Source organism: Oncorhynchus clarkii, chromosome 22 (assembly GCF_045791955.1).
Source record: "Oncorhynchus clarkii lewisi isolate Uvic-CL-2024 chromosome 22, UVic_Ocla_1.0, whole genome shotgun sequence".
Lineage (NCBI taxonomy): Eukaryota > Metazoa > Chordata > Actinopteri > Salmoniformes > Salmonidae > Oncorhynchus > Oncorhynchus clarkii.
The window spans coordinates 21,220,916-21,363,519 of record NC_092168.1 but is presented as its reverse complement, the minus strand read 5'-3'; the positions used below and the strand labels follow the sequence as shown (position 1 = coordinate 21,363,519).

Below are 142,604 nucleotides of genomic sequence, written 5' to 3'. Positions count from 1 at the left end.
ACTCTCATTAATATAAAAATCTCATTTGCAATAGTCTTATTGAAATAAAATCTCTTACAATACTGTGATGTGAGTCACTGAGGCAGGTTCAGGGGTTTAGAATAACAGTGTGACGTTGTGAATGGCGCTCTCTGGGTTTCCCTCCGTAACCCACTCCTCACTCCTAAAGTCTGTGACAGATACTGGAGGGCTGAGAGAGAATAACTGTTTTCCAGACTACCCCTGGGGTCAACCAATTTGGGGGGCTTCCCTCAGCTCGTCCTGCCTCACGTCAACTCAACACTCCTGCTATCTCTTTCTCTGTCTGTCTCTATCTTCCTCTCCTCCTCTCTCCCTTTGTATTTCTTCCCTTCTCTCTTTAGTACTCTCCCCCTATATTTGTGTCTGTCTTCTTCTTCTTTCTCTCCATCTCTGTCTCTCTTCCTCTGTTCTGTACCATATGTGTTTATGATGTCGGATGTTCTCTGCTAGAATATATTACAAGGGAGCTACTTGTTCAGGACTCATATTTTCCTTAATATTCCACAGCTCTGTCCTCTCTGTAGGAACACAGCTCTGTCCTCTCTGTAGGAACACAACTCTGTCCTCTCTGTAGGACCACAGCTCTGTCCTCTCTGTAGGACCACAGCTCTGTCCTCTCTGTAGGAACACAGCTCTGTCCTCTCTGTAGGACCACAGCTCTGTCCTCTCTGTAGGACCACAGCTCTGTCCTCTCTGTAGGACCACAGCTCTGTCCTCTCTGTAGGAACACAGTTCTGACCTCTATGTACGAACACAGCTCTGTCCTCTCTGTACAAACACAGCTCTGTCCTCTCTGTAGGACCATAGCTCTGTCCTCTCTGTAGGAACACAGCTCTGACCTCTCTGTAGGAACACAGCTCTGTCCTATCTGTAGGAACCCAGCTCTGTCCTCTCTGTAGGACCACAGCTCTGTCCTCTCTGTATGAACACAGCTCTGTCCTCTCTGTAGGACCACAGCTCTGTCCTCTCTGTAGGACCACAGCTCTGTCCTCTCTATAGGACCACAGCTCTGTCCTCTCTGTAGGAACACAGCTCTGTCCTCTCTGTAGTCCTTATTATGCACTCCTACATCAGAGAGAGGAAGTATGTTTTTCATATCCCCAGATTTGAAACTTCCGGTTAGGGACAGAATAGTCAGCTAAATGTTTCCATGTCCCACTAGTTGGGGGAAAAACTGCTGTGTCTTGTTAGATTACATTAAAGTGAGATCAAGAGAGAGCAAGAGAGAGAGCGTGCGTGTCATCTCTGCCAATCAAAAAAACAGCCAATCTTCCCCTCAGCTGTTTGAGGTATCTGCAGAGGCATTTCCTATGTGACTTCCTGTCCGTCTGGACCAATGAGACAGGTGATAAATCTCCACAAGGGAAGAAATGTGTGTTGAGGGGGGAGCAGGAGGAAGGGAGGTTAAGACAGAAGGGCAGAGAGAGGGAGGAGTAGAAATAGGAGAAGAAATGTATGTTGAGGGGGGCGCAGGAGGAAGGGAGGTTAAGACAGAAGGGCAGAGAGAGGGAGGAGTAGAAATAGGAGAAGAAATGTGTCAGAAAGAGGGGAAGAGCATGACAAGTGGTGGGGGATCAGTCAGGGTTAGGGATATGGTGGGGGGTTGAGGTCTTCAGAGGGGTGAAAGGGGTGGAGCAGAGGGGTCATTAGACAGCTTCATCCTGTGATAAATCAGAGAGCACTCTGCCTGCTTTTTTTACATCTGAATACAGACGTGACAGGAGGGCAAGAGGACACCGTTCTCAGAGTTACTACATCACACAGACTCTCCATGCATGGGAATAACAGAGCGAGAGAGGGAGAGGACAGGAAGAAAAAGAGAAAGGAGACCCTTTTCACAAAGAAAGGTAGACACACAGACACAGGGATTGAGAGAGGGACAGACAGGCAGTGACAGTAATTGAGGGATGACGGCGGATGAATATGATGGATAGAAAGGAGAGAAAGACGGATGATATCTGTCCATCCCCAATGAAAGCAATATATCCACTGCTAGGGGAATTATTAATGACTTCCATTGATTTACGGTGTGAGACAGATACCCAGCAAACAACACATTTATCACCTGTCTCATTGGTCCAGATGGACAGGAAGTCACACAGGAAATGCCTCTGCAGAGAACCTTCAGTTAAGAGTCTCATTAGGTCATTACCTATGTTTTCATAGGAATGTTCCCGTGATGTGCAAGGAATATTTCCAAAATACCATTCCTTTAATGTCAAAGGGGCCTATTCCGACTTCACACCTGTCCAACTCACTTGTCAGTATTTGGTATTCAGACTTAACTTATTCAGTCGTGTAATGCGCTCTGCAGGTGTGGCTACCTTGCGCTCTCTGAATTTAATTAAATCGCTGAAAACCCATCCACTTGCTGGCCAACAGATTTTCTCATGGAGTTTTCATTCAATAGGCTTTTCAGTACATGTATCATAAACCATCCCTTTAAATACAGTGTACATTTAATTAGAATTGTGTGAACAGACTCAATAACATACAAAGAGAGAAAGGGTTCAGGATATATGGGTCCATGGAAAGAATGCCATCTATATATCTTAGTCTCCGTTTCAGCACCAACTGGTAGATTTAAAAATACTCTGATCTTGTAGATTGTTTAGGCACATTTTAGGGCTAGGGAAGTATGTACGAATCAATAAAAATGAGAGTTTTTAAGGAAAAAATATAATGGTGAATAAAAAATACAGTGGTTTGATTCATCCTGAAAGTTGTCAATTACATGTTCAATCCATGAAATATTGGAAGGTGGAGAAAAGTGTACAATAGGGGTTGAACAATAGTCCTATAAATCTACTCTAAACCTCACTAATCATGTAAATGAATGGCAACGGTCCAGTCATCGTGAACCAGGCTCCAGGTTTAACCTGTGTTGTGCCAGGCTCCAGGTTTAACCTGTGTTGTGCCAGGCTCCAGGTTTAACCTGTGTTGTGCCAGGCTCCAGGTTTAACCCGTGTTGTGCCAGGCTCCAGGTTTAACCCGTGTTGTGCCAGGCTCCAGGTTTAACCCGTGTTGTGCCAGGCTCCAGGTTTAACCCGTGTTGTGCCAGGCTCCAGGTTTAACCCGTGTTGTGCCAGGCTCCAGGTTTAACCCGCGTTGTGCCAGGCTCCAGGTTTAACCCGTGTTGTGCCAGGCTCCAGGTTTAACCCGTGTTGTGCCAGGCTCCAGGTTTAACCCGTGTTGTGCCAGGCTCCAGGTTTAACCTGTGTTGTGCCAGGCTCCAGGTTTAACCTGTGTTGTGCCAGGCTCCAGGTTTAACCTGTGTTGTGCCAGGCTCCAGGTTTAACCTGTGTTGTGCCAGGCTCCAGGTTTAACCTGCTATGTGTGGTCTGAGTTCCATAATCATTCAAATAGGCTACATGTCCCAAATTATTGCACAACATTAGCCTAATATGATCCACTAATGCTTGAGACCTTCAGGAACACCTAAACAGACGTGACAGAGGACAGAAAGGTAAATGGAATGGAATGATGCAAAATGTAAGTTACACATTGAAGAGAACTAACACTAAAGTGACCGTTATAAATGTATGTGGGTGTTATTGATGGTGGCTCCCAATATTTAACTAATTGTAAAATAAATCAGAGAAAAGCCTGGGCATAGGCCAATTAAACAGCCTGATCTCATAGACTAGACGTAACATAGTACATGTAAATAGTTAGAGTGTTGGGCCAGTAACCAAAAGGTTGCTAGATCAAATCCCTGAGCTGACAAGGTAAAAATCTGTCATTCTGCTCCTGAGCAAGGCAGGTGTGAAGTCGGCAAGGCACTGTTCCCCGGGCACCGAAGAGGGGGGGTGCTTGGGCCAGTTGCTGCGGGGGGTGCAGAGCTGTTGGCTGGGGTTGTGGTAGCCAGGTGGAATGCATGGCCAGCCGTAGAGAAATGCTTCTTGAAATTCTCAATTATCGTTGATTTATCAGTGGTGACAGTGATTCCTAGTCTCAGTGCAGTGGGCAGATGGGAGGAGGTGCTTTTATTCTCCATGGACTTTACAGTGTCCCAAAACTTTTTGGAATTAGTGCTGCAGGATGCAAATGTCTGTTTGAAAAAGCTAGCCTTAGCTTTCCTAACTGACTGTGTGTATTGGTTCCTGACTTCCCTGAAAAGTTGCATATCGCGGGGACTATTTGAAGCTTGTGCAGTACGCCACAGAGTCTTTTTGTGCTGGTCAAGGGCAGTCAAATCTGGAGTGAACCAAGGGCTATATCTGTTCTTAGTTCTTCATTTTTTGAAAGGTGCATGCTTATTTAAGATGGTGAGGAAAGCACTTTTTAAAGAACAACCAGGCATCCTGTACTGATGGGACCCGGGCCAGGTCGATTAGAAAGGCCTGCTCGCTGAAGTGTTTTAGGGAGAGTTTGACAGTGATGAGGGGTGGTCGTTTGACCGCGGACCCATAACGGACGCAGACAACGAGGCAGTGATCGCTGCGATCCTGGTTGAAAACAGCAGAGATGTATTTAGAGGGTAAGTTGGTCAGGATGATATCTATCACGGTTCCCATGTTTACGAATTTGGGGTTGTACCTGGCGGGTTCCTTGATAATTTGTGTGAGATTGAGGGCATCTAGCTTAGATTGTAGGACGGCCGGGGTGTTAAGCATATCTCAGTTTAGGTCACTAGCAGTACGAACTCTGACGATAGATGGGGGGCAATCAATTCACATATGGTGTCCAGGGCACAGCTGGGAGCTGAGGGGGGTCAATAACAAGTGGCAACAGTGATGGACTTATTTCTGGAGAGAGGGAGCTTTAAAAGTATAAGCTCGAACTGTTTGGGCATAGACCTGGATAGTATGACAGAACTCTGCAGGCTATCTCTACAGTAGATTGCAATGTTATGTTTAAGGTCAGAACATGCATAGAGAAGAAAGTGCATAAAAAGGTCATTAAGTTCCATTTAAGCACGCTTGAATCGGGTCAGAATCGTGGCCAGAACGTGGTTAACATGGTCTCGGATCTTAAGATATTCATGTTCTAGACAGGTTTCATGGGATCGTTGCAAGGACATTCATGTGTCCAGTTTTAAATTGGTTGGGAGAATAATCCATCAACGTCCCACCAAACATACACAGAACATGAGAGTAAGGTGACTCCCCTAGCAGGTGTCGAACACAAGCCACCAGCACCAACGATGAACACCCTAACCTTTGTCACAATAAGGGATAGCTTGCAGCATTTCCCCAAACTCGGTCTTCGGGACCCCAAGGGGTGCATGTTTAGGTTTTTGCCCTAACACTTCACAGCTGAATCAAATTTTCAAAGCTTGATGATTAGTTGATTATTGGAATCAGCTGTGTAGTGTTAGGGCAAAAAACAAAACCTGTACCCCTTGGGGTCCAAAGGACCAAGTTTGGGAAATGCTGTTCGAGGATATGTGCTTAATCAAATCAAATCAAATTGTATTTGTCACATACACATGGTTAGCAGATGTTAATGCGAGTGTAGCGAAATGCTTGTGCTTCTAGTTCCGACAATGCAGTAATAACCAACCATCTAACCTAACAATTTCAACAAAATACTGCATAGTTTCCTGGAAAGGGCCAGTAGTTAGGCCCTTTCCAGAAGAAACCCTAACCCCACCTCCCTAGGCACAAATCTGAAATAACTTGATAGATGTAAGCAATAGGGTGAATGCACTTTGAAGTAAATCCACAGATGATCTATTATATTGACCAGATACTCTAGTGGCCGCTTTAACCATGAAAAGTAAAGTATTCAAAATTGGAAGGCAGTCTGGAGGAGGCAAGATCAGATGGGTCCATTCTAGCCAATAAGAGAGCAGATACGAGTGTGAACAACAGGCACAACGATTTCCACTAGTTCCACAGCCACAAAGTCAAAATTGGCTATATCATAAAAAATGTATGAAGACATTTTTAAATGTTTTATTTTAATTTAAGGTTAGGGTTACGCATTAGGGTAGTAGTGTGGCTAAGGTTAGGATTATGTTCTATGGGTTATAGTAAGTAGTAAGGCCAAAAATATCACAAATAAATACTTACATTCAAAATCAAATAGCTAAATAATCAATCTTAAACAATTCCATATGCAAGCACCTTTCCCTCCTCTATTCAATACTGGCCATGTAATTCTGATAAAGTAAATAAACATTCTTAGAAAAGCCTAATTGACTCCTATGCAGTCAAGATCTCCCCGGAACACTGAATATTTCAACCTTACAAACATTTTAGTTATCTACCTCGCCCACCTTAGCCCAGTTGATCCCTGGTTCATTGAACTAGGGAATTCTTTTATAAAGATATTTGGTTGTAATTGTAATGTTGCAGAGTGGCCAACCTCCTCCTGGAGAGTCCAGGAGAGCTACTGAGGGTACAGGCTTTTGCTCCAGCCCTGCTCTAACACACCACATTGTAAGAAAAAATCAGCTGCTCAACAGGACCTTGATAAGCTGTCTGGTGTGTTTGAGCAGGGTGGGATCAAAAGCCTGCACACCCAGTAGCTCTCCAAATGAAGGATTGATGGACCACATGTGTTTTATACAGTAGCCCATCAGTGCAGTATTTTACTTTGGGGGGGCATTGCTCAAGGCCACAATGGCAGGAGACATAATTCATGGGATCAGAGACCAGCAGCCTTCCATTTTGAAGTGGTTCCTTGTATCATACAATACAATTTCCAGTCACCTTTTTGGCTCATGATGTTACAAACCTTTTTTGGGGGAGGGGCAGCTACTCTTCCAAGGGGCCTGCAAAATTAAGGCAGTTATCCAATTTTTAAAACATTACAATACATTTCAAAACAGATTTCACAACACATTTAGTGTGTGCCCTCGGTCCACTATTGTACTACTACATATCTACAACACAAAATCCATGTGTACATGTGTGTTTGTCTCTTCACTTTAAATCTGATTCTACTGCTTGCATCAGTTACCTGATGTGGAATAGATTTCCATGTGGTCACGGCTCTATGTAGTACTATGCACCTCCCATAATTTGTTCTGGACTTGGGGACTGTGAAGAGACCTCTGGGTGGCATCAAATCAAATCACATTTTATTAGTCACATGTGCAGAATACAACAGTGAAATGCTTACTTACGAGCCCCTAACCGACAGTGCAGTTTCAAAAAATATGGATAAGAATAAGAGATAAAAGTGACAAGTAATTAAAGAGCAGCAGTAAAAAAATAAGAATATATACAAGGTGGTGCCGGTACAGAGTCAATGTGCAGGGGCACCGGTTAATTGAGGTTGTATGTACATGTAGGTAGAGTTAATTAAAGTGACTATGCATAAATCTTTTCAGTCTCCTGAGGGGGAATAGGTTTTGTTGTGGCCGCTTCACGACTGTCATGGTGTCCTTGGACCATGTCAGCTTGTTGGTGATGTGGACACCAAGGAACTTCAAGCTCTCAACCTGCTCCACTGCAGCCCTGTCGATGAGAATGGGGGAGCGCTCGGTCCTCTTTTTCCTGTAGTCCACAATCATCTCCTTTGTCTTGATCACGTTGAGGGAGAGGCTGTTGTCCTGGCACCACACGGCCAGGTTTCTGACCTCCCTATAGGCAGTTTCCTTGTTGTCAGTGATTAGGCCTACCACTGTTGTGTCATTGGAAAATTGACTGATGGTGTTGGAGTTGAGTGAACAGGGAGTACAGGAAGGGGCTGAGCAACCACCCCTGAGGGTCCCCTCTGTTGAGGAGAAGTGTGGCGGATGTGTTGTTACCTACCCTTACCACCTGGGGGCGGCCCGTCAGGAAGTCCAGGATCCAGTTGCAGAGGGGGGTGTTTAGTCCCAGGGTTCTTAGCTTAGTGATGAGCTTGGAGGGCACTATGGGGTTGAACGCTAAGCTGTAGTCAATGAAAAGCATTTTCACATAGGTGTTCATCTTGTCCAGGTGGGAAAGGGCAGTGTGAAGTGCAATAGAGATTGCATCATCTGTGGATCTGTTGGGGCAGTAGGCAAATTGGAGTGGGTCTAGGGTTTCAGGGATGATGGTGTGGATGTGAGCCATGACCAGCCTTTCAAAGCACTTCATGGCTACAGACGTGAGTCCTACGGTAGTCATTTAGGCAGGTTACCTTAGTGTTCTTGGGCATAGGCACTATCATTGTTTGCTTAAAACATGTTGGTATTACAGACTCGGACAGGGAGAGGTTGAAAATGTCAGTGAAGACACTTGCTAGTTGGTCAGCGCATGCTCGCAGTACACGTCCTGGTAATCCGTCTGGCCCTGCGGCCTTGTGAGTGTTGACCTGTCTAAAGATTTGACTAACATCGCCTGCGGAGAGCGTGATCACACAGTCGTCCTGTATGTCTTGCGGGGTATGCATGGGTGTCCAAGCTGTGTGCTAGTAGTTTAAACAGACAGCTCGGTGCATTCAACATGTCAATACCTCTCACAAATACAAGTAGTAATGAAGTTAATAACGCCTCTACTTTGAGTCAGGAGAGATTGACATGGATATTATTAATGTTAGCTCTCTGTGTACATTTAAGGGCCAGCCGTGCTGCCTTGTTCTTGGGCCAATTGTAATTTTCTAGTCACTCTTTGTGGCACCGGACCAGTCATGGGCTTGTAGGACCTGCCTTGTTAGTAGTGTTAAAAATGCAGAACAGCGCTTTATTATGGACAGACCTCTCCCCATCTTAGCTATTGTTGCTTCAATATGCTTTGACCATGACAGTTTACAATCCAGGGTTACTCCAAGCAGTTCAGTCTCCTCAACTTGCTCAATTTCCACATGATTCATTCCAATATTTCATTGAGGTTTAGCGTTTAGTGAATGAGTTGTCCCAAATACAATGCTTTTAGTTTTTGAAATATTTAGGACAAATGTTTCCCTTTCTGAAACTGACTGCAGCTATATATGTTAAGTGTTACAGTGATTTCACTTGCTGTGGTAGCTGATGTGTATAGTGTGATAGAGTCATCACACAGGCTTTACTCAGAGCCAATGGCAGGTCATTAGTAAAGATTGAAGAAAGTAAGGGGCCTATATAGCAAGGGATGTAAATCTATAACACATATTTTTCCAGCAGCAGATTATGATCGATAATGTCAAAAGCTGCACTGAAGTCTAACAAAACAGCTCCCACAATCATTTATTATCAATTTCTCTCAGCCAATCATCACTAATTTGTGTAAGGGCTGCATATGTTGAATGCCCTTTCCTAGAAGAGTGCTGAAAATCTGTTGTTAATTTGTTTACTGTGAAATAGAAATGTATCTGGTCAAACACCATTTCTTCCCACAAGTTTACTAAGGGTTGGTAACCGGCTGATTGGTCGTCTGTTTGAGCCAGTAATGGGTGCTTTGCTATTCTTGGGTAGTGGAATTACTTTAGCCTCCCTCCAGGCCTGAGGGCACACATTTTCCTGTAGACATAGAAGAGATGACAAATAGGAGTGGCAATATCGTCCGCTATCAACCTCAGTCATTTTCCATTCAAGTTGTCAGACCCAGGTGGTTTGTCATTGTTGATAGTCAACAATATTTTTTTCACAGTTTGCCTTTTTGCCCAAAATGTCATTTAAGGTGGTCCAAAGCTTTTCTCCATCATTCTTTATATAATTTATATTTGGATCATAGTACAGTTTCTTCTGCTTTTTGTTCGTTTGAGTCAGACTTATCTGCCATTCCTTTTGCATCATCCCTCTCAACCAAACACTTTTTCAATTCCTCATCAATCCACATCTATTTAACAGTTTTTACAGTCATTTTCTTAATGGGTGCATGATTATAAGTAACTGGAATGAGCAATTTCATAAATGTGTCAGCGTCGGGATGATCCTAATTACACACCACAGACCAGCAAATATTCTTTACATCTTCAACATAGCAATCACTACAAAACTAATTGTATGACATCTTATACACTATATTAGGCTCCGCCTTTGGAACTCTGGTATTCATATATTTATTTTATTGTATTTTTTTATGTAACCTTTATTTAACTAGGCAAATTCTTATTTACAATGACGGCCTAGGAACTGTCACAACTTCCGCCGAATTTGTTCCCTCTCCTTGTTCGGTCAGCATTTGGCGGCCGACATCGCCGACCTTCTAGCCATCGCCGATCCACTTTTCATTTCCCATTGGTTTTGTCTTGTCTTCCATCACACCTGGTTCCAATTCCATCAATTACATGTTGTGTATTTAACCCTCTGTTCCCCCCCATGTCCTTTTCCGTAATTGTTTCTTGTAGTGCGTATGCTGGTATTTTCCGGGTTTTGTTTGACCCATTTATTGTATTGTTCTGTTGACGGTGGTTTATGTTTGTTAAACGACACCGTTGTAAATCAGTTTCCGCTCTCCTGCGCCTGACTTCTCTGCTGCCAGTACGCACCTCATTACAGGAACAGTGGGTTGAACTGCCTTGTTCAGGGGCAGAACGACACATTTTTACCTTGTCAGCTCAGGAATTTGATCTAGCAACCTTTCGGTTACTAGCCCAACGCTCTAACCACTAGGCTACCTGCCGCCCCAAAGTATATATGGTTACTACATTATGATCACTACATCCAATGGATTTGGATAATGCTTTATAGCAGATTTCTGCAGCATTACTAAAGATGTGATCAATACATGTGGATGAGTTCATTCCTGTGCTGATTGTAAATACCCTGGTAGGTTGACTGGTAACCTGAACCAGGTTGCAGGCACTGGTTAGTTTGAAGCTTTTTCTTGAGTGGGCAGCTTGATTTAAGCCAGTAAGTATTTAGGTCACCAAGAAAATATACCTCTCTGTTGATATCACATACACATATCATCCAGATACTGATTGTGTGATCCTGTTTGTGTGAGTATCCCTAACCTTGCCAACAGACAAAAGGAACTGTGATTGGATCAGTGGTTCACCAATCAGGGCCTCCATGGGCTTAGCAACAGTAACAAGACGTGATGTGTAATTCAACTTTTTGAGGGGATAATGTTTTTTTGAGACCATCAGGCGACGTCCTGACAAATGATACACAGAAATGTTCTTGCAGCATTCTTATGAAACGTGTCTAGAACATTAATATGTTATACTCTGAGAACATGGCAGCCATGTTCTATGTATGTTTGGTGGGACGTTGATGAAATATTCTCCTAACCCTCAGACAACTGGGCACATTAATGTTCTTGCAACGTCTCTGAAAACACGTCTGGAACATTAATGTTGTATATTCTGAGAACACTGTAACCACGTTCTAGATAAGTTTTGTTTGACATTTAAAGGAACGTTCTCCTAACTTTAATACCGAAAAAGGTTTGCAGAAGGTTTTTGCTAACATAGATCGAATGTTCCCCTAACTAACGGAAAACTGGCCACTCAAACATTATGGGTAACATTACAAAAAACATTCTCTCTCCCCAGAATTGTTAGCTGAGTATATTCCAGTGGTCACTCACTCACTCACTCACTCACTCATTCTGTCTTCTGTTAATCGGAATGTCTATCATCTCCCGCTCTAACAATTCTCCAGAATTACATTTAAATATGCTTTATTTGAAGGTATCTCTACATATTGACAAAGAGAAGACCGAAATCACCTCACTCCCCAACCCTCTGTGTCTCTCTCATTTAAGTGAATTGCTTACAGTTTCTCAATCGCATACAAGCAATTTTGCAATCTGTGTTGAAACGTATCTATAGCAGAACAGCAATCATCAAATGCTCAAATACATTTATAGAACTTCTGATCATTTTCTTGCCTTTGTACCTGACTTGCATATCTTAGACCACCTTTTTGCAAAATGTTCAATGCATATGTCATCAGTGAAAACAAAGTATTTTGTTCACAGAATATTAAAGAGATTCTCCGGTAATTTTGTAATACTTTTTAGGCAGTAGTTCTGAAATTATTCCCAAAAATTGTCGCTTTCAAACTAGGAATTTCGTGGCCAATTGAAGTAAGACAGTAATTTTGCTCGTAGGTAATGCATGTATTTTTTAATGTTTGAACTAACACGTCCAGCCCAAAGCGGAAGGTTTAAAAAATACTTAGTAGTCGCATGAGTTCTAGAGCATATCTTTAACCATTTATTAACATATTGTTTTCATCAGAAGAGAAATGTGTGCAATTGTTTTCACTGTTTCCAGCAATCACTGAATACTAAATACTAGTGCTCAAAAGTCTAAATCACCACATCAGTGTCATACCATGTACAATATAGCCAAAGATCTACCCACTGGGCACACAATGGTTGAATCAACATTTTTCCACATCATTTCAATTAAATTACATTGAACCAACGTGGAATAGACGTCTATGCCCAGTGGGTAGGCAGTGGGGATTATCTCATTTATATGATTTAAAAAATATTGTGGATTTGCAGAGAATGAAGTTGGGTTACTTCTAAGTAAGTTTCTGGGTTACTCCTAAGTCATCAACTCCAACATTGTGACCTTACATTATAGAGCTTTGCTTTGATGTGGATTGAGGCCTATACATTCATATCAGTTTCCTTCTTTCAATTGTGGATTTTGTTTCTGTGTGGCTATAGAACATCTACAAAACAATGAGCAAACCTGCAAATGTATTGAATACATGAAACAGGATTCTGATGATATGAATCCTGTGCACAACGTGCTTTTTTAAAATTGTATTTTTTACAGTATCTTAATTGCGTACAAGCATTTTTTTGGAACAATGTTGTTGATTTTCTAAGCAAGACACATAAAACTGGCATTTTGAAAAACTGAATGCCTTCTCAAAACATAAATGCATTCATCAGAACTATATTATACACATGCAAACAAAAATGAGTCATTCTGATACACACATAGTGCTTTCAATTTACCTATTTGACAGACATGACTACAGTGTGTATGTTTAATTACACAGTAATTATTATTCTACATGTTCTAGCCTGGGGTTTGAACTCATAACCTCTTAGTTCACGACATTCCGATCTTTCTGCTACACCACCATGTCGGTGTCAGAAACTGATTTCACCTGTATTCCTACACTTTGGACTTCAAAGTAAATCTCAGCTTTGATAAAAATACATTCAAGAAAAACGATTATTTAAAAAATTATAGATATTCAGGAGTATCATTTAAAAAAGAATAATATGCACCACCAACATTAGACAACTATACAGAAAAAACTGAAATTGCTTAAATAATTAATAATTTAATAATTAAATCAATGATGAGAGAATAATCAGAATAACTGATAACTACTGATAGCAGTGCAGATGGCACTCTTTTTGTGCAGAGATGTATTATGGGTAATTCACGTGTAGGGAAACGCTACCGACCCTCTGGCATGCAGAAAGATTAGCTTACCCCATATCCAAATGTTGTCATAATTTAGCTATACAGATACATTTTAAAACATGTGATCATATGTGAAGTGTTTAAAAAAAAAAGATTTTCACATGTGAAATGTGAAGTGTTCCAAAAAAATGCTTTCACATGTGAAATGTCACGTGAAGTGTTCCAAAAACACGTTTTCACATGCGCACTGTGCCCAGCCTTCGCACGCTAACCAACCCGAAGTAGGCTGCCTGTTCCCATCTTGAACATCTGCGCGGCACCTTCAGCATTCAATTGCTAAAATGACTTGCACGATTTTAGGCTTTATTAGTTGAGTGACAACCTATGTAATTTACTAGGTTATTGTTATCTATGCACTGTTGAAAATAGTGTTTTACTGGAATAAAAGTAAGCTACCAGAGACACAACTCTCATCTGGCTACACCTGCTGAACCAGGTTTACGTTGGATTTTATTTCGATTGTTCAGGTTCACCATCAGACGTAGATTTGCTTCAAACAATCAGGGTGTATGGGCATTTTTAGATATACAGGGTAAATTTGATAATTTCATAACAAGGACAGCAATCATATTGCATGGCGCACTGCATGGCCAAAGCTGTAGGAGAAAAGTTCCCTCGAAACTTCCAAACGCTCAAAAAACATTTGATTTTGAGATGGGTGTGAAATCTGAATTTGTGCTCCATATTCATTGGCTATGTCAAAGCTAAGTTGTAAACGATACATATTGATACAGTGCAGCTTTAGGTGTTTGAGCTAGTAATATGTCACTTTTTGGGCGACCTAACCAGTGGTGGAAGAGGTACAAAATGTTCATACTCGAGTAAAACTTAAGATACCTTTATAGAAAATAACTCAAGTAAAAGTCACCCAGTAAAATATTACTTGAGTAAAAGTCAAAAAGTATTTGGTTTTAAAAATCCTTAAGTATCAAAAGTAAATGTAATTGCTAAAATATACTTAAGTATCAAATTCCTTATATTAGCCAAACCAGACGCCACGGTTTTCGTTATTTTATTTTATTCACGGATAGCCAGGGGCACACTACAACACTCAGACATAATTTACAAACGCTGCGTTCGTGTTTAGTGAGTCAGCCAGAGCATATGCAGCAGGGACGACCAGGGATATTTTCTTGATAATTGTGTGAATTGGACAAGTTTCCTGACCTGCGTCAAAATGTAACAAGTACTTTTGGATGTCAGAGAATGTAATTTATAGATTTGTCAATCTCATTGAAAGCAAGTCTAAGAAGTGGTAGATCTGTTCTACAGTATGTGTTCTATGCTTCTGGTTCTTAAGTTTTTGCATCTTTTACTTTTGGTTTTGTACACCAGCTTCAAACAGCTGAAAATACCGTATTGTGGTTTAGATGGTACAATGATTCCAGTGGAGGCTGCTCATAATAATGATTGGAACGGATCAAAGGGAATGGCATTAAACATATGGGAATCATGTGTTTTTGATGTATTTTCTACCATTTATACCTGCCCATCATCCCCAATTAAGGTGGCACCAACCTCCTGTGAATGATTCTCTACACCCTTCAAACTCAACTCTGGACCTCGAAGCCAGTTTCAATGCGTTTTTTCATTGTTCCCCTCTAACAGGGAATGATTTAGACCTGGGACACCAGGTGGGTGCAATTAATTATCATGTAGAACAGAAAGCCAGCAGGCCTCATGGGGTAAGAGTTGAATACCCCTGCTATACACTATACTTGCTTGTTCAAATCAAATTGTATTGGTCACATACACGGTGTAGCAAAATTCTTGTGTTCCTAGCTCCAACAGTACAGTAATATCTAACAATTCACAACAATACACACAAATCTAAAAGTAAAAGAATGGAATTAAGAAAAATATAAATATTAGGAATGGCTTTGACTACAGTAGAATAGTATACAGTATATATAGTACATATGAAATGAGTAAAGCAGTATGTAAACATTATTAAAGTAACTAGTGTTTTCAACCCAATGTCACACTCTCTTTCTCTCCCACTGGGCTTGAGACACAGTGGGATGTAGTGGAGGGGTTAGAGTGCCAGTGAATCATCCTCCCCCTTTCCCTCATCCATCCCCCCTCTTATCCACCCCCACCCCTCTCCTCACCCTCCTCCCTACACAAAGGCTGGTGGTGCAGTTCTGATCCAATCTGACCAGACAACTCTGGGGACAGAGGACACACAGCCAGGACTATCTCAACACTCAGGGCACACACACACACGTACACACGCATGCAAAGGTCACAGTGTGACTGACTGTGTAGCTGAATGAGTGACTGATAGAGAGAGAGTGCCATGGAGACAACACTTTTCACAGACACAGAGGTCACACTCAGAGTGATGGAGGGAAGAGAGGTTGGAGAGAGGGTGAGAGAGAGAGAGAGAGATGAAAAAGCAAAAAGAGAAGTTTAGAGTCGAGTTGTGAATTTCTTTACTTCCTGTAATCAGGGAAAGCGCTCTCTCTCATCAGATGCCCTGAGGTAGATCCACCCTCTCCTTTAATCACAGAGTAAGACAGAGAGAGGGAGGAGAGCGAGAAAGAGAGGGAGGGGGGCAGTTAGCCATCAAGGTTAGACAGAACTTCTCTCTCTTCTCCACTACTCTCCACTTCTCCTTGTGTTTCCTCTACTGTCTTTGAATGGGGCACATGGCCGTGAACTAGTGACACGTTTTAATGCCAGGTGTAGCTACGACTTGCCCAGATATGATTGTAATCTGTAGTCTTATCTGTTCATCGCAGTCAGGTATAAGCAGGATATGTTCTGACATCCTCACAGCTCTCTACGTCGCCAAACTCCCAACCATTTGTTACCTAAAAATCAATTTCTCCCAACCGAGCATTTGGAAGGATTAGGAGGGCCATCTCCAATAATGCACCAGAATTGTGTAATCTGCCGAACACACCAAAACTTCCCTGTTTGATGTCATGGCTCTTTTAATTTCCTAAAACGGCAGATCTGTTGCTACCTCGTGATCCTTGTGCATTACATAATTGAGGTAGAACTGCTGTAGAAACTGGATATGTTAAGCAATAAATTGTGTTTATCTTACTATGATATCCCTGACAGTTTTATGGATTCATCATTGTTTGGTTAAAGTACCATTATGTGGCTGGCTGAGTGTAAGCCTCTCTGTCTGTTTGTCTGTGAGACTGGCCTGTTTATTCACTTGATGAATATTCATCTGGTTTGTTGTGGAAAATTTGATCCAAAGATTAAGGCGGAGACTATTTAATTATATAATAGAAAAACATGTAATGCAAGCAGCTGCAGGGGAGATCTACCTCTCAAGTCTACAGTTAGCAGCACATGTCATAAACCCAATTCCTCAAATAGAAATACAAGTGAATGGCATGAGGCACGGACACACTGGTAGCGTTTGCCGGCCGAGAGTACTTAGCCCCTCTGAATACAGTGCCGGACGTAATTTCAGAACAGAGTGCAAACTGATTCAACATGTAGAAACAATCTAGAACATCATCAGTAAGACGCCTACCAGCGGACAGTCCCTAAAACAAACTGCGCTGAACGAACGGCAGACCCTCATTCGGTGAGATGTGTTTTCTCCTTAATGAAAGATTTGTAACCACAACTAAATGGCTGGCTTACACATCTTACAACCTATACACATCTCACAACCTATACACATCTTTTGTGTCTTTAGATATGTTTGTCAGATGTTACTATGGAATACTGAAGTATAATCACAAGCATTTCATAAGTGCCAAAGGCTTCTATTGACAATTACATGAAGTTGATGCAAAGAGTCAATATTTGCAGTGTTGACCCTTCTTTTTCAAGACCTCTGCAATCCGCCCTGGCATTCTGTCAATTAACTTCTGGGCCACATCCTGACTGATGGCAGCCCATTCTTGCAAAATCAATGCTTGGAGTTTGTCAGAATTTGTGGGTTTTTGTTTGTCCACCCGCCTTGAGGATTGACCACAAGTTCTCAATGGGATTAAGGCCTGGGGAATTTCCTGGCCATGGACCCAAAATATCGATGTTATGTTCCCTGAGCCACTTAGCCACTTTTGCCTTATGGCAAGGTGCTCCGTCATGCTGGAAAAGGTATTGTTCGTCACCAAACTGTTCCTGGATGGTTGGGAGAAGTTGCTCTCGGAGGATGTGTTTTGAACGTTGTTTTCCACTCGTCCCCCTCTCTGATGCGGACCAGATGGTAGGAAGGTCGAGTTTGGTGAACACCGTGGCACCAAAAGCAGAACTGATGAGTGGCAAGGGGTACTTGTTCTTCACAGTGATGTTATTCAGCCCACGGAAGTCTATGCACAACCTGAGAAGTGGAGGGGAGCGTGGCAGGAGCAGATGTAACAGCGACTTTGGGATGCTGGTCTTCTAGGCAGAGTTCCTCTATCCAGTGTCTGTGTTATTTTGCCCATCTTAATCTTTTCTTTTTATTGAGATATGGCTTTTTCTTTGCAACTCTACCTAGAAGGCCAGCATTCCAGAGTTGCCTCTTCACTGTTGACATTGAGCCTGGTGTTTTGTGAGTACTACTTAATGAAGCTGCCAGTTGAGGACTTGTGAGGCATCTGCTTCTCAAACTAGACACTGTAATGTACTTGTTCTCTTGCTCAGTTGTGCACCGAGGCCTCCCACTTTTTCTATTCTGGTTATGCGCTGTTCTGTGAAGGGAGTAGTACACGGCGTTGTAATAGATCTTCAGTTTCTTGGCAATTTCTCGCATGGAATAGCCTTCATTTCTCAGAACAAGAATAGACTGCAGAGTTTCAGTAGAAAGTTCTTTGTTTCTGGCCATTTTGAGCCTGTAATCGAACCCACAAATGCTGATGCTCCAGATACTCAACTAGTCTGAAGAAGGCCAGTTTTATTGCTTCTTTAATCAGAATAACTTTTCAGCTGTGCTAACATAATTGCAAAAGGGTTTTCTAATGATCAATTAGCCTTTTAAAATGATAAACTTGGATTAGCTAACACAATGTGCCATTGGAACACAAAAGTGATGGTTGCTGATAATGGGCCTCTATACTCCTATGTAGAAATTCCATTAAAAATCAGCCGTTTCTAGCTACAATAGTCATTTACAACATTAACAATGTCTACACTGTATTTCTGATCAATTTGATGTTATTGTAATTGTCAGGTTCTGACCTTAGTTATTTTATTATGTCTTTGTTTTAGTATGGTCAGGGCGTGAGTTGGGTGGGTTGTCTATGTTCCTTTTTCTATGTTTTGGGATTTCTGTGTTTGGCCTGGTATGGTTCTTAATCAGAGGCAGCTGTTTATCGTTGTACCTGATTGAGAACCATATTTAGGTAGCCTGGTTATACTTTTGAGTTGTGGGTGATTCTTTTCCGTGTTAGTGTTTGTTACCACACGGGACCGTTTTGTTTGTTTCACTTTGTTATTTTGTATTTTTGTAGTGTTCAGTTTGTCTTATTAAAATGGACACTTACCACGCTGCGTATTGGTCCGACCTCTCTTACTCCTCATCAGAGGAAGACGACAAACGTTACAGAATCACCCACCACCAAAGGACCAAGCAGCGTGTTGAAGGGCAGCAGCAGCGATCTCAGGACTCCTAGACATGGGAGGAGATTCTGGACGGAAAGGGACCCTGGGCACAGGCTGGAGAATATCGCCGCCCCAAGGCTGAGCTGGAGGCAGCGAAAGCCGAGAGGCGGTGGTATGAGGAGGCAGCGCGGCTGGAAACCCGAGAGGCAGCCCCAAAAATGTATTCAGGGGGGGCACACGGGGAGTGTGGCGAAGTCAGGTAGGAGAACTGCGCCAACTCCCCGTGCTTACCGTGGAGAGAGAGGGACCGGGCAGGTACCGTGTTATGCCGTGAGGCGCACGTTGTCCCTGGTGCGCAGGCATATCCCGGTGCGATACATAGCAGCGCCTCATATCGGCCGAGCTAGAGTGGGCATCGAGCCAGGTGCCATGAAGCCGGCTCAGTGCATCTGGTCTCCAGTGTGTCTCCCCGGGCCGGGGTACATGGCACCAGCCTTACGCATGGTGTCCCCGGTTCGCCAGCACAGCCCAGTGAGGGCTATTCCACCTCGCCACACTGGCCTGGCTAACGGGGAGCATTCAACCAGGTAAGGTTGGGCAGGCTCGGTGCTCGAGTGCTCCAGTGCACCTTCACGGTCCGGTCTATCCGGTGCCACCTCCACACACCAGCCCTCCGGTGGTAGCCCCCCGCACCAGGCTGTCTCTCCATCTCCTTCCTACAGGTGCTCCCGTCTCCTTCTTACAGGTGCTCCCGCCTGCTCAGCACTGTCAGAGTCTTCATCCTTCCAAGCGCTGCCGGAGTCTCCCGTCTGTCCTGAGCTGCCGGAGTCTCCCGTCTGTCCTGAGCTGCCGGAGTCTCCCGTCTGTCCTGAGCTGCCGGAGTCTCCCGTCTGTCCTGAGCTGCCGGAGTCTCCCGTCTGTCCTGAGCTGCCGGAGTCTCCCGTCTGTCCTGGGCTGCCGGAGTCTCCCGTCTGTCCTGGGCTGCCGGAGTCTCCCGTCTGTCCTGAGCTGCCGGAGTCTCCCGTCTGTCCGGAGCTGCCGGAGTCTCCCGTCTGTCCGGAGCTGCCGGAGTCTCCCGTCTGTCCGGAGCTGCCGGAGTCTCCCGTCTGTCCGGAGCTGCCGGAGTCTCCCGTCTGTCCGGAGCTGCCGGAGTCTCCCGTCTGTCCGGAGCTGCCGGAGTCTCCCGTCTGTCCTGAGCTGCCGGAGTCTCCCGTCTGTCCTGAGCTGCCGGAGTCTCCCGTCTGTCCGGAGCTGCCGGAGTCTCCCGTCTGTCCGGAGCTGCCGGAGTCTCCCGTCTGTCCGGAGCTGCCGGAGTCTCCCGTCTGTCCGGAGCTGCCGGAGTCTCCCGTCTGTCCGGAGCTGCCGGAGTCTCCCGTCTGTCCGGAGCTGCCGGAGTCTCCCGTCTGTCCGGAGCTGCCGGAGTCTCCCGTCTGTCCGGAGCTGCCGGAGTCTCCCGTCTGTCCGGAGCTGCCGGAGTCTCCCATCCGTCCGGAGCTGCCGGAGTCTCCCGTCCGTCCGGTGCTGCCGGAGTCTCCCGTCCGTCCGGTGCTGCCGGAATCTCCCGTCCGTCCGGTGCTGCCGGAATCTCCCGTGGCTTGTGTCCCCAGTCCGAGGTCGCGGCGAGGATCGGCGTGTTAAAGAGGCCACGGAGGCGGGTAAAGAGGCGGAGAAGGACTATGGTGGAGTGGGCTCCACGTCCCGTGCCAGAGCCACCACCGCGGACAGACACCCACCCAGACCCTCCCCTATAGGTTTAGGTTTTGCGGCCGCACTTTTGGGGGTGGGGGTACTGTCACATTCTGACCTTAGTTCTTTTATTATGTTTTTGTTTTAGTTTTTTTTAGAGCATGAGTTGGGTGGGTTGTCTATGTTCCTTTTTCTATGTTTTGGGATTTCTGTGTTTGGCCTGGTATGGTTCTCAGAGGCAGCTGTTTATCGTTGTTCGTGATTGAGAACCATATTTAGGTAGCCTGGTTTCACTTTTGAGTTGTGGGTGATTATTTTCAGTGTTAGTGTTTGTTACCACACGGGACCGTTTCGTTTGTTTCACTTTGTTATTTTGTATTTTTGTAGTGTTCAGTTTGTCTTATTAAAATGGACACTTACCACGCTGCAAATTGGTCTGACCTCTCTTACTCCTCATCAGAGGAAGACGACGAACGTTACAGTAATGGACAAAAAAATTGATTTTCTTTCAAAAACAAGAATTTCTAAGTGTCCCCAAACTTTTGAACGGTAGTGTATATGTATATTTTTTCATCCCCTTTATTGGATCAAGACCCCACACTACAGTACATCACCATTCAGCCCTCATTTGTCATGCTCAAATATGAGAACACATGGTAAAGAGGATTTTAAAACCTCCAGAGCTCACTCATCGACAGAGCACAATGCCCCCTGAAGGCCCCTTGTACCAATGACGGTTCCCCACCAGCCTCTAATAGGCATACTTAACCCTCAGCCTTGATACCAGCAACCCCTTGGGCATGCCCACCACATCCACAGACCCCTGTCCCTGTATGCAATTTTACTTGGTCTTCCAGATAGCTAGCTTGGCTGCACCTGATATGAAGTTGAATAGGACTACCACTCCCCTGAGCCTAAAACTATACTTCGGTCTAAAAGAGAACAGCCTGGAAGAGAAGACCTATTCCAAGGCAGAAAACCAGCTGGTTAATGGTGTAAATAGCCCCTCCACTCTGGGACATTGTACAAAAAGATGCGCTGACTTGGGACAGAATGGACAACCCTCCCCAACGCTAGGATCTAGGTGCACCAGATGTCAGTTGGTGGCTATCACCCCATGTATTATCCTCCATTGGAGGTCAGCTGTCGGTTTATCAATTGGCAGCTTATATAGAGACCGCCAGCAGCCTTTCGGGGAAGCACCTTTCCTCCCATTGCCATGAACTCCCCCAGTTCTGGGGTCTTGAATGGCAGCAGCAGCCCCTCACCCTCCTGCACCGCCCCCGCAGCAGGGTGACGTCATTCAGAGTAGGGACAACGTAAGCTTGGCTCTTCTTCTATTGGTCAGCGTGTGTGTTATTGGACACTTATGCCTGATAAGTTGCTGGCAATAATTCAGAGACCTCTGTTACCAACTGCTTCAGCAGGCTAAATCTTCCACTTCTGAAGACTTGACAAGATTGGGTTTAAGCAATATGGTAATTGCTACACATTGCCTTCTGATTAGCTGGGTGGAATCTTCTCCATATTGTTTACACCTTGACACTCACAAGGTTTCATGGTTCCTTGAGGTTTCATGAGATGTTGTGGAAATTAATATTTGTGTCATTCTCAACTTTTGGCCACGACTGTATAATATTTCCCTATCCTGGCTCTCTCTCTTTCCTATCACTTTCTTGCTCAGTCTCTTCTCTCTCTCGGGAGGATAAGTTAAAAGCACATTACTGGGGCTACCTGAGAACTGAGGATTCTTGCGGAATGTTAAACAGTCTTATCAAATGGCACTCCGCATAACATCTCAGGGCCCTAGACACTGCTGGTCAGAGGTTGGCATAGGCATTTCTGTCATCTGTTCAACTTTTATTTTCAAGATTAGCTTTTAAAATATTATTCCAAATGAAGGGGAATTCATTTTTAACACGTTACAACACACGTGCACACACACCGTCTCACCACATGTTTTTTCATCTCAAATCCGACTGTGTCGTAAGTCTTCATATACAGGTCCAGCCGTAGGTGAAGCTTGTAATGATTTGTTTGGGACGCCTGGATCAATATGTTAGCTGAGCTCCATATCGGCAGCTGGGGAGATGGTTTGTGTGTGTTTTCTGATCAGGCGCAACGGAGCAGGAGTTATGACTCAGAGGCACTGCAGCATTAAATACCCTGTACACACACACACACACACACACACTCCACTCCCCTGAACTGAACTCAAACATGGTCCACAGTGCTCAGTCAGAGGCCAGAATAACATTGTTCTCTTTTGAACAACAAAATATAGTTTTTCCTGGTCTTTATTCCGCCTGGTCCTATTGATAAGGTTTCAGAAAAAGGCCCCTCTCAGAAGATTCTATTACAGTCATTAGAAGTAACAGACGAACTCTCTGTTCCCATTGTAACTAGCTAGCATGTATTTGTCCTTTAAAGAGCTACTGCCTTTAAAAAGCAACAAAGCAACCAATCCCTTTGAAAATAGCCTATGTTGCATCGATATGAGTCAGAAACAGTTATTCTAGTGTCAAAATTGACTACAAAGTGTAAATAGTATCATTTTGGTCATAAAGTCAGTCTCGTATAAAATGGAGTTTGGATCATCCATGCGTCACACTGGGTAAATGTGGAGGTTGGGTTTTGATTTGACAATGTTTTGCCCACTAACATGGGGTGAACAGCTGCAGTGATTGCTCTCTATTCCAGCAGCTCTGACTGTTCACATAAGACAAAGCGGTGCAACTTCTTTTACACCTTAGTTAGATGTATAATTGTGCAACTAAAACATCCTCGGCCAAAACGTCAAAATGTATTACAGATTTGTTGAGTTTTCTTAGATTCATTCTGGGGATTTTGAGGAACTGAAATAGGCTTCTCGTGGGAAGAACAACATGAACCAAATAACCAAATGCGAAATCAGTCAGGAAACAGACCTCTAAGACTGAAATCTAAATTCTCGAATGAACAATAGAAAAACACGTGCCAATCAGTGTGTTCAGTGGCTCTTTCAGACTGACACTGTACAGTGGTAGCTCGGCTGGTAGAGCATGAAGCTTGCAATGCCAGGATAGTGGGTTCGATTACCCACATGTGCAAAATGTTGTTTTGGATAGAAAGCGTCTGCTTTCTAAATGGTAATCGAAACCAAAGCTGAGAACAGATACTGAGAAAACATGGCCTAACAGGTTAGTGAAACGGTCAAATTGTCACGACTTCCGCCGAAGTCGGCTCCTCTCCTTGTTCGGGCGGCTCCTCTCCTTGTTCGGGCGTCTCCTCTCCTTGTTCGGGCGTCTCCTCTCCTTGTTCAGGCAGCGTTCGACGTCACCGGCTTTCTAGCCATCGCCGCTCCATTTTTCAGATCTCCATTTGTCTTCTTTTCATACACACCTGGTTTTCATTTCCCCAATCAATCTACTTGTATTTAACCCTCTGTTTCCCATCGTGTTTTGTGTGTAAATGTTATTGTGGTGTCTTATTACGCGCTTTACTTTTGTTATGTTCCGTGTTTTGAGCGCGTTTGATTTATGTAGTGCTCTCGTTTTGGAACTAAAATAAAAGTGTGCCTGTTTACATCACGCTACTCTCCTGCACCTGACTTCACCTCTTATACACCCGCTGACACAAATGGAATCAGAAATTCTCATCAATGGCTGACTACCTAACAACCACAGACTATCTGCACTGACTCTATGCACACTCATAAACTCTGTCCAAACACCCAGACACTGTCGCACCCACACACACTGGCATACTCACATACTGACGCTCACACGCTATCACCATGTACGTTGCTGCTACTATTTATTATATTTATTTAACCCTTATTTTACCAGGCAAGTTGACTGAGAACATGTTCTCATTTACAGCAACAAACTGGGGAATAGTTACATGGGAGAGGAGAGGGGACGAATGAGCCAATTGGAAGCTGCGGAGTCACTTTAAACCCTGATTACACGCACATACAGTGCCTTCGGAAAGTATTCAGACCCCTTAACTTTTTACACATTTTGTTACGTTACAGCCTTATTCTAAAATGGATTAAATACAAAACAAACTCCGCAATCTACAAACAATACCCTATAATCACAAAGTCAAAACATTTCTGCAGCATTGAAGGTCCCCAAGAACACAGTGGCCTCCATCATTCTTAAATGGAAGATGTTTGGAACCACCAAGACTCTTCCTAGAGCTGGCCACCCTGCCAAACTGAGCAATCGGAGGAGAAGGGCCTTGGTCAGGGAGGTGGCCAAGAACCTGATGGTCACTGACAGAGCTCCAGAGTTCTTTTGTGGAGATGGAAGAAACTTCCAGAAGGACAACCATCTCTGCAGCACTCCACCAATCAGGCCTTTATGGTATAGTGTCCTGACGGAAGCCACTCCTCGCTAAAAGGCACATGACAGCACGCTTGGAGTTTGCCAAAAGGCACCTTAAGACTCTCAGACCATGAGAAACAAGATTCTCTGGTCTGATGAAACCAAGATTGAACTCTTTGGCCTGAATGCTAAGCGTCACGTCTGGAGGAAACCTGGCATCATCCCTACGGTGAAGCATGGTGGTTGCAGCATAATACTGTGGGGGTGTTTTTCAGCGGCAGGGACTGGGAGACTAGTCAGGATCGAGGGGAAAATGAACAGAGCAAAGCACAGAGATCCTTGATGAAAACCTGCTCCAGAGCGCTCAGGACCTCAGACTGGGGCAAAGGTTCACCTTCCAACAGGACAACGACCCTAAGCACATAGCCAAGAGCATGCAAGAGTGGCTTCGGGACAAGTCTCTGAATGTCCTTGAGTGGCCCAGCCAGAGTCCTTACTTGAACCCGATCAAACTTCTCTGGAGAGACCTGAAAATAGCTGTGCAGCAACGCTCTCCATCCGAACTGACAGAGCTTGAGAGGATCTGCAAAGAAGAATAGGAGAAACTCCCCAAATACCCAAGAAGTAAATGTGATATTTTTATTTTATAAATTAGCAAAACATCTAAAACCCTGTTTTTGCTTTGTAATTATGAGGTATTGATGATGGGAAAAAACTATTTTAATCCATTTTAGTATAAGGCTGTAATGTAACAATATTTGGAAAAAGTCAAGGGGTCTGAATACTTTCTAAAGGCACTGCAGCTACCTCAACTTTCACCAATATCCTTGCCATTGATTTTGGGACTGATATTGACCCTGTATATAGTGTATATATTCATGTATGTATTAATCTATTGTCATGTGTGTTTTATCATCTGACCTAGCATTGTGTGAAAAAGCATTTCACTGTACTGTTTACACCGGCTGGCTGTATCCTGTTCACGTGAGAAAAAAACCTGTAGATTTGATTTGACACACACAAACACACAAACGCACGCGCACACACACACCCACAGTGTAGTAGTAGGACCTCTCCTGGCAGTATGAGAGGTCCTGTTAATGCAGTTTTAATGGGGCTCTGATGGCCTGTCGTCTAGCAGGGTTTAAATGTTTTAATGTTGCTATTTCTCACTCCACTACTTTCAGCCTAGGAGGAGTGGGACCAGGGAACAGCCTTGGGGTTAAAGAGCTCTAACTGGAACTATGAGCTATTATAGCTATCCATTCCTTTCCAAAATGCTTAGAAGTGGCTTAAATGGATACTATGGGATTTTGGCAATGAGGGCCTTTACCTACAGTATTTCCCCAGAGGCAGATTAACTTGTGGATACCATTTTTATGTCTCTGTGTGCAGTTTGAAGGAAGTTGCAATGACTGGAAGTCGATGGGTATAGCATGCTAGCAGATACCCATAGACTTCCAGGCATTGCGCTAACACTAGTTTGTGAAACTACCTCTCTCTAACTTCCTTCATACTGGACACAGAGACATAAAAATGTTATCCACGAGTTCATCTGTCTCTGGGGAAGTAGATAAAGGATTGACAAAATCCCTAAGAATCACTTTAAGGCACGAGAAAGTAAAGCCGAGAGTATGGGGTAATCAAGAGATTTTACCTTTATTTAACTAGGCAAGTAAGTTAAGAACAAACTCTTATTTTCAATGACGGCCTAGGAACGATGGGTTAACTGCCTTGTTCTGGGGCAGAATGACAGATTTTTACCTTGTCAGCTTGGGGATTTAAACTTGCAACCTTTCGGTTATTAGTCCAATGCTCTAACCACTAGGCTACCCTGCCGCCCCAGATGACGACGATGAGGAGGTGAGGGTACGGGGTTGAGAAAGAGGTGAATGATGGGGGGGGGGGGCAGTCATGTTTCTGAGAGGAACACAGAGGGTCTTTCATTGTACCCTCACACACAGGGGAACATTCCCATAGCTACCCCTGAGAGAGGGAGAGTGGGGGTGAGAGAGGAGAGGGGGTTACGAGTTGAGAAACCCAAGAACACACTCAGCACTGAAGGACCACAGCTCTAATGAAGAGTACAGGAATTATGAGTGTATTTATAAGTACGACCAAGAGTGCCTGTGTACATGTGCGTGTTTGCGCATGTGTGTGTGTGTGTGTGTGTGAATGCACCTACATGTTAAATGAGTGGTGTGTGTGTGAGTGAGTGTGTGGTGAGACACATAATATGTGTGTGTGTGTGAGGAGAATGACTGTGAGGTCAGGTCTGGTGACTATTTAAAAAGACATTCTACTCCAAAATGAGTGAAAATAAAATTATGCTGACATCTAGAACATCATTCCCCTGCAGAAATGAGCCCAATAACATATTGGTCCATATTATCAGGCAACTGTGCTATTTAGCAATGAGCATTATCACCTGTAGTTAGTTCCAGGTAGAATCCTTTTGGACGTTCTCCCTGGAACCAAAAGGGGTTCTCCTATGGGGACAGCCGAATAACCCTTTTGGAACCCTTTTTTCTGAGAGTGTAGGTGCCTGGTTTTGGAACTGCCGGAACACAGCCTGATTGAACCCCTGCATGCATTCGTATGGACACACATGCACGTGTTTGAGGACAACCTGTGATCCCCTGCCAGTACAAACACACCTCCATTCCATCACTTCGTCTATGCCAAACTCCAGCTGCCTAGAGACTCTAGTGTGCTCTGTGGAAACATATCATGCAATACTGTAAGTGGAGAAAACTCATATTGGAAACAATTCATTGCATTGCATATGGTCATAAACCGTGTGTGTGTGTGTGTGTGTGTGTGTGCGTGCGTGCGTGCGTGCGCGTGTGTGTGTTAGGCATGAAAATGAAAGGAGGAACTGTGATATTTCCCCAGAGGGGTGTGTCAGAAGTTGTGTCTTATGCCACCTGCCTGTTCAGAAGGGAGCAACGTTTTGTAGAGCAGGGCCCAGATTCACAAAACCTTCTTAAGAAGAAATGTAATCTAAACTGCCATTTTTTCCTTAACTATAGACAAGTAGAAACTTATGCAAAGTGTCTATTCCTCAAAAAAGGTTTCTCCTTAAGCAAAAAGTTGAGAAGAAATTAGATCCTTGAAAATAAAGTTATTGGAACTGTTGTTAATTCCAAGACAGCTAAACCCTTGTCTTAAACTGAGGGCAGTGAGAGATAAAGCTCATGAAAGCGATTGTTTAATTCACTCCCAAACTTCATCTGAAAGTTTCAGTATTGATGATTTTGAACCCAAGAACATGTTTTAGAACAACAATCTCAAGAAATATGCTAACGTGATTGCCATTGCTAGCTAGATAAAACGATTGCCTAGCAACAAACCTCTTAAGAAGATTTGTAAGAAGATATTTGAGAAGTTCGTAAGAAAATCATTAAATATTAAGATATTGTTGAGGAATTGCACTTACAAACTATCTTATGAACTTATTTTTTCTTATTAAGAAGCTCCTTACATTTTTGCTTAAAAAGTGTTTTGTGAATCTGGGCCCTGATATGATATTATGTCATGCAGAATTAAACTGGGCATCATGTCAGCACTATTCATTACATTTCTAGATGCAATGCTTCACCTTGCTGAATACATTCCAGATGTGATGTCCCAGGAGCCTGGGCCCCACTCTATTGTGATGCTTCCTGGTTTTTTTCCTCAGTTAAAGTCTGTTTTCTCCGTGTGATGTGATGCATGGCTAAAGGCTAGGTGACAGAGGCAAGCACAGAGAGACAGGGCAAGGGCACATCTTTAAGGAGACTTTGTTTCAGGCTTCTGGCTGTCAGCCATCATCTTCCACACACAGTAGCAAGACCACATTCACACATTCGGTGGCAAGACCAGGCTCACACACACTGTGGCAAGACCACATTCACACACAAGTGCATGTGCACCCACAAGATTACGGCAGCGGAGACACACACAAACTATTCCAAATATTAGAATTAATGCTCAGAAAAACAGTTCAAGACCCCCACATGTAGAGGCAGCAGAACAACAATAAATTAACAAAATGAACAATAGTGCCGTAGTTTGTAGATCACTAATAGATACTGTTATACTGTATACAAGTTGACAATCTTTGCTAAGGTCTTTGTGCAGTCTGTCCCAGATAAATATCCTACACTGTACCGCCACCTGGTGGTTCAATCATGTAAAAAACAACTGGAGGAAAATCTGTGCCTGATAACAGCTTGAACATTCAAACAAATGTTAATTTTTTCAGCCGACTACTTAGCACCTACCTACCTCTTTGTTCCTTGTAAATTAAAACGGAATAGAATCTGTATGAGGTTCGTGGCCAAACGTATCATTTTGTCAAATAGAAGGCATCATGTGGTAAAATAACTTTAATTAAAAACTAGCTATCTAAAAATGGTCAGTGCATACAGACACCTGTTCAAACATCACATATCCTTCATCACACAAAGACCTTGTAGGCTACATCCAAAGCCGCAAACAAATACTTTAAAAACATAATTATAAAAGCATCTCTGTAAAACAACAATAATAATACACATCGTTGCTTATTAATGCAGCCATAAACAGCAGAATGTTCTATAAAGCACAAAAAGAGAAGAGTGCATACAGCAAGTGACAGTTTTTGTGTGACAAATATATCATTGTGCATCATCCTTTGGCCACTAGGCGGTGTAAACAAGCTAAAATATGTATGTTGAACAATCTCATCCATCCACTGTGTGTGTGTGTGTGTGTGTGTGTGTGTGTGTTGGAGGGGGACTTTGTGTGATTTGAGTTTCACAAAGGAAACCCTCAAATCATGAAGGACTGGGTGTGCTTGTAGTTCTTGGGCTGCAGAAAGGGAAAGAGTATCCATCAGTTCACTAGACAGACCTGTTGGTATTATCAACAACTCAGTCTGATCAATACGGTGGTGTGGTCAACAACTGCTCAAAGACCAGTCCAATGTAAAACATGACAACTTCTCTACCAAGCCTATACTGATAGTAGAAGAACTAGGGTTGGGAACACACTCACGTTTCTGGTGGGAGGAGGAGGTGTATTGTAGGAGTTGGTGCTAAAAGAAAAAATACAATTAATTATTTGTCTTTTTTTTTCTGTAAAGAGCTAATGAAATGAACTAATGAAAAACACAATGATAAGTTGCCAGAATGGTTGTCTGAAACACAAACCTTCTTCCTTTCTGCTCCTCTGTTGGCAAACATGAAGAACAGGACAGTTAGAACATATTGTTAATGTTATCAGTCAGTCACAAGCTCAGTCAGTAGTGGTAAGTGCTCACGCTTTTTGCAGCAGCCCCGTCGATGACAGAGGCACACACCCAGGCAGCACATGACAACGAGCAGGAAGAGACCTACAGCTCCGGCTATCAGTGTCGTCATACTCAACTGATCTGAAAGAGGGGGCACAGAGGCGAAGACGAAGAGATGGGATAGGGGCCGAGAGTGAACAGAAAAATGCAAGAAAGATAAGCATGATTGATGATTGGAAAAAAGAGAGAGGGTGAAAAAAAGGAAGAAAAAAAGACAGAAAGGGTTCAAATTTCCACAAACATTCTAACACACACACACACACACACACACACACACACACACACACACACACACACACACACTGGATTGTACATACATTCTATGACCTTCATGTGATGGGCCACACAGCTCTTTGGCGCCCCCACACTGTTGGATGCCTCGCAACGATACTGGCCTGAGTCAGCCTTGGACACACTCTTGAACTTCTGCTCCGGAGACACACAGAGAGAGTAGAGAATCGGTGAGGACAGAAAGAGAGTATGCAGTGTGAGAACGTCATTAACGTGCCTTTTATCAGGCACGTGAACCACCTCCATTACATGTTACTCACCAGTGTTCCCTTGTCAGTGTCCATGCTAAAGGAGGTGTCAGTTGTGCGTGTGGTGCTCAGCGCCTTGTTGTCTTTGTACCAGATATAGGTAGGAGGGGGTACACTGAGTTTATCCTTACAGTGGAGCTCTACCCCTGCCCCAGACAAAACTGAGCTGGGCACCTCACAGGACGGGGTGTGGGGGGGCACTGGGGGAGGAGGATAGGATTACTAACGACAGCACAAAGGCCCCTCAGCACAAATACACAGACACCCTCAATCTCTCTCTCACACACACATCCACACGCACACTCTCACCCAGTACGTTGAGGGTGACGTTAATCTCTCCCAGGTTGGTGTGGTCTGCTGGAGCACTGACCTCACAGCGGTACAGCCCAGAGTCCTTCTGGGTAACGGTGTGCAGCGTCACTGTCGCACCCTCGATGTTGGCCCGACCAGCAAAGGATCCTGGGATACCACAGGTGTCAAGGGTTACAAAGATGAGAGAAAAAGTGTAGAGAGAGGAAAGAAGAAAAAACAACAAGAGGGGGAGGAATGTAGTAAGAGATGGTGTTAGAGGGGAAGAGATAAGAGACGGAGGAGAGGTGGAGCGGTGCAGTAGAGTAGAATCAGGAAAAGGTTGAAGAAAGAGAGGCGAGGAGGAAGAGAGAGAGGGAGGTCTTGTGGTCACCGCTGAATTTGCCATCGAAATAAACAAAGGTGATGTCCTTCCCTTTCTTCTTCCACTCGATACGAGGGTTAGTCTCCTTCTCTGTCTTGAACTGACAGGACAGCACAGCGTCTGACAGAGACCGAGAAATTCAGAGAGAGAGACAAAAACAGTGAACAAACAGTTCATGAACTCTCACAATTCATCCCCTCCCCTTCTCTTCGTCATCTAACTCCTCCTCTCATACCTGTGTTCTCATGGACCACCACTTTGGCCTTACTGGTGCTCACTGTCAGAGAGAGGGAGGCAGGACCTGAGACAGTGAGACAGAGAGAGAGAGAGAGAGAGAGAGAGAGAGAGAGGTGATTCAAGAGTAAATAATACACACAGCAGCATTCAACATTAACTATTTGTAGCAATGTTTCTAACTTTCTTTCTTAAATTAAAAAAACTTTATGTAAACATGAACTGAACTGAGATTTTGTCCAGATTGGGCTGAGGGGGGTATTTCAGAAGGTATTTGTTTGAGAAAGAGCAGACACAAATCCAGACACAGACAGACAAAGAGACACGCACACACACACAATGAAAACACTCATTCACTTACTATACACACTCACTAACACATGTACACACACACAGAGCGAGGCGGTATAAACCCACAGAATAGATATGCCCTGGTGCCTGGTGTTACCAGCAGGAATGTCGTGTGTAGGAGGAATGGAGGTGATGGATGGCAGACCACTGATCTCTACATGACCTGATTAACCTGCACACACACTTAAACTAACATAGGAACACACACATACTGAAACAACACGCAAATATCAACACAGGAAAACATTATCTGGGAGATGATTTGTTTACTCTCTCTCTTTCAGACACACACATTTTACATTTGAGTAATTCAGCAGATGCTCTCATCCAGAGTGACTTACAGTAGTGAGTGCATACACACGCAGACAGTAGATGGAGACGGCTGCTGGTCATCCACTATCACTTCAAGGTCCCTGTCCTTAATATTTTTGACTCTGTGTTTGTGTGCGGGGGGGGGGGGGGGGGGGGGTCCCCTCTATACAAAGCCCCTCTGTATCACAGTAACTCTACACCAACATAGGGTTTTTGACTCTCTCTCTCTACCTCACACACACACACATCAGTCATCTAACCTAACTGTAATTGCTGATATTACATCAGATTTCTTTGGACCAGTGAACAGTGATAACGATTCCCATGGCTGTTTGGAAGAACAACCTCAAACACTACAGACAGTCTGTAACCCTTCCAGATAGCAACTGATTGCATCTCTGGCCAATTAGCAGCTGGGTCATGGAGGGGCTATCGACAACATTAAACAGGACCATTGCCTGCCTACACCAGGCATCAGAGAGGTTGGCTCTCCAGAACCCTGGAGCCCCTCAGAGATCTGGCCTTTCATCAGTCTCTGGGTCTCTGGGCTTGGACAGCATCAGAGGGTCTAATGTAAATAGAAGATCTGTATGATTCCTGTCCCACTCTTCCCAACCCCAACCCACTCCCAGCCCAATCAAATCAAATCAAATGTATGTATAAAGCCATTCTTACATCAGCTGATATCTCAAAGTGCTGTACAGAAACCCAGCCTAAAACGCCAAACATGCAGGTGCAATCCCGACACATACACAAGAACATACAATGCACGCAATGCATATATATATAGCTTACACAAACACATACAGCGTGAGAGGAAAAGCTATGGTAAACACTATGATGGAAAACAAAGTGGGAGGCTGTCAATGTTTTGACCCACATTTGCACCCCAGTTCCCCCAAACCCTCTTGCTGCTTACTGTGTAAACGTATGTGTTTAAACTGTAGTGCTCTGTGTTGTAAATGTGTCTGAAACTTTGTGTGTTCCTATTTTGACCAGGTCTCTCTTGTAAAAGAGACTGTTCATCTCAATGAGACTAACCTGTTCAAATAAAGGTCAAATAGATTGAAAATCATCAAACATCAATACCATATAGCCTGTATGGTATTGAATACAACTATCCTGTATTAGTCATATGTATGAAGGTTGCAGTGTGCATGACAGCTCATTGACTCCCCTTCAAATCATATTTCACAGTGGTATAAAGTACTTAAGAAAAAATATTTAAGTAGTTTTGGGGGGTCTCTGTACTTTACTTTACAACTTTTATTTTTACTTCACTACATTCCTAAAGAAAATAATGTACTTTTTACTTGTAACATTTTCCCTGACACCCAAAACTACTTGTTACATTTTCCCTGACACCCAAAACAACTTGTTACATTTTGAATGCATAGTGGGACAGGAAAATGGTCCATTCACACACTTATCAAGAGAACATCTCGGTCATTCCTACTGCCTCTGATCTGGTGGACTCAACACACGTGCTTCGTTTGTAAATTGTGTAAAATGTATTGTGCGGTCTGGTTTGCTTTATATAATGATTTATACTTTTACTTTTGATACTTAAGAATATTTTAGCAATTACATTTACTTTAGAGACTTAAGTATATTTAAAAACAAATACTTGTAGATTTTTACTCAATTAGTATTTTACTGGATGACTTACACTTTTACTTGAATGAATTTATATTAAGCTATCTTGACTTTTACTCAAATATGAGAATTGGGTACTTTTTCCACCACTGTATTTTCAGACAAAATATCCATTGGGCCAAGATAAAACAAATAAAAGTCTGCATCTCCATCTACTCACTCTGCAACAAGACGAGGAAGATAAGCGACAAAATCCCCATGCTGTCCATAGTTCTTCCAAACGAGTAAACAGTGTCCAGTGAATTTAAATAACCTAGAAAGATATTTGAGTGTCTGAGAACGTTCGCTCCAGACAAGACTGAAACATTTCTAGACGTTCAGAAGTTCTTGAAGTTTTCTATGTGCGCGCTCCCGATGGAGACCATTTCATCGAGCGGAGATACTCAGGCGCGCGCTCACCACGACACACGCGTCTGTGATTTTGGCTATAGTAGACAAACGTTTTTTCCTCGAAGAGGATTTTACCTCTTCAGTGTGTGTAGGCAGTAAACGGTTATGTACAACGTTATTAACGAATAATGTGCCAATGTATATACCGTCAAAATACACCACTCAGCAAACACACAACGTTCTCTAAAAGTTGTGGGACTTAAAGATGCACTATGCATAAATCCACCATTTCCTGGTTGCAAAAATTCTAATAGTTAGCCTAATTTCAGTTTATGTGACAAAACAAGCAAGCATAGTGTAGAGAATCACTGTACGATCTACTAAACTGCTGTGAAATATATTTTCCATAACCAAAAATATAGTATTTTCAGCTGTTTGAAGCTGGTGTACAAAACCGAAATTAAAAGATGCAAAACAAAACGTAAGAATGGAAGGTATAGAAATAGCACACAGTACAGAACTACTGCTTCTTAGACTTTCTTTCAATATGAATGCCAGAACTATAACACACATTTCTATGTGAATTTGGTTGGGTCGCCCAAAAAGTGACATATTGCAGCTTTAATGTGTCATTGCTACTATCATGTATGTTAGATATAGCCTACAGTAGCCAAAATAGTGATGATCAATTTGTAATTTTCTACCAATTTGTAGCAAACATCTTTTCTCTATAAATTTGTGACAAAGGTGTACTTTGTTGTTTGTTGAAGTAACAAGTTCTAAGTTGTGATAACATTCATATTTCTGTTTATGCTCATCGTACAATCTAGGCTACAGCACTGTTTTTGCAAATGTAGATATTTTTATGTTATTTAAAAATGTGTGGTTGTTATAAGTAGGGCCATGCTTTTTAGGTACTTTTTGAGCCACTTTTCTTTTACCGGTAGTTCCAGCATTATCCACTAGTGTTGCTGCAGGTAGAACATCCTAGGAAATGTTATTTAATTGAGACAAGCTGACTCCAATCAACCAATCAATGTCTGGTTGTGCATGTGTTTGGCGGGGGAGGCCTGACCCAGGGTAGACTCCCAGGGTAGCTCTGAGAATGTTCTTCGCACAAAAACTATTATTTGGCAGGGAATGCTATTTGTAGATCAGTAATTCTACTACACCTCACTTTACTCAAGCTGATGCTCTCCAACGGACTCGGAAGTTGTAGCTAGAAATGTGTCCATTAGGGGCAGTTAAAGGAGTCAATGAAAAAAAGAGTCAATGAAATCAATCAAGTATATTGTAGCGAATTCAGGTGTAGCCCCGACCGGGACTTGAACCAAGGTCTAGGTGGGGGGTTTGGACCTCTTGGCGTAACAGTTAAGGTGTTGGTTTGACAGTCGCTGTAATGCGATGCTACTGGCGGCAGAGAAGTCAGGCACAGCAGAGCAGAAACTGATTTACACCAGTTGTGTTTAATAACCAGAAACCACCATCAACAGAACAATAAAATAAATGGCTCAAACAAAACGCGGTACATACCAGCATACCGCGCATAACCACTACAACAAACAATTACGGACAAGGACATGGGGGGGAACAGAGGGTTAAATACACAACATGTTATTGATGGAATTGGAACCAGGTGTGATGGAAGACAAGACAAAACCAATGGAAAATTAAAAGTGGATCTGCGATGGCTAGAAGGTCGGTGACGTCAATCGCCGAATGCCGCCCGAACAAGGAGAGGGACCAACTTCGGCGGAAGTCGTGACAGTCACTGGACATTACAGGAGGCTGCCGAGTTGCAGATGGTTCTTAATAATGGCCGGAACGGCGCAAATGGAATGACATCAACCACACGGAAAACATGTGTTTGATACCATTCCACAAATTCTTCTACTGCCAATACCACAAGCCCGTCCTCCCAAATGAACATGCCACCAACCTCCTCTGCTGGCGCATTCACACACACAGATGGAGTCAAGAAAACACACTGCCATTGTTCTGTCCTATAGACAGAGGTGGCTTTGGGGAGGTCAATAGGCTCCACACACACATACACGCACACGCACACGCACACACACACACACACACACACACACACACACACACACACACACACACACACACACACACACACACACACACAGGGGATCAGAGAGGGACAGCTGGATGGGCTACTGTGTCTCTGCTCCCCTAGATCATGGGTATTATGTGTCTCACCACTCACATTCGCACAGACAAGTACATACAGTTAGTTATACATTTAACATGTAGGTGCATTCACACACACACACTGCTGTGGCACCTGTTTCCAAGCCACTGTCTGTGCAGCTGCTGTGTTGAGAGAGGACCCTGCTGCTGTTAGCTCAACACACACACACACATGATGGAGGGGTTGACAGGAAACCCCATCGCCATTACCCACAACCATTCCCTCTGACCAGAGGGAAACATTAATCAACAGCTATACCAGTATTTTTACCATATTTACTACCTTTTCTTGTAAGGCCACTAAAATGGATAAGAGACTGATTACAAAATGTAAAGCTGCAATAAATAAAGTAGCAGATCAAAGCTCACGAAACAAAACGTGATAGATAGATTAATGACAGGCTGATTTATAAAGATATACATGCAGCATAATTCCTTGTTTTTGCTAGCAATTTCTTTAGGAGCTAAATGATCTGTAAACTAAACTAATAAACACTGAAGGGGAGGGACTACTGGGTTGTTTTAAGACTGGACCTCAGTCTCTTGTCCAGTGTCCTATCAGACACTGGACAAGTGTCCGGCTGTTGTGTAGTGACCTGAATCAGGAGGTTGATCCCTAGTGGGATTGGATCATACTAACCAATACTGTACTTCTGTCTGACATATATTTCCATTTCAGAAAACAGGTTTGGCTAAGTCCATTGTCATTAAATCTTTAATCACATTCAAAATACCAAAAGGAAATTGACAATTGCAGGATTACAAAACAATGACCACTTTACAGTTAAATTGCCATTCTGTAGCCTGGTGTTATACATCTGCCTCTGTGACAAGCAGGATCTGCATTTACTATTTCATTTTAGGTACATTTTATAGACTCATTCTGCAAGGCCCCACACACGTGACCAAAATGCGCTGTTACAAAGAGTCTGCCAGCGACTGTTGTTGATGTATAACATGATAATTATTACATATTGAGATAGGGATACTGTTTTTTTACTGTACAGTCTGGGAAACCAGGAAGCAGAGGGAGAAAAATAGAGGGCTGCTGAAGAGATACTGAGATAGAGGACAAATGTGTTTAGGAATTTACCTGCACATGATAGGAGTGGAGGGGGGATTTAGGGGAGGGTGGTAATAAAGGACCAGCTCTTTATAGGGCCAGGAGAGCTCAAAACAAGATCATACAGAGACACACATCACAAAGCAGACAATTGGAGCCGTTACCTTGACTACATTCACAGGTAAGGCAATAACAACAAAGCATGAAATTATACTTTTTTTCTTCACAAAGAGCAAGGTTGTTGATTTGTTCAGTTCAGGCTGAGTGATATGAGGGATGTTATACGTATATTTACGCACCTCCAAGACATATGATATACACTAATGGTCTTGTTACTTTAGACATAAACGAATGTAGGGAGGTCGGTCGCCTAGCAATCCAAGGGTTGCATGTTTGAATCTCTTCAGGGACAACTGTAGCAGTTGAGCTAATCCTTCTTCTAACATTTTATGTAAATTCTCCTAAACTTTGTCATTACAATGAAAAAAGCAGCCTGGCCTCAGAGAAAGACGTATAATACTATACCTCCTGCAAAATGTATGATAATGTCATGTTCTGACCTTAGTTCTTTTGTTATGTCTTTGTTTTAGTATGGTCAGGGCGTGAGTTGGGTGGGTTGTCTATGTTAGTTTTTCTATGATTTGCTATTTCTATGTTTGGCCTGGTATGGTTCTCAATCAGAGGCAGCTGTCTATCGTTGTCCCTGATTGAGAACCATATTTAGGTAGCCGGTTTTCTATTGTGTTTTGTGGGTGATTGTTTTCTGTTGTGTGTCTGCACCAGCCAGAACTGTTTTTGGTTGTTTCTCTTTGCTATTTTTGTTATTTTCCGTGTTTGTTACCACACGGGGACCGTTTCGTTTGTTTCACTTTGTTATTTTGTATTTTTGTAGTGTTCATTTTGTCTTATTAAAATGGACACTTACCACACTGTGTATTGGTCCGACCTCTCTTACTCCTCATCAGAGGAAGACGACGAACGGTACAGAAACACCCACCACCAACGGACCAAGCAGCGTCGTAACGGGCAGCAGCAGCAGCAGCAGTGATCTCAGGACTCCTGGACATGGGAGGAGATTCTGGACGGAAAGGGACCCTGGGTACAGCCGGGAGAATATCACCTCCCCAAGGCAGAGCTGGAGGCAGCGAAAGCCGAGAGGTGGCGTTATGAGGAGGCGCGGGGGCACACGGGGAGTGTGGCGAAGTCAGGTAGGAGACCTGCGCTAACTCCCCGTGCTTACCGTGGAGAGAGGGGGACCGGGCAGGCACCGTGTTATGCCGTCACTTTGTTATTTTGTATTTTTGTAGTGTTCAGTTTATCTTATTAAAATGGACACTTACCACGCTGCGTATTGGTCTGATCTCTCTTACTCCTCATCAGAGGAAGACGACGAACGTTACAGAAGCTACATTTATACAATTAGTATGATATTGTACAACCAGGTAAGGCGTATGATACTATAGATCCTCTAATTTATATGATCTTGTACGACTGTTATTCCATTCATAAAGTAACGTAATATATCCTACTAAACTAATGGAGGGAAACAAATTTGCATACCAAATCCTTCAAATTGCTTACTCTGTGTTTCTAAGTGTTATTTGTCCCCTGTCTAGATGGATATGAAGACTCTGGTCTTGCTATTGTTAAGCCTGCAAAGCAGTTCGACACACAACGACACAGTTACACATGGAGTAAAACAAACATACAGTCAATAATACAGTAGAAACAAGTCTATATACGATGTGAGCAAATGAGGTGAGATAAGGGAGGTAAAGGCAAAAAAAAGGCCATGGTGGCAAAGTAAATACAATATAGCAAGTAAAACACTGGAATGGTGGATTTGCAGTGGAAGAATGTGCAAAGTAGAAATAAAAATAATGGGGTGCAAAGGAGCAAAATAAATAAATAAAATAAATACAGTAGGGAAAGAGGTAGTTGTTTGGGCTAAATTATAGGTGGGCTATGTACAGGTGCAGTAATCTGTGAGCTGCTCTGACAGCTGGTGCTTAAAGCTAGTGAGGGAGATAAGTGTTTCCAGTTTCAGAGATTGTTGTAGTTCGTTCCAGTCATTTGCAGCAGAGAACTAGAAGGAGACGCAGCCAAAGAAATAATTGGTTTTGGGGGTGACCAGAGAGAGATACCTGCTGGAGTGCGTGCTACAGGTGGGTGATGCTATGGTGACCAGTGAGCTGAGATAAGGGGGACTTTACCTAGCAGGGTCTTGTAGATGACATGGAGCCAGTCGGTTTGGCGACGAGTATGAAGCGAGGGCCAGCCAACAAGAGCGTACAGGTCGCAATGGTGGGTAGTATATGGGGCTTTGGTGACAAAACGGATTGCACTGTTATAGACTGCATCCAATTTGTTGAGTAGGGTATTGGAGGCTATTTTGTAAATGACATCGCCGAAGTCGAGGATTGGTAGGATGGTCAGTTTTACAAGGGTATGTTTGGCAGCATGAGTGAAGGATGCTGTGTTGGGAAATAGGAAGCCAATTCTAGATTTAACTTTGGATTGGAGATGTTTGATGTGGGTCTGGAAGGAGAGTTTACAGTCTAACCAGACACCACGTCCACGTATTCTAAGTCAGAGTTGTCCAGAGTAGTGATGTTGGACAGGCGGGCAGGTGCAGGCAGCGATCGATCGGTTGAAGAGCATGCATTTAGTTTTAATTGTATTTAAGAGCAATTGGAGGCCACCGAAGGAGAGTTGTATGGCATTGAAGCTTGCCTGGAGGGCAATTGTCCCAGCTTTGTCCGGGTTAGTGGGCAGTGTAAACTGTCATTGTAAATAAGAATTTGTTCTTAACTGACTTTCCTTGTTAAATAAAATAAAACATGTACTCTGTTCCATCTGACTGCGCAATCCACTGTCTCATCAGCCCAGTCAGGCAAATTATAAACTTGATCTCCACTATAAAAAGCATCGATACATTATCTCATATTTATTTTAGACTAACATTTAGTTTTCAAAAGAGGAGATTTGTATAAACCTTGCTGTCTGTCTCTCCGACATTTGCAACATTGTTTCAATATTCAAATTCAATCTCCAGCTGTCTCGTAGTAATGAACGTGTAGGGGTCGTGAGTCAGGATGAGACAGACAGCGTTTCTCAGCCAGTCGAAATCATGAATCAGCTGGCATAATTTTTTTATGGATATATACAAAGAAAAAAGGTGAAACGAAGTGCAGCTAGTTTGCAGTCTTCACAGCTTCAGTGTTTGAAGTTATTGTGTTAGCTGTGTTGTTAGCTAGCTCCTCTGAACAACAGTGTCCTGACGAGAGAGCACATTTTCTATGCCAGGCGAAATCACGCCTCATTAGCTCCTTGTTATGGATGTGTACAAATAAATGTCACGAGAAAACAGCTTAAACAAATGCAAATGCGGCCACTGTTATTATTTTTGACGTTGACATGACTTTAAATTAGCCGTAGTTGGCTAGCTAGCAAGTATGGCAATGGAACATTTAGAACGAACGTCTGTAGATACAGAACATAAAGACTGAAGGACTGGGTCGCGTGTCTGGCAACCGAACCAATAGAACGAACGAACGACCAGCCTGTTGGGGTAGCAACCCCTGCCAATATATCCTCCAAACACCAGTTAATCGGACATTATCACTTAAATACAGTGCCTTGCGAAAGTATTCGGCCCCCTTGAACTTTGCGACCTTTCGCCACATTTCAGGCTTCAAACATAAAGATATAAAACTGTATTTTTTTGTGAAGAATCAACAACAAGTGGGACACAATCATGTAGTGGAACAACATTTATTGGATATTTCAAACTTTTTTAACAAATCAAAAACTGAAAAATAGGGCGTGCAAAATTATTCAGCCCCCTTAAGTTAATACTTTGTAGCGCCACCTTTTGCTGCGATTACAGCTGTAAGTCGCTTGGGGTATGTCTCTATCAGTTTTGCACATCGAGAGACTGACATTTTTTCCCATTCCTCCTTGCAAAACAGCTCGAGCTCAGTGAGGTTGGATGGAGAGCATTTGTGAACAGCAGTTTTCAGTTCTTTCCACAGATTCTCGATTGGATTCAGGTCTGGACTTTGACTTGGCCATTCTAACACCTATGTTTATTTTTGAACCATTCCATTGTAGATTTTGCTTTATGTTTTGGATCATTGTCTTGTTGGAAGACAAATCTCCGTCCCAGTCTCAGGTCTTTTGCAGACTCCATCAGGTTTTCTTCCAGAATGGTCCTGTATTTGGCTCCATCCATCTTCCCATCAATTTGAACCATCTTCCCTGTCCCTGCTGAAGAAAAGCAGGCCCAAACCATGATGCTGCCACCACCATGTTTGACAGTGGGGATGGTGTGTTCAGGGTGATGAGCTGTGTTGCTTTTACGCCAAACATAACGTTTTGCATTGTTGCCAAAAAGTTCAATTTTGGTTTCATCTGACCAGAGCACCTTCTTCCACATGTTTGGTGTGTCTCCCAGGTGGCTTGTGGCAAACTTTAAACAACACTTTTTATGGATATCTTTAAGAAATGGCTTTCTTCTTGCCACTCTTCCATAAAGGCCAGATTTGTGCAATATACGACTGATTGTTGTCCTATGGACAGAGTCTCCCACCTCAGCTGTAGATCTCTGCAGTTCATCCAGAGTGATCATGGGCCTCTTGGCTGCATCTCTGATCAGTCTTCTCCTTGTATGAGCTGAAAGTTTAGAGGGACGGCCAGGTCTTGGTAGATTTGCAGTGGTCTGATACTCCTTCCATTTCAATATTATCGCTTGCACAGTGCTCCTTGGGATGTTTAAAGCTTGGGAAATCTTTTTGTATCCAAATCCGGCTTTAAACTTCTTCACAACAGTATCTCGGACCTGCCTGGTGTGTTCCTTGTTCTTCATGATGCTCTCTGCGCTTTTAACGGACCTCTGAGACTATCACAGTGCAGGTGCATTTATACGGAGACTTGATTACACACAGGTGGATTGTATTTATCATCATTAGTCATTTAGGTCAACATTGGATCATTCAGAGATCCTCAATTAACTTCTGGAGAGAGTTTGCTGCACTGAAAGTAAAGGGGCTGAATAATTTTGCACGCACAATTTTTCAGTTTTTGATTTGTTAAAAAAGTTTGAAATATCCAATAAATGTCGTTCCACTTCATGATTGTTTCCCACTTGTTGTTGATTCTTCACAAAAAAAATTGTTTTATATATTTATGTTTGAAGCCTGAAATGTGGCAAAAGGTCGCAAAGTTCAAGGGGGCCGAATACTTTCGCAAGGCACTGTAGTAGTACGCCAGTGCTACATTTGTAGCTGAATTTCCACGAATAGAGAATTCAGAATGAAAATATTAATTTCACCCATTCTTTACATTCTGGCAATAAAGAGCATATGTTTAACATAATAAAAACAAGTTTTCTCGTCTTAAGGGGTAAAACCCCCAAAAAGTCTATAGTAAGTGCCAATAAAATGCCATTGAAGGAACAGGGTTGTGGTTTTTATCTTAAATCAGCCATAAATCCACTTGTGACAGGGGGGATGCAAGCTTGTGTGCAACAGGGAGGGGCAGTTGAATATATTGTTAAAACATTTGTTAAAGAATTTCTAGCCTATAAGGGTTGTTTTGCTCTACATGATCAGTTTTCCACCATGAAACAAATCTCCAAAAAGAGTATAACCAGCCCACCTGCTTTTACTCTATGATTATTATGTTCAATGTTTCTTTTGAAAAAATTATTTAAAAAGTTAGAGTTTCACCATATTTAAACAAGAGTTCAGTTCACATAACTGGGTTGAAGTCAGAAAAACATGAGTTTTTTTTCTTTTCTCAATCTGATTTATAGAGTTTTCCATGTGGTCTATATTAAAGGGCACTTCCTTTAATATAACGGCTTCTTTATTTTATTTATCCATTATTTTACCAGGTAAAGTGACTGAGAACACGTTCTGATTAGCAGCAATGACCCGGGGAATAGTTACAGGGAAAGGAGGGGGATTAATGAGCCAATTGTAAACTGGGGATTATTAGGTGGCCATGATGGTTTGAGGGCCAAATTGGGAGTTTAGCCAGGACACCAGGGTTAACACCCCTACTCTTATGATAAGTGCCATGGGCTCTTTAATGACCTCAGAGAGTCAGGACACCCATTTAACGTCACAGCCGAAAGACTGCACCCTACACAGGGCAGTGTCCCCAATCACTGCCCTGGGGCATTGGGATATTTTTTTAGACCAGAGGAAAGAGTGCCTCCTACTGGCCCTCCAACACCACTTCCAGCAGCATCTGGTCTCCCAGCCAGGAACTGACCAGGACCAACCCTGCTTAGCTTCAGAAGCAAGCCACCAGTGGTATGCAGAGTTGTATGCTGCTGGCAAATACTGGTGCACAATATCGACTTAAACCATCAAAGGGACACAAAATGTTACTGATGTATTTTAGGGGCTTGACTGTGATCCCAGTGCAGGGACACGTGGTGGAGGCTGACCATTTTCCCCTAGCCAGACAAGGCCCCACTGCAGAGCAAAAACCGGCTGGCTGGAACCCTGAGGCAATTGTGAGAAGAATCCAGCTGAAACCTGCTGAACTGAACCATCCAGTGCAGGAGAAACCAGAAGAACTGAGCCTTCCAGTGCAGGAGAATCTAGGGGATCCCAGCCTGGATGTGCAGGTGATTCCAGTAAGTCATGAAAAGCCAACTGAATGGATGCCAGTGGTACAGGAGAAACCAGAGACAGAAGACACTGTGGGGCTGGAGACCCAGGAGGATCTAGTGGAACTGAGCCCTGTTGAGCAGGAGAAACTAGAAGAACTGAGCCTTGTGAAACCTGATGGGCAAGGGAAACCAGAAGAACTGAGCCCTGTGAGCCTTGTCAAGCAGGAGAAACCAGAATAACGTATCCCTGTGAGCCCTGTCAGCAGAGGAGGCTCAGCCTGAGCAGGAGATGGAGGCTGAGATGGAGGGGGACCTACTGAGGATGGAGATGGAAGATCCAGAGATGGGGGAACTAGAGATGGAAGAAGTAGAGACGAAGAAGATACAAGATCCAGAGCAGGGGTTAGATATGAAAAACCAGAGATGGAGATGGGAAAACTAGAGATGGAAGAACCAAAGATGGCAATGGAGGAGCCAGAGATGGAGAAACCAGAAGTACAGATGGATATAAGGGTATAAATGGCAGCTGAATTAGAAATGGAGCCAGAGGTGGAGATGGCACTTGCAATGGACAAGGGGCTAACACAACAAGAGAAGGGCCCTCTTATGAAGGGTGAATATGTGATGGCTGAAGAGCCAATCATGGAGTTGGAACCATTTGGGGCGGCAGGGTAGCCTAGTGGATAGAGCTGACAAGGTACAAATCTGTCGTTCTGCCCCTGAACAGGCAGTTAACCCACTGTTCCTAGACCGTCATTGAAAATAAGAATTTGTCCTTAACTGACTTGCCTAGTTAAATAAAGGTAAAAAAAGATATTTAAAAAACACTACCAGAGGACGGTCTGATTTAAGAGTATGGGAGAAGAGGCAGGCCTATGGATGACAACAAGATGGCTCCAGAGATTATGTATCAGTTTGATCTGGAAGATGAGCCAATGTCAGAACTGGAGCCATTGCTAGGGGAGGGGCCTGGTTTGGAGGAAGACGATGAGTATTTAATGGCGGAACAACCAAATCATGGAGCTGGAGCCTGGGATTAGGGAGATAGCCTTTGGAGAGGATGTGATGGAACTGATGCAAGACATGGGGCTTAAGATAGAGGGGGAGTACTTGCTGACTGAGAAACCCATCATGGAGCTGGAACCTGGAATGAGGGAGGTGCCTTTCACTCAGCATTATCAAGGGACAGACTAAGGCTGTGACGGTAGAATAACCAATGATGGAGATGGATCCACTAGAACAAGGGTTCTCAAACTTTTTCACCCGGGTCCCCCTTTCCAGCATTGGGGAACATCCCCCCCTTGCGCGTGCGCCCACGTGCCATGTCTATTTCTATAGGCAAAAGCACTGTTCATGGCACAAACTGTTCACACCTCTCTTTTTGATGGAGAGAATTTTGCATGTTTATAGCAAATTTTCTTGCAATTCTATATAATTTTGTCATGTCTAATATGTATTCATGTGATATTCAAGTGACTAAAAAATGACAATATTTATTGGCTAAAAAAACAAAATAGAAATAGCCCTCTAAGGTATGTGATGACTAACGTGGCAAGAGGAACTGATGATGCACTGCCCAATTTCGAAATTGCATCTTGTGCATTCTACTATTACAACTTTCAAGAGTAAGATTGAGTTCCTTTAAAAAATAATTAACAAAAACACTTTTTGGGGTGGGGGTGGACCCTCGCCCTACAGTTTGGGAACAACTGCTTTAGAAGGGGAGACGCCTCTTTGGGAAGAGAGTTTGCTATTGGTGGAGGGCTTTCGAGTAAGAGAGAGGCCTCTCATGGATCAGCCAAGCATGGCGAGGGCCCCATGATGGACGGAGCAGGGTATATAGTGGTGGAGCCAGAGCCCTCAGAGGCGGTCTTTAAATAGGGAAGGGGGGGGGGGGGGGGCTAATGAAGAACATGGCCCGAATTGAACCCACAGGTTAGAGGGGTGGGAGGGGGGGAGGTCCACACACTACATGTAAAATCATGTTGCAATTCTGCTTTCTACCATAGGGAGGAGCTCCTGCAGTAATGTGGTCCTAGAGGGTAAATGCTACTAATTCTTTAGAGGCACAAAAAATGCTGCTAGTGCAGAGGTGAGTGGAAACTCATTCCTCCTGTTTCATGTTGTATTTAGTTTTCTCAATCTCTCCAGCTTGTCTCTTTTTGAATCATTCACCATCTCTAATTCAACAAACATGTAAACATTTAATCAGTGTTTTCTCTGCTCCTCTGCAGTTCTACTGCCAGGCTAACTTCCCTCGTGGCCACCTGGCATCTATCACCAGTCAGACCATCCACAGACAGGTCATGGACCTAATGCTTCAGCAGAATTGGGAATACACACACTCCTGGGTGTGAGGGCTACACTACCTGGACGTGAGTGTTTGTGCGCATCCTGTTTTTTTTTCTTCATATTTGTGTAGACACTATTTTCTATTCTTTGCTCTGTCAGACTGGTGCCCACTGCCCTGAGGATTGGCTGCCTGAAGAGTCAGTGGAGGACTGTCTGGAGCTTTTGGTAGTTGGTACGTATGACTGAAAGCCAACTAATCATGCAGTGTTTTCTTGAAAATATATTATTGCGTATGGGGAATGGAAGGATAGCTATGGACAGTATAATGACGTATACAATTAAATAATACTTTGTTCTTCTGCTATTATTCATTTGTTTGTTTGCTGTTCAGGAAAAGGGAAGTTCAATACTGTGATCTACAAGTGTTCATCTCCACTTACCCTGTCTAGAAACGGAGTAGGACAAAGTTGCCCCTAGTAGACACTTGCACTTTGAACCTGTGGCCCCTCTTGAACCTATGGCCTCTCAACTGTCAGTTCCACTCTGAATCTCAGGAAATTTCTAGTTTGAGCAACTTGGGATTCAGTTCCCTGACTTGGTGAAAGCCATTCTTAAACATGTCACTGCATTCACACTGTAAGATGTTATTTCAAAAATATTATTTATTTGTTTTACTTAGGGCTACAGGAAGGCACTTGTTAGATTTTGAAGACAGGAGAACTATGTTCATATGTTAGTGTAAAGGTTATATAAGTGACTAATTAATTATGTAAATAGTACGACTAACTTCTCTAGTATGGGTTTTGCTCATTGGTCTCCTTTTTGATATGACTCCATTATAGCTGAGCTTTAGGGTCATAGCAAAGGGCAGTCTGGGGGAGCTTTGGCTGAGCACTGTTTACTGACAACATACAACCCATACACTACACAGCACATACACTGAGTGTACAAAACATTGCTCTTTCCATGACATAGACTGACCAGGTGAAAGCTATGAACCCCTATTGATGTCACCTGTTAAGTCCACTTCAATCAGTGTAGATGAAAGGGAGGGGACAGGTTAAAGAAGGAATTTGAAGCCTTGAGACATGAATTGTGTATGTGTGCCATTCAGAGGGTGAAGGGATGGGCAAGACAAAATATGTAAGTGCCTTTGAACGGGGTATGATAGTAGGTACCAGGCGCACCAGTTTGAGTGTGTCAAGAACTGCAATGCTTCTGGGTTTTTCACACTAACAGTTTCCCATGTGTATCAAGAATGGTCCACCACCCAAAGGATGGCCAGCCAACCTGACAGAACTGTGGGAAGCATTGGAGTCAACATAAGCCAGCAACCCTGTGGAACACTTTCGACACCTTTTAGAGTCCATGCCCCAATGAATTGAAACTGTTCTAAGAGGAAAAGGTGGTACAACTCAATATTAGGGAGCTTTTCCTAATGTTTTGTACCCTCAGTGTATACAACCCATATTAGACCCATATATGACTCACATTCAGCCCATATTAGACCCATACACTACACGGCCCATATACAGCTTTCTCTTCATCAGACTCACAATTCCAAACATTCCAGTGTTTCCTGCATGTCGTCTGTTGGATCAGGGAAGAGCCACTCTGTCCAAGCGAGTGTTAGTTCCCGGGCCAACAGTCTCCCATGGTGACGAAGGCTGCACACATCCAGCTCTAGTATTTTAACTCTGTCTCATTGTCCACTGGGATGGCAAATAGTGTATCTGTGTGTGAATATGTACCAGTGTTTTTGAGAAGTTGAGAGAATAGACTGAACTACTGTACGCCCATCCACAGATATCCATCAGAATTAGAGGAGCTTAGCACCCTTTCAATCACACACACACACACACACACAAAATAAAGCCTGCTGGGACTCCTACATAGTTGTGTATGAGTGTGACTAATTTTCCATTGGACTACAGAGGCTGTTAATGAGCTTCTGAGAAAGAGGCAGCATTAGCAGCTCTCAGGTGACAATCAACCCTGTTTAATCATTTGATTCACTAATTACCACGCACACAGAGATATCACATGCAAACTCATAATACAAATTCTCTCACGTACAAACACAAACTGAAATGGGCACCCATGCTCTCTTTCCCCCTCCATCCCTCTTTCTCTCTCTGTCTAATTCCAGCCAGTGGTTGAGAAAGGCAACCTTTCACTGTGAGACAATTGAGGCCTGTTTGGGTGATGATCAGAAACAAGGTCATTGTTCATGTACCGGGAACCGGGCCTTTGGTAGGGTTTAGGAGATCAGCCCTCACAATACAACTCCAATCTATTACTGGCGTTGAAATCTAGACCAGCTTTGCATCACATTACATGAAAATGGCAACCTTATTCAATCATATCTGGAGATTAAACACATTCAGGACAGGTTAGTCACAGTCACTCAACAGTGTTCCTCTGAAGAATGTTATACTGTTGAACCCTTTCTCCACTTGATGACTGTAATGCTGTATTTTGCAGACATAAAAACATTTACAATCAATAGCCATTTTGACCCACAGACGTTTGATAAAAACACGAAGCCGTACTGTAGTGTGTGCATTCCATCAAAGAGAGGGTTCCTCTTGATACATTTTCTAGGATGCATGTGAAATATTTAAAATTGTCCAAATAATGCATTTCAAAAATATATATTTAATACATGTTTAATACATTCAAACATATTACAGAATGTATTTAAAATGTATACCAAACAAAAATATAAACACGACATGCAACAAGTTCAACATTTTACAGAGTTACAGTTCACATAAGGAAATCAATCAGTCAATTTAAATAAATTCATTACATTCTAATATATGGATTTTACATGACTGGGCAGGGGCGCAGCCATGGGTGGGCCTGGGAAGGCATAGGCTCGCCCACTGGGGAGCCAGGCCCAGCGAATCAGAATACGTTTTTCCCCACAAAAGGGCTTTACTAGAGAGAGAAAGACTTCTCAGTTTCATCAGTTGTCCGGGTGGCTGGTCTCAGACGATCTAGCAAGTGAAGATGCCGGATGTGGAGGTCCTGGTCTGGCGTGGTTACACGTGGTCTGAGGTTATGAGGCCAGTTGGATGTACTGCCAAATTCTCTAAAACAACATTGGAGGCAGCTTATGGAAGTGAAATTATCATTAAATTATCTGGAAACAGCCCTGGTGGGCATTCCTGCAGTCAGCATGCAAATTGCACGATCCCACAAAACTTGAGACATCTGTGGCAATGAATTATCTTTGCAAAGGAGAAATGCTCACTAATAGGGATGTAAACAAATGTGTGCACAAAATTTAAGAGAAGGAAGCTTTTTGTATGGAACATTTCTGGGATTTTTTATTTCAGCTCATGAAACATGTGACCAACACTTTACTTTATGTTGCATTTATATTTTTGTTCAGTGTATAAAGTACCAGTCAAATGTTTGGACACACCTACTCATTACAGGGTTTTCCTTTATTTTTTTACTATTTTCTACCTTGTAGAATAATAGTGAAGACTTAAAAACTATGAAATAACACATATGGAATCATGTAGTAACCAAAAAAGTGTTAAACAAATCAAAGTATATTTTATATTTGAGATTCTACAAGTAGCCACCTTTTGCCTTGATAACAGTTTTACACACTGTTGGCATTCTCTCAGCCAGCTTCATGAGGTAGTCACCTGGAATACATTTCAATTAACAGGTGTGTCTTGTTAAAAGTTAAATAGCAAGATTTCTTTCCTTCTTAATGCGTAGTGATGGTATACAGAAGATAGCCCTATTTGGTAAAAGACCAAGTCCTTATTATGGCAAAAACAGTCCATCATTACTTTAAGACATGAAGGTCAGTCAAACAATAGTACAAACAATAGTACGCAAGGATAAACACCATGGGGACCACGCAGCCGTCATACCGCTCAGGAGGGAGACGCGTTCTGTCTCCTAGAGATGAAAGTACTTTGGTGCGAAAAGTGCAAATAAATTCCAGAACAACAGCAAAGGATCTTGTGAAGATGCTGGAGGAAAGAGGTACAAAAGTATTTATATCCACAGTAGAACGAGTCCTATATCGACATAACCTGAAAGGCCGCTCAGCAAGGAAGAAGCCACTGCTCCAAAACCGCCATTAAAAAGACAGACTACGGTTTGCAACTGCACATGGGGACAAAGATCGTACTTTTTTGAGAAATGTCCTCTGGTCTGATGAAACAAAAATAGAACTGTTTGGCCATAATGACCATCGTTATGTTTGGAGGAGAAAGGGGGATGCTTGCAAGCCGAAGAACACCCTCCCAACTGTGAAGCACGGGGGTGGCAGCATCATGTTGTGGGGGTGCTTTGCTAAGGGAGGGACTGGTGCACTACACAAAATAGATGGCGTCATGAGGAGGGGAAATTATGTGGATATATTGAGGCAACATCTCAAGACATCAAGAAGGGAGTTAAAGCTTGGTCGTAAATGGGTCTTCCAAATGGACAATGACCCCAAGCATACTTCCAAAGTTGTGGCAAAATGGCTTAAGGACAACAAAGTCAATGTATTGGAGTGGCCATCACAAAGCCCTGACCTCATCCTATAGAGAATTTGTGGGCAGAACTGAAAAAGCGAGTGTAAACAAGGAGGCCTACAAACCTGACTCAGTTACACCAGCTCTGTCAGGAGGAATAGGACAAAATTCACCCAAATTATTGTGGGAAGCTTGATGAAGGCTATCTGAAACATTTGACCCAAGTTAAACAATTTAAAGGCAATGCTACCAAATACTAATTGAGTGTATGTTAACTTCTGACCCACTGGGAATGTGATGAAAGAAAGAAAAGCTTAAATAAATCACTCTCTCTACTATTATTCTGACATTTCACCATCTTCAAATAAAGTGGTGATTCTAACTGACCTAAGACAGGGGATTTTTACTCGGATTAAATGTCAGGAATTGTGGAAAACGGAGTTTAAATTTATTTGGCTAAGTTGTATGTAAACTTCCGACTTCAACTGTATGTAAGAGTGATTTTTCATTTTTTTATATATACACATTTCCAAAAAATTAGAATAGCTTGTTATTGCTTTGTCATTATGGGGTATTGTGTTTAGATTGATAAGGCGGGGAAATGAAATACATTTTATGTGACGTTAAATATATTTAAATGTATTTATTTTTTCTCCTATGTCTGGGAAACAGTCCCTCTGTATTAAACCAGTATTTTTGTATTCCATTAAGATGAAACTTCTTCTGCAGCTGTTGCTACTGTGGACGTGTGTGCACTCTTTAAGCCCAGACACACCTGTTTCTCCAGAGGCTATGAGAATGAATAAGCATGCAGCCTGCCTGACTAACACACACACAGGCTGGATTAGACTCCACTCCATCAACGCTCAATCATAAACTACATGAGCTATAGGCCCATCCATATTTGGCATACTCTAGCCTCTCAACTGTTCACCAGACATCCATTGCCATAGTCTCACTGACCTCAAACCAACTGTTTACTGTAAGTCAAACAAGCCTGATCATAAAAATTACAACTACATCTCCCACATAGTACAGTCCCATGATCTATTCTACTCACCTGTCTCTCTTGGATACAACTGGGAATGGTATTAACTCACATGGTTTTCCAAGCCTCTCCAGATCAGCTATTATCCAGCGGAGTGACAGGAAATCAGAATCCTCTGATCCATTTTTGGAGGAATCTGCTCATAAAAGAGGGAAGCCATTGAAACAGGCTGTTCTGTTCTCCTGTACATAATCACCAAACAAACAACCCTCTTATTGTCTAACATAAATCAAACTATTTGACTGATCCTGTGCTTAGACTGGTATGAGTGTTTTGATATTGAGCAATATCATTTACATGACAACGAGCCTGGCTTATAGATTTACACACTCAGAAATCCTCTCATCTGTTAGTGTCAGCTGGCTCTAGTCTGTGTGCCGTTATCCGTGCAGGTGAGAGAGAGGGATGGTGGAAGAGAGAGAATACAGGCTGGGGAGATGAATGACAGAGACAGAGAGAGAGAGAGAGTGAGTCAATTGTGGTGAGAGAAACAGGAGAGGAGAGCCAACTCATTCCCTGGTCAGTGCTGACAGGGAGCAGAGGGGGTCAAGTCCGGGTCAGTGATACTTGACCCCACAAACTAATGTCACAGTACACTAACTTCATAAGACTTCCACAAAGTGTATAGTGTAATCTGAGCCATAGGCAGTAACCACGACAGGCATGCCTTAAGTGTGCCCTTGCTCCATATCTCATATTATTGTCATACTCTCATAAGTCTGGTTTCAACGGGCTGCAGATGGTCGATATGGGATCAAACCATGCTTTCCAAACTCAGTGGAGGAGGGTATTGCAATGCAGAGGCTCTAAAACATTCAGAACGGGGGTTGCAAGATACTGCTGGATTTCATTTCATTACAGCTAACCACACGCACACGCAAGCACACACACGCACACAGGTGAGAACAACGAAGTCTCAACATATACATGAAGAGTGACCCTCTGATATCGGACACCAGTTCCCGCTGTGCCCTCCGAACCAGAGTGCCCTGGCCATTCCCTGGTATGGGCACTGTGTTGCCAAGTCCGCTGTTTCATTTAGACTAGCAGAAAGTTATCCTCCGCTTAGGTTCTACACTAACATGGACACACACACACCAGTGGAGGCTGCTGAGGGAAGGACGGCTCATAATAATGGCTGGAACGGTACAAATAGAATGGCATCAAACACCTGGAAACCATGTATTTGATACCATTCCACTGATTCTGCTCCGGCCAATACCGTGATCACGTCCTCCCCAATTAAGGTGCCATCAACCTCCTGTGGAACACACACATGAACATCTCTGAAAAGGGTGACTTCACTTGGCTCCATGTCAGTGGGATCAGTGAACAGTGGAGAGGGCTTTAGTCAAAGTGGGGGTCTGGCTTTAGGCAGCATATCTGTCTCCCGTTCTCTCTGACTGTCACTCTATCATACTAGCTTAGTCTGACGTTCCCTCCCTTCCGTAATTATAGCTCAGTGTTTTGGGGACATATTTAAAGGGATGCTGGCCAGCTATAAACACAGGATGCAGAAGGTCAGTCACAAAGACAGAGAAAGAGACCACCACCTCACACAGGTCTGTATTACATATCATACATCATCCCATCTTATCTCACGCATTCTGTTCAATTTCATTCAGCTTTATTAATTTCTCTGGAGCATGAGTCTACGAATCTGCAAGCCTCCTGGACATTAGTATGTGGAGATTAACGTGTCTGTAAAAGCCTTGTTACATTATAACTTACTTGTATTAATGATGCTCCATTCTGATACTTACAAACACCGTCTTAGCGAACAATATTTTGATGTGAAGTCTGGTGATTGTATGTGTGGAGAAGATAAACTGTAAGAGCGTGGAGCTGAGGGAGGTCGGTGATGTATTCCCTTTCAGAGCGTGAGTGGCATGCTGCTGACGGTTGGTTATAAATAAGTATTTCTCTGGGCCAGAACCCAGACAACCAGACCCAGGGGAGACTCACCATTGCCCAGTCCAAGCACAAGGTGGCGATGGAGACCTCCTCTACAGCCAAACAGTCTGACCAGGAGGTTCCCAAGAAAGAAAGGACAGATGGAGAGCCTGGTGAGAACAGGGAAGAAGAGACAATGGAACATGGAACAGCAGGTGAAGGCAAGCAGTGGTTTCCTAACCTTAACAGTAAGGAATGGTGACTGTGATCTAGTATAGAAGAAAATGCAAACTAAGACTCACACTTTTGCTACTAGCACGGACTTTGCTGATGACTACTACTTCTCCCACTGCCAGCCAATTGGCTTCCTCTCATCACCAAATTTGGTGGTGAGTGGAAATGCCACCCGGATGCTTCAGATTTATACATCCTGTGAAACATCTGTCTCATTGTTCGATCTGTGGTTGTGTGTAATGGTCAGTCTTATTTTGTGACCCTGTGTACTATAGTAGTGATTATTAAAATGTTGGCCATCCAGTGTGGTGTAGAATTCCTGGTTGTATTGTGGTCCTGTTCTCTACAGTGGTGTCTGACCGTAAGCAGATGGCCAGGGAGGCGTTGGACAGACTGAACGTCTGGGAGCCCAGTGTTTACTACACCCTGGGAAAAGAGTCCTTCTTCATTGCTGGTCATGAAATTTGCATCCGAGAGTCTCTGGACTCCTACGGCGCCCTCATCTGGCCGGGGGTGAGTTCTACAGATGCACACCGACAGCGGAATATGATGATAGAAACCTATTTTTACAAGGAAAAATGTAAATGCAGTGCACTTAATTCATATTGACTGATCTGGATTTACTAACAATCATTGTGCGATAGTTGATCGTAGTGATGATGATTGTGTGTGTGTAGGCGGTAGCTCTAAGTCAGTTCCTGGAGAATAACCGGCAGCAGGTGAATCTCCTGGATAAAGCAGTTCTGGAGATTGGGGCAGGCACAGGCTTACTGTCTATTGTGGCGAGTCTACTGGGTGAGTCTGTCCTTCAGTCTCTTAGTCAGTCTACCTAACTGTATAGTGGCCACTGGCCAGTCTACTGGGTGAGTCTGTCAGTTGGTAACATGGTTTGATAGACTGATTGGACTGATTGACTGACTGATTGTTCCCTTGTGTCCTGTTTTCCAGGAGCCTGGGTAACGGCCACCGACCTGCCCGAAATCCTTCCCAACCTGACCTTTAACCTCTCTCGTAACTCCAAGAGCCGCTGCCGCTACACACCCCAGGTGAGGGCCCTCACATGGGGTCAAGACCTCGAGAGAGACTTCCCCTGCACTTCCTGTCGCTACGACTATGTTCTGGCAGCCGATGTGGTGTATCACCACGACTACCTGGAGGAGCTGCTGGCGACCATGCGCCACTTCTGCAGACCAGCAAGTGGCACCACGCTCCTGTGGGCCAATAAGGTGAGGTTTCAGTCAGACCTGAGGTTCAAGGAGAGCTTTGAGAGTTGTTTTAGTACGACACTACTGACAGAGCTGAAGGAGGGGGACGTGAGGATCTATAAGGCCACTGCACGGGAGTGAGAGGGAGGAAAGGGGGGAGAGAGGATAGACATGGAGGGGATAGTGAGAAATTAAGGAGAAAGAGGGATGGAGAGACCAGGGAGGATAGGAGCTAGACTCAAGGAAAAGAGGTGAGAAATAGAAGAGATGGAGGTTGTTCTCCACCGTGGATGAAACAAGAGCTCACTACAGAGAACGGACTGCCTGGAGCCCATTCTGTGGTGCTAAGTCATCCTCGGGATGGGTACATTCACCTCATCAGCATATTAGACAGACAACAAAAGCTGATTATGTGTTTCAGTGACATTCCTGTGAGCTACATTATATTTACAATGTGTCATGCAGAAACTCCATGTGACTTTTCGAAAAACTATTTTATCTACCAGTTTTTTTTTTCCTTCATATATTTGATAGTGACAAATGTTTTGTTAATAAATTTGCTTTGCAATACAGTGTGAAAAATGTGTTCCTTTCTCCATAGTCTGCATTGGCATCACCACAGATACATGTATATTGAAAGTTACTGTATAAAGTTAGTGTCAAAAATCTACAAGACAGTATCACCTCCATATACGACAATGGTCAAACACTTTTCCACTAAATATGAAAACAGACTAGTTTAATAAGAAGCTAAACACTCATTTTTATATACAGTGCCCTCGTTAATTATTGGCATCCTAGGTAAATATGAACAAAAATGGCTGTGAAAAATGTAATTGTTGTTTATCAGCTTGATCTTACACTGAAAATATCACATGAATCTATCCTTTGAGTTAAACATTTTCAAAGAAAATAAAATAATTATTTTATGAAAAAATTTGTCACAATTATTGGCACCCCTGCACTTAGTACTTTGTGCACCCTCCCTTTGGCACAATAACAGCTCTGAGTCTCCTATAATGTTTGAGAAGACAGAATTAAGACCTCCATTCCTCCATACAGAAACTCTTCAGATCCTTCAGAGTCATTGGTCCTCGCTTGTGGACTCTCCTCTTCAGCTCACCACACAGGTTTTCAATAGGGTGTGCCCTGATCTCGTCACAGGCGCCGGTCTTGAAGCATAGTCTCTGGTCAACCTGTTTCTCCAGCAGCCCGGAGCAGATGGACTTGCTGTTCTCACTGAATGTCTCTTGGAAGACCACCGTCCCAGTCATGATACGCTCCTTCAGCTCTTCTTTCATCCCACCTGACCAGAAGACGACTGCAGGTTAAAGACATTACATTAAAGTCATAAACCAACTCTGGACCAAGAGAGCTACTGGGTGTACAGGATTTTGTTCCAGCCCTGCACTAACACACCTGACTCAAATAATCATTGTCTTTGAATGAAGAATGATAAACAGGTGTGATAGTGGCGAGATGGAACAAAAGCCTTCAGACTCCAGTGGCTTTACAACATGACCAGAATTGGAGACCTCTGAATTAAACGGATTAGCCTTCACACTCATCAGTTTAAAGAGTTAAGACATGAAAGGGAGGCAGGATAGAGTGGGTTACCTTCTACCCTTGTTCCCTAAACGGGTTCTTGGCGGCCATGAACTCAAACAGCGAAATAGTCTACTGGGGTGTCATACTTCTCCCCCTTCAGCAGCTCCGGGGCCATTAAACCCTTGGGGCAGAGGTCAAAGGTTAAAGATCAGTCACAAGAGACAGAGTGGCGCTTCTTGGAGACACTAAACGTGAGACCCATTGTGAGATAATGAGGTCGGGCAGGTGAGACTGACCTGGAGTTCCGGCATAGCCTTCGCTATTTGTCTGGTCCACTTTTAGTTCAACCACCAGACCCAGGTCAGAGATACGCACATTACCCAAGGACAACATCGCATCACAGAGCATCACGTCACACAAACGTGTGTGTGTGTGTGTGTGTACATAACTATCTCAGTGTGTAGCTTCATTATCCAGGAGGATGTTCTCAGGTTTGAGGTCTCTGTAGAGGATGCTCTTCTGGTGGAGGTGCTCCATGCCCTGGATGATCGGAGCAGAATAGAAACAGGTTCTGGGCTCCTCAAACCCTGGGTTGTTCTCATCTATCAGGTAGATGTGGTATCTGGGGCAGTACGAGAACAAACATGTTACAGATCTATTACAAGAAACAACAAATAGGATAGTTCCTGCAGTGTGTGTGGGTATGTGCTTTGTGCATGCGTTTACTTCAGGTCACCTCCATTCATGATGGTCATAACCAGACAGAGTATTCTAGGCCAGCAACACGTTGAAGTGACTGAACCCTGGAAAGGATCCTCTTCTCCACCATCGCCCCCTAAAGCAGAGGAGGGGGACAAACATGACAATGTATAATACAGAGGGCCAAGACAGAGGCTAAAGTGATTAAGACCATTATCTCCTCATCACTTACTGGAGAACAGGTACTGTAGCCTACATCAAAACTGCTTCCATGAACATAACCATTTCCACTCCAGATAAGGGGGTTCTAACAGTCACAGAGGCAGAGACACTGTAGCACTACCCTCCATGTCATTAGTCATTGTGTTTACAATCCTATTCTGATCTAGCATGAATAGTCTACAGAAGCATACTGTGCTCTAATTAACTAAGTTCCCCCTTTAGATAGTATCTTCTCTCACACACATCAACTACAGCAGTGGTCACCGATTGACTGGACAACCTTCAAGGCACTCCTTCCTAGTCGATCACCAAACATTTCTGTAGAAAAGCCAATGATAAAAGGCACAAAGGCTTGACCCTTTTTTCCCCCCGAGTTGCTGGTAGGTGCTCTTGATTCGGAAGCCCTGTGAACAGGGGAAGCAGTGTTCCCATTTGGAACCATTTATTGTGTCTGAAAAGACGAACTCAGCCTACCTGACGGACGAGAACTGCGGCTACTGCGCTGGCCAATCAGACAGCGCAAATCACCGTACCTACAGCTTCCACGACCCTGGCCACAGCAAAGTTTGATACTAGCCTACGTGAGATTTAATACGTTTTAAAACCATGACCAAAGAGAGACTGTCAAAAATACAGCAAAGATCTTCTGTTTTTATGAGTGAGTTCATGTCTAAGTTCTATTCAACACTATTACAAAACGCACTTCTCTCTACTTCCACTCGAGCTGCAACTGCAAGGAATGAGTAGCCAAGCGTTTTTATTAGTATTACCAGCTCGTTGTGTCTACTTTAATATCGAGGAGTATTTCACTTGCTCTGGTCGTAGGAACAACATTAATTTGTGCCTGAGGCAGATGCGGTACAAATTGAGTTTCGCCATCAGGTGGAAGACTGTGGCCCCTTTCTCTGGTCAGTCTAAGAGAGAGCAGGGCCCGTGAGATGCGTAACCTCAGCTGCTCTCTCCGTTGAGACTAATGCCGTGTTCAAAACAACTGGAAACTCGGAAATCTCCAACTTCCGAGCATTAATGACAACTGGGAACTCGGAAATAAATGAGATCCGACTGGGGGAAATCGTTTTGAGGAGTCATCCAAATCAGAAACTCCGGCATCTTTCTAGAGCTTCGACCTGAAGTTCACTAACATGATTTTAACTTTTTTTCCTGGAGTTCCCAGTTGTCTTGAACGCACCATGACCATCAGACGTAATTAGTCCAGTAAAATAAAATACAATTTGAAAATTATTTCAATTTATGCTCAGCTTTGCCTCGCAAGTGCTGCACCAACTGATCTATTTTGTCATCAAAGCTCGAGTTTTGAAATATGGTCTGTATAGAAGAACAATATCTTCAGGCCAGGCATATAGCCAATATGCTGTGATAAGGTATTAGGGCTACTGCACAAACCTCATTCTTACATAAACTGTTTTTATTAGTTTGTTAAAAAAATGTTTAGCTGTAGATCTCAGCTTGCTTTTTTGACTGCATAAGTGATCTTGACTCAAAAGGTTGGGGACCACAACTACAGTAAACATCAGGAGACTAGACTACAGTTCAGGTGGAGCATACCAAAGACACTCACTCACACCTCATAGCCTTTCCTCTTCTTGTTGAGCTTCATGCAGGCGTACAGATTCCCTGTGGCCTTCATCTGACAGGCAGACACCTCTCTGAACCTCCCCTCCACTGAAGGAACCTCTTCAGGAACATGCTTTCCAGGAAAAAGGTGGAGGGAGCATCCTAGAGGTAGCCCAGTACTGAGGTCAGTGTTTGGGCAAAGAGGCCGTCCCCAGGCCCCTGCAGGGGGTTCACCGTCTCCGGAGTCAGAAAGGGACAGTAGAGCCTCCAGGTAGCGCTGGACGATACTGAACGCCTTCTGGGCCCGGTCTGAGCCTTCTGCTAAGTCGTACCAGCCACAGGCGGCAAGGACCATGAATTCGGGAGCAGCCTCAAGGAACACGCGGAAGAAGCGTTTGCCAATGGGCTGCTCCACGCAGACTGACTAGAAGGCCAGGTCCAGGGTTTCCTGGATGCCCTCACACACTGATGTGGGGCAGCTTGAGGCAGGTGGGGTACTTGTCAGACAAAGCCGCTAGGTTTGAGCCATCGAAGCTGCCACGGGCATTGATGGTGGTTGCCAACTCAACCTACGTGGTCAGGCTGCCCAAATCCATGGCAATGGAGGGAGAGGGGCTGCCTGCAGCACTCAGAGAGCATGGTGAAGGAGAGATAGGGTGAGAAGAGTGAGATAAAGAAGTTCAAATGTGAGAGTAAAAGGTGTTAGAGAAAGGGAGGATTAGAGAAGGGTAAGATGAACAGAGGGAGCGACAGGAAGGAGAAAGATCAGTGCCTTCAGCAGGACACAAGAAGATCCTCCTCATGTCCCAAGGCATACTTCCTGAGCGCTTTATCGGTCTCTCTCACACACACACACACCTGACTCAACACCCTTCAGACAGTAATGCCTTTATCCACTAACTCCCTAATACCACAAGCTGAGAGTGAGCCCAAGCTGATAATGTATTCAGTCACTGTGGCTGGAGTAGCACCTGTTATCTAATGAACAAGAAGCAGTGGTGCAGCACAGTATAGGGGGAGACATGCAGTCTAAAATGGACAACTCTGGACCCTTCGGAAAGGCTCCTAGCCCTCGGAAATTAAAGGTTTAGACAGGTGACAGCAACATGGTTATGGCTCCCTCTAGCCCTCAATTCTTCCATCATATCGCTCACACATTCAAATAAAATAAAATTGTATTATTCACATGCGCCGAATACAACCTTACAGTGAAATGCTTACTTACGAGCCCCTAACCAACAACGCAGTTAAAAAAAATATATGTCTAAGAATAAGAAATTACAGTAATTAAAGAGCAGCAGTAAAATAACAATAGCGAGACTATATACAGGGTACTGGTACAGTCAACGTGTGGGGCACGGGTTAGTTGAGGCAATATGTACATGTAAAGTCATTAAAGTGACTATGCATAGATGAGTAGCAGTGGTGTAAAAGGGGGAGGGGGGACAATGCAAATAGTCTGGGTAGCCATTTGATTAGGTGTTCAGGAGTCTTATGGCTTGGGGGTAGAAGCTGTTTTAGAAGCCTCTCGGACCAAGACTTGAAGCTCCGGTACCTCTTGCCGTGCGGTAGTAGAGAGAACAGTCTATGACTAGGGTGGCTGGAGTCTGACAATTTTTAGGACCCTGACACTGCCTGGTAGAGGTCCTAGATGGCAGGAAGCTTGGCCCCAGTGATGTACTGGGCCGTACTCACTACCCTCTGTCGTCGGAGGCGGAGCAATTGACGAGGCAGTGATGCAACCATGCTCTCGATGGTGCAGCTGTAGAAACTTTCGAGGATCTGAGGACCCATGCCAAATCTTTTCAGTCTCCTGAGGGGGAATAGGTGTTGTTGTTCCCTCTTCACGACTGTCTTGGGGTGCATGGACCATGTTAGTTTGTTGGTAATCTGGACACCAAGGAACTTCAAGCTCTCAACCTGCTCCACTGCAGCCCCGTCGATGAGAATGGGGGCGTGCTCGGTCCTCTTTTTCCTGTAGTCCACAATCATCTCCTTTGTCTTGATCACATTGAGGGAGAGGTTGTCTTGGCACCACACGGCCAGGTCTCTGACCTCCCTATAGGCTGTCTCGTCGTCGGTCATCAGGCCTACCACTGTTGTGTCAACTGCAAACTTAATGGTGTTGGAGTCGTGCCTGGCCGTGCAGTCATGAGTGAACATTGGAGTACAGGAGGTGACTGAGCACGCACCCCCGAGGGGCCCGTGTTGAAGATCAGTGTGGCGAAAGTGTTGTTACTTACGCTTACCACCTGGGGGCGGCCCGTCTGGAAGTCCAGGATCCAGTTGGGGAGGGAGGTGTTCAGTCCCAGGGTCCTTAGCTTAGTGATGAGCTTAGAGGGCACTATGGTGTTGAATGCTGAGCTGTAGTCAATGAATAGCACTGTCACATAGGTGTTCCTTTTGTCCAGGTGGGAAAGGGCAGTGTGAAGTGCAATAGAGACTGCATCATCTGTGGATCTGTTGGGGCAGTATGCAAATTGGGAGTGGGTCTAGGGTTTCTGGGATGTTGATGTGAGCCATGACCAGCCTTTCAAAGCACTTCATGGCTAAAGACGTGAGTCCTACGGTAGTCATTTAGGCAGGTTACCTTAGTGTTCTTGGGCACAGGCACTATGGTGGTCTGCTTAAAACATGTTGGTATTACAGACCAGGAGAGGTTGACAATGTCAGTGAAGACACTTGCCATTTTGCTCAGGATAGTCACCCTGGGCACCACTATCATAATGCAGTCAATTAAACTGCAAGTCAATTAACACAGATTTCCCATTGGATTAAATATGTTTGACACATTTGAGGTTTTACCGTCCTAGTTCAGCTATTGAAGACAATTGAGAAAATACCAAAAAACTGCTTTTCAGATTAGAAGTTATAAAACCGCACAAAACGCTCACTGAAGTCAACTTGTTAAAACATTCTCTATATTTAATTTTCAAACTTATATTAGATTACAGAAAAGGTATTTTGGAAGAATCAGTACATGGGTTGTTCAGTTTGAAAAAGGAGATCTTGGAAGTGAGTCCATAGAGACCTACACAACCCACATATTTGATACATCGATCATGTCCAGGCCTTCCTTCCGCCACTGACCTGTAAAGGATGCTATAAACTACAATCTTCACAGGATCCGTTTACATCTCACAAACAAAGCCTAACATTGTCCTATAGTTAGCGTGGGTAAGAGTTATTTTCTTCGCTGGTGCCAGTCATTTGTAAACACTACCACGGTGTGACAGGGTCTGAGGGATTGCGTCGCTGCTAAAACGCTCCAAAAACAAGGACCAGAAAAGCAGCTGCCTACAGAACTGTGGGGAGCAGATACAAATTCTCTGCTTGAAATCAATGCCACAAATAGCAGGGGAGGGGAGGTGTAACAAAATAGTGTGCACACTTTCAAAAGGGCAGTCTCAATCTTTCTTAGGGCGTTGTGGCAACTAAATCAGCCATTTTGGATCCAGTGAATGTCTCTGAGCCAGCGGTCTGGTGCAGTTACACTGGCAGCCATCTTGAAACAGTGGTTCACCATTGAGTCTCTCCAACGTAATCAAAACATAATAAAGATAACTATTTCACACACAAGGAACACTATACATTCTCCAACAGCAATGAGTTGGCTGGAAGATTTTTTTGTTGTAGCTTTATTCTCGGGTGGGATGGCTTGCCAAGAAAAGGGTGATAATACACAGAAAGGACGCAGCAGTGCCAAAGCCATAAACTACACTTCCCAGAGAGCCATTGGCTATCATGTGATTCAGGACCCCGCTCTGAGAAGAGGGTTGCACAGCCTCCATACTCAAACATTCTTCAACGCCCTTGAGAGAAAGCGATACAGAGAGAGATGCAGAGACAGACTGCATGTTGGAGATGAGAAATGCGTGGAGTGGCAGGAGGTTAATCTTCATCGTCATTCTCATCATAGTCATCCTCCTCGTCATCATCCCCCATGTACGACACAGGGGTCTCAACACGGGAGCCGCTGTAGTGAGAGTCATTAGAGCTGGAGGCCAGGGTACCATCTGCACCACTGTCACTACAGAGAGAGAGAGATAGATAGAGGTAGAGGAAGAGTTACCATATGTGAACGTGCTATAGAACACCCTGACTAGGGCAACAGTAGAGGAGAGAGAGACTCACCTGCCCTGGCCGTGATGGCGCCCCCCGTTGGTGGAGGATCCTCCAGTGATGTAGACGTTACTGATGGGGCCCTGGGCCATCTCTGTTTGAGACAGTAGTACACACGTTCACATATATACCTTAGAGAGAACCAAACAGGACCAATCTACCCCGAATTAGCAACATGTTTGAGTATTTCATGCCCAATTAATCTCACTTACTTTGATAAGGATCATGTGTAGCTCAATGACTTGACCTATGGCTGAAATTTAAGCATGCACTATGAACCCTGACCCCTATGACCCCTGACCTGTGACGTAGGGCTCCAGGGCTTTGGGCACCAGGCTGCGTGCCACCTTCAGGTCCTCCAGGGAACACTTGCCCACCTCCAGGCCACAGGCCATGCCCATACGCTTCAGCACCTCAATGTCGTCGTGGATCTCAAACATGCTGTCAAAGTTGAACAGGTACTCAAACCTGAAGAGAAGGAAAGTAAAGAAGTGAATATAATGGCATGGTTAGAACATGAATGAAAACATTCAATCCTGGAAAAACTTGAGCGGGGTGTTGCCATTGCCTCAATACGATACTTTATTGGGGGGCGGCAGGTAGCCTAGCGTTTAGGAGCATTGGCGCAGTAACCGAAAGGTAGTTGGTTCGAATCCCTGAGCTGACAAGGTGAAAGATCTGTCAATGTGCCCTTGAGTAAGGCACTTAAAGCTAATTGCTCCCCTCCTCCAGTCACATTGGACATTTAAAAAATGGTCCATTTACATGAAAATCTATTTGGTGAAAATTCTGTGGGACAAAATAAAAATTGTCTACATGAATTAAGTTGATGATCAATTTACATAGACACTCAAATATTACAGTCACTCACTTGTCGTTGGAGATGCTGCAGTCGATGACAGTCTTCTTGCTAGTGTTGACAATGATGAAGGGGAGGTGGATGAGAGAGTTGGGGGGTGGAGGTCTGTTGGTTTGCTGTTCCGTCTGTCGGTTCCGCTGCACCAGGTTCTTAAAGGCTATTTGCTGCAGGAGAGGATCATGGATAGAACATTAGAACAATGTTAAAGTGCCAATCGGCAGTTGAAACAATAAAGCATTGTCACCACCACTGTTGTTTCGGTAGAAAGCTGAGGGAGGGGGCTCGAGAATATAACAACTCAAATTCAGACAAAGCTATGGATGCATGGACATATCAAAATTATAGTTTTTTAACCAGTAAAACAGGCTTATATATTTTGGATTCTGATGGGGTACGGCAGTTCAGCTAAGCTATTGGGGCATTCCTAAGTTATAGTCTTAAAGAATCAATGGGTACGTATTAATTTAAGTCTAAAAAAATGTGTAGCAACTGCTGATCTCCCCTTTAAGACAACCTGTGGTCTTGTATATGCTTGCCTTTATCAGTGACTGTATTGTTGTCGATGAGGCAAGCTAGTCCCGTAACACGAGGCAAGCTAGTCCCGTAACACGAGGCAAGCTAGTCCCGTAACACGAGGCAAGCTAGTCCCGTAACACGAGGCAAGCTAGTCCCGTAACACGAGGCAAGCTAGTCCCGTAACACGAGGCAAGCTAGTCCTGTAACAGGAGGGAAGCTAGTCCTGTAACAGGAGGGAAGCTAGTCCTGTAACAGGAGGGAAGCTAGTCCTGTAACAGGAGGGAAGCTAATCACCTGTAATATAAGCTCTTGGAGTTGTGACTGCTTCTGCTTGATTCTCTCCAGTCGCCTTTGTCTCTCCACCTACAGAAGAGCAGAACACAGCCAGGGTGTGAGAGCGCATTAGAAAAGAGGGGGTGAGGGAGAAGAGAGTTCATGGTGTACCAGGTGTGTGTATATACACAGTGCTTTCTGAAAGTACTCAGACCCCTTGACTTATTCCACATTTGTTACGTAACAGCCATATTCTAAAGTGGATTAAATTGTTTTTTTTCTCCTCAATCTACACACAATACCCCATAATGACAGAAAAAAACTGGTTTAGACATTTTTGCAAATTTCTATTAAAAGAATTAGCTGAAATATTACATTTGCATAAGTATTCAGACCCTTTACTCAGTATTTTGTTTTAGCACATTTGGCAGCGATTACAGCATTGAGTTACAGCATCGAGTCTTCCCCATCCAACCCGATAGAGCTTGAGAGGATCTGCAGAGAACTGGATAAACTACCTAAATACAGGTTTGCCAAGCTTGTAGCATCAAACCCAAGAAGAGGGGTGGCAGGTTGCCTAGTGGTTAGAGCATTGGGCCAGTAACTGAAAGGTTGCTGGATTGAATCCCCGAGCTGACAATGAAATAATCTGTTGTTCTGTCCTGAACAAGGCAGTTAACTCACTGTACCCCGGTAGGCATTCATTGTAAATAAGGCTGTTAAGTAACAAAATGTGGAAAAAGTTAACGGGTCTGAATACTTTCTGAATGCACTGTGCATTTACACTGAACAAAAATAAAAAAGCAACATGCAATTAAAAAGATTTTACTGAGTTACAGTTCATAAGGAAATCAATCCACTTAAATAAATAAATTAGACCCTAATCTATGGATTTCACATGACTGGGAATACAGATATGCATCTTTTGATCAATTAATAAAAAGGTAGGGGAGTGGATCAGAAAACCAGTTAGTATCTGGTGTGACCACCATTTGCCTCATGCAGCGTGACACATCCTTTGCATACAGTTGATCAGGCTGCTGAGTGTGGCCTGTAAAATGTTGTCCCACTTCAATGGCTGTGCAAAGCTGCTAGATATTGACGGGAACTGGAAGTCAATCCAGAGCATTCCAAACATGCTCAAAGGGTGACATGTCTGGTGAGTATGCAGGCCATAGAAGAACTGGAACATTTTCAGCTTCCAGAAATTACAGTCAGATCTTTGCGACATGGAGCTGTGCATTATCATGCTGAAACATGAGGTGATGGTGGCAGGAAAATTGGCCTCAGGATCTCATCACTGTATCTTTGTGCATTCAAATTGCCATCGATAAAATGCAATTGCGTTTGTTGTCCGTAGCTTAAACTATAACCTCACCGCCACCATGGGACACTCTGTTCACAACGTTGACATCAGCAAACAGCTCTCCCACACAACGCCATTCACGTGGTCTGCGGTTGTAAGGCCAGTTGGTCATACTGCCAAATTCTCTAAAACAACTTGAGGCTTATTGTAGAGAAACGAACATTCAATTCTCTGGCAACAGCTCTGCATATTCCTGCAGTCAGCATGCCAAATGCACGGTCTCTCAAAACTGGAGACCTCTGTGACATTGTGTTGTGTGACAACTGCACATTTAAGAGTGGGCTTTTATTGTCCCCAGCACAAGGTGCACCTGTGTAACGATCATACTGTTTAATCAGCTTCTTGATTTGCAACAACTATCAGGTAGATGGATTAGTTTGGCAAATAAGAAATACTAACAGGGATGTACAATTTGTGCACAACATTTGAGAGAAATAAACTTTGTGTGTATGGAAAATTTTGGGGATATTTTATTTCCGCTCGTGAATTATGGGACCAACACTTTACATGTTTAGTTTATATTTTTGTTCAGTGTATATATTAGACTCACCTCTAGGTTCTGGCATTCCTGGGCCGAGTTGGTGGGCAGACCAATCCACTTGATCTCTTTCTTCTCTTTAGAGATGATGTTCATGGCCATAAGCACATTGAGCGCGTCGTACACACGCCTACGGATGTTCTTCTGGTCATACACATGCTACAAGGAGAGGGGGAAGGGGTTAATCTCTGACTCCTGTGTGTGCAGAGCGCTTCCATTGGGTTTGGTGTCATAATGATCATGTGGATTTGTCATAATGAAACCAGTGTGCTAAAGCCTAATTTACTACTTCCGTTTTAGCATGAGCGAAAACATCCGCTTCAGTCCGCACTCCGAAATCTCTTTCGGACTTTACAAGGAGGTGGATGAAGCGGAACACTGAGGATGGCAGCTGATGTTTGAAGTCCGAACACCAAAAGCAAAAGTAGCGGACATAAATTAGGCTCGAGGAAGACCTCCATGTCATAACTTCATTTCCTAAGTAGGTTTGTTGTGTCTGAAATTGTGATGTCATATAGAGATTTTCTAAGAGTAAGGCTGAAAAACGTGATGGTTGTCAGAGAGTGATGTCATAACGAGGAGTTCTGTCAGAGGAGTTTTAAGAGTGATGCAACAACGGAGAATTCTGTCTGACAGTGTGATGGCATAATTAGGAATTCAGACAATGTCTGATGTCACAGAGAATTATGTCTCAGAGAAAGTGAAGTCAAAGACTTCCCCAGGCTGTTTTGAGGAAGAGCCCTGTGCATTGTGCATACAGCTGCAAAACTCACAGAGTCGTTGGGGGAGATGTGGTTGTCTGCAGCGCTGAACTCCGCCACCAGCTCGTCTGCCACCTCATTGTACGAGGTGACACCCTTCTTTTGCACCTTCTCACACACCTTCATGGAGAAATGCCTCAGGCCCTTGCCATTCTTCTCCCCCTTCTTACCACGCTTCCTGTGGACAAAGGTGGTTAAACACAGCTATATACTTCTAGACTACACTGGCATATCCCACAGAATAAATCAACTAAACTCACCCCGATGACCAAGGCGACGCGTCGGCCGGCTGGCTCTGTGTGAGGAACTGGGAGCTGGGTGTGTGAGGGCTGTTCACCAGTATGGCACTGGAAACACTGGGCCTCTGGGGCGTACCAATAACCTACAGGGGGAGGGGGGGAGAGCTCAACCAATTCAGTTTTAGAGTACTAGAAGCTTTATAATCCAAAAGAGTAATTTTTGTTTGTACATACACCTACAACACACATCAATATAAACAGACCATCATAGTCATATCATTGAAAAGGTTAGTGTAGGGTTGGGCGACGTTACGATTGCATTGTCTATCAACGATGATTGACAGCCATCGTCAACGGTGACGACATTGTGCTTAGGGCTGGCACAGTTACTCTATAACAGTGTTACCAGATGAAGATCTTCATTCGGCTTGTCACCTAAAACCCTTACACATTTGTACAGATGCACAATTAAGAGCATGCCTGGTACGGCAACGGCACTGCCCACAACCGCAGGGCTCTCCAGGGGGTGGTGCGGGTCTGCACAGCACCGGGGGCAAACCACCTTCCAACAGCACCCGATGTCACAGGAAGGCCAAAAAGATCATCAAGGACAAGAAACACCCGAGCCACTGCCTGTTCATCCCGCTACCATCCAGAAGGCGAGGTCAGTACAGGTGCATCAAAGCTGGGACCAAGAGACTGAAAAATAGCTTCCCTCTCAAGGCCACCAGACTGTTAAACAGCCATCACTAACAGTGAGGATACATACAGACTTGAAATCATTGGCCACTTAAATAAATGGATCACTAGTCACTTTAATAATGTTTACAAATCTTGCATTACTCATCTCATAGTACATACTGTATTTTATACTATCTATTGCATCTTGCCTACGCTGCTCATTTGCATCCATATATTTATATGTATATATTCCTATTCCATTCCTTTACTTAGATGTGTGTGTATTAGGTAGTTGTAAAATTGTTTGATTACTTGTTAGATATTGCAGGACTGTCGGAACTAGAAGCACAAGCATTTCGCGACACTCGCAATAACATTTGATTTGATGAAAATAAAAGCCTTAATCGTTTAAAAAAAATGACTAATGGGGACACCTGTTCTTTCAATCTATTTCTATTGCAGCACAAGCTGTCAGGAGCAGAAGGAGAAAATGTGTCTTAATGTCATATATTTTCTCATTTGAATGGTCATTACAGCATTTGGCTGGCCAATAACCGTTATCCAAAAAGTCATGACCGTCACAGCCCTAATCATGATGTGAAATGCGATGGCTTAGACCAGGGATGTCAAACTCATTCCACGGAGGACCAAGTGTCTGAAGGTTGTCATTTTTTCCTTTGAATTCCTTACTAGTCACCTTAAATTCATCAATCAAGTACAAGGGGAGGAGCTAAAACCTGAAGACACTCGGCCCTCCATGGAAGGAGTTTGATACCTGTGGTTTAGCCCAATTGATTTTGTTGCTCACACTAATAACATATTCAAACATTTCTCTCCACCTGATAGCAAAATGTGTAGCATTGCCAGAAATGAACCTAAATTTGTTCTCTCCGCTGTCAAGATAGGGAGGATGTGGGTACGCAGACCGGCAAGCCACTGCCCTCAAACAGCAGTGTAAAGTATTTCAGTAAAAATACTTCAAACTACTACTCAAGTCATTTTTTGGAGTATCTGTACTTAACTATTTAGATTTCTGACAACTTCTACTTCAATACATACTTAATGAAAATATTGTACTTTTTTACTCCATACATTTTCCCTGAAAACCAAAAGTACTCGTTACATTTTGAATGCTCAGCAGGACAGGAAAAAAACTGTCAAATTCACACGCTTAAAAAGAGAAATAAATCAAATACTCATACTAACTGCACTAACTATACTATTTGCGATGTAAATTGAGTATATAGTATGCTTATTGGTGATAGTATGGATACAGTTAGTGTGCCAAAAGTTCCCGGAGTGTACGAAGTGTACAAGCAGTGGACACTATTTCAGTGCTTTTAGGGCCCATAATGCAATTCTGGAAATGGGTGTGGCTTCACAACGTTTTCAGATTTGAAGAATATATGCAGCCGAAGTCCAACGAGGGCGGAAACAAATTAATTGCTTTAACTAATTACGACAAATGTTAAGCAATGTATTAAATGACTTTTCAAATGGGTTAACTTACATGTTATGTCTGACAATTTTAGAGCTATCCTTATGAACCATATAGCATATCACTACAGAAGTATCTACCGGTATGTTAGCTAGCTACCTAAAGTTAGTTGGCCTACTAATACATCAAACTTGCCAGTATATTAACTATATGCTAACTAATTAACCACACAACAATAATTGACTATTATTCCCATCATTCTTAGCTTAACTAAGTGGTATAGTCGTTGGGCTTTCTCAATGGACATTCGGGTGCATTCGTAAATTCGCTCTGGCTATCTACTCTGATTTCAGAGCACTCTCCTCTGAGTACCAGAGCGCAGAATAACTGATGAATTTACAGGTGCTCAACACCCATTGAATATGGCCGGTGTCAGTAAACGTCAGCAAAAACGCGTAATTAAATTGTTGCCAGCAGCACAATTAGTCACCAAAGCTCTGGATAACATGAAACAGCTCTGCTATGGCGAGTAAAATGGTCAGAGTGAGGTGTTCTCTCATTTGTGTCTGGAAGTAGCTAACCAATGTTAGCTTGGATGCTTGACTGCCGTTGTAAGCCCACAACGTTTGAATCCTCGGCCCGAGCATCCAGTGTGCGCTCCGACTAAACACAAATGCATCTTTTGTAAATCATGTCTGAGAGTTGGAGTGTGCCCCTGGATATCACGGTGTCTGCTTGTATATCAATGTTTTACGGGTGGGTGTATCTCGCACAAGACCATAAGAAATGGAAAGAGCATTATGCCGCTGACTCATAATATACCAAGTGCCTGTGGTGGAGTGAGTCTTCTCTGAGGTGAAGAGAACTTCCTTCTCAAATGAAGTACGGGAGGCAGGCCAGGTAAGTGATCTATTCCATTGTCTGCTGGCCGGCCATCAGGTGATACCTAAACTGATTCCCTCCATGTATATATTCTCATGTATGTAATGGGATGGTGTGTAATCCTGCTGACTGCAGAGGTTGATCAGCTTAAGCTCATCCCCGGTCACCTCACAAGGCTAATGGTTTGGGCTTAGAGACCATGAAGTATGTGTGTGCTTGTCTATAAACTGATAGATTGTAGCTGTGAAGCACTTTGGCCAAGTGTACACAAGTGGTGAGCTTGCATTTTTATTTTTTATGTTTAAACCTTTATTTAACTAGGCAAGTCAGTTAAGAACAGATTCTTATTTTCAATGACGGCCTAGGAACAGTGGGTTAACTGCCTGTTCAGGGGCAGAACGACAGATTTGTACCTTGTCAGCTCGGGGGTTTCCGGTTACTAGTCCAACGCTCTAACCACTAGGCTGGGCTACCCTGCCCCCCCCCCCGCCGTATTGCAGTATATTTCTGTCCATTCGGGTAAATAGTGAAGGTAGACAGACGCACTCACCATGTGTGGAGCAATGTTGACATTGGAGAGCCCCAGTGTTTTGGGCAGTAGTTGTTTGGCCACAGGGATGGATGCAGGATGGACAGCAACCAGAGACAAGACACCTAGGAAAGAGCGGAGTAAACACTAGGGTCAAAAGGGTCATCTGGAACCACTGTCAACAAAATGACTGCCTCTCTTCATATCCAGTTCCCCCAGGTAGATGGTTACAGCGAACAGTCAGATGGTTACAGAGAACAGGCAGGAGGCCCTATGGGATGCAAACTTACTGGCCCAAGTAAGGGAAAACATGCATTTGCAGGTACACAGATATTTAGAACACCTGCACTGTCTGACATGGAAACCAGTAATAAGACGAGCAGAAGTTGGGAGGGGAGTAAAATGAGAAACTTCTGTGTAGTCTTATTGCCCCCTGCTGTTGAGTTGAGGACATATACCGGACATAGACAAGGTTTGAATGACACTGATCTGTATTCTGGAGCACAACACTGTGCTTTGCTCACCTTTACTAGGACTCAGATTCTGGTCAATAAAAACCTTCAGTTCTCCATTGGTTTCCATCAGACCAACCTGTGGGGAAGACACCATCAACATCTACTCCAGTAAAATTTCAACAGCTGGTCTCTATTGAATCTCTCAAATGTCTAAGTCCCCCAGGACCAAGGTGGAAGAATACTGCATCTGGTTGTCTCTGATCAGACTCACATCTTTGGCCATCATCCTGTCGGAACAAAGTAAGGCTCTGTCTGAAGAAAGGGAAGCTCTGATGTCACCAACGAGTTCTCTGAAACAGAACAACCATGATACAGCAGGGGAGTGTGTAATGCAATGACTAGAGCTGGATTTTTAGCTGTCCGTGCATAAAAGTACACTGTGGAAACTACCCATTTAAAGTTGTCTTTAACCTGAATAATTCCAAGAATGCATTGGACAAAGCAGGACGACTTTGGTATGGGGAGCAATTGAGCAAAAAATGATCAACATACATGAGCATAAATAAAACATTACCCAGGAAATTCCTCCCCTCCCGAGTTGGTTAGGCCTCGGGTGTCATGAGAATGTCACACAGGTGAACTATTGCACATGTATACGAACTGCATATTGTACATGAAATGTTTGCAAAGGTAGGAGGCAGATTGCATTATTGATCAAAAATCAAGGCCGCTAGTATGCAAGCAATATATTGCACAAAAGCACTAGCCTGCTACATCGCTATAGCCTGAACAAAAACATTGCTAGCCGAGTAAATTGTCTTTGGAAAGCAATTTCGATTGCATATTTCAAAGTGATGAGTTCGATCACCTGTGATATCTATCAAACGTCCTCATTTTTATATTTCTGATATCTTACCATAACTTTTATCATGCAAACTGTAAGGCCTAGTAGGTGTTGTTGACCACGTCCTAGACCCGAGATTCCCCACGAAGTTTACGAGGCAGAGCAGAAATTGCTAGCCAGCTACAACAATGCACGTTGTCTGGCTGGCTAATTACTTTTTACATGGGAATTTGTTTCTATCCAGCACTCTGCGACAGCTAACTCAATGGGCAAACTGATGCTAACTAGCTAGCAAGCTACCTACCTAACGTTAGCGTTAGTGATATTACAGGCCAGCTAGTTTAGAGGCACATTTTGAGACTATTCCAAATGCAATTGAGATTGTGTAACTATAAGAAAACGGATTCAAATATATCCTGCGTGCATTATAATAATAAAAGCCAACACATGCATTTGCAATAAGGAATTACCAAACAATTTAAAGGTTTAATTTGATATGCACTTACGAGTGCACTCTTTTCGTCTGCTTCTTCGACGGCTGTTTTGTTGGCATCGAGGACAGAGGAAGAGGAGGTCTAAATCCCTATCGCCAAACAGGAAACAAAACTATACGTCAAATTATCTTGATTCTGAAATAATGAATTTAAGCTTCTAAGCAATTCAACACTCCACGCCTGAGGTATGCCTACATGCATAGTTTGACCTTAACGAATTAGTTAGGCAGCTTTCTGGTCCATCATGTCTCAATCTCAAAATGGATGCTTTTCCAAGTAACATCGCTAGCCACCGAGCTAATAACTATGAATTACATTAATAGCGCTCGGATGCCTCGGGCGTAAATGGTAAAAAAATAACGAAATGGTCTAGTTTGCTAGCTGTAATCTAGCTGTCGTATGTGTAGTAATTGGTCGGTAGGCAAAGACTAGAAGATTACTGTTAGCTAGCAGGCTAGGACAAAACTTTGCCTACTAACGTTATATTGTAGGAATACATCTGCAACCATCAATGACAACGAAATATTTCATAAAAATAACTTGACACTAACGCGCAAGAGAAAGTAACTAAGTTATATTAGCTATGACTGGCTAACTACAATAACGCGATTCATATTTTGATGGTCAGCTGGTGGGCTTGATAACCATAATGGATAGCTAGGTGTACCAGTCTTGCAATTCTAGCCGGTTGGGTAAATTAGCCAACGTTAGCAAACTGGCTAGTCAACGCACTAGTTAGCAGTAGCAAGTGGTTAGCTAACTTGCTAACCTAACAAGTTACCTCCAAGTTACAAAGCAGATAGCCTATCTTTTGGAGAGATCGCTAGATAGACAAATATCCCTTTCAAATGTATAAATTCCCCCCTTTCAATCAATAAACACCCAAGTCTATTGCCTTTGCTAGCCGTTAGCTCGAGATTCGTGTTCAGCTGTTACCTTCCACCGTCCTAGTCTGAAAACCAATCTTGGCGGTGTCTAACATCTGAAGTTTCGGATTGGATAGCTTCAATATGACGTAGGCAATCCATGCCGCTAAAGCCACGCCTTTGGCGCGTTCTGATTGCTTCGCGCACTAGGACCTCCTATCCCGGGTTCACCCATTGGTCTCCAGCTTTTCAGCGTTTCAGAAGCCTTTTCCGGGATTTAAAACGGAGTAAAAATAGTAACAGCTAGTAACAGTGAGAAGCCATTCGAAAACATCGCAAATCAGAGATCAATGTCATAATAAGTAATCTGTTCAGTTATATATGGGTCTAGCTGGTATACATGCTCAACTGTCTTAAACACACTGATTTAGGAACTGCTCATATTCCCTGAATATGTACCTTAACCTTTGGGGGTAGTTGCAGCACTGACTTTAGATCAGTGTTCACAGAAAACCTCCTCCAGCACCGTCAGTGTCCTGAACCCTTACATACCAATCCTTTATTTTTTCTTGTGACAGATGATGAACTGTGTTGATTGGGGAGTCAACTGTGAATTGTCTATTGTTTATTACAACCACAACATTCAACACATCTATTTAGAGGAGAGAATGAGACTGTTCAGCTAAAGGCTTAGTTAAAAAATAAGCATGTGGTGTTTGTGTTGAAAATAACTTATGGAACTTTCTTGGTTTTCTGTTGAGAATAACTTATGCTCAGCTCAATACATTACGTTTTTATCTGAATGCCATGTTGATACCAGTTAAATATTTTCCTGATTACATCTGAATGTGAGTGTTGTACATATGGTCTGTATGTTGAAGTTGATTGTGAAGGTGAGGTCTCACCTTCAAAAGTCATCCTATGAGCATAACCACGTACACCACAACAACCACAGACATTTTTTTTAACACACAGTCGGACAACCATATATAGCAGAATGGCAGCGCAACCAGCCTAGTGGTTAGAGCGTTGAGCCAGTAACAGAAAGATTGCTGGATTGAATCCCCCGAGCTGACAATGTAAAAATCTGTCGTTCTGCCCCTGAGCAAGGCAGTTAACCCACTATTCCACCGAAGATGTGGATGTTGAGTTAAGGGAGCCTCCCGCACCTCTCTGTTTCAGAGTTGGGTTAAATGTGGAAGACACATTTCAGTTGAATGCTTTCAGTTGTACAACTGACTAGGTATACCCCTTTCCCTTTTCCCTGATTCATTAAGTGATAGATAGAACGCCCTTCTCAACTGAGCCTCCCAGTCCCAGCTCAGTCATTCATGACCCCCTCCAACCTGTAATCATAGAGAGAAAGATATGTGAGTTGTGTCCTCCCAACCTCACCTGCTAGTCACACACACACAAAGGAAAACGTACAACATGCAACACATGTAACATAGGCCCTAAACCACATTTAGTGATGCTTAATAGTGTGGATGGATGTCAGTTGTGATAAAATGTTGCAGAAGAAGATTATGTGGGAGATTTCTGTTGAGAGATGCATGTAGGCTAAATTTGGACTGCAATCGCCAATCTGAATACATCTATTTTTAATTGAACCTTTATTTAACTAGGCAAGTCCGTTAAGAACAAATTATTATTACAATAACGGCCTACCCCAGGCCAATTGTGCGCCGCCCTATGGGACTCCCAATCACAGCCGGATGTGATACAACCTGCTTCTTGCACTAAGATGCGGTACCTTAGACCACTGCACCACTAGGGACCCCTGCTTTTAAACATGCAGCCAATTTCTGATATGTTTTTCCACAAATTGGTATTTTCACCAATCACATCAGATCTTCTCACTTATCAGATTTCAAGGCATGAAGCAACTCCTTTCATGACGTCTGCTTTACTTGGATATTGGGAAATGTGTCTGATTTGCAGCCCCACACAATTTCCCCTGACCCAAAGACCAATATTTCCCCAACCTCGACGGTAGGCCTACCTGAGGTATGTACTTTAATCGAACAGTCTGCTAATGAGCTTTGTGTACATAAAGAAGGGCTCCTTCAACTTCCAACTTTTAGATTGCTAACGTTAATCCAATAAACGACTGTAGTTCAGCTAAATTGAATGCTGACACCGAGACAAGTTTATTAATATGATAGCAATAATATGTATTAAGGGGTCTAACATACATTTTAAATTAATAATATGTTTTTAGCACACATAAGAAAAATACTTGTTGATCTTAGACTTGCTTGCTAGCTACTTCCGAAACAAACATACGTTGCATTTCGGGATATGTAGTCTTCGTGACTGATCGGTAGCCAGATCAGTTGTCATCCTTCTCTTTTGTAGATTTTTGATTGATACAGTGGCATCCATATCTAGGTTTGTGCATAACTCGAGTCCACTCGACAAGTGTTACTTGTCAAAGTTTCATTGTTATCCCGTGATATCTGTAGGATATTTACTCAAATGACCTCGACGTGCAACTCTACAAGGCAAGGGCTGTCAGTGCTTCCGCGCAAGCGCATAATGAGCGACTGGCTATCAAATTGGTAAAAAGCCGTGTGAAAATGGTAGGTAAGGAGGGCATTAATAAACAGATTCTCAAACATAAACCGCTGCTGTGATGTTGAACCCCGGGATTATAACATGTTGCGCAAGGTAGAAATTGTTCCGTCGCGGCTCACGGACTGTCTCCTGTCTGTCTGTGTTGCCATTGTTGAGCTGTTTCACTTGACTTAACGTATTTACCAGGGAAAGGAAAGGAAGGTCAGTTGGTGGTATTTTGAGACCTAGAACCGCATTCGTCCAGCGCGCAGCTAGCTGGTTACGACTCCCTTTTTGGTAGTCTGGAAATGCGAGCTAGTCAGACGCTCCAAGTTGAGAAGTTGGTCGTGGTTGACGGCAGTGGCCAAGCCGGACCAGTGAGCGCGCAGGACGGATAGTGTTTTCTCGCACACCCGTGAAATATCCTATGGACGCCCGATCTGTTGTTGCATGTTTTTGATGATTACGTTTCCGTCCGAGGTAGTTGTTTTTTTGCTCAACAACATCATAGTTGTCGCTTTTCACGCACACGCTCAACAGAGTAGTTCTAATCGAACTAAAATTCACTCTATGGTGAAGGCAGTTAAGTAATCAGTCTAGAGTTATCCAACACCCGGTGATCATCGTTTAGTTGTTGACTGTCTATTAAAATAGATGCATGTCTCGAAGTTAAGGAAATATGCTTTACTTTTAACACGCAAGCAGGACTGCATTACATGTTTAATTATGCATGCACTCAGTTTGAAATGAACACACCTGGTCACTTCATTACACAATCTGCTTAGTGCTTACTCTGCAAAGTTGGAAATAACCCCTGTATATCTGGCAGTAGCATGGTGTGTTTGGGACCACGGGACGCCCTGGAACAGTTGAGCAGTGAGGTCCCATTGATGGCATCCCCCTACTCGTGTTACATTACATTCCACTAGACGCCCCATATACTGGGGGCCTTCTGGGGTGCACGTGCTCTGAGCTTACTCAACGTTCTCCACTCTCAGAATAGTTCTAGGTCTGCCTTGCTTGTTGACTGGACGCCCAAAGCTTGTTTGCTTGTCTGTCTGTTTGTCGACTTGTATCTCATCATCATATGAAGTGAATGTCTGTCTGTGACCACCTACCCTTATGTCTGGTGTCCACATGACCTCGGCCTGAATGTCTGTGGATGTGTGTGTGCCCCTGTGTATCCTGGTGTGCGTCTCAGTGTGTGTGTGCGTCTTGCTGTCGGTGCTGCACGGTCTCTCGGTATCTGACAGCCCGTGTCCTGTCTCCGTGCAGCATAAGCTGAAGTCTTCGCAGAGGGACAAGGTCCGACAGTTCATGTCCTTCACGCAGGCTGGGGAGAAGACTGCTGCTTACTGCCTGACCCAGAATGACTGGAAACTAGAGGTGGCCACAGACAACTACTTCCAGAACCCAGACCTCTACTACAAGGAAATAATGAAAACCCCTGTGGAGAAGAAGAAGCTGGAACAGCTCTACAACCGCTACAAAGGCAAGTGGGGGGAATAGAGGAATACAGCCTGTGGAGATTGTGTGTCAAAGTTTATGTATCTGTTAAGGGTTAGTAAGTGTGTAGTATGTATTTGTGGTGTTATGCATTGTATTGCTTATCCTGTTTCTTGAAAGAGGAAATGTGTAAGTTTCTCTCAAATCCCTAAGATGATTGTATATACATGTCATTTCCATAGATCCCCAGGATGAGAATAAGATAGGCATCGATGGCATCCAGCAGTTCTGCGATGACCTCACCCTGGACCCGGCCAGCATCAGTGTCTTGGTGGTGGCGTGGAAGTTCCGGGCCGCCACCCAGTGCGAGTTCAGCAAGAAGGAGTTCCTGGATGGCATGTCCGAACTGGGGTGAGCGAGGGGTGAAGTCCTCACTCTGCGACGCAGCTTTGTTTGGTGGCATGACAGTGTGTTGTTGGTTAATGCCAGTACATGTTATTATGGTGTTTGTTGTTAGTGTGTTAGTGTGAGAAGTTCTATATTTAGACTCTGAACTTTGGCATTAATACTGTGTGTCTTATGTTTTGTGTGATGCCAAGTCGGCGTAGGTTAGCTCTGGGTCTTATTTAGTAGGTACAGAACAGGAACATGTTTTTAAATGGAAATTGAAAATAAGTGTTCTTATTGGACAAGGTTTGCTACTAAAGGTTATCCTGTTTTGTGCCTACCAAACACTGCCCTGTGGATCCCAATGGATGGGTAACAGATCATAGCACAAGAACAGTTTAGGAACCACTGTATTAGAAGAGGTGTGTGTTTTTGATTGAGATCCATTTACCTGCCCACTGTATTTATCTTCTCTCAAGGTGCGACAGCCCAGAGAAGTTGAAGGCTCTTCTTCCCAGGTTAGAACAGGAGCTTAAAGACAGTGGCAAGTTCAAGGACTTCTACCAGTTCACATTCAACTTTGCCAAGAACCCTGGACAGAAGGGTTTAGGTAAGCACAGATGAAAGTTAGTTACATTAGTGTTCACAAGAGTTATTGTAGTTACATCAGTGTTTCTTAACTCCAGTCCGGAGGACGCCTGAGGGTGTGCAGGCTTTTGTTTCAACCCAGTGTGAACACATCTGATTAAACTATAGTGAGATAACAAGGTGTAACTCTGGCTGTGTTTTAGATCTAGAGATGGCTGTGGCCTACTGGAACCTGGTACTGACAGGCCGCTTTAAGTTCCTGGACCTCTGGAACAGGTTCTTATTGGTGAGTGAGTAATGTTATGCATCCCAATCTAACATTACATTTTGAGCTGGACTCCTTGCTTGCTATGTACATCCTGTGTCTTGTTTTCTGCTTGTGCGCTTTTCCCACTTTTGTTTTCTCGTTTTTTATATAGGAACACCACAAACGGTCGATTCCCAAAGACACATGGAACCTACTCTTGGATTTTGGCAACATAATCGCAGACGACATGTCAAATTACGACGAGGAGGGTGAGTTTAAAACCCGTGGTTACCTGGAGTGTATTCAGTAGGGTACAGAGTAGTCATGGTTCATTGCTGTTTGCAAAAGTGCAATACACTGAATGTTGCTCTCAACTGAATATACACAATGACAGACTGCAGTAGTCATCAAACCTGGTCCTGGAAAGCTACTGAGTGGGCAGGCTTTTGTTCCAGCTCAGCACCAACACACCTGATTCAGCTAATCAAGTTTGTGATGCGCTGTAAATTAGTTGAATCAGGTGATTCAGTACTAGGCTGAAACAGAAGCCCGTAGACCCTGCAGCTCTCCTGGACCAGGTTTGGTGACCAGTGACCACTGCTTTAGATGAGACACTGATTTTACGGTCAGATTTAAGGTCAGTTTTGTTCGGTCAATAAAGTGACCGCTAATCATACGTCTCCTTCCTGTCAGGGGCGTGGCCAGTTCTCATAGACGATTTTGTGGAATTCGCCCGGCCGATCGTAACAGGATCCAAACGCAAAACCCACTACTAACAACCCATCTCTCTAAAGGGGGGCTGAACTTTGGTTCCTCTTCATTGACTTTGTTGGATTTAAAAAATATATATACTTTTTAAGAGGAAACAGAGAAACACTTGAATCCGTGACACTGCACAACTATCAGGTAACCAACCTATGAGGGAAGATTGAGAGGAAAACACAGGAAGCAAGGCTTTATTTCTATCCTTGTTTGATGGGAGTCGCCACGTGCACATTGCCAGCTGGCAGTACATGTCCCAGCCTGAGGGCCAGCTGGGAAAAGGCCTTGGGGATATCAGTGTTCCAGGCAACGCTCCCTTTGGAATCTCAGTATTCCAGTGAAGAGGAGAAAAGGAGAGATTCCTCCCCTGGCACAGTCTCGCTCTCTCTCTCTCGCAGCTCTGAGAATTCGGATTTACAAGTGTGAAAAAATGTTGTGTGTTTTTGGGGTTGATCCTTGTTAGTTAGCTTTGTGCGGCACGCAGGGCTCTGAGGGGACTGTTCAGAACAGGCCTTGTTTCTAATGCAAACACTTTGGGACAGACCGAGCTGCTTGCAACGTTTGCTCACAACACCAGCGTCAACAAAACTGTTAGTTATATACTGTATATATTATACTGTCTTTTAAAACAGTATGTACAGAGAATTATATAAAGAATAATATAAATAAGTTGCATTTATGAATATAAGAGATTCATCTTTTTGTGTAAATTAAAAATAAAATAAAAGATCTGGTATATGATGCCTCAATAACATTTGATAGAATTTTAGGTCTGGTGTGTACCAAGTCATTATTTTATTTCAACGTTTGGGTTGGAAAAATTCCAACATTCTGTGTTTTATAATCTTCTTTTGGTTCACTATGTTATATTTGTTTTAAACAAATACATTTCAGCCATTTAAAGTAAATGGACCATGACTCTAAATGTTTGTCCCATTCGACATCTGTATATTAGGGAAAGGCTGTTCATTCTGGCCCACAAAGACTGAAATACTGTTCTGTTCTTCCTGGTTGTTTTGGAGGTTTGGATAAAACAAATGTAATGCAGTGTCTGCAGGCCAATTAATGACACTAATTTGTCAATTAAGTGTAGGCACAAAAGACCAGCAGGACTGTGGACCTCAATGACTGTGAATTGTGCGATTCTGCATTACGTAATTTAAACACCCCAAAAACAGAACCACCAAGCAGTCACTGGGGGGCACTGTTTGTCATGCATGTGTGTGCGAGAGGGAGCGCTTTGGACAGTGCTTACGTGTGTTGAAAAGGTCCCTGCTGCCCATCCATTTTAGTATTAATGCCTTTGTGACACGCATTTATTTACACTTTGTCATTCACTAATCACACAGGTATTGTTAGTTTGGAAAGGAATATTGAATAAAGCATGTTTTTATCAGAAATTAAGAGGCTGTTCTGCTGTAATGTGATGATTCAGTCTCATGTTTTAAGTGTCTCTCTTGCTATTTGCAAAATGTTTCACCTACTGAACACATTCCTTCTGAACACATCCACCCCAGCAGACTCAAGTTACGCACCACACACACTGCATCATGAGTATTTAAGACCCAGTCCAATTAGCTGTTGCCCTCTAGTACGGTCTTCCTCTTCATTTACACATCACACAAGGGCCTTATGCAGGTTGAAAATGTCCCAGAACACTCCAATATAACCTACTGTATTGTGTAGATTAGAACATACATTCTCTATGTTGTAGGACAAGACTATAATTTGGACTAATGGCAGGTTACTATACTGATGGAGGGAATGAACAGATACTGTATTGTTGGCATCATTACTTGTGTAATGTTTAACCAACATATTACAATTGCTATGGATGTTATCACCATCCCAATGTTGCTCTTAGGCACATATCTATGATCTGCTTAGCCTACCTTTTACAAACCCTAAGCTTAACCATTAGGGGAAACCACAACTCTTATACAACCAGAATGCAATGTTTATTTTGTTGATCAACTGTTGAGCATTAGTCTAGGCTACTGGAGAGTGGAAAGTAGGTTTGTCTTTTGTGAGTAAATAAATACACAACACTGACATAAAGGCACAAAAGTGGCATATGTTGCTGCCATGGCTTGATAGAACCAAGGAGACCATTGAGGATGGAAAGCGAAACAAGCACTATTTGAATTTGCGGCCTGCAGTTGCACGCTATTGGACTATAAACCAAGTGGGCTGAATGTAGAGTTTACGGAATGGATATACCTGAGGTGGGGGAAGTTTACAAAACAAGTCCCGCCTCCTGATTAATCATGGGCGAGATAGGGGAGAGGAATCGTATTCATATATGGGCTGAAGAGCGGTAGTAGATTAATGGACTTTTCCATGTTTTTTTGTTTCAACATTTTATGGCAAGATATTTAATTTCACATTAGCCTGCAAGTTGTTTCGTGACATGGATTGCTCCTGATTAACCTTTGAGCATCCGTGTCGTTACAAGTCCGTCGTTTTTTTTGCTCCCGCTGACTGGCAGCTGGCAATGTATGATAGTAGTCTATGACTTTCTGATGTGACTGCAACTATTGGAGTTGGTGGATCAGAAACTTAAGTTCGAGAGTGGGTGTCACGTTTTCACATTTTACCGACAATTCGGAGGAGTAGGCAACAAGCTATGGAGAGTGAAACGAGCGGTAACATCTCGATCACTTCCCAGCTTCACCTGAACAACAGCACCAATGCGAATGACAGGTAGGGCCCTAACAGTTTTGACATTTCCTTGTGTGATTTTTGTGTTGTTGCAATGATGAGTATCATACATTTATTTGTCTCCGACTTATCCGTGATTATTACAAGCAATGAAAAGTTATACAGCATCTGTCATGAAGTTGTGTATCAGGTGACAACGTCATGGCATGACAATAATTAACCAGGTGGGCTTTTAGAGTAGGGCCTATCATCTGGCTTTTACTTTGCTGTCTACAGTTTGTCACAAAGTTTGCATTTACCAGCTGAATTGCCATTAAGTACACAATTGTGAAACCTCTACCTTTTTGTTTTATTGCATGTTATGTCTGTTTGGGATGTTTGAACTTGTCTTCATCTTCCTTCTTTTGGCTTGGTTTTTGATATGCAGTTTCAACCTCTAGGGTTGTAATTTCACACGGGTTGATTGAACAGCATGTCATCTGATCCCAGCTACCTGTCACAGTAATCCCAACCACCTAGCTCAGGTTATTGTAGCTAAAGCTTGGCCAATGTAATGTCACCTGACTGTCACTATGCTATAACAGTTCCAGGCTTTCAACCCACACTGACATCCCTCTGTGATCAATGCAGTCTACTGGGTCTAGAATGTGGGTCATATAGATCCATAGTTTTTTTTCTGTGTGTGTATTCTCAGACTGACCCTGCTTTCTCTCTAGGGTGGACTCGTATGGGTTTGAGATGCCTGAGGGTTATGAGTCCTATGAGAAGATGATGGCTGAGTATGTAGCCGTGCTCACCAGAAGGTCCATCAAGTGGTCTAAACTCCTACAGGGGAAAGTCCACGTGGAGAAGAACCTGAAGGGTGTGATGCACACACACACATATATATATATATATATATATATCACACACAGACAGGGGAATAAACACACAACACATATATATATATATATATCACACACACACACACAGACAGGGGAATAAACACACAACACATACATATATTGAATAAGAATTTTCATTCTATATTTGCATTCTGAGTTTTGACTGTAGTCATGGTTTCGGTTCTCTTAGTGAAGCGGTACGTGCGTAAGGGTGTGCCCAACGAGCACCGAGCCCAGATCTGGATGGCAGCCAGCGGGGCCCAGGAGCAGCTGGAAAAGAACCCAGGGTACTACCACTCTCTGCTGGGTACCGAGCAGCAGCACGATGCCAAGCTGGAGGAGACCGTCAGGATAGGTACTGGAAGCAATATAAAATGTTTTATGGGCAATTCCACGCCAGCAGGGGAGGAAAATATTTTTGGAATCTCAGATTGTTCTGGCAATTGTTAAATAGGAACTTCATTGGTAGAAAGCATGAGCAGCAGTGTGCTGCGTTTTCCTTTCTGTTTTCTAGGAAGGATGTTTACCATGCTTTTTACATTTGTATCACCAATTTCATGATGAAATTGGGCCATTTTAGGCCCTTTTTAGACCTATACACTCGTCCTATAAGACCCAATGTTCTGTGAACCATAAATGATACAGGCATTTATACTCCTTATAGTGTGCTCCCAAATATGGAGTATGTCTTCATTATGAAATACACATTTTCACATTTATTCAACATGGTACTTTTAATGATATTCCCTATTTTATTCATCGCAATTGACATTATAGGTCATTAACAAAGGTCACAACCCTCCTTTAGGATTGCAATTTCAGTCACCAGCAAATGGAGTTCCCTTTGAATCCATTTTTCCATTCACTGTGTTGGTGGCGCTCATAAAATGTATTATACCTTCAGAATTAGCAGAGCCCACTCTGGAATTGTGATGTACTTGTAGAGTATATTGTTCCAAACAATCTGTCTTAAAATGAACATAATCAAAAATTGTAGTTTTGAGATATTAGTTTAATGTGTAAATTTATATTTCAGAATCAAGACCTACTCCATATTTCAGAGCACATTATAAGGAGTATAATGACACCAAGATGTCTATATCAAATACAGTTCACAGATCATAGGGTCTTACAGGAGACATGTATAGGTTAAAAAGGGCCCAAAATGGCCACTTTTATTATGATCTAAAAAAAATGTGATAAATGTAAAAAGCATTTCAAACATCCTGAGATCAACAATCTGAGATACCGAAGATATATTCTGCTCCTGCTGGCGTGTAATCGCTCTATAGCATCTTGCAACAGAAAACAGAATGGCTGTCTAATGAACAAGACCCTGATTGTTCCGTTACTATGATTGGCTGATGGCGGAGTGCCCTGTCTCGCCAGACATGCACAGAACGTTCCCTGACAACGTGCAGTTCCGGAACAGCTCAGAGCCCTGTCTGCAGAAGGCCCTGTACAACGTGCTGCTGGCGTATGGACACCACAACCAGGCTGTGGGATACTGCCAGGTACTGGGCCTTATAGATACTATAAATCATCTGTTGGATGGATCTCACTGGTCTCCTGTGTCAGTCTTGCTTACCTTTGTTTACCTAACGTGTGTACAATACGTCCACTGTCGCCTCTTCCATGTGTACCTGTTCTGTCCCCTGTGGCTGTAATAACTGCCTATACCTCACCTGTCCTCTAAAGTGTGTGCATTGTGGGTACACACCATGTGTGCACAAGTTTCTGTTTGTGTGTGTGTGTGTGTGAAGGGAGTTATTGTTTTTCTCTACTCTAGGGTATGAACTTCATTGCAGGCTACCTCATCATCATCACTAAGGATGAAGAGAAGTCCTTCTGGCTCATGGACTCTTTGTTGGGAAGAATACTCTCTGGTTAGTCCCACACGCTCCTGTCTGGTTGTGTGAGAGGATACGCGTGGTGAGGTTTGCATAGTCATGGTAGTAGACCCACTTGTTTGTTTGAAGGTTTTCCCTTCTGTGTATTTTGGGAGCTGCTAATGTGGAATAGCGCCATGGTCACGAGGCTTGTGGTAAGACTGTGTTGTTGGTATGTCGAGCTCTCATTACGACATGAGCAAACACAGGATGCATCTCAGGTTTCAGGATATATGCCATCTATGTACACACACACAACCTCTTGTCAAACACTGGACTGAATTAACCTGACACGTTCTTGTTGTAGACTACTACAGCCCGGCCATGCTGGGGTTGAAGACGGACCAGGAGGTGTTGGGCGAGCTGGTGAGGGTCAAAGCCCCGGCTGTGTGGCAGGCCATGGCCCAACACAACGTCATGTGGACCCTGGTGGTCTCCCGATGGTTCATCTGCCTCTACATCGATGTCCTGCCTGTAGAGGTGAAGGGGATTGGAGTAGTGTGTGGATGTTTTGGTAAAGTCTGGGTCTATCGTCACCCTCTGTATGATAATTATTCTAATGTCTTTTTTCTTCTCTTAGACAGTTTTACGGATCTGGGACTGCCTGTTTTACGAGGGCTCTAAGATACTGTTCCGCGTGGCCCAGGCTGAGATCCTGCAGGCCCGCTCCATGGTCGAGGTGTGTGAGCGCTTCAAACTGATCACCCAGGGAGCCTTCACATACGACTGCCACACCTTCATGCAGGTAAGCTACTCCAGAAGAGAGGTAACCTTATGCAAAGGTCTAGGGTCTGTTCCTAACCTTAATGTCAAATGCAGCCGGGTGACAATTAGGTACCCTACTGTGATTGTTTTCAATTAACGTGGTCAAAAAGCTTCTTAGCGAATACTAATTTCCCAAACAATAATTTTGCTAGGACTATCTGGGAGAGGAAAACGTAAAGCTAGCTGTTATTGGCAGAGAGGTTTGTAACTCTTATTGGTCTGTTAACTAATTTACCACCTGGTGATGTCACCAGGCATGCCAAAATGCCATCCCACCAAAACAGGCTAAACTTTCAGGCAGTCTGTTCAAACAGCTCTTGCATGAAAAGGGCATTTATAAGTTTCACAATTCCTCAGTATTATTCCAACCTCATAATGTATAAATAAAACACAGGAAAAATCACATTTTTTGACTGCACTGGACCTTTAACAAAAGGCACATCTCAATAGGTGGTCCAGGTATGACATTGCATAAGTGTGGGGGGGTGAGCCTTTCCTTTTTTGACCTGTATTGCTTGTCTATTGTTCCCACGAGCAAGGGGGAGGAGTTAATGCATCAGACCAACTCCTTGAATAGCCAACTCTTGAAGTTGGTCTAAAACAGGGGTTCTCAAACATTTTCACTCGGGCCCCCTTCCAGAATTGGGGAACATCTCGTGCCCGCCACGTCTTTCTATGGGCACAAGCACTGTTCCCGTCCCACTACAATCTATGGGCTAAAAAACCTAGCTCAAATGTTAGCTGAGATGGGCTAGTTGATCTGGACATTTCTGAAGAGTTATACATAGCTCTAAGGTATGCAATGACTGACATGACGAGGGAAACTGATGATGCACTATCCAATTTTGAAATTGCACCTTGTGCATTCCCAGGGAACCACTAGTCTAAAAAACACTTGCTCCAAAAAATGTTTTACCCTTAAGTCTGTACATTACGATTTATACTTGGGATATAATTTAACAGGAAAAGGTCAAATAGCTGAAGTGCATCTTTAACCATGAGTAAGGAAATGCGAGAGACTTTAGATCAGCATCTATTGACAACTTCACCGGTGAACTCTGGCCTTTCTTTTCTTGATAATGACAGGAAATCTTCAGGGAACCAGGAAGTCTCTCCATGGCAACCATCACTAAGCTAAGGGAGACATGCAGAGAACACAGTGACTGAGATGTCCAGACTCCGCCCTTGACCACTCCTCCACCACTAATAACTTCTTGTGGTTATCAGGTCATCTTCATTGTAGTTGAGCTACAGATGATCAGATTTCACATTTGGAGAAATAACCAGGAACCACACATGGCAATCACTCTTCATAGATGCTGAAATGAGCTGCGTGATTGTAGTACCCCCATCTAGCCAAATATTATTTGTATTGTAAAAAGCATTAAACTGTAATCTTGCACTTTTCCTGTGGTAGGATCATGGGAATGATAAGTTGTGGTTTGACAGAGTGGAGCGTTCTCCCCAAAGGGTACCATAGTCCAACCCAGGAATCGCCTGGGGAGGAAAATGTGATAACTCTACACCATACCAATGCTTTAAAATCCATGAGGGAGAGTGAGCAAGTGCACACTTAGGCCTGAATCATAACTTGAAGTGTGCATAAGTTCATACATTGAGTCAATGCAAGATTGCATGTGCAATCATACCTCAAGTTGGAATTTGACTGGTTTAATTGGACCAAAGTTGACTTTTTTCAACAAAGGGCTGCTCTCTCACTGTAACCTTCAATTGGAAGTTAATTACTGTCGATTACATTTAAGCAAAATGTATTGCTTTTTTCTCCAAGCTTAGCGATTTGTGTTCCAATACAAGCAACCTCGAATAGAACCAAGGGTTCTGTCAAACACCAAGACAAACTGTACATAGAGCTCATTCCTCACCTCTTATTTTATTTGCTTCGCTTTTAGAAAATTAAAACATTCTCTTAAACCTTAAGGGCCGGATCCAATCTGTATCGCGGAACATCCGCGTTAATTCAGGTAATTGCTGATTGAGTTGACATGTAGCGCTTATGTTAATGCGGGAACATCTCGCTCTGATACTGATTGAATCCAGCCCTGAATCACTACATATGGATACTTCTAAATGAGGGGTGGAGTGAAAGTTCACATCCTTTTCACTTCCCCGTTTCACTACAAACAATGCATCATCTATGATCATTCAATAGGCCAGGCAAATCAACAAAGGGAATGTCCCTGACAAGGTCACATGCTGTGTAGATAGAAAGGGTATGTCCCCAATGACAACGAAGATGTGCACTACATGGGGAATAGGTTGTAATTTGAGACATAACTGAGAGAAACTATAACATTGGCATAGATCCCATCCTTCTTGTAAGTGGAGAGGCACAGATTCCATTTGGCACGGGCATTTAAGATGTATTCCTCTCTAAAATGGTGTTGTACTATGGACAGTAACTCCAACTATAATAGCCTGAATCCTAACTTGAGAAAACAACCTACGAGGGCCTATTCACTTAAATGTCCAGTTACATTTTAAACTAGTATTTGGGCTTTGTGAGCACCCGTAATATAATCACTGGAAGTACCAACAAAGTAGCAACAAAAATCTGTCTTAATGTAACTATAATTGGTAGTACCAGTATTCATAAAACCAGGTTTAAGTCACTGCTAAGGGGAAAGAATTGGCACATAATCAATTAGGTAGTAACATGGTAGTCATGTTTCATAACAGCCATGGTACAGTGCGCTGTAATATCAATGTCGAAGTGGAGCACACGCCCCTTCATTCTAGTGTAGCGTGTGATGCTCGTTCTGTCAATTCAGTTTCACATTCCCTCTTAGAATCATTGAAAAAAAATCTGAGGCCTGGTCCAGAAACAACCTCTAGCCCCGCAAATGTATTAATCAGACAAAGTGGAGATTCCAAGTTATTTAGGGGTTATAGGGTGGTTTGTGGACTTTGATCACCATAAATTAATGAGTCCCCCTCTCTGCAGACAACTGCTTTACCATCAAATTACCTTCATCCTTTTTCCTCAATCCATTCCGAGGGGAACCCAAAGTAAACAAAATGTGCCCCTATGGATTGACAAACACTACCATTCCCAATCTGCAGCTGACCTCCGGTCCCAAGCGAAGCCCCTAACCACAGATCTAAGGTCAGATTATTCAGCTCCTAACAAACAGGATACAAAAATATCTGACCCTGGACCAGTGGTTAGAGGCAACTTCCATCAACTCCATATTCAATGATGTTGCAAACATTATGCAACAAGTTAACTTTCACTGGTTGAGAGAGGGGAGCAGCCAGCTAGTCATAATATTCCCTTCACACAAGAGTAACAGTGACCTATTATATGACTGACAATGGCCACCATCAAAAACAGAAAAAGCCATTGAAAACAGCAGCAGTAATGCTTGTAAACAAACAATCCCTCAGAATTCCCATGTCAGACACCAGTAAAACGTAAGCATGATAAAAATACCTTAGGCTACGCAGAGTGTGGATTATTATTCAGCATACGGTTATGAGCACGCCACCACACCATCCCCTCCTGCAGTGTTGAGGGACTGTGTCGATCTGTTTCGTTATGTCATTACAATCTGTCAGCATACAAAGGAGCAGTTCAGTTCTGAAAGTGCAAATCAACCCCATGGAGACCCAACGTGGAGTAGGTGAGTACAAAGGGGAGGAGGTGGCAGCAAAGATTCTACGGTAAGACCAACTGAATGGGGTTGGGGAAGTTCAGTTGAGGGTCGGAGTGAGGTTCAGTCAATCTGGGGGGGGGGGGGGGTCAATTGACAGGAAGTAATCTCAGATAGTCTGGTACCCGGCGTGGCTCCTCTTCCTGCCGATAAGGTAGGCCACAAGAACGATGAGGACCAGGCTGGCCAGCGCAGTGCCCACGATGATGGGGATCAACATGTCATCCTCATCCAGCTGACACTCCTCCGCTGGAGAGATTGAGAGAGGAGAGACCCCAATGGAGAGAGAAAGAAAAGAGCAGGTGAGAGACAGGTGGAAAAAATGGAAAGAAAAAAAGCAGGAGTTGAATTAGTGACCATCTATTACTCCAATCTCAGAACTCTGGATAACCACTTTCCTGAAATAAGTCCCATAGTAACACCCAGTATAGTACCTGCTCCAAACTGGTCCCCGGTTAGGCCGAAGGGCTGCACCTGCAGCTGGAAGGTGTTGAGAGAGAAGTTCACAGCCACAGCCAGAGTCTGCTCCTCACGACACATGTAACTACGCCCCAGGGTACCATGCAGGTAGTCCAGACTACTGTTACTGGCTGAGAAGGGCTCTGGAGAGACAACAGCGAGGTTATAGGTGGGGTGAGAAAGGGAAGAGAAAACAGGCAGAATGGAAAAGAGGAAGAAAAGAGGGATGTGGAAAGGATGGAAGGGGGGGGGGAATAAGGACAAGAAGTTACAGTAGGACCAGGTGGGGGATGGATTGTGGGAAAGGGAGGATTATAGAAGGGTTCAACACTGGGAAAAACTGCAGATGGAGGTTAAGAGGATAGATGGATCATGTATTATTCACTAAATTAAATGCTGCAGAGATGATCCATTGATTGGTGAACTATGGATCCAGACTCACCACTCATGTCCGGCCAGGCTGCAGACAGAGTAACTCCACTCAGGTGGTACTTACTGGACGTGGCATTCTGCAGACACAAGAGAACCAATGACGAGACACGCTATGTACATCAAACACATACACAGGATTACAGAGCCAAGCCCACTCCATTTAAACCAGGATGGAACAAACTAAATCAAGAGTGCCTGTTCTCTGCTTGTTCATTAGGCTCCATCTTGTGGCCGTCAGGTGTTAGTGCAGAAAGGTTTGTACTACTGATACAGAAGACTACCTTACTTAAGCTTGTACTGATATGAGAGAGAGTAAACAAATCATCTCCCAGATAATGTTTTCCTGTGTCGATATTTGCGTGTTGTTTCAGTATGTGTGTATTCCTATGTTAAAGTGTGTGTGCAGGTTAATCAGGTCATGTAGAGATCAGTTGTCTGCCATCCATCACCTCCATTCCGCCGACACACGACATTCCTGCTGGTAACACCAGGCACCAGGGCATATCTATTCTGTGGGTTTACTCTGCCTCGCTCTGTGTGTGTTCACGTGTTAGTGAGTGTGTGTCTGTGTCTGGTAAGAGGTGAATGGTACAGCCAAAGATGAGAAACAAAGTAAAGAGAAGCTAAAAAAAGGTAAAGAGCGCTCTGACCAGGGAGAAAACGAAGGTGAGGTTGGTTTTCTCCTCAGCCATCAGCAGCAGGGTGGCACTGTCCGAGTCACATGACCCTGAGCTCTTAGTCACGTTGGGCTGGAGGTTCAACACGTCTTGCACAGTCTGCACACACAGGACAAGACACAAGTTAGTGTGAGGGTGCGAGAGAGTGCCTGGGCTGCAAGTATGTGCAAGTCTGTGTCCGCGTGTGTACATTATTGAGAGAGGCAGAGCTGAAGCGGATGTTGAGCTGCAGTCCCATGCGGGCCATCAGACAGACGGTCCCATTGCCGTTGGTTACAGTGTAGTTGCCCCTCTCAGGCCGGGCTGGGGGCGCAGGTGGCGGAGCCGTGGTTTGAGGGGCAGCAGCAGTGGGCGGGACGTCAGTGGCAGCAAAGCTCTGATGCAACGTGACCGCTGTAATGTAACAATAAGTCAATAAAGTCAAACAGCCAATGCCAGTCTAGAATCAGAGTACAAGCATGGATAGAAAAAAAGATACAGCTCGGTCCGATCCTTAGCTAGCTGGTGGTTAGGTCTCACAGGGTACATCTCAATAGTCTTGAGTGTTCTCCTCTATCTGTATAGATGTGAAAGAACTAGACAAGCAACCTCTGCAGGCATTCAACGCCATAATGTTGCTTTCACCTATCATGCGTTATCAGATATGAGGAGATGAAGTGAGACACTTGAGATGCACCCATTGAGTAGGTCAGTAACCTTGAGGTAATATTGTGGCTAATTCCTTTAATGGGTTGGCTTAAAACTGGGTGGTAACAAAACTCTGGTTCCATTTATTTTGCAGTCACAAATTCCAAGCGCTTTAGTGCGTCACACCTAGGGTTGCAAAGGGTCGGAAACTTTACAGTAAATTTCCATTGAAGTTGAGCCTGGGAATTTTGCTTAAATTCATTTTTTTTTAAAGTTGGCTTAACAGGGATTCTAGTTCTTGTGGCATATTTTAGTAATACTATCCCCAATTCAATGCAATTGGAACCCTCTGCATGCATTCTTCCATCAGCTGATTCTCCAGATCTTGCACACTAATGAGATTCTATTGAGCCCATACTACTACACTGTCTGAGCCTTCTGGTAAGTTTTAATTACAATACTGGGTGGGGTGAATAATCTTTACAGGAAAATGACACGGGCACGATCTGATGTGTGGAGACATTTCACTGCAGCTAATGTAGAAGGTAACGCTGTGTACATTTGCAAATACTGTGCCAAATCATATGTGAAGAATGCAACAAAGATGCAAAATCATCTGGCCAAGGGCATAAAGTTTCCTCAATGCTCACAACAAGCAACCTCTGACAAAAGTCCATCTACTTCTATTCAAGGTGAAAGAGGAATCAGACACCTTATCGATAGCAACAGCTCGTGGTCCTCCTGGAATCAGAAGTTGACTCAATGGAGGAACGTAGTCAGAGAAATGCTGAGAAATGCTGGTCTTGCTCGAGCTGTGTATGCAACTGATTCACCCGATGCTCACAGGCAATGTGTATTGGAAGAGACCCCTCCAATCAGACATGCTTTATCTAGTAATTTGCTGGATGCAGAGTTCAAGTGAAGGTCAAGCAAATCAGAGAAAGCAAACTTTATTGCAATCATCTCTGATGGGTGGCCGAATGTTCTTGGGCAAGGAATAATTAACTACATAATCGCCACCCCTCAACCAGTATTCTACAAGAGCACAGAGAAGGGACAACAGACACACTGGTCTCTACATTGCAGATGAGCATTAGGACCACAGAAGGTATTTGCACTGGTGACAGACAATGCTGCGAACATGAAGGCTGCTTGGAGGAGTCCTACCCTCACATCACTCCCATTGGCTCTGCTGCTCCTGCATTGAAGGTGCTCCTAAAGGACATCATGGCACTGAAAACAATGGATACAATCTACAAGACAGCCAAGGGAATGGTTAGGTATGTGAAGGGTCAAGTTATTCCAGCAATCTACCTCACCAAGCAAAGTGAAAAGAATAAGAGCACCACATTGATGCTGCCCAGCAACCCCCCTTTTGGGTGGGGAAGGAGAAGGAGTCTCCAAGAAATGGCCATATCGCAGTCTGCCGATATGGACAGCCCCATCAAGAGGATCCTTCTGGATGATGTATTTTGGGAGAGAGTGGTAAGCAGCCTGAAACCTATAGCAGTGGCCATTGCAGCGATTGAGGGCGACAATGCCATCCTGTCTGATGTTCAGACTCTGCTTGCAGATGTAAGAGAAGAAATACGTACTGCCCTGCCCACTTCACTGTTGCGCCAAGCAGAGGAAACTGCAGTTCTGAAATACGTCAAAAAGCGTGAAGACTTCTGCCTGAAGCCCATACACGCCACAGTGTACATGTTGGACCCCAAGTATGCTGGCAAGAGCATCCTCTCTGGTGCAGAGAAACTAGGCCTGTGGTGTCAACACTTCCGTGTCTCGCCACCTTGGCCTGGAGGAGAGCAAGGTTCTCGGCAGTCTGGCGAAGTACACTTCCAAGCAAGGGCTTTGGGATGAAGATGCAATATGGCAGTCACGCCAACATATCTCATCAGTCACCTGGTGGAAGGGACTTTGTGGATCTTTCCCCTGTTGCCTCCATCATCCTCCAAATCCCACCAACATCAGCCGCCTCAGAGCACAACTGGTCCTTGTTTGGGAACACACACCAAAGCACGCAACAGGCTGACCAATACAAGGGTTGAAAAATTGGTGGCCATCCGGGCAAACTTGAGGCTTTTTGAGCCTGACAACAATCCATCCTCAAGGTTGGAAAGTGACAATGAAGATGAGACCCCAGAGTCTGATGTTCAAGAGGTGGACATTGAGGAAGTCCAGGGAGAAGCCTGAGGAAGACAACCAAAGCTTTATTTTCATTTACAGATGTATGTTAAACGTTTTTGGGAGATGCGATGGATCATTCAATATTCCTTATCTTTTGTTCAGAGAAATCATGTGAAGAGTCAACTCAATTAAAATTAAATTCATAACTAAATGTTTTTTATTTCTATTGGAAGGATTTAAATCATTTGAAATGGTTTACTTATGACAAGGTAAAAGGTTAATGTTTCTGTCTCCACATGATATTGTCTCCATATATGGTAAATATATCCTATACAATAAACATCTACATTTTAAATTATATTCATATATTCCTGTTAATTCCCACAAAGTTTCCACCTCTGAATATTCCCCAAAATGTGAAACCCTTGACTCACAAGTGTTTTTTTTAAGAACCATTGGAATGAAGAAGCATTTCTGTTCTACTTGGTTCATTTGAAAAAAAATAATAATAAATACAAAAAATAAAAAAATTCTACAATACGGTCACATTCATCACTATTAGCTTCATGTGGCTTCCAAGGCTACATCATTGCTGATGTCATCGCTCACATTCTCTTTGGCCAATGTCCATCTATCTCCCTGTGCAGAGGAAAATACTAGTGAACACTCACCACTACCTCGCTTTTGTAGGAATAGAGGAGGAAACTTTAAGCTAAAATGTAAAAAATATTCAGCAACTTGAGGACAATTAAGTTTACAGAGCTGGGCAATATAGACAAATCCATATCACGATAAATTGACAATCACAATAACAATACAGTAATTATTTTTATATTGCCCTTAAAACTACTACTACTTTGAATGTTGTGGCTATCAATTGTCCTGTTGACAATAGCCCATATTAGCAGACTTATTTAATTTCAAACTCCACATTCCTCTAGTAAAAGTCTATTTGTGGAACACATCAGCCTGATTAACTATTTACTTATGGCTTTGCCTACACCTAAATATTTTATTTATTATATGAGCCAAAGATATTCCACTTTATTTGGAATGCCAATCCAGAAAATTGAACAGGCCTATTTATGTAATGAATATGGATTTGGAGGGCAGAAAATATTAAAGTATTGGACCGCTTACTTAAGACTTCAGTCATACAAAAGCTATACTTAAATCTGAACTGGTTCTCTAGCAGATTTGTAAGAATGGCTCACCCCGTGTTCCAGAATGGCCTTTTTCCCTTCATTGTTGTTTACATCTCACTTTCGGTTACTTAAATTAAATAAATAAAAATATTGCTATATTTAAAACAAGCTGATTGCAATTTTAGTATAATCCACCAGAAAAGAAAACAAATATTACAATAAATATTAAACAAACTAATTGATAATAAAACAAAATATATAATAAAAGACATCTTTAAATTCTGTAATAAATAGAACTGGTGGAGTTGTCACATGCGGTTAACAGAAATATATGGAAATGTCTGCTCTATCCAAAATTGCAGCATTACCGCAAAAACGGAGGCGGCAAGTGGAAGGGGTAAGGAACTTGTCTGTCGGCCCTGCATTAAAGACCAAAACTGATTAAAGAAAATTGTGATTAAAGTATACCCGTTTAATTTAAGCCCCCCCCAAAAAGAGACCGCTGCACCATACAGCTTGCATTAGATCACTTGTTTTGGTCCTGCCCTTATGTAGCTTGTTTATGGATGCACATTCATGAATGGCTGAAGAATTGCAACATTTACCTGGAGTTATTACATTTAGGCCCAGTTTGTCCTACATTACATTTAGGCCCAGTTTGTCCTACAAAGAGAAGATTACAAAGGACAGGCTGTACACATGTTACTGCGATCTAACAGCATGGCCTTCTACAGCACATGACTACCAGCTTATTGCCCAAAGCACTAAATCGGTTACTTGCCAAGAAACAAGCATAGAATGTAATATACAAAACAACCGAGTGCAGTGACATCAATAATGATACAGGTCATAATGAATCCAGTTTTTTTTTTAAATCACTGTCACAGCACTTTTGGAATCACGTGAGGGGTCCATTGCCACAAAAGCGCACATGCACCGCTTTACTTTGTCATGCACGACAGCCACTAAGCAAGACAAACAATTCAGTCTGGACCCGCATCGACCTGTAACATAGGGCAATGCAAGTCAAAGGGCAAACGAAGAACCAGCTTTACACGTTTACATAAACCAGCAAACGAGGTTAAAATAGGTTAGAGGACCGAATTCTGGTGTATTCGCGTTAGATTCATTGTATTTATTGTGCCCATCTAGCATCTATACTCACCTAAAAACGTGATGAACGCCAGGAACAAGGGTTGTTTGCGGTTATGTTGTTTCATATTTTTTATTCGGTTGTTTGCCAATGCGAATCACAACAGCATACACACGACCCAGAGACAGGAATGCAGGACGGTCTGTGAGCTAGCTTTGCTAGAAACTACGCAAACCCACTGTTCGTGCTCTCTCTTTGCTACCGCGAGCAAGAGTCCTCTGGAAACAAATCTTCGGAAATATTTCCTTTCTTTTTGCTTTACCTCGTGCCGATTAAATTGATGATCGTTGTGTTTGGACCGTCACATACCACGGATGATTTATGCTCTGCACCAAGAAGAAATGACAACGGTCATGTAACGGAGAGTTTAAGAACCGCCCAGGATAAACACGTGACATGAGTAGTGATTCGTGTTGACGTTCGACAGCTGTGGAGTTACAGATGTGACGTTGGTTGCGATGTTGCCATGGAGATTTAATGTTGGAAGTGACGTGTTCTGTATTTTGGTCGCGGTAGTTTGCCTCGTAAATAACAATGCTACCGTTTTCTCCATACCTTTTTTCTGAAAAGAAAAGAAGGAAAAAAAGAAGAGCATATTTGAAACCAGCTCATCCAAAAATGTGTCCCAATAGACCTACACCATCACTCTCTTCACTCATTAAATGTTCATATTGAAGAGGATTTTTGCTCATCATTCAGACCAGTTGTGGTCCATCTTCCATAGTCAGATGATGCCGGGCGAGCATTTCACACAGGGATGTCAAAATGCTTTGTCATCCACTTGCTATTTACCCCCTTCTTCACCTCAATTAGGTCTATTGACATTCAAGCTGCAACCTCCAACCTCCGTTCTGGTCTCCTTCAAGTCTCTAATGTCTTAAACAGGGATGAGTGAAATAATGATATTCTTAATAAGGCCAGGTCGAATCTTCATGCACTCATGATTCCAGTCTATGTTCTCCAAAATTCGCTGAATTTCCTTGTGAAAGCCTAATACTGTAAAATCGTATTTTATAATTTAGCTAGTCATGTTGGCAATAGAACAACCTTTCAAATTATGCTCATCTGACCCAGATTGCGATTTATAATAGACTGTTATTGGATTGCGTAAACAACAACAGTAATTGTGTAAAGCCATGTCTTAATTACTGAAAAAGGTAAATGGTTGAGGTGGATATCATTTGAAAGCCTATAAACAGGGTTGTCAAACTATTCTATGATTTCTTGGGGGGGGGGAGTTTTTAAATATAAAATGTTCTTTTTAAAAAAAAAAACTTTAACGTCAATTATCTAAAAACGCAGATTCCGATTTTTATAATTTTCACATGTTGTAGCTTAGACACTATTTTACATTATCTGATGTGTCTGTGTTATGCCAGTCATCGGTTGAGACACAGCATACTCTCGAATACAGGCTAGATGTCATTTCAATAATAATATTACAAATATTAATAGAATGAACCTATCCCTTCAGACCACTGCAATTTAGCTGGTACACCATTCAAATGTAAATGTAATTTTTAACTGTCTAGTACTACCAGAAATATGGCTGCCGGTCCACCCAACATGGAAAGTCAACTTGAATAGGAAGGTCTATTATATCATCTATATTTCTATGATTTCAATAGGTTACCTATGAAAGATTGACAGCTAAGTGTATAACAATGGATATTCCCACTCAAATCAACATTCTCTGATGTGTGGACCTCCAACCATCTTTGTGGTATCATTTGAAAGTTGAAATGTACATTTTATTCAAATTTTATTACATTTATCAGCCCAAACATGACACCCAGTCTGTATTCAACAGTATTATATGTCTCAACCGACTGCGAAAACAGAACAAACACCTCAGTACGAAAGACTATTGAGACTCCCGCCCACCGGGAGCAGAGCATGCTGGGTGATCTCTAACTGAGGAGAAGGTAGTAAGGAGAGAAAGTACAGAAGCCGTGATAAGTCAAATCAAATCAAATTTTATTGGTCACGTACACATGGTTAGCAGATGTTAATGCGAGTGTAGCGAAATGCTTGTGTTGCTGGTTCCGACAGTGCAGTAATAACAAGTAATCTAACAATTAACAAGTAATCTAACAATTCTCCAACCGAATACACACATATCTAAAGGGATGGAATACGAAAATGTACATATGGATGAGCGATGGTCGAGCGGCATAGTCAAGGTGCAATAGATGGTATAAGGTACAGTATATGCATATATTTATTTATTTTTGATTTAACTAGGCCAGTCAGTTGAGAACAAATTCTTATTTATATGAGGCTGGGTGTCGCGATAAGTTCCAGCCACCTTTAGTTCGTGTTCTTTGTTTTAGCCAAGGCCAGTGTGCGTCCTTCAGAAATGTGATTTCATATTTCTTACAATTATGTGTTGTGGACGCACTCCTTTGTTATGCTAAATCGCGTTTTTACCGCGAGCTAGTAACTGTAAACTTTCTAACCCTGTTGTTTCTGTCATCTCATTTCAGACATTTAGCATTTCAGTGTCTAGTCTTATGCCCAGTGGTTATATGAATGTATACTGTATAGATTATGTGGGTATTTTGTTAGCAATGAGCCTTGTGGATGCATTATACATTCAAGTTCATGCAGTTGTGTGAGGATGATGGTGCTACTCAGTAGTACTGTGTACTGTAGTTGCACACCTCTGATCATTCATTAGTGAAGTCACAGCCATGTCATTAGGTTGTATTGGCATGTGCAGCAGATAAGCTATAAATAATATTGCTACAATATGTAATGTAATTGGGTGTTGTATAAGGCCTATACCTGCCATTTCCTATTGTACTTAATTTCCCCCTTTTCAGAACCGTACACACTCTTGGTTAAAACACAATTGTCAAGCAATACGCTGTGCTGTGCCGTTACTGCTCTATGTGAATCAGCGTCATTAAACAACCTCAACTGGAATCCTACCGGTCTGTCATCTGTGCCCTTACCAGCACCTGGAAGAGAACGCAGTGCTAAGTAAAACCTAACCCTAAAGAATATCCAGTCCACCAAGTCCTCAACTACAACTTCCGAAGATTTAAAATAGTGTCTAAGCTACAACATAAACATCCTCTCACTGTCAACTGCGTTTATTTTCAGCAAACTTAACATGTGTAAATATTTGTATTAACATAAGATTTAACAACTGAGACATAAACTGAACAAGTTCCACAGACATGTGACTAACAGAAATGGAATAATGTGTCGCTGAACAAAGGGGGGGTCAAAATCAAAAGTTAACAGTCAGTATCTGGTGTGGCCACCAGCTGTAGTAAGTACAGCAGTGCATCTCCTCCTCATGGACTGCACCCGATTTGCAAGTTCTTGCTGTGAGATGTTACCCCACTCTTCCACCAAGGCACATGCAAATTCCCAGACATTTCTGGGGGAATGGCCCTAGCGCTCACCCTCCGATCCAACAGGTCCCAGACGTGCTCATTGGGATTGAGGTCCAGGCTCTTCGCTGGCCATGGCAGAACACTGACATTCCTGTCTTGCAGGAAATCACACACAAAACGAGCAGTATGGCTGATGGCATTGTCATGCTGGATGGTCATGTCAGGATGAGCCTGCGGGAAGGGTACCACATGAGGGAGGAGGATGTCTTCCCTGCAACTCACAGCGTTGAGATTGCTTGCAATGACAACAAGCTCCATCCGATGATGCTGTGACACACCGCCCCAGACCATGACGGACCCTTCACCTCCAATCCCCAATCGATCCCGCTCCAGAGTACAGGGTTCGGTGTAACACTCATTCCTTCGACGATAAACGCAAATCCGACCATCACCCCTGGTGAGACAAAACCGCAACTCGTCAGTGAAGAGCACTTTTTGCTAGTCCTGCCTGGTCTGGTGGGTCCGTGCCCATAGGCAACGTTGTTGCCGGTGATGTCTGGTGAGGACCTAACTGACCTACCTGTCTGTAAGCTGTTAGTATCTTAACGACCGTTCCACAGGTGCATGCTCATTAATTGTTTATGGTTCATTGAACAAGCATGGGAAACCGTGTTTAAACCCTTTACAATGAAGATCTGTGAAGTTATTTGGATTTTTACGAAGTATCTTTGAAAAGGGGCCATTTAGTTTTTTTGCTGAGTTTATATAAGCACAAAAAAAAAAACTCACATGTTGATATCAATGGTACACCATTAGAGATCAAGTTATTCTTTACCTTAGCTTTGAAATGTTTTGATAATTTGATATCCTTGCTCGCTGTGTACAATACTGGAGCTGGCACCTTGCCATGGTGGGGTAGATTGCACGTTTTTGTGATGTGTCCCTGTGGGCTGTAACAACAGCAACCGAATTTAGGCTCTTGCAGGTTTAACAATCCAGTCGTGCCAATAATCACAGTAATGCTTACCCTCTTGTTTATTATTGCTTTATTTGACAGCCGGAGGAAGCACACAGTACCTTTAGAAAATTAAGTTGATTTTTACATTCATAGGCTGTCTGTTGATAAAGCCTGAAATCTGTTACAAATGGAGATACTGAGGAGCTAAACTTACACTACGGAAAAACAAATGCTAAAAGAAAGGGATACGGGCATAAAATAGAGAAAGAATGGTGGTTAGAGAGAGGAAGAGACAGCGAGAAAACTAAGACAGAAAAAGACAAGTATATATGCTTAGGGAGGTAAAAATAAGAAGCTTAGATAGATGTAGAGAATGTAGGAGAGAGAGGGGGGGGCAAATACATTGGTGTCAGTGCAGCCACTTCCTGTGATCAGAGAGAGAAAGAGAGAGAGAGAGAAAAAATGAAGAGAGCCCTCTAGAGCTAGCGCCCATCATTCAGCCCAGGATCAAAAGAGAGGGATCATCACCCGTGTCCTTGCAGAGAAATAGAGAAAAGAGGATGACCATTACATGGAGGACAGGTGTCATGCTGATGCTGATGTTTTTTTCTTCTGCAGGTAAGTGCCAGCCTAGATGTATTACGGTAGTCACTAAATAGCCATGGTAGACTGCACAGAAGTGGCGATTCCATCAAAACTGTTCAGCAAGTATATGAGCTGTTGGTTCTGAATTTATGTGTGAGGGCTAAGGTTAGGAAAATGATACATTAAAGTTGTTCGTTTGGTTAGAAATTGACTTTAATGCTTTCTAGTGTGGCTAGATAGTACGTTTCCTGTGCTACTGTGTATATGCTCTGTCCAAAGCCCTTCGATGGCGTTCCTCTCCCACCCTCACCGCCTTCACCTCCTTACCCACCCAGAGGTGCTCTATCCTGAGTACGGAGAGTGTCCTCCCCCTGGTCAGGAGAGAGAGGCAGGCTCCAGGAGATTTAGTGCTCTGTACCCTACCTATCTGTTCATGTTTGTGATTGAGGGGCTACCTTTCTACGCGTCTATTTTTAGAGTCTGCGAAGAACATGAAAGCTTAGACGTGGCCTTGTTCGTTTCCGCATTACCAGAATGGCAAAGTCACAGACATACACATATGCGAAAGAGTAGCACCTGTTGGTGTTTGATAACTGAAAACTAGAGAGTGATTATTCTGAGACAATGTTGCTTCTGAATAAAGAGGGTGACTCAATAGTGAATTTGAAATAAAGTCCTTGATGCAAAATCAAAACTCCAAAAAGTGAATCTTTCCAATGAAGTAATCCTAACATACCATACATTCATGTGTGCAGGTCAATATCCTCAATTAGGTGTGTGTGTGTGTGTGTCTGCATGCATGCACCTGTACAGATGTAGGATCTTAATTGATCACTATTTTGTTGCTGAGAATTTCCCTGCAAAGAAGGAAAATCAAACTTGTAGTGTATTTGAGTTTTAAAAAAGTAGGAATTAAACAGACTTGATTTGCCCTAACGAAAAATGAATCAACCCCTAAAAAAATGTATATTTATTATAACCCACATAATAATTCACATTTCCTGTTGCTGCAGGATTATTTTCTTGCTGTAGCAAACTGTCTCTGATTAAGATCCTACATCTTGTAGAAATGTAGATGATCACCAGCTGGCCCCAGCTAAATGGTCTCATGCATTTCCCCCCCACACCTTTCTTACACTAATAAGAGCAAGAAATTACCCAAGCAACAGCTTCTCTAGAAACCACTGAACTACATAGTGTGGAGGCAAACCACAGAAAGATTGAGAGAGATATAGAGCTCCCCCTTTTTAGTGACAGGGAGACTGTTATCTATATTTCCGATTACATGCAGACTTTCTCTTACATTAGTGTACTGTAGTAAAATGTCTCCAAATTCCACCTATGTAAATATAGGTACAGCTCTGTGCTCAGTACTACCCCATTCTCCTTTCTAGTTAAGTATCCATTCACCTATTTACAGTTTTTCTCAATCGAGTACAAGCATTTTTTTTTGTAACAATGTTGATTTTCAAAAACAGGGTCCACAAGACACACAACTCTGTGGCCTTTTGCAAAACAGTAAATATGTTTTCAAAATGTAGTTGCCATTTCAAAACATAAATACATTCATCAGAACTATATTATACACATGCAAACTGCAAATACATCCATCAAAAGAACAGTACTGCCTGCAAAAGATTAACCCAACCTCATATACTTATACTGTATCTTGAGTCCAAGCACACAAACAGAAAGTTAAACAATTCCAGAAGATCAAAACATTTTCTTTGCCGTCACTAAATCATGATGATCAAAATTGGAAGAACAACTATCCAACGGTGCAGAATTATGGCAATTATTCTGTTTTTTAATGCAAATTTCACCCAAAAATTTCATACACATCAAATATTCCTGATGAAATAAGCACATTCACTCATCGGTACTATCATAATCTAATTCCATCTATTCAATACAATGGCTGGTTTGCTTATAGTCGGAAGTTAACATACACTTAGGTTGAAGTCATTAAAAGTCGTTCTTCAACCACTCCACAAATTTCTTGTCAACAAACTATAGTTTTGGCAAGTCGATTAGGACATCTACTTTGTGCATGACACACGTAATCTTTCCAACAATTGTTTACAGACAGATTATTTCACTTATAATTCACTGTATCACAATTCCAGTGGGTCAGAAGTTTACATACACTAAGTTGACTGTGCCTTTAAACAGCTTGAAAAATTCCAGAAAATGATGTCATGGCTTTAGAAGCTTATTATAGGCTAATTGACACAATTTGAGTCAATTGGAGGTGTACCTGTGGATGTATTTCAAGGCCCACCTTCAAACTCAGTGCCTCTTTGCTTGACATCATGGGAAAATCCAAAGAAATCAGAAAAAAAATTGTAGACCACCAGTCTGGTTCATCCTTGGGAGCAATTTCCAAACGCCTGAAGGTACCACGTTTATCTGTACAAACAATAGTACGCAAGTATAAACACCATGGGACCACGCAGCCGTCATACCTCTCAGGAAGGAGATATGTTCTGTCTCTTAGAGATTAACATACTTTGGTGCGAAAAATGCAAATCAATCTCAGAACAACAGCAAAGGACCTTGTGAAGATGCTGGAGGAAACGGGTACAAAAGTATCTATCCACAGTAAAACGAGTCCTATATCGACAAAACCTGAAAGGCCGCTCATCAAGAAAGAAGCCACTGCTCCAAAACCGCCATAAAAAAGCCAGAACACGGTTTGCAACTGCACATGGGGACAAAGATCGTACTTTTTGGAGAAATGTCCTCTGGTCTGATGAAACAAAAATAGAACTGTTTGGCCATAATGACCATTGTTATGTTTGGAGGATAAAGGGGGATGCTTGCAAGCCGAAGAACACCATCCTAACCGTGAAGCACGGGGGTGGCAGCATCATGTTGTGGGGGTGCTTTGCTGCAGGAGGGACTGGTGCACTTCACAAAATAGATGGCGTCATGAGGGAGGACTATTATGTGGATATATTGAAGCAACATCTCAAGACATCAGTTAAAGATTGGTTGCAAATGGGTCTTTCAAATGGACAATGACCCCAAGCATACTTCCAAAGTTGTGTAAAAATGGCTTAAGGACAACAAAGTCAAGGTATTGGAGTGGCCTTCACAAAGCCCTGACCTCAATCCTATAGAACACATATGTCAGAGTCAAGGCCCGCGGGCCACATCCGGCCCGCAAGAAGGTTTTTTACGGCCCCTGGGATGATCTTGATTTATTATTAGAACCGGCCCGCAGCAAGCCGGCAGCCCGCAGATCTTTTACACGCACCAATACTACATTTCCCACAATGCAAAGGTGACGCACCGAGCAGTACGCTGCTTCATTTCAATATTTATTGGCACAGCAGTCGTCAGCATCACAGTAAAATTAACTTTCAGATACCCATCAAAAATGGCAAAACGGAAGGTGGATACTGAGAACCGGGGGTTTCAAACAAGGTGGGAGTCGGAGTATATGTTCACGAAGGTAGCTGGAAAACCTGTGTGTCTTCTGTGTGGAGAAAGTGTGGCGGTACTGAAAGAGTATAATCTGAGACGACATTATGAAACGAAACACGCGGACACACACGCGGACGCAACTGTCAAGGCCAGTTTTATTTTGGCAGAAGAGATCGCTAAAATCAGCCCGGCCATTTACGGAGGGGGATTTCATCAAAAACTGCATGATTAAAGTTTGTGACGAAGTTTGCCCAGAAAAAAGGCAACTCTTTTTAAATGTGAGTCTGAGCAGAAACACCATTGCCGAGAGAGTAGACCAGTTGTCCATCAATCTAAAAGAGCAGCTTGTGAAAAAGGGAAAAGATTTTATTGCATATTCCTTGGCTGTGGATGAGAGCACCGACATTTCTGACATTGCCCAGTTGTCAATTTTCATCCGCGGAGTGGACTCCAACCTAAGCGTGACAGAGGAGTTTTTGGCTTTACGTCCTATGCATGGCACAACTACGGGGCATGATTTGTATGAAGAGGTGTCAAGATGTGTAAATGAGATGGAGCTGCCTTGGGAAAAACTCGTGGGTTTGACAACCGACGGAGCACCTGCGATGTGTGGACACAGGAGCGGACTGGTGGCGAAGATACGGGAAAAGATGCAAGAGGAAAACGCGACAGGTGAGCTGACAGCTTATCATTGTATCATACACCAGGAAGCGTTGTGCGGTAAAGCCTTGAAAATGGAGCATGTAATGAGCATCATCACGCGCACAGTTAACTTTATCAGAGCCAAAGGTTTGAATCACCGCCAGTTCAAGGCATTTCTGACGGAGTTAGAAACGGAGCATGGTGATTTGCCTTATCACACAGAGGTGCGATGGCTAAGCCAGGGAAAGGTGCTTCAAAGATGTTTCGAGCTTCGTGAGGAGATTTGTCTGTTCTTGGACAGCAAAGGGAAAGACACAACACAACTCCGAGACGAAATGTTTCTGTGTGAAATGGCTTTTCTGTGTGACATTACGAGTCATCTGAATGCAATAAACTTGCAGCTGCAGGGTCGGGATCGTGTCATCTCTGATATGTACAGTACAGTGAAGGCATTTAAAACCAAACTGACTCTGTGGGAGACGCAGATGCGGAAAGAAAATTTGAGCCACTTTCCCAGCTGCCAGACCATGAAAGAGAAGCTCTCTACCAGTGCGTTCCCGAGCACACAGTTGGCTGATAAAATAGGTATGCTTGCCGCTGACTTTCGACGCCGATTTGCTGACTTTGAAGCACAAAAAAGCAGGTTGGAACTGCTCGGTAACCCATTTGCTGTTGACGTGGAAAGCTCACCACCAAACCTCCAAATGGAGTTGATTGACCTCCAATGCAATGATGCACTGAGGGCAAAATATGCGGCAGTGGGTGCTGCGGAGTTCGCCCGTTTCCTCCCCGGCACAATGCCCCAGCTGCGCATCCAGGCTGCTCAAACGTTGTCTATGTTTGGCAGCACATACCTGTGTGAACAACTGTTTTCTTTGATGAACCTGAACAAAACATCACACAGAAGTCGACTTACTGCTGAACACCTCCACTCAATTCTGAGGATTTCTTCAGCTCAGAGCCTTACCCCGAACATTGATGAACTTGTGGAAAAGATGGGACACCACCAAGTATCACCCTCAACCTCAAACAAGTGAACATTACTGTGCAATCACATATTTAGAGTTTTTACTCAGTTCAAGTTTAAAAGTTAAAATTTAATATTTGTTTTCACTGCATGTTACTTCTCCTTAAACAAAGTGTTGTTTTTGATTAATAGATTTTTGCACTTTATTTTTTTGTATTTCAATCCAATTATATTTTAAAAATATTTCAGTTGAGTGGATGATAGAAAATTGCTATTATTGTTTTTTCTTTGAAGTAAATTTAGCCCACTTTTGCTAAAATAGAAAATATAGTCTACTGATGGTGCCTTGAATACCGGTTTCTTTCATTTAATGTTCATGTTATGGGGATATTTATATAAAGGAAATTTGTCTTTTGTGTCTGTTGAAAATTAAAGATTACTGACAGAGCCATAAGAAAATATTGCTTTATTTATCTGATCATATTGTAATATATTTGTTAGGTTTTCAGTAGGTTCAATTAGGTTCACTAGACTATATGCGTCATTTAAAAATTTTTCAATGAACATTCGAACAGTCCGGCCCTCGTCTTGTAGCTGATTTTTTTATTTGGCCCTCCGTCCATTTGACTTTGACACCCCTGCTATAGAATATTTGTGGGCAGAAGTGAAAAAGCGTGTGCGAGCAAGGAGGCCTACCAACGTGACTCAGTTACACCAGCTCTGTCAGGAGGAATGGGCCAAAATTCACGCAACTTATTGTGGGAAGCTTGTGGAAGACTACCCTAAAACGTTTGACCCAAGTTAAACAATTTAAAGGCAATGCTACCAAATACTAATTGAGTGTATGTTAACTTCTGACCCACTTTGAATGCGATGAAATGAATAACAGCTGAAATAAATCATTCGCTCTACTATTATTCTGACATTTCACATTCTTAAAATAAAGTGGTGATCCTAACTGACCTAAAACAGGGAATTTTTACTAGGATTAAATGTCAGGAATTGTGAACAACTGAGTTTAAATGTATTTGGCTGAGGTGTATGTAAACTACAGTTGAAGTATTATTATACCTCCTCCTTCTCTGCCCTCGTGTGTGTGCCCTGTCTGTGTTTTAAAGACTCTTCATCTTCTGTGTGCCCTGTAGAGGCTTCATTGAATGAACCGGTCATCTGCTACATACTGGACGGAGTCCTGATTCTCTACTCCATCATCACCACCGTTCTATTCTTCAAAGTGAAGGTGAGTCACAATACAGGTGGGTAATGCCTTCCATTGTCTACCAATGATGAGGTACTAGTTATTTAAGTGTATACAGTGAGGATGAGTTAGTGCACATGTTACAGAGGCGTGTTATCGTTCAATTGAATACATAGAAATGGATGTAGAACAGTGTAATCCACTCCTTGTTTCTGCTCCTCCCCTCTTCTCTCTGTCTACAGTGGGGCAAGTCTGTAACTGCACCTGTGGAGGACTCCACATATGCAGTGAGCTACAATGTCCCATACCGTGTCTGTGTCTGTGTGTGTGTGTTACAATGTCCCATACCGTGTGTGTGTGTGTGTGTGTGTGTGTGTGTGTGTGTGTGTGTGTGTGTGTGTGTGTGTGTGTGTGTGTGTGTGTGTGTGTGTGTGTGTGTGTGTGTGTGTGTGTGTGTGTGTGTGTGTGTGTGTGTGTGTGTGTATAGTGGCATCATGGACATGACATGGTACTGACATTCTGAATGTACAGTACTGGTCAAAAGTTTGGACACACCTTCTCATTCAAGGGTTTTTCTTTATTTTTACTGTTTCTACTTTGTAGATTAATAGTGAAGACATCAAAACTATGAAATAACACATGGAATCATGTAGTAACCAAAAACGTGTTAAACAAATCAAAATATAGTTTATATTTTAGATTCTTCAAAGTAGCCACCCTTTGCCTTGATGACAGCTTTGCAGACTCTCTCCATAGTATTCTCTCAACCAGCTTCACCTGGAATGCTTTTCCAACAGTCTTGAAGGAGTTCCCACATATGCTGAGCACTTATTGACTGGATTTCCTTCACTCTGCGGCCCAACTCATCCCAAACCATCTCAATTGGGTAGAGGTCGGGTGATTGTGGAGGCCAGGTCATCTGATGCAACACTCCATCACTCTCCTCCTTGGTCAAATAGCCCTTACACAGCCTGGAGGTGTGTTTGGTTTTTATCCTGTTGAAAAACAAATTATAGTCCACTAAGCACAAACCAGATGGGATGGCGTATCGCTGTTGTAGCCATGCTGGTTAAGTGTGCCTTGAATTCTAAATAAATCACTGACAGTGTCACCAGCAAAGCACCCCCACACCACCTCCATGTTTCACGGTGGGAACCACACATGCAGAGATCATCTATTCACCTACTCTGCGTTTTACAAAGACACGGTGGTTGGAGCCAAAAATCTCAAATTTGGACTCATCAGACCAAAGGACAGATTTCCACCATTCTAATGTCCATTGCTCGTGTTTCTTGGCCCAAGCAAATCTCTTCTTATTATTGGTGTCCTTTAGTAGTGGTTTCTAATGCAGCAATTTGACCACGAAGGCCTGATTCACAGTCTCCTCTGAACAGTTGATGTGTCCGTTACTTGAACTCTGTAAAGCATTTATTTGGCCTGCAATTTCTGAGGCTGGTACCTCTAATGAACTTATCCTCTGCAGCAGAGGTAACTCTGGGTCTTCCTTTCCTGTGGCGGTCCTCATGAGAGCCAGATTCATCAGTGCTTGATGGTTTTTGCGACTGCACTTGAGAAACTTTCGAAGTTCTTGAAATGAGAGTGTGCAAAGCTGTCATCAAGGCAAAGGGTGGCTACTTTGAAGAATCTCAAATATAAAATATATTTGGATTTGTTTAACACTTTTTTGGTTACTACATGATTCCATATGTGTTATTTCATAGTTTTGATGTCTTCCCTATTATTCTGCAATGTAGAAAATAAAAAATAAAAATTAAACCCTTGAACGAGTAGGTATGTCCAAAGTTTGACTGGTACTGTATGTTTTTGTAAAGGAACTCCTGACGGGTACTATTGCTGACGACTATGAGGAACTAAGGACTGACCAGACTGCAGCTACTAGACGGGTGAGTGAGAGGGCTATTATGACTAGCATGTGAGAGAGGCCGTGTTATAATTCTGAGCACAGTCTTTTTAATGCGTTCATGTTTGTGGTTGTCCCTCTTAGAAGCGCAGACAGGAAGCTAGTAGCGACACATACCAGGTAAGGACTACTCCTTATATACCACAGGCTTATAACCGTGTTCCAATTCTGAGATGTTGCAGAACACTGTGATCCTAAATGCAGGTTCATCAACTTCTGCAAGCCTTCCATTCCAGGGGCGCTTTATTCATTCATTGACCAATACCATAAAACTTGTTTTGTTTTCTAGGCTCTCCAGATAAAAGATGATGGGAGTGAGGCCTACCAGGTGATCGAGTCCAAGGGGAGGGTAAGAGTCACATGTAGTGAACAAAACACATGACTCAGCCCCCTGTGCTGAGTCATGTGAACTACATATCTGCATTTACTGGTATTGTGACATAGAACATTGAAAATCTATAGGTTATGTACATTTGAGAGATGGAAAGATGAAATCTCTACTCTGCCATCCATATCCTATACTGTGGATAGTCATCAGCGTGTCATAAAACTGCTATCAAACTTACATGACAAAACTAGGGCAACACAAGTGAAATGTTGTTGTCCAACTTAATCTGTAGAAAAGCTCCTGAAGGCTATTAACCTACACATTCTTCCTGTGGGTTCTCTCTCCTCACAGACTCGCAAGAAGGACAAGAAAGCCAAGGTCCCCCAGCCTCTCAGTGCAAACACCCAGACTCAGACCCGGCCCTCCGCCCTGCCACCACCTCCAAACTGATCTGACCCAGTCAGCCCTCGGCACGGAGGCAGCTGTTTACTCCATTGGCAGATCTCCCCTGCACTGATCCCAGTCAGCCCTCGGCACGGAGGCAGCTGTTTACTCCATTGGCAGATCTCCCCTGCACTGATCCCAGTCAGCCCTCGGCACGGAGGCAGCTGTTTACTCCATAGGCAGATCTCCCCTGCACTGATCCCCCAGTCAGCTTATATCTCTGAAGATAACAGCATAGAAGGTTATCTGCTTTCTAGCTATAGCAGTGTTCTACTCCTGAGCTCAACTCCCTGCTCTGTTATTGCATGTTACAAATCAGCAGAAACGTGTGCATGTCTTATCTATGTGTATTATCATGTCATTTGTTAAATTTATTGACTGCTTTCTGTGCCCTTTATGGCTGTATGTGGTAATGTTGATATTTTGAACATAATAAAAGACAAAGTACACGTTCCAATGTTAAAACACTTGGAAAATGGTTTAATGATGTTTACAACTAAAGAGAACTGTACAGTTACAGTAAAATATTGTTTATATATATATATATATATATATATATATATATATATATATATATATATATATATATATATATATATATATATATATAAACAAATAAAATAGAGCAGACAAATGCATCAAATCTACCATGTGTCCTGATTCACATACTTTAAAATGTTCTACACAATCTTTCAGTTCTATATGCCACCACCCGCCATGTCTGGGGGGGGGGGGGGCGTTTCGTAGTCGGATCTGAGGCATGTGTCCATAGTGAGCAGTGTTCTAGTCCAAACTGGAACGGTAGAACCGCGCGTCACAACGACAGCGTGGCTCCCAGAGTTCTAGACTACAGCCTGGGACGATACAGTGGACACATTCCTTTAGTTTAGCCCAAACTGATTTTACAGAATGCATTTCTCAAAAATCCACAAACAGAAGTAATATGTACAGGTTTACCTTATTTTGTTTTTTTATATATTTTTTTAAAACCATGGTCACTTGGGCCGTGTTGACTGATATGATCACACACATTATTTGACACACCCAAAACATACAAAAATACTATATCTTTAACCTACCAAGTGTAAGACAGTTCTGCAATTAGTTCCATGCTGTGACAGAAAAAGAGCGATACACCAAACAAACGAGAAGTTTTTCATTTAGGTTTCTCAGAAATATACCAAAATATACATCTATGCTTTGGAATTACTGAGGCTAGAACTAAAGCCAGTGCTGGGGTTGTCTCTTAATACACAAGCTGCAGGGTGAGAGGAAGGGAGAGAGAGCGAGTGACAGGACAGAGAGTTATCTTTGGTATTTGCGTTTGTAAAACATTAAATATTTGGATATTTTTGCATTGGGATAATGCTTGTGAGATCCTACAACTCCCCACTTGGAATAAAGCATCAAACAAAGCTTCCCTGGGACCCCATTGGCCAAACAGTTTAGCCAATCGGACACAGGCCATGCAGAGTGAAGGACCATGATGCATAGTGTCAAAGCTGAACAGAGAGAATCGAGAAACATAATAAGAAATGAGGGAGGGAATGTAAGAAAGAAAACGGAGATGAGACAGAGAGACAGAAACAGTATCCTAGAACCAGAGAATGTGTAACCTAGAGACAATGTGTCCTGGCAACTACAATGCACTGACTTGGAGCCAAACAGACACACTGTACCCAAGAGGCAGAAACAGTGTATTTTCGTGACAGTCTTTGAACATGTGTGTCCTAGCAACAGTTCTTCAGACAGACAGACAGACAGAGACAGTGAGTCCTGAGCATAAACAGTGTGCACAGGATCAACCCTCAGTGTGTATTAACAAACATCACCCAGCCACCACGGGATTGGTTAATTGACCTGTCCATCAGAGAAGCCCACTTTGCCCCTCCACACTCAACCTATCCCCATCCACAGGCACTGCTACAGGTACCAGTTGTGTTCACGGTGCACACACAGCTCTGCCATATAGGTGTATTGACTTTACAGGTGTGCACAGCTGAATGTGTGTCTCATGGGATAGTGAGGCAGAGAGGGGTGAGAGATGGTGTAGTCCATATACAATCACTTTAGAAGTCTTTGGTTAACGTTCCCACAGGAAAGAAAGAGAGTACAGCGAGACAGAGTGCCACCAGGTGAACAGACACACACACACCAACATCTACATTCAGAATCTAAATTAGAATAAAATAGGGCAGGATTGTCAAATCATAGAAAACAGAATGGAGGGGTAAATCAAGTACATACTATTGGTAGATATTTCAGAGGTAAAACCAAAGAAAAATGTGGATAATACTTTCAGCCTTATGAGACAATTGGAGGTTGGGGTCTGAGAGGCCAGTGTGTTTAGGGAGACTGATGGTTATGCTCTTGTAAAAAAATATTATTAAAAAAATAAGCAGACATTCTGGTACTGGTGCGTGTCCCCCCCCCGGTGGCTGCAACTGACACTGGACACTAAAAACGGACATCTGTAGGCTTCTCTGACAGGACCTTGATGTTTATGTTTTTTATAATATTCAGCTTTACATTTTTTAATTTCTAAAGTAGATTAAAGCAGGTTTCACTTAGTCTCGAGTTAAAAATGAGGTATACAACAGCTCCCTTAACCCAGCTAGTTACCCCAGACTTCCTGGTGCCGTTCTGCACTTTCCCTTTACACCCACCACACAGGGGGGTAGACCACATGCATCAACACAGATCCACTTCTAGAGCATCAGACGAACCAGATAGAGATCCACAACTTCACAAGTCTTATACTCAGAGGAAACACCTATTCAATATTATCATCCCCTTCTTCCCTTGAATGATTTTATCATAATCTCATCTTTCTCTTCTGTAAACTGAAAACAAACGCACCATCATGGTCTGCAGTCAGCACTCCCTTCTCTCAATCACACATGCGCACACACACACGCGCACACACACGCACGCACACACACACACGCACGCACGCACACACACACGCACGCACACACACACCTCTGCTGGAGTTCAGTTATTAGTAAAGCTTTTCTATAGGTATTCCGACCTGTATGAGTCACCCCTAAAATCATAGGTAGCAACATAACCGCGCCAGAACAGCACTCTCCCAAATTATGCCTAAAATACACTGTAGATTTTCAGCAAAGACCTATGCACTGAGTGAGCTAGTTAAACACAAAAGCTAGCGAGGAGGTAGCCTCTCTCACTAGAATACTCTCATACACTGTCGCACAAACAACAATATGCTACAATGCTTGTCTTCTAAATAACAATAAGGCATAAATGTCAATGTTAATCTTTTGTCAAACCTAGAAAGACAGTGATCTTGCCCTCTCATGCTATACAAAACAATTAAAGGCATAAGTAATAAAAAAAAACATTCAAATGATTGTTAAAAACAGCACATCAATTCAAATCCATAGTAAACCAAACAACCAGACAAAAAAGATGAAAGATTAAGATCAGGCGCATCAGTCTGTTTGTTCCCCTAGCAACTGCACAAGCAGGGACTGTCCGATTGAAGCACCACAGCAAGCCTCTCTCACTCAAGAGACCACACCCACACATGTAATGGGCACAGGTGTCCGCAAATCACGCACCAAGGGGGTGCGGTCAAAGTTTTTGGTCTTGATATTAATAAAAATGTTTTTTTTTATACGTTTTTTTTTGTATAAGCATGACAAAACATTACATTCAGTCTTGATAACATACTAGTTCAAATATAAAATATGAATATCTTACATAAGTTGTATATATATATTTATCTCTAATCCTTTAGTCGTTCCTCAGATAAATATTTCAGTAACTTCCCATGTTGCCAATGGCCAATGGTTCACGACTACAAACAGCACTACAAATAGGACTACAAGTCCCATTCGGCCTGCCATGACCTCAAGGACAGAAAACCAGTGAAGTGAGCAGCATCGAGACATCAACCCAGCCGCAGAGAGAAAGGCTTTCGCTTTGCTTTGGCAAGGATCACAAAATAATGTCAAACCTGTTCAAACCTGGAAATACCCCATAAGTAGTAGTACTAGAAAATAGCAGTAGTAGTTTGTCCTAGTTTTAGATAACGATTACACTTTTGTTTATTTTTAAATGGCAAAGCCATTCAGTACTTGTACCAGTGGAGGCTGGTGGGAGGAGCTATAGGAGGACGGCCTCATTGTAATGGCTGGAATGGATTCGATGGAACGGAGTCAAACACGCGGTTTCCATATTATTTATATGTTTGATACCGTTCCATTGATTCAATTCCAGACATTACAATGAACCCATCCTCCTATAGCTCCCCCCACCAGCCTCCACTGACTTTATCACTGACAATATTCTACGGGTGTGAGATTTCTTAAAGTGAACCTAATGTTTAAGTGATGCTGAGGTATTCCGTCAAAGTAATTCACGATTAGAAAAGGAGCACATAAAAATGTATTAGCGTAGAGAGATGTCTCTGCTTTTTCAAACTAGGCAGTCATTAATCTGGTTACGTTAGGGCCGATAGAAGAACACTACGGTTGTGTGGGGTTGTTGTTTACGAAAGGGGCAGCTCGATAAGGGCGGCACAGGGCTAACATCTTTACTGGTGCTGACAGGGGATGAGCCCCCATAGTAAAGTTAGTTGGGCGATGAGAGGAAGGAGAGAGGGCTTCAACCACGTGACCTGAGAGCTGCTAACAGGATGTGGTTAGAAAGCTAGAAGAAGAAAACGTGCAGGTCCTTGTTCCTTAGAAGTGGGTTAGAGGTGGGGGATGCCAAAAGGATTCAAATAGGTGGGTATAAGAGAAGAAAACTTGTCAGTAGTAATGTGTAGGATAGTGATCGTGTGAACAGCAACTTGCGCGAGCACACAGGCACAGCAGCTAGTGAGAAAACAACTTTGGTTCAAGCTTTTTATTTCATGGCTAAAGATTGGTAGAAAAACTAAAACGGACAGCCCCTACCCGACTACTGAATGCCTGACTACAGCCCAAACTGCTGCCAAAGCAGATACGCCAGTCTGGAAAGGATCACAACACAGTCCGCCGTATCATCATAGGGGGAAACGTAGAGAAACAGGAAAGATTATTGAGGGCAAGCACCCACTGATATCATATAACCACTACCATTCAAACCTAAACACCACTCAAATATATTAACTTTATACAGGGGGACAATACCCCTGATCTTCCTTCTTCCCATCCCTTTCTATTTGGATATTTGTGCTGCCACTTTAAAGCTGAGCAGGGAGAGCCTTAGTCAAATTAAAAAATAAGTTGGTCTTTGGAAAGTGATCATCAAAATATTGCATTTTTATCTCCTGTTGTCTAGAGGGAGAGCTTGTACTCAAATATTGGACTAGGCTAAGCTACACTGACAATACACAGCAACAAATATTTTTGGTACAACTTGAAGTAAGCTAGTCAAAAGACTGCCGAAATAAAGGACAGAATGTTGGGACAGAATGTGTAACTTCTCTAAAACAGGCAGACTACAGTTCATAAATCCAGTTTTTTTTGGTACAGATACTGTGCACAAGTAGATAAAGCGGCATTAAAAAATCTATCAGAGCAAAAACAGACAACGACCCCATCTACCTCACACCAACTCCATCCAGTTGGCATGAAAACCATAGACACCAACCGACATAGCAGTCAGAGAACACTCAGGCATAGAACTCCATGGATCATACAGCTAACCCCCTGCTCTAAGTGTTATCATTTCAGTAATTTCATATCAGTGCCTACGGTCCACACCTAGACTACGATTTACAAAATAGTGGCAGGCAAAATATATTTTTTCATATAAACAAACTCAGTGTTACCAGACAGAAGACCGGAGAGAACACATGGTCAACCCCGCTCCTTAAAGCAACGATAACCGTGATATCAGCCATTTATTATTACTCGGTTTTAAAGCCTTATAACCACGATTAGAAATTGATATACAGTACCAGTCAAAACTTTGGACACACCTCCTCATTCCAGGGGTTGTCTTCATTTTCTACTATTTTCTACATTGTAGAATAATAGTGAAGACATCAAAACTATGAAATAACACATGGGGAATCATGTAGTAAACAAAAAAAGTGTTAAACAAATCTGAATATATTTTATATTTGAGATTCTTCAATGTAGCCACCCTTTGCCTTGATGACAGCTTTGCCACTCTTGGCATTCTCTCAACCAGTATCATGAGGTAGTCACCTGGAATGCATTTCAATTAACAGGTGTTCCTTGTTAAAAGTTAATTTGTGGAATATCTTACTCTTATCAGTTGTGTTGTGACAAGGTAGGGGTGGTATACAGAAGATAGACCTATTTGGTAAAAGACCAAGTCCATATTATGGCAAGAAGAAGCTCAAATAAGCAAAGAGAAACGACAGCCCATCATTACTTTAAGACATGAAGGTAGGTCAATGCGGAACATTTCAAGAACTTTGAAAGTTTATCAAGTGCAGTCGCAAAAAGCATACAGCACTTTGATGAAACTGGCTCTCATGAGGACCGCCACAGGAAAGGAAGACCCAGAGTTACCTCTACTGCAGAGGAAAAGTTCATTACAGTTACCAGCCTCAGAAATCAGCAATTAACTGCACCTCAGATTGCAGCCCAAATAAATGCTCCACAGAGTTCAAGTAACAGACACATCTCAACATCAACTGTTCAGAGGAGACTGAATCAGGCCTTCATAATCGAATTGCTGCATTAGAAACCACTACTAAAGGACACCAATACAAAGAAGATACTTGCATGGGCCAAGAAACATGAGCAATGGACATTAGAACAGTGGAAATCTGTCCTTTGGTCTGATGAGTCCAAATTGGAGATTTTGGTTTCCAACCACCGTGTCTTTGTGAGACGCAGAGAGGTGAACGGATGATCTCCGCATTGGTGGTTACCACCGTGAAGCATGGAAGAGGTTGATGTTGTGGGGGTGCTTTGCTGGTGACACAGTCAGTGATTTATTTAGAATTCAAAGCACACTTAACAAGCATGGCTACCACAGCATTCTGTAGCGATACGCCATCCCATCTGGTTTGCGCTTAGTGGGACTATCATTTGTTTTTCAACAGGACAATGACCCCAAACACACGTCCAAGCTGTGTCAGGGCTATTTGACCAAGAAGGAGAGTGATGGAGTGCTGCATCAGATGACCTGGCCCCCACAGTCACCCGACCTTAACCCAATTGAGATGGTTTGGGATGAGTTAGACCGCAGAGTGAAGGAAAAGCAGCCTACAAGTACTCAGCATCAAGACGGTTGGAAAAGCATTCCAGGTGAAGCTGGATGAGAGAATGCCAAGAGTGTGCAAAGCTGTCATCAAGGAAATGTAAAAAAAAAAGTATTTAACCTTTATTTAACTAGGCAAGTCAGTTAAGAACAAATTCTTATTTACAATGACGGCCTACCCCGGCCAAACCCGGACGACGCTGGGCCAATTGTGCGTCGCCCTATGGGACTCCCAATCACGGCCGGATGTGATGCAGCCTGGCAAAGGGTGGCTACTTTGAAGAACCTAAAATATAAAATGTATTTTGATTTGTTTAACACGTTTTTGGTTACTACATGTTTCCATGTGTGTTATTTCATAGTGTTGATGTCTTTACTAATTTTACGACAATGTAGAAAATAGTAATAATAAAGAAGAACTGTTGAATGAGAAGGTGTGTCCAACCTTTTGACTGGTACTGTATATCAGAGTTAAAGCTTAAATTAATGTTAGACGTACAAAGTTCTGAAAATGTCCACTCACACACACTAAAATAAGAGAAAACAAACTAAGCGCCTCTAAAATATAACTTTGATATGATTTGTGCTGAGGCCTGTCCAACAGAGCCCGACACAAAATAAATTCAAACTATAGACGGGGAAACACGCAAACCCCCCTTTTAGTGATGATGTAGATTGTGAACTTTAGTAGTAAATCATTTTTGTTAGAAGAAAAAAACGTCAAAAAAGTTAAATCAAATTTTTGGTTAGAAGTATTTCAGAAGATGTTCTGAACAGGGAAGAGGAAGATATATACTTTTGAAAAAGGTGACAGAAAGGAAAGAGGGAAAGCTAGGTGGTCCCTCAGGGGTCACAAGGAGCACAGACCATAGAGTTCAAGATGATCCTGCCTCAGAAAATGGCCGCCCCAGTCCTCCTGTGTGACCCGCTGCGTACACCGACAAAAACATCCAGGGAGTCGCACATCGTTTTTGGAGTACAAGGGAAAAGAGAGAATGAATAATGAAATAAAAACGTAAAATATAAATTCCAACCCTCTTCACAGAGGGTTTATTTTTGGTGGCAGCAAAAGGATTAAATAATGATAGATGACAGGCAGAAGGACAAGGAGGAAGAGGATGAAGAAGTGGATTGAGCAAATAGCCTAACGGCAAATCTTAAACAACAGCCCTATTCCCCATGTAGTGTCTTACTATGGCCCAAGCCATCCATATCATACGCAACATTTAACCAAAAGTAGTGCACTAAATAGAGCATAGGGTGTCATTCGAGGCAATTTGAGCCTTCAGCTTCACTGGGCCTTGGAGGCAGTGGTGATGGTGGAGGCGGGCACTGGGACGGTTGCCGTGGTGACCTGGTGGTTGGCTGTGACCTGCAGGGCCCCTCCCCCGGCGGCTCCGGCCGACACCAGGCTAACGGGGTTGCTGGTGAGCAGGGACAGGTTCTGGGGGTTCAGGAAGAGGGGCTGCACCAGGTTGGGGGTGCTGCCGGCCGAGGTGTTAGCGAACAGCAGGTTACCACTCCCGTCCAGCGAGGTGATGGGGAGAGTGCCACCCGATGCCAGAGCTACAGGGGGAGGAAAGTAGGGACAGAGGGGGTTAGCTAGCTATTTAGCCATCGTCAGTTGGAGGAGAGTTACAGTAACTGTGGATTAATGGGGATGGGTAGTGTAGCTAGCTAGCTGCCGGAGCTGTGACGAGTTCTGATTACGTCTCAGACACAACGATGTCAGTGACGAGACCAACGTGTGGTGAAGAACAGGAGGACAGGTGCACGAGTGTCAGGTATAGACTAGTTATACAGGTAAATAAATGTAAGGCAGTGGTTTTCACATTTTTTACGGAATAGGTTGGGAACCGCTGCTGTAAGGTACCGAGCAAAGAGAAAAGTACTTATATATATTGAGGTTGGATATACAGTATAAGTTACAGCTATATAACATGAAAATAGCATATGTATATACAGTACTTTCAGAAAGTATTCAAACCCTTTGACTGTTCAACATTTTGTTGTGTTATAGCCTGAATTTTAAATTTATGAAGTTTCGATTTTGTGTCACTGATCTACACACAATACCCCATAATGTCAAATGTCAAAGTGCAATTATGTTTTTAGAAATGTTTACAAATTAATAAAAAATGAAAAGCTGAAATGTCTTCAAAAGTATTCAACCTTTTGTTATGTAAAGCCTAAATAAGTTCAGGAGTAAAAATGTCCTTAAAAAGTCACATAAGCTGCATGGACTCTGTGTGCAATAATAATGTTTAACAAGATTTTTTAAATTACTACCCCATCCCTGTACCCCACACATACAATTATCTGTAAGGTCCCTCAGTCGAGCAGTGAAATTCACTTCACAATTTCAAGCAGATTCAACCACAAGGAAGCCTGTACAGAATAAAAATATTCAAAAAATGCATCCTGTTTGCAGTAAGGCACTAAAGTAATACTGTCAAAAATGTGGCAAAGAAATGTACTTTCTGTCCTGACTACAAAGCGTTTTGTTTGGGGCAAATCCAACACAACACAATGAGTACCATTCTTCGTATTTTCAAGAATGGTGGTAGCTGTATCTGTCACATCGTGATCAGTTTCACCTGTCCTTGTTATTGTCTCCACCCCCTCCAGGTGTCGCTTGTTATCCCTGGTGTTTATATCACTGTGTTTCCTGTCTCTCTGTGCCTGTTCGTCTTGTATGTTCCAAGTCAACCAGTGTGTTTTTTCCCATGCTCCTGCCTTTTCTATTCTCTTTTACTAGTCCTCCCGGTTTTGACCCTTGCCTGTTTTCTGGACTCGCGTCGTCCGGATTAGGGAGGGTTTGACCGGTAGAGATATCCTTGTCTCATCGCGCACTAGCAGGCCCGGGTGCAGTGCACGCTAACCAGGTCGCTAGGTGCACGGCGTTTCCTCCAACACATTGGTGCGGCTGGCTTCCGGGTTGGAGCAACGCTGTGTTAAGAAGCAGTGAGGCTTGGTTGGGTTGTGTTTCGGAGGACGCATGGCTTTCGACCTTCGTCTCTCCCGAGCCCGTACGGGAGTTGTAGCGATGAAACAAGATAGTAACTACTAACAATTGGATACCACGAAATTGGGGAGAAAATGGGGTAAAAAAAAAGAAAGACTCACAGCTGTAATTGCTGCTGTATTGTACTCCGGGGGTTGAATACTTATATAATCACAATATACAGTGGGGCAAAAAAGTATTTACTCAGCCACCAATTGTGCAAGTTCTCCCACTTAAAAAGATGAGAGATGCCTGTAATTTTCATCATAGGTACACTTCAACTATGACAGACAAAATGAGAAAAAAAAATCCAGAAAATCACATTGTAGGATTTTTAATGAATTTATTTGCAAATTAAGGTGGAAAATAAGTATTTGGTCAATAACAAAAGTTTATCTCAATACTTTGATATATACCCTTTGTTGGCAATGACAGAGGTCAAATGTTTTCTGTAAGTCTTCACAAGGTTTTCACACACTGTTGCTGGTATTTTGGCCCATTCCTCCATGCAGATCTCCTCTAGAGCAGTGATGTTTTGCTGCTGTTGCTGGGCAACACAGACTTTCAACTCCCTCCAAAGATTTTCTATGGGGTTGAGATCTGGAGACTGGCTGGGCCACTCCAGGACCTTGAAATGCCACTCCTTCATTGCCCGGGCGGTGTGTTTTGGATCATTGTCATGCTGAAAGACCCAATCACGTTTCATCTTCAATGCCCTTGCTGATGGAAGGAGGTTTTCACTCAAAATCTCACTGTTATTGACCAAATACTTATTTTCCACCATAATTTGCAAATAAATTCATTAAAAATCCTACAATGGGATTTTCTGGATTTTTTTTTCTCATTTTGTGTCATAGTTGAAGTGTACCTATGATGAAAATTACAGGCCTCTCTCCTCTTTAAGTGGGGGAACTTGCACAATTGGTGGCTGACTAAATACTTTTTTGCCCCACTGTACTAGTGTACTATTTTCCATTTAAAAAAATATATATATATTTTTTTTTTAATCTTCCACTTTGTATAGATTGATGGCAAAAAATGACAATTCAATTCATTTTAACAACAAATTTTGTAATAACAAAATGGAAAAAGTCTAGGAATACTTTCTGAAGACACTGCATATGTGTGAGATGCAGAGTAATTAAACAGGTGTACTTGCCGCTCCATAGACCTTGGATGGTGGCCAGGGTGCTGTTGCTCAACATGGCGGGGTTTATAGCCCCTCCAAGCCCACCCGGAGCTAAGCTCAGCAAGGCCCCCCTACACACAGAGACAAGTATTGTCAGACAGACAGAGACACAGTGATTCCAGTAGAGATTACCCTGAATTCCTTATTCCTCCCTCAATCCCTGAGATTATGATGATCATAGCAATGAGCGTTCAACTGCAACTATTACTACAATGACTATTCAAAATAGTTTCAACATGGCTTATATCATATTTTAGATATACATGGGCACTGGAAATATCTTCATGTAGTTTGACGTGTGTTGTGATCCTGCTCTGAAACCCTTTCCCGTCCTACTCACCCAGGAGTGAACTGTGAGGATGCCATCAGTCCTGGGTTAAGGCCAGCCATGGAGGCGTAACTAGAACTGGTGGGTAACTGGGCAGCTCCTTGCAGGGCCGCTGACAGCCCCGGTCCAGCCACCATCACCTGACCTGTCCCCAGATTGGTTGCTAGTGACGATGGCGCCTGCATGACCACCGTGTGCTCCTGGGTTCCATCCGTCTCCGCTGCCGTGGCCTGGAGGGCTGTGGGGGAGGGGCTTAGCGAGGTGGAGCTGGTCACCGCGGTAACCATGGGTGCCGTAGAGATGACAGATGCCGTGTTTGTGGTCGCTCCGATCGTCGTGCCTGAGACGAAACCCGGAGGGTGGTGTTTAGTTTTTAAGTGCCAGGAAAGGAAGTTATAGAATTATACCTGAATCCTAAATTGAGATTTCTTTCTTCAAATATGATCCTGTCCCTCCCCTTTCCCCGTGTACCTGTCAAGGTCAGGCCGGAGACGCTGGTGCTGGTGAGAGGCATCACTGGGTTTAAAGTGAGTGTGGTTGGTGTGTTACTGGTCACAAGGCTCGCCGTACTGGCCACCTGCACCAGGGAAGGAGAAGAAAAAGGCTTGAACATGGAATAGAAAAAAATACACTTTACTTGTGTGTGTGTGTAGTGCATGCTTACACTGTGTATGTGTCCATGCATGCAAGTGCAAGTGTGTGTGGTACATGTACATGCCAGTGTGTTTTGTCAATACCAAGGGGCTATTGGGGGTGAAGATGGTTTTGATGGGGGTGCTGCCTGTCCCTGTGATGCTGTGTCCGCTGCTGGGGGGGTTGATCCGCTTCTCTTTTTGCCGACGGTTACAGAACCACACCCGGATCACCTCCTTCTCCATGTTGAGCTGGTCAGCAATTATGGTGATCTCCTCAGAGGTAGGTTTTTGGTTCTGCTTGAAGAGGGCAAAAGACCAGGTATTCCATTTCAGTATGGGGCAGTTCCTTTCAATATGGGGCAGTTCCTTTCAATATGGGGCAGTTTCTTTCAGTATGGGGCAGTTTCTTTCAATATGGGGCAGTTCCTTTCAGTATGGGGCAGTTCCTTTCAGTATGGGGCAGTTCCTTTCAGTATGGGGCAGTTCCTTTCAGTATGGGGCAGTTACTTTCAGTATGGGGCAGTTTCTTTCAGTATGGGGCAGTTCCTTTCAGTATAGGGCAGTTATTTTCAGCATGGGGCAGTTATTTTCAGTAGGGCAGTTATTTTCAGCATGGGGCAGTTCCTTTCAGCATGGGGCAGTTCCTTTCAGTATGGGGCAGTTACTTTCAGCATGGGGCAGTTACTTTCAGCATGGGGCAGTTCCTTTCAGTATGGGGCAGTTCCTTTCAGTATGGGGCAGTTCTTTTCAGTATGGGGCAGTTACTTTCAGCATGGGGCAGTTATTTTCAGCATGGGGCAGTTCCTTTCAGCATGGGGCAGTTATTTTCAGCATGGGGCAGTTATTTTCAGTAGGGCAGTTATTTTCAGCATGGGGCAGTTATTTTCAGCATGGGGCAGTTATTTTCAGTAGGGCAGTTATTTTCAGCATGGGGCAGTTATTTTCAGTAGGGCAGTTATTTTCAGCATGGGGAAGTTATTTTCAGTAGGGCAGTTATTTTCAGTATGGGGAAGTTATTTTCAGTAGGGCAGTTATTTTCAGCATGGGACAGTTATTTTCAGCATGGGGCAGTTATTTTCAGTAGGGCAGTTATTTTCGGCATGGGGAAGTTATTTTCAGTAGGGCAGTTATTTTCAGCATGGGGCAGTTATTTTCAGTAGGGCAGTTATTTTCAGCATGGGGAAGTTATTTTCAGTAGGGCAGTTATTTTCAGTAATGCAGTTATTTTCAGTATGGGGAAGTTATTTTCAGTAGGGCAGTTATTTTCAGCATGGGGAAGTTATTTTCAGTAGGACAGTTATTTTCAGTAGGGCAGTTATTTTCAGTAGGGCAGTTATTTTCAGTAGGGCAGTTATTTTCAGTAGGGCAGTTATTTTCAGTAGGGCAGTTTACCAGACACGCTGAATGAAGTCTTTTCCATTTCATTGATTCCCTTCCTAATGGTGCTAAAATTGGTTGATGAGGTAAGTTAGTGAAGACAAGTGAGCGCTAATCTAGACTGTAACACTTCACTCACCTCCAGAAAGCTCTTTTCTAAGGCCACGCGGATGTTGGTCTCAATGCTGGTCCTCTTCTTGCGTCGGCGGTTGAGCCCCTCCATGCCCAGACCGGGGGACCCCAGGCCGCAAGGGCTGGACAGGGCCAGGTCAGACGACAGATTCTCTGCACAAACAGCACCGCGACAAGGAACAGGGACGGAGGTAAAGACCAGGTACTCTGCAGTGCATAATACGGTACACAATAGAGTACAAACACACACAGCTGTCGGTCAGCTCAGAGACATACCTGCATCGTTGAGCCACTTCTCCAGAAGTGGCTTCAGCTTGCACATGTTCTTAAAGCTGAGGTTCAAGGCCTCGAAGCGGGAAATGGTGGTCTGGCTGAAGTCGTTACCATACAGCTTGCCCATGGCCAGGCCAACATCCCCCTGGGGGAGACAGAGAGGGTTAGGGAGAGCTCTGCTGTTAACACAAACACACATATGCACACTCATGCAAGCATACACACACACACCTTCCTGCAGTTCGCTAATACCCCAAACCACACACACAGAATGTACACACGTACACACACCTTCATACAGCTCCCTCACATCACCAACCATACACCCACCTGTGTGAAGCCCAGTTTGATGCGTCTCTGTTTGAAGGTCTTAGCGAACTGTTCCAGCTCCTCCAGGTCGCTGGGCTCCTCCAGACTGGGTGTGTCCAGGCGTTTGGGCGGGGTCTGACTGTGGGACAGGGGCTGGATGGGCGTGGCTGCTATAGTGTGGGACGGAGTCGCTGGCTACAGGACGGAAGTATGGGGTTAGGGCTGAAAGGAAATGACAAACTAAACATGGTAGTGATAGTTGTAGTGTCTGACCTGTGAGGCAAGGTTGATGCTTGGCTGAGTCTGCAGGAGGTTGGCTTGGCTTTGAGGTAGTTGAGTTAGAAGATTATGGGCTTGCAGGAAACCTGTTGAGAGAATTATGGAGACCATTTAAGAGGTACGAAAGGAGGGTGAGAGCGAGGAAGGGCGAGTGTGTATGTTTGTGCACGTGTGTGTGCGTGCCTGTGTCCATGTGTGTGTGTCCATGTGTGTGTGTGAGTGTGTTTAGTACATACTCTGCGTTGTGTACATACTCTGCTGGCCCTGCGGCGTCTGTGAGATGATGAACTGGCCAGGCTGCAGCTGGGTGGCGATGTGGTGGCCAGGTTGAACCAGGACAAACTGGGGCATGGTTAGGTTCTGCTGCTGCAGCTGCTGTAACTGCTGAAAGTCCTCACGCACACACCCGCCGGGAGAAAGGAGCACACATTACTACAGGCACACACAGACACGTATAGTCACACACCACTCATGCTGATGTTGGTCATCTCACACACCCACACTCACGCACGCACACACACACACAAATACAGGAAGTGAGGAACCCTCGTAACTACAGAGAAGCCAGTATTTATAAGTCTAGTCCTACAGGTAAGGGGGGTACAGGTCTACTAGAGGTGATACTGTAGCTGCTGCCTGCTGGCCTTTATTCTAGCTTCATTCTATAGGTACATTCATTCATACAACAGAGATCAACAGAGGAGTTTTCATTAAGCTTCCACAGGGAGAAAAGGTTACAACGTACTACAGGTAACAGCATACTTATAATCATTCATATAGCAGTGTTATACATGAGTACTACTAGGTAGATTTTACAGGTCCAGTCATTCATATAACAGTGATATAAAGGTGTACTACAGGTAGGTAACTGCTGAAGGTCGCCATCTCATACGGGTATCCCAGCTGGCTTAGCTGGCCTGGGAGATGAGTAGAGACAGAGGGAATCTGAGGGGGAATGATGTGAACATTACAGCTCTGTGTTTCCTGCATATTCAATTGATGACACTGTGGCTGTTATATGTTTTGAGGCAGTATTGGGTTTGACTTCAGGATTTTATTTTACACCCCTTTCTAGAGCAGGTAGCAGGATACTCTGCCCCCTGCAGATTCCGTCTAGCCCTAGTGATGGGGTTGTGTGTGTGTGTGTGTGTGTGTGTATGTGTGTGTGTGTCTATACACATTCTCATGTATTTGTGTGTGTGTGTATCTCTCTTACAGAGGTGATCTGGACGGGCTGGGACAGGGGCAGCTGTGTGATGGGGGTGGCTGCGGAGGCAGAGATGCTGGCCCCCGTGGTGCTGCTCTGCTGGCTGGCTGATTGCTGCTGCATGGCTGCTGCCAAGAGCTGGGCCTGGGCCTGCTGCAAAAACATCTGCTGCTGCGCTGGAGACAGGGTCAACTGGAGAGGGAAAGCGAGACGGGGGGGGGGGGGGGGTCAAAGCGAAAGAGACGGGGAGACAGCGAGAGGCGGGGCAGAGAGAAAGAGGGAGATAGAAAGGCAGAGATGACAGATATTGTGGAGAGAGGGCAGAGTGAAAGGTAGAGGGGGGCGCAGAGATTAAGAGAGAGAATAATGTAAATGGAGTGAGCGGTTGGAAGAGAAACAATAGTATGTCAAGACAACTGCCTCTCACCATTCATTTCAAAATGTCAAAGGTCTGTCAAGTTGCAAAGGACTACAAAACTAGCAGTACATGTGATGCAGTGACTGAGTGCCTTAGGGCCCAACAGACGGAGAGAGGAGAGGACTCATGCATTTGGACGGGAGATGCTGTTGGTGTTTGGAGAGGTTTCTCATCGCAGCCACTGGCTGTCTGATCTTTAGGTCACATGACTCTATCACATGTGAGGGCTTTCTGGCCATGCGACAGAATGATCATGGATGAGTATGACGCCTGGGCTCCCGGTCGCTCACACACAAACCAAAAGATGGCACCAGGGTGATGTTTGTCGTGGGGTTGGCATGATTGCACATGTGCACAAGCCTACACAGGCTACGTCCCAATACTCTTCTCTCAGTTCCTCCCACCAACACTGATCATAGCAGGAATTGGTAGAATGAATAAGGTAGGTAGATCAATTCCCATTCAATCTTTATATCGAATCACCGGTCACTAAGGAGAGGAAACAAGGAAAATAGTATTTGGAAATAACCCCACCCTCTCTCTGGGTGTATTTCAATAGTCTCCTTCCGTTCATATGCACTGATCTGAGAACAGTGAAACCAATATACCGACGATACCTCCTGAGCATTTGCTGTTCTTTTAGATCAGTGCAGATGAGGAAGCCATAGAGATCCAGCACATTACAGACAGACAGATGAACTGACAAGCAGGCAGGCAGACAGCATGACACTTACTCCAGCTATCTGTCCCCCAGCCAGCATGAGCTGGGCCTGAGGCAGCACCCCCTGCTGGACGGAGGTCGGAATTGCACCCGAGTCTTCAGACTTGGACTAGGAGCAGAGTGCATAGGATAACCTTATATAGAATAACCTTCCCAGATACATGCCATATAGACACAGGCGACTCCTGATAACTGTAAACTCGATGAGTGCAATACAGTTTTCCAGTCTCAGTTCAACTGCATTATTAACTGTTAAGTCCAGTCTCAAGCCGTTGCATTTATCACGAGTCGTCTGTACATTATGTCGATCTGTTTTTGAATAATGATGTTGACTGATACTTATTGTACTCAGATGCCCTAATTCTTGCAACTATATCTGTCAGAGTCTTGACTAGAGATAAGGAGCAAGACCCATATTTTTACTGTTCAACATTGGAGTGGAGAAGAGGAAAAAAATATACACAGCAAGACAAAACACAATCCCACACACACTGCCACATAAACACAAAAACAGGGTTTCAATAATAGGTAGCACACTGAAGGTATTCTCTAAATAGAAAATGATCGACATAAGGAAAGCAGGAGAGGAATGTACTGCAGCCCACAGAGAACAGAGAGAGGAAAGAGGGAGGGGTGAGTGGAGAAGTTCATTTAAAAAACTGTTATGCAGTGCATGTAAATTCTGCAGAGATTTGCATATTCTTCGCCATCTGTTTCCGAGCAACCGCAGAGCAGCTAATTAGCATACAGGGTTGATTAATCTGCCTTGTTGCCAGGCGATACCGAGAGAGCCTGGCTCATTTACATGTACTGTGTGTCTGTGTGTGTGTCTGTGTGTGTGTGTGTCTGTGTGTGTGTGTGTGTGTGTGTGGTGTGTGGTGTGTGTGTGAGAGCTGGGATGGTAAACCGAAAATGACGGATATTGCCTTCCTCTTACCGAAACATTTTACCTACGAAGGTAATTTTCTGTGATTTTGCTACACGACATTCCTGTAGATTGTTGTAAAACCAATATTTGGTCAACAATAATAGCCTATGCATTATGTTGATTCCTCCTATGAAAGTATCTGCCCCATTTCGCTGTCGGATTCTGTGTGAGCGAGCCACTCTCACTCCCTCATCCTACTGTGAAGCACAAGCATATGACAGTTGCTCAAAATGTAATTGCGGGAAACATACAGTTTTCAAAGCAACTACTGTTGTTGTAATTACGGAGGAGAGTCACAGCTTTCTGGGAGTATATCATGTATTTCTCACCTCTTGAATTCATGGCACAACTTTACAACCAGAGTAGACTGTAGTTAGTATGGTGCGCAAAGCAGAGTGTGCCATTTATATAAATTAGCCTAGACCTAGTCCTGAAAGGTTTTTGTAGGATATTAGCCTACATTCACTGATAGCTTAATCAATTAGCCTACATGGCTATATAGCAACAACATCATATTTAGAGTAAGCAATCCAGCCAAGTGTTTTGAGTTCCCACTTCCTCAGGTTGTGAATAATACAGCTTTATAGTCCAATATGCACAAAGATGTCGGCAGATTCTCTGAAGAACCAAAAATAAATCTGATCCTTCTGGATCCTATTTGACAGGTCGCACATCAACATATCAACCATGCATTCCCTGGATATGTTAGATCGAACAGCTGACTTTTTGAATCATTGCTACCATCTCAGTTTTCTTACTTTGCACTGAAAATAAAAAATTATAGTGCCCTGCCGCTAATGTAAAGTAATAAAAATAAAAGTTTCATATTTACTGTTATCGAGTAAAATGGTTAGATTTACGAGTAAAATGGTTAGATTTACGAGTAAAATGGTTAGATTTACGAGTAAAATGGTTAGATTTATCACGATATGGATTTTCTGTCCATATGGTCCGGCTCTAGTGTGTGTGGCTCTGTTCTGTTGGCATGTCTCTGTCCCCTCTCCTCATTTCAACTACACTTCTGCCAGCCTGGGCACGTGCAAAAAATACACCCACATATACTCAGATCACACAGACACACACACACACAGACACACACTCTCTGGTAAAAGCAGCAAACCTGTGTGTGTTTTGGTCTGAGTGAGTGAGTTACCTGTTGGAGCAGAGCCTGTGCATGTGCATTGGTGATTGCATTTGTGGCCTGCACCGTCTGCCTCTGAAAGTCCAGTCCATTCGTTTGGACTCCTGAGAACAGAAAAGCAATTAAGTAATCAGAAGAAAAAAACTTTCACATACACACACACACAGCACACACACAGCACACACACAGCACACACACAGCACACACACAGCACACACACAGCACACACAAATTCGACACGTGTGAACATAATACGCACACAGTAGCCTCTAATTACAGCAACAGCACAACAACCCAATTAACTTTCACTGAACCTCTCTCTCTATTAGGTTTCTCAATCAACACAATAAAAACACACACTCTGTAGGACATTGAAGTGAGCAGAGTGCAGACCCGGGGGGGTGTTCAGAGGGCACCAAACAGGACCACAGGTTTTTAAACAGAAGACAATTACCTGAACTTAAGAGTCTAATAACCAAGGACATTTTCTCTGTCCGTTTGTGACTATTTGAAACCGTTTGTGCCTCCTGAACGACACTCCAGGTGCGGGCAGCCAGAGCAATGCAGCAGCAGGTCACAGCAGGTAACTCACCTGTGTTTCCGTCCCCACTCTGACTCTCCATTGCACATTTACTAGTTTCTGATGGATTACTCATTCTAGAATCTGAAAGAGGCAGACAGACAAAACAGACAGACAGAGAGAGACTTTCACTCAACTGTCATCTAAAAGTAACGTCCCACCATCCCATCCCAAAACAGCGCCTAAAGCCCACATCTATAAATATCTGATATCGTATGCCGCACTTAATACAATAACACTAGACAACTCCCACTCCTTCCAACAGAGTCTGATAATAATGTTTTCTGATGGGCTACACACCCACAACTACCTCTAGCCTACATGCAGAGTATTGTTTCCATACAAAACCAGGTTTAAAAAATTGCGCCAGGTGAAAATTTTACAATTAGAAAACGCCCCATTTAATACAGTGGAAATCAACATCTTCAACAATGGCAATTAGGGGATACACTTTGAAGCATGCCTTTACATGCATAAAAGCCCAGCAGGACAATGTTTCATACCCTTTGACTTGTTCCTTGACGATCTCTCTCTCTCTCACACACACACACATTTGAAATACTTTATTTGAATCTACCAATCAAATTGACAATGAAAAGATCCAAACATTTCAAAAGGTCCCTTTATGCATGGCATGTAAGGGTACAGAAAGCACCTCCCTCTCCAAACAGCTAGGCTGCCCACGACAGCTGAAACAGAGCAGTACCTAGCCAATTGCTTTGCCCTAGTTTTTATCAGGCCCGCAATCTGGAGGACACGCACTGCAAGGCTGTGCCAAATATCAGCGCCACCAGCTTGCACCTCTACCCGAGGATGTCCAAGCCTGCCACCAGGAGCTGGTATTTAAGCACCTTCTCGGCAAATGAGTAGCCCACTTCCAAAATGAGCACCTCTCCCTGGCCTCCCCCCACAACAACAATATCTGGTGTATTTGGTACCCCATCATCATCAACATCACAAACACACAACACCGGACCACATGACTCACCCACTTCTGTTGAACCTGTATTTTCCAGCATGCTTGCAAAAGCTGGTGGCAGGTTCCGCCGGACAGCACACTGCCCCTCCTCTCCCTACTCCCTTTCTTCACTATCCACTGGTCAGTGCAGAGTCCAGTCAAACTACAGCTACACACACAAGACACAGACAGACTGGCACAGTCCACTGAACGCTCCACTGAACAACACTGAGACACAGCCTCAGCACTCCACTTAAGCCAATGGGTTTTAGACTAACAGCTCTCCCTCACTCTCAATCAATCTTTCTCTACCTTTCCTTTCTTCTCAACAGTCTCCCTCCTTTTCCCTCCCTCTCTCCGATACGTGGCAGGATTGTCGCAACTACTGAAAAAGTTCTCTCTCCCTCTCTTTCTGGAAGAAAACAGAAACAACTAGTGCAGCTGGCTCCTCTCTCTCTCCCTCCACCCACCCCATTCTATAATGGAGTATAATCAGTATTCAGCTGATTAAAGCTGTATGCAAATCAGGCCCTACCTCGTTAGCGATTCAAGGCTTTGAAGTCCTGTAAGCAATTCATTTCACACCGGGCTCTGAAAGCTTTCTGCATAATTTAAAATCCATAAATATGTATCATTTCATTAGCATATTAATTGGATGGCTTTTTGGAGAACAATAAAAAACAGGGGAATATTTTTTTATTTTTTTTAAGATGTCCGGGCTCAAACTAAGCCCAATTACCGGCAGAATGCAGGCAGCAGAGTAATTAGCTGAGAGCCAGGTAAAAAAACGGGGCAAACAACTGCCGAGAATTCAGTGTGAGGCATGTCGGCAGTGGTCTGGGCACGTTGGCGTGGAAAGGTGGCGGGTGCTAATAGAACTAATAGAATGTCTCGGACTGCTGGTCCCAAAGTCCGCCAGGAGTCACAGAGACCAGGCCTGGTTATTAATGAGGGCTTGGAGGTGGGGGGGAATAAATAACTCCACCACGAGCCTGTCATTACTACCAGACCCCCTGTGGCTATGGCATTCCACTCTGCACAACTACTGAGACAGAGAGAGAGAAACAGAAATGGGAGGGGGGGGGGTACTATCAGCTATGTTTATGAAGCGTGTGAAGATTAGCATATTTAGATTAGCTTTAAATTCCATTAGGCTAGTTGTTCTCATTCAGACGGCTTTTTTCCCATTTCACTCTTTTTAATCTAGTGTAGAAGAACATGCCTTGGAAGTTAATGTAGCGAGCAGGCAGGCGCCGACTGACAGAGTGGGGTGTCAAAGCAATGATAAAATTAAATCTGACTGTTTTGTGGGGTAGACCTCTGAAAAATAGGGGGATGAACATGTGGTTTTGCCTTGCTCAGAAAATCCTCAATAAAAAACTAAACCGAATTTGTCTCTTTTCTTGGCTCCCTTATCACACTAGTGACCAAGACAAACAGAGACTGAAGAAAGGGCATGACAAAGCAGTAGGGACAGTAATCAACAGTATGGACAGTAATCAACAGTATGGACAGTAATCAACAGTATGGACAGTAATCAACAGTTTGGACAGTAATCAAACAATAGCCTAAAAACAGTGTTTTTTCAGTTGCAGTGTGGGGCATTATTAGACTAGTTTGTAGTACTTTTTCAGCCAAGGAAGCTAACGGCTAATCATTTTCTTCAGAAGGCCGATTTAGGCCAGGTTACGACACTGTCACGCCCTGATCTGTTTCACCTGTCCTTGTGATTGTCTCCACCCCCTCCAGGTGTAACTTATTTTCCCCAGTGGATTTATCCCTGTGTTTCCTGTCTCTCTGTGCCAGTTCGTCTCGTCTGTTTCAAGTCAACCAGCGTGTTTTTCCCGTGCTCCTGCTTTTGCTATTCTCTCTTTTGCTAGTCCTCCTGGTTTTGTCCCTTGCCTGTTTTCTGGACTCTGTTACCCACCTGCCTGACCAGTCTGCCTGCCCTGACCTCGAACCTGCCTGCCACTCTGTACCTCCTGGACTCTGATCTGGTTTTGACCTTTTGCCTGTCCATGACTATTCTCTTGTTTACCCCTTTTGGAACTAATACATATCAAACACTCAAACCATCTGCCTCTCGTGTCTGCATCTGGGTCTGTCCCTGAGCCCTTATGGACACTTAAACTCGCGTTCTCGAAGCCACAGCAAATGTTTCAACCACTAACTCTCCAAGTGTGAATTTGTTGATGGAAAAAAATAAGGTTCCCTCCCATGAAACAAGGACAGAGATACCCAAAAAACAGACACCCCATCTTCCTTCCTTCCAAACCACAAACCACCCACTATACCCTCTTAATGCAAAACAAAAAGAGAAAACAGAAGGGTTCAGAGGCAAAGAGAAGTAAGGAGAAAGGCACTTTATTTAAACCACACTTGCTAGGGTGGCTCGCAAAATCCCACTGTGGAGCGAACAATTCATTATGCAAATATTTTAGCAGAGAATATTTAATAGGTAACTCATTAGCACTTTTTTATGGAAAGGCTGAGTGAATATAGCGGAACAGCTAATGTGAAGGGAGACATTCAAACGTGAGGCATAGCGAGTGTAGAATAATAAGCATATTCAAATTCCACTGACATTTAACTTCACCCATGGTATGTAAGTCACGGCAACACTTCAAACTAAGTTCCCATTAATATCATGTAGCTGAGTTAAGCCTATAGGCCTAAACTAGTTTGTTAATACAGTACTTAGCATGTAACTGTGTGTGCATAAAGCATTTCACTGTTCTACAATTATGGTGACCAAATCTTTCTCCATTTGTCCTATTGATCATGCATGTCTCTCTCCTACTATTATAGACCTTTTAAAACAAGACGTTTTGCCACCAACTTTAACACTTTTTGGCAACTTGCATTTATATCTGAAAGGTATTGCCGGCAACATAGCCTGTACTTTTATTTTCCGCCAACCAACCTAGTCAGTATAAATGTCCCCTATCATCATATAGCGGCTTGGCACGCTTTCAATTATGAACATTCTATTGTTGTTCTCCGACATCAAACTTGTTCTTGTTATTAAGAAAAAGTATAAACCTGGTATAAACACAAAAACGGCAGTCTGCTTGACATTGAAGCAGCCGAGTCCAAATAGCAGCATTACCTGCTACATTTTTTTGCACCCAAAAAAAAACTTGTATTTAGGATATGTAAATCTAGCAAGCCAGGCAACTAAAATACACTTTTTCTATACAATGTTTTGGGTTGTTGCAGTTTTTTTTATATTTAGCTAACAGCTATCTAGCTAGCCAGCTCATATACACTGAGTGTACAAAATATTAGGAACACCTTCCTAATATTGAGTTGCACCCCCTTTGCCATAGGAACAGCCTCAATTCGTTGGGGCATGAACTCTAGAAGGTGTCGAAAGTGTTCCACAGGGATGCTGGCCTATGTTGACGCTAATGCTTCCTGCAGTTGTGTCAAGTTGGCTGGATGTCCTTTGGGTGGTGGATCATTCTTGATACACACAGGAAACTGTTGAGTGTGAAAAACCCAGCAGCGCTGCACTTCTTGACACACTCAAAACCGGTGCACCTGGCAACTACTACCATACCCCGTTCAAAGGCGCTTAAAATATTTTGATTTGACCATTCATCCTCTGAATGGCACACATACACAATCTATGTCTCAATTATCTTGAGGCTTACAAATCACTTTAACCTCTCCTCCCCTTCATCTACAATGATTGAAGTGGATTTAACAAGTGACATCAATAAGGGATCATAGCTTTCACCTGGATTCACCTATGTCATGGAAAGAGCATTTTGTATAATCACTGTAATTACCTAGCTACAGACAGGTTATATCACATTATCTAGTGTACAAAGATTTTTGTCCATTACTGGTCGTTACAGGAAAGCCCCATACAAACCACCGCAATAGATTTTTCAACTAATCTGTATGATTTGTTTTATTTAATTTCACCTTCATTTAACCAGGTAGGACAGTTGAGAACAAGTTCTCATTTACAACTGCGACCTGGCCAAGATAAAGCAAAGCAGTGCGAAACAAACAACAACAGAGTTACACATGGAATAAAAAAGCGTACAGTCAATAACACAATAGAAAAAACTGTCTATATACAGTGTGTGCAAATGGCGTGAGGAGGTAAGGCAATAAATAGGCCATAGCAGCGAAGTAATTACAATTTAGCAAATTAAAACTGGAGTGATCGATGTGCAGATGATGATGAAGTAGAAATACTGGTGTGCAAAATAGCAGAAAAGTACATTTAAAAAGAATATGGGGATGAGGTAGGTAGATTGGAAGGGCTATTTACAGATGGGCTATGTACAGCTGCAACGATCGGTTATCTGCTCAGATAGCTGATGTTTAAAGTTAGTGAGGGAAATATAAGTCTCCAACTTCAGCGATTTTTGCAATTCGTTCCAGTCATTGGCAGCAGAGAACTGGGAGGAAAGGCGGCCAAAGGAGGTGTTGGCTTTGGGGATGACCAGTGAGATACCTGCTGGCAATACCTTTTAAATTATTTGTTAGGCCAGACAAGCTCACAGAACGTGACCGCCGAGTGCTGAAGCGCATAAAATTGTCTGTCCTCGGTTGCAACACTCACTACCAAGTTCCAAACTGCCTCTGGAAGCAACGTCAGCACAATAATTGCTTGTGGGGAGCTTTATGAAATGGCCGAGCAGCCGCACACAGGCCTAAGATCACCATGCGCAATGCCAAGAGCCGGCTTGAGTGGTGTAAAGCTTGCCGCCAATGGACTCTGGAGCAGTGGAAACGCATTCTCTAGAGTGATGAATCACGCTTCACCATCTGGCAGTCCGACGGACGAATCTGGGTTTGGCAGATGCCAGGAGAACACTACCTGCCCGAACGCATAATGCTAACTGTAAAGTTTTGGCCACATTTTTATTCACCATAACAGGAAAATTAACACATTAGAAGGTAATTATTTACAAAAGATTTACAAGTATGGCAAACTGCTAACTTACTGTTTGTGGATGTGAAGAAATTAAAGCAGTTAATTGCATTCTGTCCTATCTGAGAAATATAGAACTTGATCAACGCTGTTTGCTGCTTCAGGTTAGCATGACAACTGTTGCAGCAACAGGGTCAAAGTTGAATGTCTCTTTGCTCAGTTCCCGCCAAAGTAGTAGCTCTGACTAGAGGGAGTACAGCTTCAACCGGAAGTTAGGAGTTAGGAGAACTTACGCATCAGGTTAGGATAATTAACGTGGCAGGTTAGGAGACTTAGGTTAAGGTTAGGAAAAGGGTTAGAGTTCATTAAAATGCTCTCCTAACCTGCTATGAAATGTAACTTCCGGTCATAGCTGTACTCCCTCTAGTCACAACCCTAAGTAATGGCTATATAAAAGGTGAATGCCTACAAGAAAGAGGTAAAGATGAGCTGTTTGAAAGGGGATCAATAAACATTTCCCAATTGTTTTTAAAGGCAAAATACTGTGAATCCCATGTGAATGGCCTAGCCCAGTGTTAGCAGGGCTACTGGCAAACCGGATTAGGCCTATAGTACATTCCAAAAAATTATACATGAACAACACTATATATTTTCATTTGTCTTTTTCCCCTTTGAGAATCTTTTTGGCCTTCCTCTTGTCCTAGCCTAGGCTACATCCCACACAGCTGTCTGGTCCCTTATCTTACCAGGTTAAATTTACCATGGTAATCTAGTACCAAGCCTACCTACTATCCATCTAGTCACATACTGTATAGTATATCACTATGTGCACATGACATACTCGTCTCGAACTCCCACTATAGAACAGCTTGTCTGTACGTACTTCATGCATACTTTTCAGATGCCTTGCATCTATTACTGAACAAAATGCATTATTCATGAAAACCATGTTTACAACTATGAATATTCATAGACGGAACTCTCGGGATGGAATGGGATGAAAATATAAAACTGTGAGGAAGTGAGGAGGGTGAGTGTGAAAATTAGAAAATAATTTCTCACCACAAAGTAGCTTAGTTCATAATCGACCCAATTTTGTTCTAAAAGCCCCCCCCTCCCTTTTTTTTTACAAAGGACTTACTGAATGCTTCCCACAACATGACAGGAACCCAACAAAATAAGTGAATGCTGTGCTACAGTGACAAGGATAACCTGATTTCACACTTTGCATAAAGCACAAGACACAACACAGCAACATGAATAAGATTATCTTTAATAAGTAACAGGGATGTAGCCTACAACTAAAATATGGACACAAACACACACAAATGCCTAGCCTAAGCAGCAAATAGTTTGCCTGGCTACCCAAACTCCTTACTCCGGCCAAACGCTACGCCACACCCACGGACGTTAGTTTATAAGTCTGGATCTGAGTACCTCCCCACTGATTTCTAGAACGCATACACACTCTAACTGTTCTGTTTGGTCCCATTAACCGATGGGTTGGGCCAGAGCCATAACACACCTGGATAAAGCAGCGTTTAAAAAATGTGTCATCGGCTTTGATAATCTGATTGGTTAGTGATGATCAAATCGCTGATGACTTTGGTTTGTATAACATAACCAGAAATTACTTCAACAATAGCAGTCTTAGACTGAAGTACAGTATGTAGTGAACATAGGGCAGAGGAAGAATTCAGTTTGAGTCATCAGGCAAGCAAATTGTGTAGTTGTCATATCTTTTGGAAAATGTGCTTGCTGGCTAGAATGTTCATAAAGGTTGAAGAAGGGTGACAATAGACCTACAATATGACATCACATCAGAGCAAAAATATATGAACTACTTCAGCAAATCTGTATGTTTGTCTTAAGACTTAAGTGTTTATTATCATGGTGAAAACAGTGTCACGAGAAAAGAAAATGGGTGTCTGCCCTTTCATCAAACTGAGACCGAAGACATTAATTGGATGTGGGCCTCTCTTGTGCCCCTGGCATGTCACGGAAGTACGCATCACCCCTCCCCGGGAAAAAAATGGCACAGGTAGAATGGGCCTCGCCGACATGGATTGTAAAGAAACGGCATTCAAAACTGATGCTGAACACGGGAATCGCTCTCCACAAGAGGTGGGGAAATCTAAGGCATCGTTTTTAAATATCGGAAACGTCCCCAAATTAGGCATTCTACTGAAGTTTTTAATATATTCAGTCTGCGTAAACAAACGCCACCGATACCGACGCACACACAGAACTCAAGACAAGAGGGACTCTCGGTTGTGTGGGGCGAAACTTCAAAGCTCTCATCCAAACTCAGACTAGCGAATGGCGAGACAATGGCGGCAACTATTTTTTCCCGTTCGACAGTGAATGTTTTTAGTGGATTTATGGCGGCAGGAGCAGCATTTATATAACTATCATTGCTATATTTGGGGGAATGTGGTCAAATTAAATAATCGAAATAAAATACATTGAAAATCGTTTATTTCTTAAAACACATCCAGGAGGTAGGCAGCACCAATACGTCCTAAACATAAACAATACTAAACAATACTAGTTAGGCTATACATTTCTTAAAGCGTTTAGGCTTTTATCTGCTAAAGAGAGCAGTACTATTGTTGATATCACGCTTCTGGAAAATAAACTAGCTCACGGGCTAGGTGCTGAAAATGGGCAGATTGTGGCTGCCACCATGGATGGAAAAAAGATGGGATAGCCTACTGTTAACCTAAAAACATGATCAATAGGCATATAAACTTAGTGGAGACAATAGGCATGGTCTATAACCGCCAAACTAAAGGTTTTGACATATTTTGCGGCGAACGCGAGATAATGTCGAATAGTTAGTTAATGGTATATGCTGAACCCCGCATTCTCTATGACTACGTTATTATGCTCGGACAGGCCCACATGAATAACACAAAACAGGCTACAACGTCTGTATCGAGCACAAAGGCTGGGAAGATATAAAAACACGCTGCGGCCCTCCGACATCAAGCAAGTTAGCTTCTCGGCTTTCTATTATGCTACTGTAAATATGATTATAATGTAATATGCACAGCCGCTGGCTGTTGTTGGAAAAATGAATATGCAAACCTCCTCCAATAAGCAGATAGGTTAACGCCACAATAAGCATAAACACAAAGCCGATCTGCCTAGTTTTAGCAGCCAAGCTAGCCATCTTATCAAGCTAGTACAGCTACAGTACAGTATTTGAGCAATATCTGAAAATGGCATGTATAAAAACCACAGACACGTCGCCAATTACTAATAAAATATGCTAAATCGCATTTGTAGACAGGGGTATGAATATGTAGCGGCGTACAGTGCTCTAATCACACAAAGAAGGGAGGCATGTTTTTTGCCTTTAATTTGTCATCGCACTGCAATAGCCCGTTTACCCCTCTGTCAAATATCCGCTAGCTGTGAATTAACTAAAATTACGCGTACAACAGCAACATTGGGCTAACTAATTTTGTTGTCGCGTTTCTTCTGTGCTACATGGTTTGAGAGAAAGAGTGTTTGAATATGAGTATGAATATGTAAAATTCTGTAATGATTACCTGGTCCTGAACTCTCATCTTGACTCGCTGCTCCTCCATCCGCCATTTTGAATATTTAACCCGAAATCCCATCCCTGGTAGGAGGAAAGAGAGAAAACTACACACCCTGCGCGACTCATGTGCAAGTGCACTGTATTTACTTGATAAATACAGTTGGAGAAAGTATGCATAAATTATGTTTTTTAAATTTTTATAATTGTATTATGTTTGCATGTGTTTATGTAACCTATGTTAGTAATATTCATATCTTACTATGTTAAATTGGAACTAAATTCATCTTCAAATATCCTTAATGTTGTCTGCTGCAAATACGGTATAATATTTAAGGAATCATTAATGGGGGGCTATTAGGTGTTCTATGGAAAATAATGAACGACGTGGAAGGTATGTTCCACGACGCGCTAGCGTAACTGACCTTCCAGGGAGATGCATTGTTTTCCAGAAAATGCATAGAGCCCCTAGTTGATTTTTCATTTTAGACCATGGCCGTGGGGACCCGTCATTCTGGGCATTTAGCTAAAAAAAATATATATATATATACAGAAAAATCCATGTTTTTTTAGGGGGGGGGGGGTACCTGTGTCACATATCAGTTTGCAAACAATGTAAATTAATTAATTAATTAAGAAATCATTGAGTTAATAAAGCCGCATACAAACATGGTCTCTTTTTTGCTTTCTTGAGTAAGGCAGCTCAAAAATGCAGGTGTTTCAGCCTAGCTCAGTGCTTTCTGTGGTGGTGGGCCAGCCAGCGGAAAATACGGAGTGTAAGTGTTGGTAATGTTCTCTAGTTGCTCCTTGATTATCTCAGTGTTCTGTCACTCGTGGGGACAGTGCGTCACTGCCAAGTCTAAGGGTAGACCTCGAAAATTTAAGCCCCTTGGGTGCTACCATAGAGTTACGTTAGAAGGTCGTTGGCCACAGATAAAATTATGTCAAATCACGTTTATTGGACTGATCATGTCAACATCATACTTTCAAAATCTTAGCTAGCAGTCATCATCATGAATCAAGTCGACAATCTACTGGCAAATCCTTTTTAATCTTTGTCATATGAAGAGAAATAATGAAAGAAATTATAGCTAAAACGTATTGGTGCTCATCGGCCATTGGACATAGACATTACACAACAAGTTAGAAATCGCAAATTCAACAATGAGTAGTTTGGAAGGAATCAGTGACTGCAAGCATCGCAAAGCAATCACTATCCTGCTTTTCAGTAGAGTGTGGTTCCTACGGTTCTGACTTAGTGTACAGGGAGAACACTAAGAATGGTCCATGTTCTAAATTCTGTCGTTGTACATTTTAAAAGTGCTAAACAAATAGTTCTATTGACTACGTCCGTCCTAGCTCGCTCATTAATGTCTTAATCGAAATTACGGATTGCCTCTTATCTGCTTGGCGTCCCCTTATGCCCTAGTTTGTACATCTCAACTGTCATTAGAAACCACATCTGTTAAAGCAAGTCAGCCATATCAGCTATGTTTTTTAAGGCAGTAAATGAGGCTGAATGATCTGTTTCGCTGCCAGACAAGGCTCCGCTGACAGCCAGGTGTAGCAGTGTTAGGACAGCTTTATGTAGGCCTTAACATTTTGTGGGTACCGTTTGTCACCGTTATAGTGCAATTAATGTATTGTTTAGTGTTGTTTTGTTGTGTTGTGTAGTGGCTTTGCTGGCACGCAAAAAAAAATGATGTCCCACCAAGATTTACATGCTAAAATCGCCACTGACCATGGCTATAATTTAACACATTTGCCACTTGAAATGTGTTCAACATCCAGTAATCAAACCATTAGTCCTAGATTGCTATTATGAAACTCGAATTCAACAATGCCAATAATGTTTTCAATTAGACTTTTGCATTTAAAAGAAGCTTAAACAAAACATGTAAGAATGAACTATAGCCATTGAATTCTACCGTGCCTATATACAGTGTTTTATAGGGAATTATAAAATGTGTGTGTCAAGCCCTGAATTCTGATTGGCTGACAGCGGTGGTATATTAGACCATATACCGAAGGTATGCAATTCTTTTTTACTGCTCCATTTATGTTGGTAACCAGTTTATAATAGCAATAAGTCACCTCTGGGGTTTGTGGTATATGGCCAACATACCACACCTAAGGGCTGTATCCAGGCACTCCGCATTGCGTCGTGCTTAAGAACAGCTCTTAGCCTTGGTATATTGGTCACATACCACACCCCCTCAGGCCTTATTACTTCATTATACAACAGGTGGGTCTAATCCTGGATGCTGATTGGTTAAAACCGCATTCCAGCAGGTGTGTCTATTCCTCAAGTTACCACCAGCTAAATCTATGATTTACTCTGTTCCGTCCGACTGCGCAATCCTACTGTCTCATCAACTCAAAACTAAATGTTAGTCTAAAGGAAATGTGAAATAAGGTCTAGATGTTTTTAATAATGGAAATCAAGTTTATAAATTGCCTGGCTGGGCTGATGAGACAGTCAGATGGAACAGAGTAAATAGGCATTTTAACGTAATAGATTTAGCCAGTGGTAACTTGTGAAATAGACACTGGCTGGAACACGGTTTTAACCAATCAGCAGTCAGGAATTAGACTCCATTGTATTAGGTTGAAAAATACCACAGCTGTCAGCCAATCAGCATTCAGGGCTCGAACCACACAGTTTATAATATGCAATATTCTAACATATTTGCAGCTGACAGCATTAAGCATATTTGATGATGCATTTAGTTCAATTTACTTTAGCCTAGTAGGCTAATATGATTACTAACATTTTCATAATAGCAAGCTAAGACTGATGGTTTGGTTAGCTAAACTAGCACATCTGTTTTTTTTTGGTTACCACAGCAACTACTGTAGCTATCGAGTAAACTTGCTAGTTACTTCAGGGGATGTTGAACACATTTCTACCGGCAACACATTTCTAGTGAAAAATATACAATTATAGCCATGGCAAGTGTGTTAAATTCTGTGTTAATTTATAGGCAATTCCACTCCACAAGCACGTTATGGCGCACACCTTCCACGTCGTTCTTTATTTTCCATATAAAGCATAGC

At 43.1% G+C, this 142,604-nt stretch overlaps 8 protein-coding genes and 2 pseudogenes across 29 annotated transcripts; 5 read left to right on the top strand and 5 right to left on the bottom strand.

The window, feature by feature from the left end:
• Window positions 1–28,706: 28,706 nt before the first annotated feature.
• Window positions 28,707–34,134, bottom strand: LOC139380363 (junctional adhesion molecule 2A-like). Its single transcript, XM_071122981.1, has 10 exons — window positions 34,001–34,134; window positions 31,523–31,588; window positions 31,297–31,407; window positions 30,924–31,073; window positions 30,627–30,814; window positions 30,393–30,501; window positions 30,046–30,156; window positions 29,936–29,954; window positions 29,781–29,820; window positions 28,707–29,594 (listed from the first exon to the last, which is right to left on the bottom strand). The coding sequence occupies exons 1-10, from the start codon at window positions 34,047–34,049 to the stop codon at window positions 29,556–29,558; spliced, it is 882 nt and encodes a 293-aa protein (XP_070979082.1). The 5' UTR covers window positions 34,050–34,134; the 3' UTR covers window positions 28,707–29,555.
• Window positions 34,135–43,832: 9,698 nt separating this feature from the next.
• Window positions 43,833–46,604, top strand: LOC139380094 (fibrous sheath CABYR-binding protein-like; annotated as a pseudogene).
• A 6,222-nt stretch (window positions 46,605–52,826) lies between these two features.
• Window positions 52,827–55,803, top strand: LOC139380093 (protein-lysine methyltransferase METTL21C-like). Its single transcript, XM_071122553.1, has 6 exons — window positions 52,827–52,902; window positions 53,358–53,461; window positions 53,833–54,007; window positions 54,376–54,539; window positions 54,704–54,821; window positions 54,975–55,803. The coding sequence occupies exons 1-6, from the start codon at window positions 52,827–52,829 to the stop codon at window positions 55,370–55,372; spliced, it is 1,035 nt and encodes a 344-aa protein (XP_070978654.1). The 3' UTR covers window positions 55,373–55,803.
• A 465-nt stretch (window positions 55,804–56,268) lies between these two features.
• On the bottom strand, window positions 56,269–59,871 carry LOC139380092 (rhodopsin kinase GRK1-like; annotated as a pseudogene).
• Window positions 59,872–62,179: 2,308 nt separating this feature from the next.
• LOC139380579 (transcription factor Dp-1-like) lies at window positions 62,180–77,055 on the bottom strand. Of its 3 annotated transcripts, none has more exons than XM_071123386.1 (13): window positions 76,899–77,055; window positions 73,285–73,361; window positions 72,206–72,284; window positions 72,004–72,070; window positions 71,501–71,604; window positions 67,971–68,092; window positions 67,723–67,888; window positions 66,962–67,108; window positions 65,067–65,135; window positions 64,269–64,420; window positions 63,699–63,865; window positions 63,410–63,491; window positions 62,180–63,305 (listed from the first exon to the last, which is right to left on the bottom strand). In XM_071123386.1, the coding sequence occupies exons 2-13, from the start codon at window positions 73,329–73,331 to the stop codon at window positions 63,167–63,169; spliced, it is 1,341 nt and encodes a 446-aa protein (XP_070979487.1). In that variant the 5' UTR covers window positions 73,332–73,361; window positions 76,899–77,055; the 3' UTR covers window positions 62,180–63,166. The 3 variants fall into 3 exon arrangements, with proteins under 3 accessions (XP_070979487.1, XP_070979484.1, XP_070979485.1); XM_071123383.1 differs by lacking the exon at window positions 76,899–77,055 and adding an exon at window positions 76,425–76,887; XM_071123384.1 differs by lacking the exon at window positions 76,899–77,055 and adding an exon at window positions 74,209–74,243.
• On the top strand, window positions 75,875–80,853 carry LOC139380581 (DCN1-like protein 2). 13 transcript variants are annotated; one of them, XM_071123399.1, is made up of 7 exons: window positions 75,875–76,145; window positions 77,970–78,186; window positions 78,383–78,551; window positions 79,007–79,137; window positions 79,319–79,401; window positions 79,535–79,631; window positions 80,056–80,853. In XM_071123399.1, exons 2-7 carry the CDS (start codon window positions 78,012–78,014, stop codon window positions 80,136–80,138), a joined length of 738 nt encoding a protein of 245 aa, XP_070979500.1. In that variant the 5' UTR covers window positions 75,875–76,145; window positions 77,970–78,011; the 3' UTR covers window positions 80,139–80,853. The 13 variants fall into 13 exon arrangements, with proteins under 13 accessions (XP_070979500.1, XP_070979501.1, XP_070979497.1 ...); XM_071123400.1 differs by lacking the exon at window positions 75,875–76,145 and adding an exon at window positions 76,443–76,529; XM_071123396.1 differs by lacking the exon at window positions 75,875–76,145 and adding an exon at window positions 76,554–76,720 and having other exon boundaries at window positions 80,068–80,853.
• Window positions 80,854–82,387: 1,534 nt separating this feature from the next.
• Window positions 82,388–87,729, top strand: LOC139380580 (growth hormone-regulated TBC protein 1-A-like). The gene is made up of 8 exons (XM_071123387.1): window positions 82,388–82,827; window positions 83,502–83,647; window positions 83,860–84,024; window positions 85,059–85,183; window positions 85,459–85,555; window positions 85,866–86,038; window positions 86,139–86,303; window positions 87,410–87,729. The coding sequence occupies exons 1-8, from the start codon at window positions 82,751–82,753 to the stop codon at window positions 87,488–87,490; spliced, it is 1,029 nt and encodes a 342-aa protein (XP_070979488.1). The 5' UTR covers window positions 82,388–82,750; the 3' UTR covers window positions 87,491–87,729.
• Window positions 87,730–88,195: 466 nt separating this feature from the next.
• On the bottom strand, window positions 88,196–97,019 carry LOC139380583 (lysosome-associated membrane glycoprotein 1-like). The gene is made up of 6 exons (XM_071123402.1): window positions 96,627–97,019; window positions 91,753–91,955; window positions 91,536–91,661; window positions 90,896–90,962; window positions 90,429–90,596; window positions 88,196–90,243 (listed from the first exon to the last, which is right to left on the bottom strand). The coding sequence occupies exons 1-6, from the start codon at window positions 96,679–96,681 to the stop codon at window positions 90,104–90,106; spliced, it is 759 nt and encodes a 252-aa protein (XP_070979503.1). The 5' UTR covers window positions 96,682–97,019; the 3' UTR covers window positions 88,196–90,103.
• A 4,228-nt stretch (window positions 97,020–101,247) lies between these two features.
• LOC139380467 (high affinity immunoglobulin epsilon receptor subunit gamma-like) lies at window positions 101,248–110,898 on the top strand. The gene is made up of 7 exons (XM_071123154.1): window positions 101,248–101,537; window positions 107,688–107,782; window positions 107,983–108,027; window positions 109,573–109,644; window positions 109,746–109,781; window positions 109,951–110,010; window positions 110,341–110,898. Exons 1-7 carry the CDS (start codon window positions 101,480–101,482, stop codon window positions 110,437–110,439), a joined length of 465 nt encoding a protein of 154 aa, XP_070979255.1. The 5' UTR covers window positions 101,248–101,479; the 3' UTR covers window positions 110,440–110,898.
• Window positions 110,899–113,396: 2,498 nt separating this feature from the next.
• On the bottom strand, window positions 113,397–139,603 carry LOC139380577 (POU domain, class 2, transcription factor 1-like). Of its 8 annotated transcripts, none has more exons than XM_071123374.1 (16): window positions 139,558–139,603; window positions 130,161–130,232; window positions 129,581–129,672; window positions 127,513–127,608; window positions 126,370–126,552; window positions 126,012–126,098; window positions 125,390–125,537; window positions 125,148–125,239; window positions 124,896–125,069; window positions 124,569–124,710; window positions 124,300–124,445; window positions 122,886–123,080; window positions 122,620–122,725; window positions 122,161–122,488; window positions 121,791–121,891; window positions 113,397–119,193 (listed from the first exon to the last, which is right to left on the bottom strand). In XM_071123374.1, the coding sequence occupies exons 1-16, from the start codon at window positions 139,601–139,603 to the stop codon at window positions 118,919–118,921; spliced, it is 2,283 nt and encodes a 760-aa protein (XP_070979475.1). In that variant the 3' UTR covers window positions 113,397–118,918. The 8 variants fall into 8 exon arrangements, with proteins under 8 accessions (XP_070979475.1, XP_070979476.1, XP_070979477.1 ...); XM_071123375.1 differs by having other exon boundaries at window positions 125,408–125,537; XM_071123376.1 differs by lacking the exon at window positions 126,012–126,098.
• Window positions 139,604–142,604: the final 3,001 nt, after the last annotated feature.

Coding starts and splice junctions, on each gene's coding strand:
- LOC139380363 (XM_071122981.1), bottom strand. CDS start 34,049: ATGGACAGCATGGGGATTTTGTCGCTTATCTTCCTCGTCTTGTTGCAG. Junction 30,815..30,923: donor CGTCACCCTCAACGTACTGG/GTGAGAGTGTGC, acceptor CTCCTCCCCCAG/TGCCCCCCCACACCCCGTCC. Junction 30,157..30,392: donor TCACATGAAGGTCATAGAAT/GTATGTACAATC, acceptor CCCCTCTTTCAG/ATCAGTTGAGTATGACGACA.
- LOC139380577 (XM_071123374.1), bottom strand. CDS start 139,603: ATGGCGGATGGAGGAGCAGCGAGTCAAGATGAGAGTTCAGGACCAG. Junction 124,711..124,895: donor TCAAACTGGGCTTCACACAG/GTGGGTGTATGG, acceptor TGTCTCCCCCAG/GGGGATGTTGGCCTGGCCAT. Junction 124,446..124,568: donor GAAGTGGCTCAACGATGCAG/GTATGTCTCTGA, acceptor CTGTTTGTGCAG/AGAATCTGTCGTCTGACCTG.
- LOC139380583 (XM_071123402.1), bottom strand. CDS start 96,681: ATGAAACAACATAACCGCAAACAACCCTTGTTCCTGGCGTTCATCACG. Junction 91,662..91,752: donor GCTCTGCCTCTCTCAATAAT/GTACACACGCGG, acceptor CTGTGTGTGCAG/ACTGTGCAAGACGTGTTGAA. Junction 90,963..91,535: donor TCACCTTCGTTTTCTCCCTG/GTCAGAGCGCTC, acceptor TTGTGTCTGCAG/AATGCCACGTCCAGTAAGTA.
- LOC139380467 (XM_071123154.1), top strand. CDS start 101,480: ATGACCATTACATGGAGGACAGGTGTCATGCTGATGCTGATGTTTTTT. Junction 107,783..107,982: donor TTCTATTCTTCAAAGTGAAG/GTGAGTCACAAT, acceptor CTCTGTCTACAG/TGGGGCAAGTCTGTAACTGC. Junction 108,028..109,572: donor TGGAGGACTCCACATATGCA/GTGAGCTACAAT, acceptor GTTTTTGTAAAG/GAACTCCTGACGGGTACTAT.
- LOC139380579 (XM_071123383.1), bottom strand. CDS start 76,523: ATGGATGCCACTGTATCAATCAAAAATCTACAAAAGAGAAGGATGACA. Junction 67,109..67,722: donor ACATCTCCCCCAACGACTCT/GTGAGTTTTGCA, acceptor CTCTCCTTGTAG/CATGTGTATGACCAGAAGAA. Junction 65,136..66,961: donor AGGAATGCCAGAACCTAGAG/GTGAGTCTAATA, acceptor GCTCTTCTGTAG/GTGGAGAGACAAAGGCGACT.
- LOC139380580 (XM_071123387.1), top strand. CDS start 82,751: ATGGAGAGTGAAACGAGCGGTAACATCTCGATCACTTCCCAGCTTCAC. Junction 83,648..83,859: donor CGTGGAGAAGAACCTGAAGG/GTGTGATGCACA, acceptor CGGTTCTCTTAG/TGAAGCGGTACGTGCGTAAG. Junction 84,025..85,058: donor GGAGGAGACCGTCAGGATAG/GTACTGGAAGCA, acceptor CTGTCTCGCCAG/ACATGCACAGAACGTTCCCT.
- LOC139380093 (XM_071122553.1), top strand. CDS start 52,827: ATGAAGAGTGACCCTCTGATATCGGACACCAGTTCCCGCTGTGCCCTC. Junction 52,903..53,357: donor AGTGCCCTGGCCATTCCCTG/GTATGGGCACTG, acceptor CCGTAATTATAG/CTCAGTGTTTTGGGGACATA. Junction 54,008..54,375: donor AATGGAACATGGAACAGCAG/GTGAAGGCAAGC, acceptor TGTTCTCTACAG/TGGTGTCTGACCGTAAGCAG.
- LOC139380581 (XM_071123388.1), top strand. CDS start 77,847: ATGTCTGTGGATGTGTGTGTGCCCCTGTGTATCCTGGTGTGCGTCTCA. Junction 79,402..79,534: donor TCTGGAACAGGTTCTTATTG/GTGAGTGAGTAA, acceptor TTTTTTATATAG/GAACACCACAAACGGTCGAT. Junction 79,632..80,055: donor GTCAAATTACGACGAGGAGG/GTGAGTTTAAAA, acceptor CCTTCCTGTCAG/GGGCGTGGCCAGTTCTCATA.